We start from the raw sequence: 144,179 nt of genomic DNA on the forward strand, positions 1-144,179 counted from the left end.
TTTTGGTTATATAGTGTAGATAAAGTTGGAATTGTTCAGGCTTGGTATTTCTTAAAAAACTCTTTCCGCATAAATCCTTTGCCTGAATTATATGATTTTGAAGGACTGCATGTGGTGTAATTTATGTTTGCAATATGATCAGAATCTCACAGAGGGCTAGCACTTCTAAGTGTTTCATGACTCATATTCCGTAGCATGTATGAGGCTGGTGGAGTAGTTAGCATTACCGCCTCACTGCTCCAGGATCTCCAGTGTAATCCTTTTTCTGTTTATGTGAGTGTTCTCACCATGTGTGCATTTTCTTTGAGTTCTTTAAAAAAAAATGTTGGTAGGAGGACTGGCTCTGATGTGCACCTAGTGTAGGTGTGAACAAGTGCGCAAGTGCCTTGACCTGTGCTGGCATTCCTTCCAGGGTGTATTCCTGCTTCATACAGTACACAGTATTCCTGGGATTATCTCCGGATCCACCACAAGCTGACCAGGATAAAGAATTTACTTAAGAAGAATGAATGAATGGTATTGAAAAGTAAGATGAACAAAAATGTAAATAATTGATTTCATGTCACAAAGCAGGAAACTGCAATACAAGTAAAAAAAAAACAACGACAGGGATCAATGCTCAACTCTTTCTGTCTGCCTTACTTTCTCGCTGAGTCACGCTGATCACGCTGCTGCTTAGGAACAGCCGGCTTCACAACAGCGTCTCCATGGCGACCCTGGGGGGAAGGTCACAATCTGTACAGCTTGGAATGTTTAAGGGTTTGTGAAAAGCTGAGAAATGGAGAAGCTCCTCACTTACTGCCCTTTTGTCCAGGCTTGATGTTTTTACTTGGTGCAAAGTTCATACGTCTCCGGTATTAATCACAATGATTTTATTATGTATTAATCACTGTTTATCATGTTCAGCAGAAGTTTTTTGAGTGAATATGCTTTATCATTACCTCATTGTTTACCACAAACAAGTGGTATGGAATTTAAAGGTATGGAAAGTTAATGTTTTAAAAAAAAGGAACACGCGTGTGACAAGAGAGAAACAGACAAGCAGGACATGCGTGGAATTGCAGGCACGGAACGCTCGGATGAAAACAGCAGTATTAGCCTAACACATCAATGTTTTATCAGGAGCGAGCCTAATTAATGATGGTCACACTACCTGCATCATCCAGCGTTAGTTTGGACTTGGGTTTTCCTGTAGAGTAAATTGCAACCTAGATTACAAAGTTTACAAAAAGGCCTTCGAATCAGTCCAACCTTGATCATGATTTAAAACAAATTTAAAACAAACGTAAGTGAGTTTTATTACACGTTTAAGTATAAAACACTGAGATCCAACAGATGACTAAAACTATGATCGTGATAAACAAATAGGCTCAAACGAAGATTGATACAAATGTTGATGGTGTTAATAGTAATGTAAATATGATCATTATCTTCATCAATGTATTAGTAAGTAATAACGTTAAACAATACGAATAGGCATCAATTATTTTTTTTTCCCCACAAACTTTCCGATTAATGCTCATTTGATGGATTTATTAAGGTTGCCGCAATTTTACCACATATCGGACTGCTCACGCAATAAATCTAACTCGCTTTGCATCGACACAAAACTAGACCTTGCAGAATTTGGGAGAAAGTTCAACTAAGCAAAATGGACAAGTGCAATCTTCTGAAGTGATTGTCACTTTTGTGAGTTTTCTTTTTTAACAATTATGTGAAAAACTGAAAATGTAAAAGCAAAAGTAGTGATAAAGAAGTAAGAGAAAATATGTGGATGCGATTAACGTTAGCAAATGAATTATAGCATAACATCCAGCAGTTAGTGTTGTTAGTTTGTAGCTCTTTCAGGTCATTAGTATTCACTAGCATTGTTTTGTATTGTATTGTATTGTATTGTATTGTATTTGTCAGAGGGCATGTAGAGTGTTGTTCCAGCCATATTTCTCAGTAATTTGTTTATTTGCTAAAGGTTCCAAGGGCTCTATTTTCCAATACATCATCGAGTCATGATCTATTAGCAGTGGGTTATTGCTCTTCTAATTTCCCCCCTTTAGTTTCAGTCTCTGAGGCAATTACACTGACCTCAAGCAGTAACATTTTCAAGAATTTCCCCAGACCTCATATATGGGTGTGGCTACATGGGTGTGTATGTACGTGTCTGTGTATGTGTGTGTGGGGTGTGTGGGGCATGTTCTGTTTCTTGGTGTGTACCAAATGTCCAAATGTTGGCTACCCAACATGAGGAAAACTTTCGGCTTTTATATAAAGATACTTAAAGAAAATTAAAAGAGCCACCTTTTGTTTAATTTGTTTTATTTCAAATAAATTTCCAATCTTCATTCCATAATCCCAGACTACCATCCCCATTCCCTCGTCTCCCCAAAAAACATCCGGCATGCTATATGTTTATTCACGCGATCCACATGTGATCATGCAATCATTTCATCAGCACCCTCCAGGCACGGTGGAGCATGTCAGGAATGCAGAGTTACAGTTTGAGCACATTTTCCTGTCACTTCAGCTGTAGACACATCGCTAATTTTTAAAACGTATTAGCATAAGGGTTGAGTCGAGTTCAGGAAGTGCACACGACTAATGAATCTAAATTTAAATACAAATGGTCACATAAAACTAAAACTGCTTAGCATATCTTAAATACATGACCGTCGATATTGTGCCTACTCCTATATAGTTAAACCTGTGTCCTTTGTGTCCGTTAGCATCACACTCTATTTCTCAGAATGCTCTAAACACATTTCTCTTTTTTCTTTCTTTCTTTCCTTCTCCATTGTGGCTCTTGTCTCTCAGTATGGACAGAGTGGGGGAGGAGGCATTCAGAGAAGCAATGCTCTGTCACACACACACACACACACACACACACACACACACACACACACACACACACACACACACACACACACACACACACACACACACACACATGCTTGAGTAAGAGACAGAGAAGTAGGCTGAGAGCAATGTAACACAATGACTAACAAGCCTGCTGTTCTTTACACATAACTAGCACAAGACACTCACTCTGCCCAGCACCACAACCATATAGTCACAGTAAAAACACACACACACACATACTCTGCTTGAATGCACTGAGTCCTGCTGGCTGTTTTCCCTAGTAGCTTCCCCATATGCTGCAGTGAAGTGGATAAAATCAAGCAGCATTGCTGGATCTCCTTCTCTCCAACTGGTTAATGAGAGGCTTAACGCACAACTCACATACGTCACCAGATTGGCCCTGATGATTAAAAGGAGGAAAGAGGAACTTTTCACGGTTGTGTCTCTTATTAGACTCTAAATTAGAATTTATTTTTTTTAAAAAGCACAACCATATGAGTGACGTTTACTTGAGTCATATTCTACATAATTTCCATATAAGGCAAATTCATGCATATGACTGAAATGACAGTTTCTACTAAATGATATTCGAAGTGTCTGAGTTTAACCACCATATCGCTCTTTTCCAACAATTCTGTCCACTGTGAAAGCACATAAAACTTATCTAGTCATGACCATTTGTCCTGAGTGACTTTTTGGGTTGGGGTTGGAGTGAACCGGTCTTCCCACAACCGGCATGTCCAAAACCAAAGGAAACCATGTCAGAGTGGTGTGACGGACCTGTGTCACGGATAACAGGAAGTGACCGAGGCCTCCCTTGTCTCTTTTGGCTGTCAGGGAGTAAAAGAACAAGCAACACAGGAAGTTCCAGAGAGGCAGAGCATTTAGGATATTACACTAATGCCTGTAAAATGCCTGCTTGCTTTAAAATGAAGGGCACAGAAAGAAAAATCCCAGTTAATCTTTTTTTTTCTAACATGTCTCAACTAAATTGGAATATACACCATAAATGAAAGAGACAGAATTTGTTATTACAGATATGAATAAAGCAACTAAACTGTGAGTCAGCTCTTGTTATACAAAATGGTCTATTAGGTGCATTTTCCTTTTAACACAATTATATATAAACATACAGATACAGTCTGAAGCATAAATGCGAGAGAGTGCAGTTTAAGTATATTTTGACTAGGGGCAACGGGCCATGTGGGCGTAAGATTTGACAAGTAGTACTTTTTGTCTCTCTGGATGAAGAAGGTTTGGTTTCCACGGGCAAAACATATGCACACTCGCATACACATGCAAAGATGAAGAGAAATCCACAAATTCGACTTGAACAGTGAAATTATTTAATTTAATATTTAATGCTTAATATAATATAGTATATAGTATTATTATATTATATAATATATAATATGATAATAATATTTAATATTTAATGCCTATGCCATCCGCGTTTCAAACACTCCAGCCAAAAACATCCTTCTTTCACACTGTGATCGTGATCTATAGTGTTCCATAAAAGCTAAGAAGATGCCATTTATACATTGTACAGTATGCTGAGCAGGTCCAGCCCTTATTTTGAGCTTTGTACACATAGTTATGTTCATACGTTAACAAAACACCATGACCTCTTCAAGTGGCCTTTTCAAGAGAAACCTCTTAGAATAAAACAGATATAAAAATGACAAACCTAACACACATTGCAAGATACACGTTACATAAACAAAAAAAAGTACAGCATGTATAATAAATCATTGCCATACATAAACATAGAGGATCGAGCTTTAAAAGAGGGAGTACGACATGAACAAACACCTTAAAAAGAATATTTTAACTTTGAGAAAAAAAATCTTTTCAGTGTATATTGCAGGTTGTTCCATTTAAAATGTCTAGACATAAAATCTGAGAACTAAATTGATTTCACTTCTTCTTTTATTAAAAGTAATGTTTAAATACTGTTCATACTGAGTGCTAGCATTATAACAGAATTGTGTTTTAAAGTGATAATAGATGAGCAAGAAAATTGATTTAGAAATAAATATGATACAGTGTATCCGTCCATCCATCCCTTCGTCCAACCTTCTGTCCATCCATCCACCCATCCAGCCATCCATCCATCCATCCATCCATTCAGTCATCCATTCATCCATCCGCACATATATTAATCTGTCCATCCAGTTATCTATCCATTCAGTCATCCACCCATCCATCTATCCATCCATCTAGTTACCTATCCATTAATTCATCCGTCCATACATCCATTAATCCATCCATCCATCTGTCTGTCTGTCCATCCATTTTCAACATCACTTACCCTAAACAGATGTCTCGGCACACATGGTTGAGGACACCCTGTACTGAGTGACAACATATCACAAAGCACAATCACACACACCTTATTTACACACTACAGACAATTTAACGATGCCAACCAGCCTATAAAACATGTCTTTGTACATGTGGAGGAAACCGGAGTACCTAGAAGAAACCCTCATGGGGAAAATATGCATATCCCTTTACTAATCTATAATATGTCTGATGAGATGAAGATTCTTTTGAACCGTTTTGAACTGGTATTTATTTCATTCAATATTGTCTTAGAAAAAAAAATACAGAAAAAAACTTCTTGTATGATGTGTAATATCACTGTTATGTAAGATAAAAGCAGAGCTACTCATCCAGATGAACCCTTATGTAACTGTTCCTACTAAAGACCACAGTTCCTATAAGAAAGATGTGCAATTCTTAATGAGAAATTCTTCAGTAATTCTGGAGTCGGTGATAAGCTCTCAGGTCTCCACTATGCCCGAGTTCGATAACACTCGCTTATGAGTACAGACATGTTATTATTGGTAATATTGTGTTTGCTGGTTTATTAGTGTGTTTGCTGAATTAAAGCTTATCATGGGTGATACTGGCCAGGCTGGTGTACTGAGCAAAGGAAGTGTTTCATATCTCAATGCGCAATAAGCTCTGGGAGTACAGCCAATCACTAGGCAGAGAAAGGATGGCATGGTGCCCACTATCCAAGGAAGAAGGCATGAAGGAAGGTGTGTGAGCAGTAACAAAAAGATACGGCTACTTCTACACTCGCTGACCGAATACACACACAGTTTTTTATTCATGCACCAGATACAGACATGGACTAAAACAAACAGTGCTGTTAAATGCTCGAGCAGAGTCATCTATTTTATATTGACTTCTTTTTCCTAAATAAATGAGTCACTTCACCTTCAGTACACTGTTTGAAATCGATTTTTAAGCATATTATTGATATAGACGTGTACATGCTTGTCTATATATCACTGAAGAAGCATATCACTAGTACAGCATGCGACCTTGTACTGTATAGACAGATTAAGTGGATGGATTGAAGCTGTTTTTTTGCAGAGGTGTTACATGTATGTATGAGGAATCACAAAGGACTTTGTGAGCTGTTAGAGTAAAAAATTTAAATAATCAGAGCGATGCGATCCTGAAGATAGGTAAGTTCCAGCCGCAGCACACACACTTGATTCTTTCAAATTCTGCAGCAAGGCAGTGATTATATATTTTTTTTCGGTTCATGATAACATTTACATTTATTCAAATTCAAAACCAAATAGAATTTTTCGATTAGTCACAACATGCAGGGAAATGCTTTGTACATATAGAAGTACAATATAAAAGTTAAAAATACATTGGTAGCTTAGTGGTTAGTACTTTTTCCTCACACCTCCAGGGGGGTCAGTTCCTGTCCCTGCGCTGTGTGTGGTTTTCTTTTCCCCCCGTGCTTCAGGGGTTTCCTCTGGGTTCTCCAGTTTCCTCCCTGTCCAAAGACCTGCATTGTAGACTAATTGGGATCTCTAAATTGTCTATGGCGGGTAAATCGTGTGTGTGTGTGTCCCTGGGATAGACTCCAGGCTCCTCACGACCCTGTGTTGCATAAACAAGGCAGAATATATATTTATAATATTAAAGATATAAAATATAAATAAAAAATATAGATGTGGAACATTGCACAAAAGGAAACAAACACAAATGCACCCCCCCCACACACACACACCATTAACCACCACCACCACCACCAAAGCCTTTCTCTTTCCCCCTGTCGCCCCAACACGCACACACACACACACACACACACACACACACACACACACACACAAAAACCTGCTCTTGTCATGTTTCTATACAGTATCTATCTATATCACCCATTCGGATGGTATTCTTACACAACAACACATTCTTAACAACAAATCTGCTTATTACAAGTTTTAGTCTCAACACAAGGTTGTGTGCAGATTCTGCCACACAATATTATAGAAACGATTGATGCATGATACTGTTTTGTTGTGTCCATGTTTAGCGTTTAACATCTTTGTCATGTCTCACTCCACATGCTTAATATGAAGCTCATGTAAAAGTAGACACTCTGCTTTAGGAATTTGTAGTTTTTCACAAGTATTTTTGTTCTTACCTAGCCTCCTGGAAGCTATATATCGATTATCGATAGGAAAGTTTTCATTGGAAAGTATATCTTCAAAGTAGACAGTGATATCAAACCCATTTCTGCTGTTTGAGTTGCCCCAAGACTCATTTTGTATCAGCCTTGCAGTGATAAAATAATTAATTTGTTTAAAAATGTCTGATAAGTCGATTCGAGCCAACGGATTAAAGATAGAGTCTATGGTGCATCTTAAAATATGATGAGTTGCATGTGTTATTATTTTAAATGTAGTTTGGTGTACAGAAGTGTAATGGTGTAATCGATTATCATGGCACTGTGAGAACCTGGGGGTGAGAGTCGCTGTGAGGTTCTGCATGTGTGGGAATGTATATGTGTGTTTATATACTCTGTGTGTGTGTGTGTGTGTGTGTGTGTGTGTGTGTGTGTGTGTGTGTGTGTGTGTGTGTGTGTGTGTGTGTGTGTGTGTGTGTGTGTGTGTGTGTGTGTGTGTGTGTGTGTATGCCTCAGAGTGAATGTGTATAAGTGCATGCATAATTGTCATGCTGATTTAGTTCCTATTTTGCAAGCCCATCTGTTTGGTTATATTTAACTCTTCCCCTGCTACTCCTTATCAGTTGATTGCAGAGAGCGGTGCAGAAACTGAGTGCACAAGAGAATCTTCACACACACTAAAACTCCCTAATCAATCCTGCATGAGCTGCATTCAGTGGTGCTTATAACAAATGCAAACTGCCAAAACAGGAGATGTCTAGACTGCAGTGTGGGGAGGTAATTTACATTTTTTTTAAATATTATTTACTGTTTATTTTCACATCCAATATTTAGCTTGTTTTTTTTCCAACATAGTACTCAGCAAGATTTATGAGGAATTTTAATCACATGCAAAAGATAATTATGTTATATATAAACATAAACATATATAAACATATAAACAGTTTTTCCAAAACTGCTGATCGCATAGGATTCAACATCCAGTGAGGTGAAGTTACTGTATGTAGACAGAAATGCCTTGTTTACAAGAAAGCTCGAAGACAGAATGGCCAGACTGCTTCAGGATGACAAGAAGGCTATGGTAACTCTGATAAGCACTCTGTACAACCGTGATGAACAGAAAAGTATTTTACAATGCACAATGTGATGGATGAGCTACTACAACAAAAGATCACATGCATTTGAGGCTATAGCATTTATAGGCTCACAAAAACAGGATAGAAGATCAGAAAAATTCACCTTATCTTCGTGCGCTCATATTAAAGTGGCTGGTGAGTGCATCCTGCTGTTATTTTTAAAGGAATATGTAGACTAATGTTGTTGTTCTTAGTTGGATTTCTCACAGAAGGTTTATAACTAAAGAAAAACAAAATTCACAAAATGAGCTCATCTAGTAAGTGCCGGGTCTTCAATAGAAAATGATGAGGTTTAGACAGATCTTTTGTGATACAGGCAAGTGCGTGAATACAATATTACAAGAAACTGATTCTTTCTTCATTTCATATTGTAATATTTGATTTGTTAGTCATAGTTCATTCCACACAGACAGAAACCATTCCTGTGGTATTATTTATAGCCCGAAATGTCTTTGAGGTACTGAGGTTCGAATGAAATCCATTTCAAGTTGTTTTTTCACAATTTCTCCCCATGCGGGTTTCCTCTGAGTTCTGTGGTTTCCTCCTGCCTCACAAACTCATCCAAGTAGGTGTACTGTCTGGAATAGAATAGAAGCCTTTGTTTTGTCACATATACATTTCAGCACAGTGAAAATCTTTCTTCACATATCCCAACTTTGGAGGTTGGGGTCAGAACAAAGCACCAGCCATGATACAGCACCCATGGAGAAGAGAGGGTTAAGGGTCTTGTTCAAGGACCCAACAGTGACACCTTTGCATTGCTGGGGTTTTGAACCCTGATCCACTGAACAACAACACTTGAGCCACTGCTTCCTGAGTGAACATGAATTTATCCACATCCAGAATCAATTCTCCAGCCTTACACTCACTGCTAGTCGAATATCCTCTGGATCCACTCTGACCCTAATCAGCATAAAGCAGTTAGTAAAGAACTCAGTACTGAATATAATAACGTTGTTAATGTAGGTTATGATTGAATTTCAGACACACCGTTACCTCAGGCACTACACTTCCAAAGCTACTGCACTCGTGGGCTCATCACGATAAAATTGTCTAAAGTGGCTTGACAAAATATTTCAAAAAGAAGGCGCTGAGGTTACTGAAATTCAGTTTATGAATGTAAGGAGAGTTCTTTTTTATTTTTTTTTAAGGAATAATTAATTTAAAGTGAAGTAAATAACAATGAACTGTTCAGTGTTATGCATAATATATGTATCATTCTAATCATTCAAACATCTCAGAAGTGTTAAATATTTTTCAAAGCTTTTTGAATATCTTTATAACACGTTTAAATGTCATCTCATTGCCGTGATTTATTTATCATGATTGATATTAAACCAACATGTAAACGGTTAGCGTGTTTGGGAACAGCATGCATCATATAAAATAGTTTGTCAATTCTGCTTGCTTACAGGAAGAGCGAGAGCATACGAGGACATAGAAAGCGAACACAATAGAGGCAAAACAAGTGAGAGTCTGCCTCTCTCTCTCTTTCCCTCTCTCTCACTTTTTCTCTTTCTATCTCTATTCCTCTCTCCATGCTGTCAGATCACTCAGTGGTGATTTCCATATCAATATTTGAGTGACGCTAAATTATTTAGAGCCGTGCAGTGACACAACAGGGCGCAAGGCTGAGTGGCGCCTCTGCATCATCTGACATCCTAATGTGTGTGTGTGTGTGTGTGTGTGTGTGTGTGTGTGTGTGTATGTGTGTGTGTGTGTGTGTGTCAGTCTCTGTGGACTTGTTTGTCATTGGCTCATCTCTCTCATCTCTCTTATTCCATTCTGCCTTGGTCAAACATCCACCACTTCTATCATAAGTCTCATGTTCATTATTCACAAGCGTTTCCATCAAGAGAGATGTATAATGTGAAATCGAAACCAGTCTGCACACTAGTACATTTGTTTTCTGTATGCGTGCATGTAGTGTTTGTGTGGATGCTTGCTATGGCCCACTGTCTGAGTTTGTGGTTATTTTCAGGAGATTGCTGAGTTTTCATATGACTAATGATGTGTCTCAGTGCTGCAAGTTTCTGCAGTAACCAGTATTATACACAGAGTCGAGTATCAGTCAGAACGGACAGAGAGGAAGAGTGATGGAGTGAAACGGGGTCTATTTTTCTGGCTGTTAAAGCTTAGTGGCTCGAGTGCCTGGACCCTCTACCATTTCTTTCTTGCCGAGCTCCACTTAACCCTGCTGACCTTGCTTCTGTCTCCAAAACTGATTGGTTGCCAGTCACCTTGGCAACCTGGGACTGCTCAGCTCTTACTGGCTGGGTGCCATTTGTGCCCATCTATTCACACAGCAATGCCACGTACATTTGGGAGTCTCCTGCTGAGCTCTCTGAAACGGATCGTTACGTGCACCAAACTGTAGTGTGTTTACAAGCAAAAAAGTTTGCATGACCAAACACTCTTGCTTTTTCAGCCATCCGTCATTCTCTTTCTCCTCCTCCTCCTCCTCCGCCTCCTCTCCCTTTTTTTCATCTGTACCCGACTCTGTAGGCAGCGTGCGTGTTACCATTTGATTGCCTTGTTTATTGCAGCACCAACTTCCTCCTTTCAGACATCTCCTATCACCCTCCCCACTCCCCTCAGAGAGAAAGAGAAAAAAAAAAGAGCAAGAAAGAGATCCCAGTCTAATCCTGTTTGTCTTACAGGAGTCGGGTTCTTAGCCTTGACATAAATCTCAATGAGATTGGATTAAGCTGGGGGTGGATGCAGATCTTTCATTGGGACAGGAAGCCAAAATTGTTAGCCTTATACAATTCTGGAGATCTGCTATAGTTGAGTTCAGTTTTACTTCATCAACAAATTTGATTAATAACTACTATATTAAAACTCAGTTAGTCTTATTAACATAAAATATAGTTAATATAGCTAATACAACTCAGTTACATCTCACGCTGATGGTACTGTTCCTGTAACAGCACTCATAGTACCAAGGTGTTTTTTTTTTTTCTTTTACACCACAAGTGATATGCCAAAGAACATATCATGCTTTTTAACAATTATAGGTGGAATGAAAATATAGCAGGTATGAAATTTGTTCTCTCACCAGCATCCCATTATATCTCCCACTTGAATTTAATTTCACACACACACACACACACACACACACACACACACACACACACACACACACACACACACACACACACACACACACACACACACACACACACATACACACACACTCACACTCACACACATACACACTTGAAGAAAAGGTCCTCAGTCTTGACAGAAAACAACAAAGAGTGGACACCCGAGACTCCTTTTAAAATGACTTTTATTAAATAAGCCATTTTCAGCAAGCTTCACAATATAGTTATACTTTCTTCTTAAATATCAACATGTTTTAAAATCTTATATACTTTAAAATTATACTTATATAATTTAAAATTATATACGTCTCTGTTAAACTGTTACTAAAGATATAAACAAATTCAAAAGAGTATATTTCAATAAAATTTTTAACATATAAAACTTTCATTTCACTTTCATCTGCCAATACTTACGTAAATGAATCTGTCTAATCAGCTCAACAATTTTAAGCTATAAATGGCAATAAACAGTGATGGAAAGCAACAAAAGGCAATTTAAAAAAATGCTTTTTTTTCTTTACAACTCCAAAAGACTGTAGGTCAATCAATATCAAGACCCAATCAAAATAAAGAGGTTTTCTGCCAAATGTCTACACTTCAGGCACCAAATGCTTAGTCAGCAGCAGCAGAAATGACTGAGACAGTTTTATAAGCTTGAAAGGAAACAGCATGATAAGGATCTGTAAATTCTGCCAAATAAGAGAGATATCAGTATTACACAGTTCAACATTCAACATGCAAAAAAACACACACGTAAGTCATTAGCTAGCTGACGGAGCTAGACAAGCTAGCCAGATCTTTAGCTTTGTATTTAACTGATGTCTGGTAGAAATTTTGGTGGGAAATATACCTAAGGGCTTCTATAGCCTATAGTCTGATCATTTCAGAATAATGTGTACCTTGAGTCTTAAATAGCTATGTAATTTTATGAATTTGCATAAGCTAGTTGTTGCTAAAGAACCTACTGAGCAAATGAAACTAACAACATTGGGCTAAGTTAACTAGACAGCCAATATTAGCTATAATATTTCTTTATACTGTATAAGGTTGATAATGGAGCTAATATGATGTTTACTTCAGCATAGCTCAATTGGTTAGTTGCTTAGCCTTCCTCAGATATAGAAACTATTTAGCTAAGAATTATAGGCGTGTAAAAAAAAAAAGAAAAAGAAAAAGAAAGCCAACTTGTTTACTCTTACTGGAGTACTTTTTTTTTTAATCAATACTTTTGGCCTAAACAACATATGAGGAAAGACTCGTAATCAGATATCAGGTTTGTCTTTCATGGCTGCTCTTTTAAACGTGGTCATCCCTCAGTGTCATTACTGTTCAGTGGGTGGCACCAAACCTTCTTTCCCCCACCACTTACACATTGTCCAGTGCCAACAGGATGGCAAACACCCTTATGTGTCCAGCCATGCATATCAGCTTGGGTAATTACTGCAAGAATAACACATAGGATGCCTCTCCCCTAATGCAGAGGCAGCAGCATGAACGACCACTCAAAGTGTGTGTGTGTGTGTGTGTGTGTGTGTGTGTGTGTGTGTGTGTGTGTGTGTGTGTGTGTGTGTGTGTGTGTGTGTTTGTGTTTGTGTTTGTGTTTGTGTGTGTGTGTGTGTGTGTGTGTGTGTGTGTGTGTGTGTGTGTGTGTGTGTGTGTGTGTGTGTGACATTGTAAAGGCCTGGAGGAATGAGCTTATTGATTTCTGGAGACTGTGGTTAAATAGCTTCCCACCGATTCTGTCAAAGTGCCCTGCTTGAAGAGGAAAAGGGGGAAAATTGACCCAGTGCGCCGAGATCTTGCTCGTTAACATGCTCTCAGTGCCGTATGGAAGGCATGTGACACTCAGCTGAATATAACATATTACTATTACTATATGGTTTATCTAATAGACAGTATAGTATCATGTATAATCTTTTTGCAGAGACAAATAGATGACTAGAGAAACATGTAAATCTAAATTTTATTACATCATATCACTATACAAGTATTTCATTTATAATGTACAGTATAATTCATACAGTACTTCAGCATAAAGAATGTTTTGGTTTTGGGATTAAGTAAAAAAAAAAAGATAAAAGTTTTCTTTATCGTGCCCTCATTCTTAACTCCTACTTCCATCCTCTCAGTTGCAAAAAAAAGCACTTCTTCATGGATCTTGTCAAATCCCTGACTCTACAGGGAGCTCAGCAGGGTGCTTCAGTACAGTGAAAAAAACAGTAGGTTTTCTGCATGGCCCTAGGCTTTACTTACCATCTAACTTTGTGTTTGTCTCTGTCAGCCTTTTTAGGAATGCAAAAGGGAAAGACATTTTGTTTAGGGCTTTTAGGGCTGAAGCATGTCCTTGTTCTCTGAGGGTTTAAAGTCTGGATTGTTCTTACAGTATTCATCTGCTTATGGGGCTAACACTTGTTTAACTGTTTAATTTGTTGAAATACAATAATATAGATTTTTTTACATGTTCTGTTCTTTACCGTTCTGAAGACTACATACATGTTTTTCACATTTAGTGCATTTCTAAACCACAAGTAAAATTGCTTTATCAGTTTTATCAGTGACTCTACTGAATGATCAAAACTCCTCGGACCTCAGACAAGCCGCTGTTCATTGTTGCTGTTCATCATTCTGGTAAGGTTTATAAAGCCATCTCCAAACAAATTGAAATTTAGACTGATAAGATAAGACAAATATGGAAATGTTTGTTCATCATGCTCAGTACAATCTTCAGCAAAACACTCCATACCAACTGTGATGCATGAAGAGGTCATGATTTGGGTTTGTTTTGCAGCCACATGACCTTGTAGTCATTGAGACAATGATAATCTCCACTGTACACCACTGAGACCATGTGTTAGAGCAGCTGAGATTGGGCTGAAAAAGCGTCATTCGACAAGACAACAATCCCAAACACATCAGTGAAAATATGAAGGGCTATAAAAGAAAAAAATCAAGGCTTTGAAATGACCATGTATAAATCCAGACCTCAGGCTAGTTGATGCTGTGGCAGGATCTTAAGTGTGTCCCATAATGTTTTTTTTAAACCAGCCAAAACCCCCATTTTTCACTGTTTGCCAGAATTCATCTGGTTTTCTCAGGACATCACACATTTATGTATCTCCAAGTAGACAGTTGTTTATTGGGCCTAGTTGCTGTCGTCAGCACCACAGCAGACTGAGAGGCTCTGTGCCAAATAACAGAATGTCTAGTCAGCATTTTTACTATAAAATCACAAACTCTGTTTCATCAAGACATCCTGTGTAGTGTTTGTATCAAAATGACCCAGTTAATATTTTTACGTGTTTAAGTGTTTTTCATTTGTTGTAAATCATCTACTTTTGCAGATGTATTTTCTGAGATCAGTATTTCAAAGCCAGTGACTGCAATAATCTTTTGTTTCACAGGTTTTGACTGTTATTATTATCATCATCTATATTTGTTAAAATAAATAAATAAATAAATAAAAGACTTTATGGCACCAAGGTCTTTATTTCCGTATATTTTGTTGCACAAATTAGACACTTTCATTGTTAAATCTGACCTAGTAGTTGCACATTTTAATCACAAATATTATCGATATTGTTTAGGATTGAGAAAAAGGACTTTTATGCCAAATCCCAATGATGTCCCAGGTCAGTTTGACCCGACCAGTACCAAAGGGTTCGAAGAGTGAACATAACTAAAGTGTCAGTTTTTTTTTCTGAAGGTTCAATAAGTGTAGTCTTACAAAGCATGAATTTTTCCATATCGTTCTACTAGAGAATAACAGCTGGCTCACTTTCAGTAAATTATTAAATAAATTTCACTTCCGTGGGTGTAATCTTTAGAGCCGGGTTTATATCTGCTAATTCCTCATCTCTATTACGGCAGTGAAATCAAGGTATTTTTATTGGCAACATAGAGTTCATTTTGTTAATTCATATAAGTAATTGTATAGTGTAATGACTCATCGGCATCTGAATCACATTTAATACTCATAACAAAATTATTAACGAGAAAATGATTCCTTCATGTTTGTATGAAGGACCATTTTGAAGAACCTCCACACAGATAGAATCAAGGAAATGTTTGAGATCACTACAGTATTATTCTGCTATTTCAAGAGATTTCAAACAAACATGTATCTGTTCTTCAGTTGCTCCATCTGTATCAGTGCAGATGTTTTCATTTCTGATAACAAAAATAGCATTTAAAAAAATACAATGCTTACCACAATTATCATTAACCAAATCATTTACACTTGTTCTAGCATGCAAACGTCTCAAATGCACGTCAAGCTACTTTTGGGTTGCTATGATTCATGTTGAGTGCAATCATGAACAAAACCAGATTTAATAAATCTTACAAATCTACTAAGAACTTCCATATATCACTGTTTGGCCCAGACTAGTAAATTAGATCAAATTGCATGCAGCAAGCAGCAAAATATAGAAGATACTGTATATCATGAGCTTATTATTATAAGGTTTCTGTAAGCATGTCGTTCTACTGTATATTTACCCGGATAGACTATAATGCCGAGGACGTGCATCCCAGCAAGTGGTAATATCTTCTAGTCTAGTCGGAAGTATCTTATATTTCTTATTATAATATATTCTTCATATATTTTATTATATTCTCACTGCACTAAAAAAGACATTGCATTTAACATGTAATAACTAAATAATTAAAAATAAAAAATAAATATGCAATATCTTAAATCTAGACCAATCTAGCTAGTATTTCTTATTATAGATCACAATAAAGGATTTAATGAAAGGTTTTACATTTTACACATTTTAGATTTATTGTAAAGATTTGACTTTTATTGTACATATTTTATGCTTTACGTTATCTTATTCTACTGGAAAATCATTGTAGCTTTATTCTAGAAATTAATGTTTAAGTTAGAAAAATAATCTGCCAATAGAACAAAAAAAACAGTATAGTAAATTAAATTGAAGTAAAATATGCCTAGAAATACTTTTAATAATCTTATTTTTGTTTTGTTGAAATGCTTGGCCAGATTATTTTAGCTTGCTAAGATGTGTTATTATTTTTTGTAGTGCATATTTATTAGTTTTGCTTTTAGTTACTAAGTCATTACAAGCGTGAAATGTAACTGTGTCTTTCAGTGGAGTGGGAATGGAATCTCTGAATGTATTATTCTCTTGTTTCAGCTTTGGCTGTAATCAGACGATGTCATGTATTTTAACTGTGGTTGAGATAACACGAAGAGAAACGGCTTCCAGTTAAAGAAAAACTGTAGCTTTCAGAACTATTTATATATACAGTAGGAAATTTCACAATTTTACTCTGTTGGGTTTTTCCACTTTGCTACACATGTGCATTTCATCAACATGTCATCAGCCATTTATAAGTGTGATCTACTAGCATGCCATGACCACTTAGTGTGATTTAATTCGGTCATTTTGAGATGTGTTCTTCTTCATTTCTGCACTGGTGTCCCTAATGTCATGGTTGTCTGAGTTTTGGGTTTCACTTCTGTGATAAATACGGAGTCCAAGATTTCACAAGTGCACATGTTTAACAACACCTGTAAGTCCACAGCACAACATCATATTTTTGATAACAGCAGGATCTTGATGATGTCTTGTTGTTTTGCAGCTATGTTGGGTTATTGTCAGTTCATTAAAAATGAAACCCTGCCCTAAAGCTAAACTGCCTAGTTAGTGCAACCACCAAAGACAGAATTTGATACACAGCAATGAATATCAAGACTGATTGCAAGAAACTGGGAGACATGCCTAAAAGCCATCCGTTTCAAATCTAGTTCAAATAGCACGCAATTCAACTGCACGAGATTTCAACGAGTTTGAATTCTGATCTAGGATCAGTTATCAGCTTCCAAACTGCCCATACTGATTTGGATCCTCTGTGTCCTGCTGGGTTTGGGCCTTAAGCTCCATCTGCTTAGCCATTGAACCCAGCAGGACACGGTAGCCTGGGGCTGCTGAGGGTGGACATTGCTTTGGTATGTGGCTATCTATCTTTAGAATATCTTTTTTTTTTGCAGTGATGACAGAAAGCTGACTGACATTTCCACATAAATATAACTGGACTCTGACATGTTATTGAGCAATATTGAGCTTTCTTGTGAGTCTATTCTCTCTCTCTCTCTCTCTCTCTCTCTCTCTCTCTCTCTCTCTCTCTCTCTCTCTCTCTCTCTCTCTCTCTCTCTCTCTCAAATCTTGTTCAAAAGAGGCTGTCCTGAAATGGATAACCACACACACACACACACACACACACACACACACACACACACACACACACACACACACACACACACACACACACACACACACACGTGCGCGCGCACACACATATAGTGGCACTGCTCTCAGCCCCTCACTTCCTCTTATTGTAAGCAGCAGGAAGAAGATAGGCACAGAGACGGTTTCCGTTCAAAAGGCACAGAATAAAAGATCAGATGCCAGTTCTGCAGCAGTAAGGTTTTAATGTACCATGGAGCTGTTGATTCACACACTTACTAAAAGGCACTAAAAATTGCATTTGTTTTTATTTATCTATCCATTTCCTATACCACTTATCCTACTTAGGGTCAGTGGAACCAGGATCCTATGCCAGGGAACTTGGGGCACGAGGCTGAGGACACCCCATCCGACCCATAGTGCAGCACTCCCTCACACAGACATTTTGGAGATCAATCAGCCTACAAAGCATGTCTTCTGATTGAGGGAAACAAATCAGAGTATGAAGAGGAAACTCCTGAAACACTGGGAAAACATACAAATGCCATGTTTACAAGAGGCAGGGTCTGAACAAACCACCCCCCACACCCCCACCGCCCCCCTTAGTGACGCAAGTCTGCCAACCGCTACGCCACTTTATCATTAAAATCTGCCATGGTTTTCAACAATACTGATGAATTTGTTTCCAAATAAATTACACAGTCAATAAACTGATACTGAAACTCTTACTGTCATAGCCATTCTGGGTCTAATATGCCTCTATGTCCTGAATGAATCAGGAGAGGTCTACATAAGGACTACTTCATCAACTTGATGGCTTCCCTCATCACTGGAGTCCATCAGTTCCTACTATCGTTACTGCGATTACAGATCTGTCTGTCATTTCTAACATGAGCACTGAAGTCTGCCATTCATATTGTGGAGTTAGAAGGATGTACGACTTCAAGCTCCTCATTCTCCAAGAAGGCAAATGTCAGAGTTAAAATTTACAGCATTAGCAGACACCCAGATGTGTCAGCTTGGTGGACCTGGGACACGAGCCCGCACCCCTCTGATCAGTAGTCCAAAACTTCAGCCACTAGGCTATCACCAGTTGTCCTTCCTGAGTCTTGAAATCTCAATAAAGCATTCATCCAGTTCAATGGGTAAAGTGTACCCGAAGTGCAAGGATCTGAATGAATGATTGCATCTGAATGATTTTCCCTCTTTTATTTTTTCAGCTCCAGAATGGTTTGCTATTCTCCCATAGACTGCACTCTGATCTTTGTTGTTTTAACAACAAATGCAGATTTTACAGGTTCAACTGAAATCAAAAACAGGGTGGAACTTCTCAGAGCTATAAATTGTATAAAACTAACTAACTAATGCAACTAACTAATAATTGGGGGCTGGTCTCATATAAAATGTGCCATGTTCTATGTTGTTTAACTCATCAGTATATAAATAGGAAATACATACATTTTCATTGTGTGATCTTAAAAACTAACAATCTACAGCAAAAAAATAAGTTATAATAACTGGGCTTACCATATATATTTATATATACACTCACTTGCTCCTCTTAGCTCCTATTTCCTTTTGAGCAGTAAAATACAGGGTGTATTTGAGTGTAAGGGATCACAAGGTCTCATAAATTCATCATATTTTGAACACCTTTGCATTGCAAGGAAGCTACATGTACAATGTGTGCCACGCAGATACCAAGCTATCGGTGGTGGATTCTTATTAATGTAAACCTCGTAATGACTTGATGAATATTTATGACGAGTAAAATATAGAAGATCTTTTATTAAAATCCTCTCAGCTTAGAACAAATGATAACAATTCATAAAAATAGCATGATTAATATTCTCTGACTGCTTCTGAGAGCATTAGCATTGCACAAACAAATTACTCCTCTCACCAACATGCTCATCAGCATGCACATACACACGCACACACACACACACACACACATACACACACACATACACACGCCATGCTGACTATCACGTCCACAGTAGCTGCACACTGACACAAGCGTGTGTGCTGCACACCAAACCAGTCGATGAATCATTAACCATCTGCTGTTCAGACAGGGAGAGAAGGGCAGCGAGAGAATGAGAGAGAGAGAGAGAGAGAGAGAGAGAGAGAGAGAGAGAGAGAGAGAGAGAGAGAGAGAGAGAGAGAGAGAGAGAAAGAGAGAGAGAAGTCAAGACCACAGAACAAAGTCTGCTTTTTATGGTGTCTCTCAGGCCAGCAACAATGACTCTGTTTAGCTTGCAGAATTGCCAGAGAGAAAGAGATACAGTGTGGAAGCAGCGAAAGAAGACTAGAAGAGGAAGACAGAGAGAAGCTCTGTGTTTAGTGAGGAGTAACCAGTTAAGATATGCTCTCTGAGGGTAATTGTAGCAGCTGTAGGGCAGATTGCAGGGAGCCATAGAGAGCGATCAGCTGGAGCAGCTGCTGAAACACTGACAAACAGAAAGAAAAAACACAATCTAATAGACAGAGTGGGTTAAGTCAGGTTAAAGTTTATTACATAGTGCATAGGGTGTTTTTTGTTTGTTTGTTTGTTTTCAAATTCTTACAATGAAGGGATTTAAGCAACTTTAAATTGGTATTAAAAATATTACTTATTTAATTCACTCACTCACTCACTCATTTTCTACCGCTTATCCGAACTACCTCGGGTCACGGGGAGCCTGTGCCTATCTCAGGCGTCATCGGGCATCAAGGCAGGATACACCCTGGACGGAGTGCCAACCCATCGCAGGGCACACACACACTCTCATTCACTCACACACTCACACACTACGGACAATTTTCCAGAGATGCCAATCAACCTACCATGCATGTCTTTGGACCGGGGGGAGGAAACCGGAGTACCCGGAGGAAACCCCCGAGGCACGGGGAGAAGATGCAAACTCCGCACACACAAGGCGGAGGCGGGAATCGAACCCCGACCCTGGAGGTGTGAGGCGAACATGCTACCCACTAAGCCACTGTGCCCCCCTTATTTAATTCATAATTCATTAATTAATATTTACATGAATATTTGTTTTAAATATTATTTGTTAAGTATTTCATTTTCTATCATAGCACGGTTGATTTCAGAATCAGAAAGCACTGATCGATTCTTTATAACAACATTTCTGACAGCGATTCCAGCTGTAATATAAATGACAGCTTTATATTAATGTCCTACTTCTATTATGTTTTTGTTCCTATAGTAACAGCTCTCACACAAGTATCTGTATCACAGATGCTGCACATAACCTGCACATCAGACTACAGATAGTTTGGCAAAAAAAAAACAATCACAGATTTGGTGAAGCTTTCTGTAAGAATGCATTTATGTACCATTTATAGCAGTCTAGTGTTATTTTTTTACAGTTCGGAGAGTAGTCAGGACAGAGGTGTGTGAGCTTTCCAGTTTCTCGTGACAAGCTGCTTTGTTTGTCTTATTAACTTCAAGAGAGAATACAGGAAAAGCTTTTGCGGGAGTGACTCCTTCTAGCTGCTATAATGTAAGCGATAAAATGCAGGAAGTAACTTATCTTGCAGATGTTCCATAACATGAATGTAGTATAAGCAGTTAAATTCCAGACAGAGTTATTCGTTAAGGGTTAAACAGTGTGCATTGTATGTATGCAATTACTTCACAATAAAAACAAAATGCAATGGTGGTAATCCTGTGGTATAAGTGGAAACCACTCCACTTCACATTGGGTTGGATTATTTATACTTAAACATGATTCAAGAATCTATAAATACAGATTGCTGTTAAACTTACTGTACACATTACATACTATATGATGCTATATGATATTCAGTAATTATCTCTTTTTAATCAATAAATAATGATCCAGAATAAGTATATTTAAGTTATTAATATATTGAAGTAATAATCTAATTTCTAAATAATTTCACTGATTAATGAACTACTTAGTTGAAATACGATAAATTTCTATTGATGATACGTACATTTAATTCTTAGTTAGATGAATAATACAATATAAGAATTGACCAAAAAGCATGTAGTTACATTAAAAAATAAACTATTTGGTGTTTAGCATATTTTAACAAAAGATTTTCAGATCCTATCATGTACTGCCCAGTGAAATTGCCCTTATTATACCCCAAGCATGGCCTCCTGAGAGGGAGGAGTGCCAGAGGTGGCAGAATTGCAAGAGGTGATGCAACATACATGTAATTATACTATCAGTGACAGATTCTATATAATCAAAAGCAACCGTGTGTGTGTGTGTGTGTGTGTGTGTGTGTGTGTGTGTGTGTGTGTGTGTGTGTGTGTGTGTGTGTGTGTGTGTGTGTGTGTGTGTGTGTGTGTGTGTGTGTGTGTAGGAGTAGTGGCATATCTGCAAGCTGTCACACTTTGAATTTAAGAGGAGGCCCTGCTGTCTCAAATCCCCACACATACGGGCTAAAAAGCTCTATTGTGAGTGGAGGCTAGTATGCAGGAGACAAAGCATCATTGTCATTCACACAAACATGCGCACACACACACAGTCTCACACACATGCAAACATACGGCTCCCAGTTGCGAGATGTGGTCCACTGTCAAAAGGAGTGGCAAAAAGGACCACAGGACAAAAGGAGTCAAAAAGTGAATGAAAAAGGGACTAAAGGGGGAAAGGGGCACAGAAGAGAGACATATCGACATGGATATAGAGAAGATTTCTCCCTCTGTTATCTCTTTTGTCTTTACAGTGTTCTAAGGGCTCTCTCTGCTCATCCTTATGGCTCTTCAGGACCGGACTGCAGCACTGATGATTCATTGGACAGTCATTGGTCATTGGACAGTAGATGAGGTTACAGTACAATTGGAGTCAATGATTTTGCATATACTGGTGAATTCTATTAGCTTTGAAAAGGATCTGATTAAAAGTTCATTCACATACTGTACTGTACTGTACTGTGAAATGTGTCTTTTTTTCCACAGTGACTCTGAATTATGTATAAATATTCCAACAAATTTTTTAAAAGGCTGAATGAAAACGATGGTCTTAACAACCATCGATGTTTATTTGCACTATGAAGTGTTCAACTTTTTTGTTTGCTGTGAACAAATGCATGCAGATTCATGATGAGAAATGAAATCTCCTGATGTTGGATATTACACTCACACACTCACACTCACACATATGGCAGTATAGCAATGCAAAAAAAATAAATAAAAAATAAAAAATCATGCAGATCTACAGATCTATTTTAAGAGCTTAAGTCAATGTTCAAATCAAATATCAATATGAAGAAAAGGTCTCTGATTTTAACCATGTCATGGTTATTAGTAGCAGTGTGTGTATTTCAGAAACTGCTGTTTTCCTGGGATTTTCTCACAGTCTCTAGAGTTTACACAGAATGGCGGCTGAAGTGGTTAAGGCTCTGGTTTGTTGATCAGAAGGTTGAGGTTCAAACCCCAGCCCTGACACTCTTGGGCAATTGAGCAAGGCCTTTAACCCACCCTGCTCCAGAGGCACTGTATCATAACTGTCCATGTGCTCTTAACACAACCTTCAATGTTGGGATATGTGAAGAAAAGCATTCCACTGTGCGGTAAAGTATATGTTGTGATAATAATGGCTTCTATACCCCATATTCATTTCATTCAATAAAATGAAAACAAATAATAAAACTGTGTGAGTGTCAGTTCTGTTGGTGGGATCACATTGTTGATAAGAGAAATAGGATGAAAACGGGGAGGAAGGATATAGTAACTCATATAATCACTCTTTACAACTGTGGTAAGCAGAAAAGCATCTCAGAATGCACACCAGATCAAACCTCAAAGGGGAGGAGCTTAATTATCAGCATTTTTCCTGGTCCTGTCCAGCTTGGGTGAGTCTGTGAACAAAGATCACCTCAGATTCCTGTTCTTCACTGACAGGAGTGGAAACTGATGTAAAAATCCCAGGAGATCAGCAGTTCCTGAAATACTTAAATCAACCCATTTAGCGTCAGCACAAATCAGGGAGATCAGACTTTTTCTTCATTCTGGTGTTTGATGCGAACATAAACTGAAGCTATTGACCTAGATCTGCACAATTGTTTACACTGAGTTGTTGCCACATATATATGCAGTATATGTTCCTACTAAAGTGCACAGGGAGTGTTTATTGATTGTATAATATGTGTGTTATTATTCCTTTTAGGTTAAAATGTGTTTCATAATAAAAATTTTATCATAGTTGTGTTTTTTTAAACTGTCAGTATAATGGTGTAGTATATTCTGAAGTAATTGCTTATGTACTGTCTATGGTGTTTAATACCCAGTGCAAATTCTATAAGACACCAAAATAATCTCTAGATTCCCTTGCGACTGGTTAGCAAAGAGTAGCATGACATTCAGCCTTGTAAACAACATGCATAATGTAGCTTCATCCACAATGTTACATAATGTATTGACAAAAAGTATTTGTGCATCTTTATGGGTCACTGCTATAGCAAAGGACTCTCATTTCTCCAGGATGACAAAAAGAAACTTTTGTTAGTCACAAAAAATAAATTATATTTAAAAAGGCTGATTCATTATATAAATAGCTGAACAAATAGAAATATAAAACAATTATCTGCCAAAAAATTATGAATGTCCTCTTTATTAATCATTAAATAATAAATGTGTTACTATGTTAATATTAGGGGATTGCTTGTGATTGTATTTTGCCATGGTGTTTTTGTCACTATGTTTACCCCAATGCAAGATCAGAGCTATTGGCACAAATACTTTATAAGTAAGTGCATGCCCCGAAACACACCTGAGGTGGATTTTATTACCCTACATGCTCCAGATATGAGATGTAGTTTGGACTGTTATAAATCAGCCAAGTGCTTGGATAGAGGAATCAGGGCCAGAAAAGTGTGTTTATGAGGGTAAGGGGCAGGATTAGAGCTATTTAAAGCTCTGCACGTCTGTCTCCACACGCACACACACAAGCATGTACACACAATATCCCAGGATGCAATCGGGAGACCAGTCTTGGCTTCTGGGCTCAATCCACTTATGTAATGTGTTCTAACACAGGAAAAGAGGGCCATGTGAGCCTTAGGCTATTCTCTGGCCTACTCTTCTCGTTGACTAGTTTGTGCGCATGTCTGTGTCTTTCTGTGTGTGTGTGTGTGTGTGTGTGTGTGTGTGTGTGTGTGTGTGTGTGTGTGTGTGTGTGTGTGTGTGTGTGTGTGTGTGTGTGTGTGTGTGTGTGTGTGTTACGGAAGTTGTTGCACTACTTTAAGAAAGTTTTGCCCAGAAAAAAAGCCTCTATCCCCAACACTGAGTGCTAAAGGCATAGTGTGTGGGAGAAGGTTTGGAGAATCGTTTGGTGCTGATTGATTAAAGTTCCCATTGGCAGACGTCCTCTCACCTACTGCTGCCTCCCAGTGAGCTAATGATGGAGAATACAGGGACACAAACATGCACACAACTCTACTGTCTACAGCTCTACAAAAATCCACAAGCTCTTCAGCACTAAATAGTTATAGTCTCCTGGGACGATGTTTAACAACTTTGTTAACCCACTAAAGCTGAATTATTCCACAATGAAGACAAGGATGTGTGTTTTGGAACATGGAGCTGCAGAGGTCTCTGTTTAATAGATGTTCCAATCTAAGGCACTCGGGTTTGGTAGACTTGAATTTACACGTAATATTACATGCAGGTTCAGTACTATATAGTGATGAAAGTGTTAGCCAATTCTCTCCCGCTGTGGAAGTTTAACACCATTATGCCTCTATTATGCCAGATGATGCCTCCTGGGTAGTGTGGACATTTTCAGTGCCTTGATTTTTGTAGAAATGGCTAACAAAACCAGCTATGATTAAATAATTTTATTTCAGAATGTGCATAATTCTTTAATTGGGGTAGTGTATTTCTTGTAGCTTTATTTATTTCCTGGATTGCATTGGTAATTGTTTTTACTTTAGATTTTGCTTTGATGAGTTTTCTTCATTACCTTCTTGAATTTCTTGTTGGTGTACAAGAAATAATAGATATTTCAAACATCTGTACATAATTACATAGAAACAAGATAATACGGTGTTCTGTGTTCTTTGCTTTTTGGTCTGGTGGTTGAGCTTGGGTAGTCCACTGAAAAGCTTCTGGTTACACAACTGTGCATGATTATATACAGTTATATATTAATTATATGTACAGTTATGTGTTAAAGAAGGTATTACAACGCACTATCCGGTGTCACCCAAATGAAGATGGGTTCCCTTTTGAATCCGGTTCCTTTCAAGGTTTCTTCCTCATATTGTTTCAAGAAGTGTTATTTCATCACATGGGTTCTCTTACCATTGCTATGCTGATGATACACAACTTATCTTCTCTTTTCCACCCTCAGATGTCACAGCTTCTGACCGGATCTCAGCATGTCTGGCAGAAATTTCATCATGGATGATGGCTCATCAGTAAAAAGCTCAATCCTAGCAAAACTGAACTGCTGTTCATCCCAGGTGATTCATCCCCAGGTCATGATCTTGCTATATCCTTGCACAATGATCTGATCTCCCCTTCAGCCACAGCTCGCAACCTTGGGGTAACCATGGACAATCAACTGTCATTTTCCTCTCATGTTGCTAATGTGACTCGCTCATGTCGGTTTCTTCTCTACAACATTAGAAGGATTCGGCCATTTTTGTCCACACAGACTGCTCAGGTACTTGTCCAGTCTCTTGTCATTTCTAGACTGGATTACTGCAATGCACTGCTGGCAGGTCTACCTATGAACGCAATCCGTCCTCTGCAAATGATCCAAAATGCAGCTGCCCGGCTTGTTTTCAACATGCCAAAGTTCTCGCATACCACCCCGTTGCTGCGATCCCTCCACTGGCTTCTGGTAGCTGCACGCATCGATTCAAAACACTGATGCTGGCCTACAAAGCCAAAAATGGACCAGCTCCCTCTTACCTCAAAGACCTCATCATTCCTCGCACTGCAACCTCCGATCTACCAGCACTGCTCGACTGGTTCCACCATCTCTCAGGGTAAGAGGCAAGTATACTACAAGACTCTTCTCTGTTTTGGCACCAAGGTGGTGGAATGAACTTCCCCTAGAGGTCCGGACAGCTGAGTCACTGGCTATTTTCAAGCGGCGTTTGAAGACCTACTTATTCAGGAAACACTTCAACTAGCATTTCTTTCCTTATCTTTTGCATTTAAAAAAAAAAAAAAAAAAAAAACCTTTGACACTTCTTCATTGTAACTTTGAACAGATGTTTTAAACTCATGGTATCTTAAGTATGTAACCTAGTGAACCAGCATTAATGTATTCAATGTTAGAGATTTAAGCACTTATGTACGTCGCTCTGGATAAGGGCATCTGCCAAATGCTGTAAATGTAAAAGTAAGTTTTTCCTCACCACTGTTGCCTCTGGTTTGCTCATTAGGGAAAAATGTAAATAAAAATTTTAAATATTATCATTTTTATACTGTTTTTTTTATATTGCTGTAAAGGTGCCTTGCAACAATGCTTATTGTTGCAATTGCTATACAAATAAAATTTAAATGGGTTTCAATGGAAACCCAATGCTTCTTTGATACACAGAAGATACACAGTGCGCAGCCAAATCTTCCAGAAGATTCTTTACAGACTTCTTTTATTGACTACTTTGTTAAGTATGAATCATTAGCAGTGGTGCTTCAAGTGGTTAAGGCTCTGGGCTGTTGCCTTGGAGGATTGGGGTTCAAGACCCAGCACTGCCAAGCTGCCACTGTTGGACCCTTGAGCAAGGCCCTTAACCCTCTCAGCTCCAGAGGATCTGTATTATGGCTCACTCTGTGCTCTGACCCCAACCTCCAAAGTTGGGACTTGCGAAGAAAAGAATTTTATCCAACTAATTTGTTTCTGATTTATCTGCTGTCTCAGATAGAATTCCTCAGGGTTTTGTGTATTAAATATTGCAGTTGAATATATTGGCCAAAATGTCAGGGTGACGTAATGAGTCCATTAGTCGTGCTAGACTTAAATACTACTCCTTTCTGAAAACATTGTGCAAGGAAACCAGTTCTGACGTCTGCTGACGTCTAAATACCAAATGTGTGCAATTTTGGTTTTAACGCCTCACTGTGCACAAGTAAACTCTGAATATGTCACTGCCAAGCTATGCATAAAGTGTGTAACCACAATCCATTCTCTAAAATACACGACAATAAGTAATGATAGATGGAGAAAATGTAACAATTATTAAAAATACTTCTTTTTTAACTTATTGCTCTCAGGTCAAAATGGTCTGAACGTCTTTGTAAAATAAAGAATAATATTCATTAGACAAGTCCTTAAAGTTTTAAATATGCAAACATTAAAATGGATCATTTTGACCTGTACTATGCATACAGTTAAAAAAAAAAAAAGGAACTGGGATTCCCAGTGCTGGCTAGAAAATAAGGATTTTTGATGCAAGGGTATATTTCTATGTTCTTTTAAAAGCAGCAAAAATATATTTTTTTCTGAGAGGTCATGACCATGTCTGGCTTTGTTTGGGTGGTGCCACAACAAGCTGGCACGTCTGTAACCAGTCACAACGGAACCTCCTGTCTCTAGCAGCTGTTCCGCTTCTTTTGAATAGAGCCCCAATGCACAGAAACTGGCGGCACAAAATGGCATCCTTTGTTTGTTTGAAAATTGAGAAAAAAGAAAAAAGAATAAAAGAAAAGGTTACAAGAAAATCACTTGAAAGCAGACTAAAAGGATTGGCTCTTTGTAGAGTGTCACCATCTCAATGTACTCAAAGCTTTACCTGCTTAATGCCTAAAAGCAGTTCAGGGATTTTAGTGTAATTGAGTCTGACTCTCTTGGTACTTAGAGAAATTTTATTATATATAATATTACTTAGTACGAATGCATGTCGGTCAAACCTTCTTCTCTAAAGTGTAAGAAGGTGGGGTACTTTGTCTTGTTGGTGGGTGGGTATGATTCTCGCATTGGGTGTGAGAGGTCCCAGTTTCAAATACTTTATAAGCCCCTGTTAATATACGGAACAGTATCTCCACCCGTCGCCAAAACCAGAGTTTGATTTCCTCACTGGAAGGGTTTCTGAGGGCTTCTTAGGATGGCTCAACCTGTTAAGGCTCTGGGCTGGTGATGGGAATGTTGTAGGGTTAAACCCATCATAATACCTATGATGAGGAGATGCGTCCTTGACAGGGGCAGGCATACATTCAACCCATAAACCATAGTGATGATCTCCGACCTAACAGTGGACCAGACTCTGTTACGACAAGGATCTTAAGGAATTCCAGTATAAGACAGAGATTCTGCAACAGTCTTTTGTGAGGGAGGAACACTTTTCATCTAAAAACAAAAGAGATCAGAGCTTCCATCCAAGGTCATTCCTGTGTATCAGGAGCTTGCGCATTTGGGTTTTTTTGGACTTTTAATTTGCATTAACTATTCCATACTTTGTCCCAAGAAGCCAAACACAAGGGCATGTGTGACCTGGCAGGAGATGCAATTTTTTTTTTATTTAATGTGCAAACAAGACCTTCTCAAGATGTATAAGAAGTGTGTCAGGTTGTGCCAAAACCATGCAGAAGGAATAGTATGAAGCAATTCCTATCTTGAAACCACATGTTGCTAAACACTGTGCAAGATAATCAACGGCATCCTGTCCTATAGTGTGGTCCATATCCAATCTGGGGCAGTGGTGGCTCAAGTGGTTAAGGCTCTGAGTTGTTGATTGGAGGATCAGGGTTCAAGCCCCAGCACTGCCAAACTGCCACTGTTGGGCCCTTGAGCATGGCCCTGAACCCTCCCTGCTCCAGGGGCACTGTATCATAGCTGCCCCTGCCCTCTGACCCCAATCTCCTCAGTTGGGGTATGTGAAGAAAAGAATTGCACTGTGCTGTAATGTATATGTGGTGATAATAAAGTCATCTATGCCCCCATTCTATAATGTTCTTCTTCTATAATTAAGAAACACAACAATATGCAATGAGTAGACTTGGCATCAGTGAAAATCACCACCAAACTTCCGGTTTCTTTATGTATTGGCAACAATCATGTCTGGTTGGTATCAGAATTGACAGCACAACCCTCCAAACCAAAAAAATTAACAGTAAGTAGTGAGTCTGGAGGAACAGGTGTTGGCACAAAGCAACAACACTAGCAAATAGGTAATAACCATATTACAGAGATCTACAGTATGTGGTGAAAATGTGATCCAATGCAGGTATAAGATGTGAAAAAGGAGATAGTTGGATGATTGTATGAAAGTGGTAATTATTGCAAATGTCACTTCACACATCAGCGCTTAACTTTATTGGAAGGTGGACAAGAAGGTTGTGATTTTCACCACTCTGGCAATTAGAGGGTGTGAAATTTAACTGTTTAACTAAAAGAGCTTACAGCAACCAATCAGAATGCTTCGTGGCTCTGTCTGATCTCATATGTCTTTTGTCTGGTGGATTTCCTGTTGCACCTTTACCCATGAAGAGCTCAGTTCTTCCACCTCACTTCTAAAACCTAGGACACACTGCATGAGTTTAGCCCCTATTTCCCAGTCAGTGACTAAATTGGATGCTCAGTGATTATACCCCCCATTTGGCAACTACTTGTAGCGAGCTCAGATGCTAACTACTCATGATATGCTTTTCTCCACCAATATTCACCCCACAACATTATTATTTTTTTGCATTTAATTTAATGAGAATTAAGATTAGGGGATCAAGCATGCATGAACAGGGATCTCTCTAAGTGAAATATTATGTCTCTAAGTGAAATATTAATATTATGTGTGTGAACCATGCCGGCAAGTGATTGTGTAGTATGCACACCCATACAACAGCAAACAACTGATCATATGGGATCAAAAGTCAAATCATGGAGTGTGAAAGGACTGTGAGATTTTGAGGGTAATGCTGTGCAGAAGTGCTAAGGGATAAGTGACTTTGGTCAGAAAATGAGGATATCATAGATATTTCACATTTCAACCTAAGAAATCATTGGCCATGAGTACCAGAGTGCTGATATGGAATGATTGGGGAGAAAAAAGGATAGTTAACTGTTGAGGTTTGGACTAAGGAGGCAAGCAAATCAGGCTGTTACAAGTCTGAACACGTCCCAGGTGGCAAGTTGTGCAATGACTTTTTGGTCTTTGAAAACTTTCATTATGGAGATCTAAAGAAACCTGAAATATGATGGTATAGGACTCAATTCCATGTGAAAGTGAGTCTCTCTCTTACATGTGTGTGTATGTGTGTGCATTCATTTACAAAGTCTTCTATATTTCTCGCACAGTGACCTTCTTTTTAAACTACTATTTTACATGTAGACTGGTTTATTGAATTGAACCCTTGTTAGGTGTCTGATAAAAAATAAGTGATCCAATTTCAGGTTTACGGTTAGTTGGTTAGTTTTAGAAGAAGGTATTACAAGTGTAGTTTAAGATGAAAACATTCAATGGAAGAAAAAAAAACATGGAGAGTCAGTAGGAAACCCAAACAAACACAAGGAGAACATGCAGTAACTCCACACACATAGTAACCTGAAATCAGGATCGGAGCTGTATACTGTAACATTCAAATAAATAAGGTTTTATTTTCCACAGTAAAATGAAAAAGAAACATTAATCTGAGATATCAACTTGATTTGAGGTGAATAAAGAACTAAGCACAAAAAGTGACAGCTTATTCTTAAAATTTTGGTGTTTTCTTGAATGAAAAGCACGTAAAATGAACAAAATCATTGAGATTATATTATTAATTATCTCCAAATCTAAAAAGGTTACATCTCATAAATATTAAGATGTCAAACTACAGTGCCATGCCTCTCCAGTCACTGTATACAACGACAGTCTTTTACCGCTGTGCTATTGGCTGCCATAGAAAGAAAGTGGAAGACATATTGTTAAATTAAGACAACTTTACAGTGATTAATGTAATCATTTCATGTATTCATGTATTACGCAACTGTTTCATGAAACAAGATTTTGCAAATACATTACACTCCTAGAAGATGTTTTTTTGATGCTTCTCCTTTATATACCTCTGTAGTAGTCTTGAATTTTATTTGCTTATTTTACATTGTATTGCAGTTGCAGCAAAATTAAAATCAGATCTGCTTCTTTGGTCAGCATTTTCTATCCCACAAAATTTTCAAGCTAAAATATTGACTTATCATTTGCTCTCCCTGTGTAGTTTCTTTGCCTACATGTGTTACACTATTATGCTAGATAGTAACTCTGCTTGTATGTACAGTATATGACAGCATTGAATTGATTAAATGTGTTGTTTGTGGGCATGTTCAAGATGTAAGGTTTTACAATTCCAGCATGGAGGACATGTCAGGAGTCAAGTGTTATCTAGTTTCTTGATGAATTTAGATGAGGTTTGTTACAGAACAATAAAATATGCATGCTAGCTAACTAGCAAGCTACACCTGTTAATCCTGTTAGCTAGATGCTTCACTGATATGATACAGTAGTTAGCTGCTTAGCTGAGGTTAAGTGGGTACAGCTCCTCAGATAAGTTGTCTGTAAACTGCCTGTAAACACAGACACTGTCTTTCTGTTTGTGTCCAATTTGCTAGCATGCAATAAAATGAATATGTTTTTAAACTCATCTGAGAATACTTACTCTTAAAAATGACTATAGACTCCATATGGACAATTTGGTGAGTGCAATTTGAAATGTGAAATGAATAATTACCAGGACAGACTGTATGTGTTCCTTCACATAGTTAGCAAATGACTAAACACACGCATCAACATGTCACAACAATGATTACCTGCTTTGGTAAATCTCCCAGGAAAAGAAACACAATCATATCTCTTTTTTATATCGCAAAACCTACTGATGCATTTTTATTTACACATCATCATCATCATCATCATTACAAACATTAATAATGGCTTAGTCCAAAATGCTTCACCTTTCCTACTTGAAATGACGCATTAACAAGAACAAATCAAGTGTTAATTCTGTTCATACATGCCTCAGTGAATGCACATGACAACTGCTGGATTTGCTTGAAAGCACATTAATCACAAAGAATGGTTGTTGGGAAATAAATGCGCTTGTTCAAATGTACGCTATTACTGTAACAAGGGCTATGGTTAAATGTGCACTCAGGAGAAAGCCATGTTTAAAGAAGGGGATTGATACATGAAAAAAATCAGGAGAGAAGAATAAATATGAGAAGACGTTTTGTGAGTTAAAAATAAAAGAAGTGAAATAAAAGAAGTAAGAAATAAAAGAACGAATGAAAAAGACAGGCAGTAAATGCAAAGAATATGTGAGAGAGAGAGAGAGAGAGAGAGAGAGAGAGAGAGAGAGAGAGAGAGAGAGAGAGAGAGAGAGAGAGATGATTAAGATTATTGTTTTCTCAGTAAACCCCTTAACTCTCAGGAGCTGTCCTTAATCATGTGTTACCTGCAATCAGCAATCTTGTGTGTGTGTGTGTGTGTGTGTGTGTGTGTGTGTGTGTGTGTGTGTGTGTGTGTGTGTGTGTGTGTGTGTGTGTGTGTGAAAGCACATGCACGTGTTGTACATGTACTGACTGGGAATGAGCTTATATGTGTGTGTGTGTGTGTGTGTGTGTGTGTGTGTGTGTGTGTGTGTGTGTGTGTGTGTGTGTGAGAGAGAGAGAGAGAGAGAGAGAGAGAGAGAGAGAGAGAGAGAGAGAGAGAGAGAGAGAGAGAGAAAGCAAGATTTCACCAGGGATACACTCCATTGAGTGGCTGATGATCAAAACCAATTATGCCCCATCATTAAGTGTAATGAAAGGAGAAACAGCTAGTAGGAAAGTGTAATAAAAGCGAAAGAGAATTATCCAGCATTCGCTTAAAACACATTAGTGTGTGTCTCAGAGGCGCTGTGTAAAATTTTATGATTTCTTTATAAACAACTGCTGATTTAAAAGTGGCTCCGTGTCTTTCTGTTTTACCACACTGGAAAAAATAACCACAGATGACTTTGCTTTTTTTTTTTTTTTTTTAGCAGAATATCACTTCATTTCTAGCATAGTCATCTAGGCCTAAAAGTGCAAGTGTGTTGTGTGCTCAGCTGTCATGATTGACAGAGGTCAAAGTTCAGCGTTATTGCCTGTAATCCGGGACAGTGATGTGTAGATGTGTTTTTCTTCTAAAAAGCCCCTGCTTTGCAGGAATGTGTTTTTTGTTCTCATCATGTTGATGAGTGTGTGAGTAATGAATGTGCTCACAACATGATCCTCAGCCTTATCTCACAAACTGTTTATCCTCATCCAACACAGGACACTCTGTTCCTCATTGCGCACTCTGTACATGCAGGGTGTGTGTACAGTATGTGTGTGTCGTTCTGTTCGAGCAAAATAGTGTAACAGAGTGTAAGATGCATGTGGGTACCATTTACTGAAACCTCATAAACCAAACTATAGTGACAAATATTGTTGTTCTACTCCTCCTCTTCATTTTCCCATCACTCTGTGTGTGTGTGTGTGTGTGTGTGTGTGTGTGTGTGTGTGTGTGTGTGTGTGTGTGTGTGTGTGTGTGTGTGTGTGTGTGTTATGTTTTCTCTTAGCCTGCAGGGAGTGTGTTACAGGCACATAACATTCCCAGCATTCTGGCTAAAGTATTCTTTACCTCCTTAAGTGTCATCATCAGAATACGTCCAACGCTTGTACACTTCATTTAAGTGTCTTTGCATTAAAAAAAAAGATAACATTGTTTTTAACATAAAACAATGATATTTTGTGAAAACATAAAATGCTTGTTGTTATAATAACTGTTTGGGAATAGAAATAACAGAATGCTTGCAAAGAGAAAGGAGCACCTATTAATCCCTGAGGGGAAATTCAATGTCGCAACATAGAGGAGTAGGAGTTAAGAGCTTAGAAGACTTTAACCCTTTTTACTGGTACACTGGCTTTCCATCTGTATTTGGAAACGAAATTGACTTATGGGATGTTTTCATTCAGTATAAACAAATGATATACACATGTCTGATATAAAATGAGTCAGGACTCTGTTGGCTTTCAGTGCGAGATGTTTTTATCGCTGTTAATAAACCTTACACTAAAATTCAGTGGTTCAGACTTTAGATGCTTTTGAACGATCACTTGGGGCATCTCAGAGAGCAGTAATGGGTTGGATATCACCTTTGAATATATGAACCTTTGTGTGAAAACGTTTCCAATGTATGTATAGACTGAGAATTCTGTACTGATTATATTATAAAATTATGCTTTTTTCTGTGGCAAGGAATGGCATCGGTTTCTATAACAGCCGATTCAGTTGTCTTTGGTCTTTGGTCCTATCTAAGTTTGAAATGATTTCCAATCAGGAGTTTAAAAGCTTTAGTTTAAAAGGTTGCCCTTTCTGCTTGTCTTCATTCATTTACTGTCCCCCATCCCTCTAATCCAAAAGTCGAACATTAGTCCCCTCCCCCTGCTTCCCCTTCACTGCCCTGCCCTTGCCACAGATTACAGCAACACTGCCACACAGTCCCAAAGTCTGTCTGTTCCTTATTTGCTTAAAAAAGGGACGGCACCCACCTACTGTCGGGTTTCACTCTTTGTGCTTGTGCAAATCACCAGGTCCCACTTCTTCCTGTGGTATTGATGCATGAGCCTGTGCTGACACAATAGTCACTATAATACATACAAAATACATATGTGCACACACACACACACACACACACACACACATAGACACACACATACACACGTATACACACACACGCACACACAGACACACACATGTGTGCGCACACAAACATGAGTGCACACACACACACACACACACACATACTCACACAGATGCTCACAAACACACACACACACACACACACACACACACACACACACACACACACACACACACACACACACACACACACACACACACCTTCCCCCGGCCTTGTGATAGTTAACTCAGCATACTGAGCAACCACTCTGTCCCTGTCCTTAAATAATAATAAATAAATAAAACAGTTGTCCACTTATACAACACATTTGCTTGGCTCAGACAGTGTGGAATTACAAAGGACACATAATGACAGGGGGAAGTGTATAAGAAAGAGACAGTGAAAGAGACACAAATAGAAAGAGAAGAGGATGAGGATAAGTGCGGTACAAGAACAGCACAGCAATGTGACATTGATAAATGAATAATGTAGAGGGCAAAAACCAATGAGTAAGTGAGCACACAGGACAAATAACACAGATAATGGAACCATAGGGTCTCTTTGTACATGGAGATGTTTCAACTGTGTCTCATCTTAAGGTGCAAGGGAAAAGAATGCGTGACAAACAGGGAAGTTAGGAGGGTATGTTAATCCCGTTGATCAGTACAGAGTCTAATTCTAGATCTAATTCTATTGATGAACACGTTTCTCACTGACTGTCTGATTTACTCCCAAGATACTGTATAGTGTGCTGTTTGGGCATCAGACATTTACTAATGATGTTCACTGCATTAAAATACAACAAATCACCAATGTTTCTTTCAGCTCAAGTTCAGGAGAATTGCGGTGTGATGGCCACTAAAGCCTATCGTTAGATATCTATCATTATCTTCCTATCATTAGATTATAATAAATAATATAATAAATGTCAAGACATTTATTTGTACTCATTTGAGCTGGGTTTGTTCAACTGACAGAATTGTACTTCATTTATTTAATAATTACACATTTATTTCTAGAAACGTATCAGCCAAGAAGTACACATTGAAATTAAAATTGAAATGTCATTAAAATGTTGTTTTTTTGTTTGTTTATTCCATGCTTGTAGATACCAGGTCATCTTGACCATATTCAAGATATTTTCCATTGCCACAGTACCTTATTTACAGTAAATCACTTCTGTATTTTTGTGAGTTCGATGTTCCAGGTCATATGTAATGTTTAACAGGAAATATTGAGAAATCATAAATATGTAGATATCATAATCATTAGATTTTCTAAAAAAAAACTAAATCTTTATTTCTTCCACTGTTTGATGCACTGTAAACAAAGGTTTAAAGATGAATGACTTGAAAACAGGAAATGACTGTGAGTCAAATCAAGAAAAACAGGTGAGAAACTGCAGCAAGGATTGTTTTAGACATGGATGAGGATTAGCAGATACAAGTGGAGCACAAAACTATTCAAAACAGGATCTTTGAGAGAGAGAGAGAGAGAGAGAGAGAGAGAGAGAGAGAGAGAGAGAGAGAGAGAGAGAGAGAGAGAGAGAGAGAGACAGAAAGAGAGAGAGATAGATAGATAGATAGATAGATAGATAGATAGATAGATAGATAGATAGATAGATAGATAGATAGATAGATAGATAGATAGATAGATAGAAAGAGAGAGAGAGACAGAAAGAGAGAGAGAGTCAAGAGTCAAGAAGCTTTTATTGTCATTTCAACCATATATAGTTGTTGCAGTACACAGTGAAATGAGACAACGTTTCTCCAGGATCAGGGTGCTACATAGAACAAAGACAGGGCTAAGGACATGTAAGTAGTCTTAGCCACATAAAGTGCAACTGTGCAACCTGGTGCAAACAGTGCAGGACAAGACAAACAAGACAGTGCAGGACAAAAGACAGTGCAGGACAAAAAACAGTGCAGACATAAAGTTACAAGACAATACAAAAAGTACAAAAAATGCAATACACAAAAGACAATAAACAGTAACAGAAACAGCGCCGACCGATCAGTGTAAATACTGAATGTTCAAACAATATTTCGTGCAGTAACATTAGAATATAACATGAAATCCTATCTACTTAACTATTTTAACTATTCTCCCTGTATTTATTGTACATTTGCTTTGAAATGAACTGAAATATACGAATTCTAAAATAAAAGTATACTTGTAAGTAAACTTATTTAAACTAGCACAATACACATTAAAGTCAATGTAAATCCTTTGTCGTGAGAGGATCTGCAGGACAAAGGGGTATCTGGATCGCCATGATCCCGTCCTGTCCGCATTCTTGGCATTAAGTCAAAATGTTTGAGTCGGGTGCCATATTTTTTCAAGGGTGTGTTTTATCTCCACTCCTGCATTTGAGATTCATGGACATTTCAGAACACAGCCAAGGTTGGTGAGGTGTCCTGTATGGAGTGGCTGAATTCCTGTTATTTGCAGATGATTTTGTTCTCTGGACACAATCTGAAGAACCTCTGACACAAAATCACCAATCTCAAAGTCATGGTTCTTTATCTCCCAGAAAAGAATAGAATGTTCCCTGCAGGTGAAGAAAGACAAATTTCTCCTGGTGGACAATTTTTTCGTTGAGGATTGTAAAAAGGGGTTGTATCTTTCCATCTGTGTTGTAAGATGACCGATTTGTGGTGGTGAAGCAGGAGCTCAAAATACAGATGAAGCTGTCTGGGTACCATGCCGCTATCCTGATGATGGGGATAAGCTGTAGGTTGTTCCCAAAAGAATAAGGTTGAAAGGACAGGTGATGGTAATGAGATTCCTTTGCTGGGATGCTGGGATGCTGGGCTCATTTTCTGTGATACGACAAGGAGATTTAGTGGAGATATTTGGAAGAGATTTGGAGCCAGTGGTCCAACAAATCAAGCAGATGAGATGATTTGGGCTCCTCATAAGTCTGCTCCCTGGTCCTCTCATAGCCCAAAGCATAGAACCCATGGGGCAGACCCAGGACTTGGAGAGAATATCTCTTAGAGTATGTTTGGATGCAACATTTTATTATTCAATAATTTCTATGAATATGTCTGTAACAGCAATGACAGTAAACAGGAAGTCATGTAGAATGAGTCTGGACCTATAAAGTGGTCTAGGTACATCAGGAAGTTTAGCATGTCATAATTTTTGCTTATGTGAAGTTTTCCATCAGATTTACTTCATTAGCGCACCTTTCTTTCATTTCTTTCTCATACATTTTGTCAGATATTCAGTAAAATATGCAATCATCTATATGGCATTACATCGAGTAAAACAAATTTAATGAAGTCTAGATGTGACATGGGGGGGCACGGTGGTTTAGTGGTTAGCACATTCACCTCACACCTCCAGGGTTGGGGGTTCGATTCCCGCCTCCGCCTTGTGTGTGTGTAGTTTGCATGTTCTCCCCGTGCCTCGGGGGTTTCTCTGGGTACTCCAGTTTCCTCCCCCGGTCCAAAGACATGCATGGTAGTTTGATTTTGCATCTCTGGAAAATTGTCCATAGCCTGTGATTGTGTAAGTGAATGAGAGTTTGTGTGTGTGCCCTGCGATGGGTTGGCACTCCGTCCAGGGTGTATCCTGCCTTGATGCCCAATGACACCTGAGATAGGCACAGGCTCCCCATGACCCGAGAAGTTCGGATAAGCGGTAGAAAATGAATTAGCGCACCTTGAATGAATGTATGAATAGATGTGACATTGTCAAGATTTTCTGAGTCAACCTTTGGTTAACCTATAGATACCTAATACTTGGGAAAATCAGGATGTGCATTGAGCACTTGGTTTATGGTAAGGTTTCGTGTATCTGTCTGCATTTTATGACTCACTCTGCTCCTGCACGGTGACTTTTTCTCTTATTTAATTATGCAGAACATCTGACATTTGAGCCAGCACTCTGCACAGTGAGCTATCTCACTGTCATCTGGACACACTGGTGGGCCTTTGACCACCCCTCCCTGAATGCTTCACCATTCTCCCCCACGATATAATTACATTTGTGCTTTCTCTCTTCCTCAATCACTGTCTATTTGCTGAACAGCAACAGAAAAGCAGGTGGTCATTCTCCCAGAGCTCACTTACTGAGAGAGAATCCTACTGTAGCTTTATGTTGATCCATGGATTTATCCATGGAAAACACAGGGTTTTTTAATACTAACCCAGCTTGACTTAACTCCATACCAGATAATGCTGAAAAGATGACTTTTGGGGAATTTAAAGGTAATTGTACAAATTACAAACTGAGTCATCAAGGCTGCTCAGCACCCCTAGAAATGCATTTATTCATTTATCCTATTATGCAATTTACAGCTCTTATTATGAACTGCTTTATCTTCAATTAAATATTAAACTGAAGAGGCTAAAGACACTTTTTATTAATTAAATCAGTGTAGCTAAATCCAGCACTTCTGCATTTGGTTCTTTCATAAAGGTGGAACATTTACACCACACTGACTAAGGACATAAGCAACAAGAATGTCTGCAGTCAGCCAGGCTCATCCTAGCCACTTTAACAACTGCAAATAGGTTGATCTAGTAGATACAAAGGAGGATTTGGTATGAAGAATGAATCGACTGCAAATCCAGAGAGCCTGTAGAAGCCAGCACAGTGTCAGGGAAGCTCACTGTACTAGTACTAGCAAATTAAGCTGAGAAATCATCCTTCTAGGGACAAAATTAAACCTTTCCCAGGTATAGGTTTGGACTACTGCAGTTGGGCAGAAGGGGCTCAATATTTAAAATCAGAAACTACTTTTACAAATAATACAAGTCCAAAATTAACAAGTTCAAACCTCAACTGTTCTGAAGACTCAGTACAATGGCCAATCCTGTGCTATGAGTCCAGATTTTTTTGTCAATACAGACAATGAAGACCATCTTCCATTCTTTTAGGTCATCCCGCAATTTCCCACTAAGTCACTTTGAAAAACACATTTGCCAAATAAATGAATTAAACTTGCATGTAAAGGTTCTTGTCTTTAAATCAGAATAAGATTTAGATTCTGTGTCTTAAACTAGGTAGACCGCTAATAAAAACTGTTAACCCTGCTTCAAACCATAATCTAATAACACACAGCAATTATAAACCAAGCTTTATTATCTTTAGTCATTCAATGAGCTTCTTCTTTACTTCAAACATGGATTGGTCTCATTAAACTACATTTAATAGCTATTTTCCACTGCTGCTTCCAGACAAAGTTGAATTATCCTTTGTTTTTCACCTCCCCAAGGATGGAAAGAACCAAACAAAGAACTGATGACTTCAGGGGAATCGTTCAATACGGCAGTTCCTGGAATTTTTATGGTGAACATTAATATAAAATGAGTCCAGGGTGGTTGGTGTTTGGAGGTTATTGTTCAAAAAAATGGGCAGATTTTCTATAATAAATTAATGTTCATAGGAGGAACAAATGTTTTGCAGCAAAGTAAAACAAGAGCTACATTGATCAGGTATAGTAAAATATCATTTGAGTAGCTACTTATTCAAACAGATAAAATCAGTAAAAAAAATATCTATCATACTGCAAATAATCATTGTGGATCACACTGGGTTGTTTATTAATGCTGATGGATTTGACTTCAAAAGTCAGAAATAGAGAAACCTTCCATGGTGGATATATTTATATGTTACAGTATGAAATATATGATAGATTTAGTGGTCCAGCTACTCTAAAAAAAGTCTATTCACATTCTTAATGTAGAACATGTATATACGTGCTGCATTATGATAGGTGATCATGCAAGAGATGGAAAAAATGGAGGACAAAATGGACGTGTGCCTGATTATATATTCTATTTAATGGACTAAATTTTAGACAGTTAGCAGCTGCATGAGAATCTCCAGGTGTGTGAGTTCCCTGTAGAATAGCAATGTTTCAAATGCTGGATTTGTTTCTATCATTCGTTATCATACACTTTCTTATCAAGACCGTTTTAGTACTCTGATGAGATCTATTGAGAATGTTATTAATGTTAGCACATCTATTAATGTGCTTTAATACTGTTTGGTCATTTGGCTTTGTTAGTGTAGATCTGGCAACCCTGATCATAGCATCACACATTCACACACCCATTAAGTCAAAAATTTGAGGAAAGTAATGAATAAACGAGTGAAGAAAGATAATGAGTCCAGATGCTTCACATTTATGAAATTAAGCAATTATCATGTACAGTATTGTATGGTGTGTGTAGAAATACTGAACAAAGCCAAACTGACCTTGATTTTTTGGGACCAAGATTGCATTTGAAAGAAGGTTCATTATTGGAACATAAATGACAGGAGCTTCAGTCACTGTTCAACTGGTTGTGTTGGAATTGGAACAGCGATCGACATTTAGATCTATGGTAAAGAAAGACATGAGCAAACAAAGTAAGTGGAATTGGTGGAAAGTGCACATTCAGTGACAGTGATGTATGTGCATTAGTCAATACGGAAAGAAAAACAAAAGAGCAGCTGTTTTTCAGTCGAGCAAGAATGTCAATGTTAAATGTGATCAAGATTTCGGCGTGAATGTTGCGACTACATAGAGATGGATGTTATAAAAGGGATATAGTGTATTACAATGTACAAAAAGATATATTTCAGTGCAAACTCTACAGATATCTATATCTAATATAGAGAGATTTGGTCAGTCATCCTTCACAATATTCTCGAGTAGGAGACTGAATGTGTGGCACACACAAGAGAACAGTACAGGCCTGAAGGTTTGACTCCTACACTAAGGGTGGCTCTGTTATGATGTAGGAGGCATGTTGCTGCCATGGATTGTCCCCTTGGTTACGGTTGCACACTTATATTTTCTTAAGTGATTTCTGTATCTCTTCACTCAGCACGTACGTTTGGCCATGAGCCAGAACTAAGCAGAAAGCAGTGAGAAAGATGAAAAACTGCAGTTATTTGTTTTGAGAAAAAATGCTAACTGAAATGTGTCTAAATGAAAAAGTCTTGCGGCCTTTAACACTAGGCCTCTTACTCTTACACTGAGCCTGCTGGGTTTTCTGAATGAAACATTTCTATCTAGTGGCCTCTTCCAAAGGGGGCATGGTGGCGTAGTGGTTTGCACGTTTGTCTCGCACACCCAGGGTTGGGAGTTTGATTCAAACCTCCTGGAGGGTTTTTTTCTGGTCCCCAGTACAAAGACATGTATTGTATCTCTAAAATCAGCTGTGGAGTGTGAGTGAGTTTGTGCCCTATGACAGGTTGCTACACTGTCCAGAGTGACCCCTGCATTGTGCTCTGTGTAACCTGGAATAGACTCCAGGTTTCCAGAAATTCTGTGCAGGATAAGAGGTATAGAAAATGGATGGGAATGGTTTGATGAGTATGCAATGAGATTAACATATTTTGTGACCATCCAGGCATCAGATTTCCATTTAAACAGTCACCAGAGTTTTAGCCTAAATGAAAGACCAACGACTTCGCACCACAATCATCAAAACACGAAGTGATTGAACATCTTCTGGAGGAATGGTGTTCATGCTTCCTTTAGACTTGTAAGATCGATGCCACGGTGCAGTAAAACCCTTCTGGCAGCTTTATGTTGTTTTTATATATGTTTTATATATATATATATATATATATATATATATATATATATATATATATATATATATATATATATATATATATATATATATATCTATCTATATATCTATATATATATATATATATATATAGTTGTAAATTTAAAACAATACAAACAAAGCAGCATTCTTATTCTTTTGATGTATTTGAGCTTACGATCTTTGTGCTATTTTGCACGGGCTGCAAAATCCACAATTATCACAAAACACTTTCAATTCTCCACCAAATCATTAGACATATCCTTGTTGTTGATTTGCATGTTTACTCGTGTGACTGTTTTATAAAGACCAAGCTAGATCTGACTGATTGGAGCACTGCATTTTTTAATTAGAGGAAATGACAGAATGGCTGCTGGTAGTGATCCTGCTGGTGGGATGATGTGCATGTGGTGGGCTTTTGCTACTGGGCCAGTTTAATTAAATCAGACTCATGGTCCGAGATGAATTAAAACCGTCTCATTACATCTCAGAATGGCTGATAATGCGCGTGCTGGGAAGGGTGTATCTGCAGTTTACACACAGCAGTAATCTTGGACAATTAAGTGGTCATATCTCTGTCTTTCTTTCCAATGGTTAGCTTAACATCTCTTAAGTAGTCACTAGTTTGATTCCCTATCACTCCCAATGCAAAGCCAATAATCATTTCATTAACTACTTTCAGTGAGGAACATTTATGTTGATAAACAATGATGTGGCCATCAGCACAGCTTCAAATCACAGGCTTTAAGGGCCATGGTGTGAGATTAGATCACATGCGAATTAGTCCACAGACAATAGCGGTTGGTGGTGTACAAAGGACACTGTGTCCTCTGTGTTTGCTGGAAGAACTGCCGTTATGATGAGACATGGTGGTGATAGAAATAGTGAGATGACCCCTTCACATCCTCTATAAAGTATGGTTCTATGTCTTTTGGATAAACATCTGTTTGTGTTTGTGTGTCTAAGTGTCCTCAAGGATAGGAACATCTGTCAGTTTTATCTTTGGGGGAATGTTTAGATGGTCCTGGTGAGGGAAACTGATTTCTTTTTTAAACAAAACCTGCAGCTGTTTGAAAGTAACAGAGGTTAAGTTGTGGTTGTGAGGTCTAGGCAAATCATCAGTTATTATTAATTATTACATCAACAGAAAATCCTAATAAGGATATTAAGAAGTAGTGTAGTGTGTGTGTGTGTGTGTGTGTGTGTGTGTGTGTGTGTGTGTGTGTGTGTGTGTGTGTGTGTGTGTGTGTGTGTGTGTGTGTGTGTGTGTGTGTGTGCGCGCACATGTGTGTGTGCACATGTGTGTGCGTGTCTGTGTGTATGTACTCCACCTCTCTGGAACCATGGTTGGTCCAGTGGAAATAACATAGTTCTCCCACATCTCACCAACTGCCTGAGGCAGTTACTTTTCTTTTTCTGGGTACGATCTGCAAAACGCTCCCTCCTCCATGCTGCTTTGCTAAACACATGCTGCCACTCCAGAGTGACTCATGTGGTTAATGATTCATTTTCCTCAATGCTGAATCACCTGTTATGATTTGAGTCCACACTGCTATACCAGGGCCTTTTAAACGGTTAGTTAGCAATCTGCAGCTCTCATTTTACTCTGAAGCTTGAAAACTCTCTCAAATCTACCTAAAGTGGCATTTACACTATTTAACACAGATTATATTTTATTTTGCTTATTTGCTGCAAATATATCATAAGGCCTAAAGATATAAAACACTAACCATAATTTTGTTTGAAAATGCCCAGAAAGCACACAAACTCTTAGCAAGTTGGTTTGATGTTGTGATGGTGTGAACATTTCTATACCTTTTTTAATTAAACAATTCAAATGAGGTGATTCAAACAATTTAATCAGAACTGCTAAGTGTAAATCGGATCGGTTGTGTTTACAGAGTCCCACAGGAGGAATGTCACGGCTCATGAGCAGAATCTAAAACAAATCTGTTTTAATACGAAACAAGAATGGAAAAATTGAATACATGGCATGAAAATCACCAGAGAGACTAGAATATACACAGTGCTGCTGCATTGTTTACATTTTACATTGCAGATACATTTGCATACTATGAGCTTTGACTGGACAATTTGAAAAGGTAACCAGGTTTAAACCTGCACTGTATAAGACAATATTTACTTTGATATTCACTAAAATTGAACATTTTGACAGCTGTTGAAATCTTCAAATCGATAACTGTAGTTTATACATTCATTTGTATCAATGAATCATCTCAGAAGTCTTGTCAGGTTAGCTCATGTTACGAGCTATTTAATGCTAGCAGTGAAGATCATGAACATAAACATTAGCTCATGTTATTAGCTCTTGTGGCTCATTAGCTCATAACCACAGACACTTGTAAGCATGATAAATGATTCGAATTCGTTACATTCACATTATTGACCAGATTTTAAGTTCCTAATTACTGTTGTCTTTATACCATCAAACATGGAAAATTTTAATCTGATTTAATATCATCTTGACATGACTTGACAGGTTAGTAAGGTCTAATCTATTAATGGAAAAATAGAGACATTTTATCAAAGACTCTATGCTAATAATAGAAAATGAGTAATCACTTTGAACATCAGCATCCATGTTAGTCTCATTTATTGCCTCATTTCCTGAGTTAAATGTCAGTCACAACATTAAATGAACAGGAGTCTCATTTTCACTCTTGACTCAGCTGATTACTGTAAGCTCTAAGAATAAGCACTGTTTAATTTAAATGAGTTTAGTTCTGCTGACTATCTATCCATCCATCCATCCACATTCTGTAGCACTTATCCTTCATCGGGTCCTATAGTGAAACTGGAGTTTTATCCTAGGACATTCAGGGCACAAAGTAGGGGATGTGATTTCAACCCATTGCAGGGGACAATCAACACACGCAATCACACAATATAGAAAATTTAGAGCTGTCAATCAACCTTCAACACATCTTTGGACAGGGAGAGGAAACTGGAGTACCCAGAAGAACATCCCTGAAGCATCGGGTGAAGCCTGGAGGCAAACATGCCAATCACTAAGCCACTGTGACCCTCTTCTGCTGTCTTAATAAATATATAAATATAATTCATCTTTAAACATTACAACTTTGTTCACTGCCATCTATTGTGTTAGGAATGCTACATGTGCAGCTCAGATGATTCAGATATGATGCTAACATGTAAATAGATCAATAAGCTATATAGAAGATATAAGATTTTTACAAACTGAATCTTTTCTTTCCCGCATAGCAAAAGCACAGAACAAACTATTTGATCCAAGTATGACATACACTGTATGAGGAAGACATGCTTAGCTAATATCTTTAACCTGATCTTCAAACTGACCCAGTATTTGGTCATGTTTTCATCATTGTTAGTTATTTGCCCAACAATCTGCTGATGGGTTTTCCCAAGTTGCCGAACAAAAACATTAGCTTTCACCTTTACACCAAACATCAAATTAGCCGCTAGGTCAATGTGTTTCTGTGATTAAATACAACATGTGGTACAAAGAACTCCTTTCTCCTGAATTTCAATCTGGCAGCAAGATCAATACTGCAGTGTAGTCACGTGTTACGTGCCTGCTTTTTCTTTTTTTTTAACTTATTTATTTATTTACTTCTTTAGTTTTGCACTGGAGCCTTGAGGCTAATGTTGCTAACAAGTAAATGCAGTTTAGCTTCATACATTTGTACATTGTACATGCAGGAACACAATAGGCCCATACTTAAAGTAAGAATAGGAACAAAGGATTAACTGGAACTAAATCATCTATGATACCAAACATGAATAATACCAGTGAGTTGAGTTACAATTGCTTCCATCTATTGTTATTAGCTAAGAAATAACATATTATTTTCTAAATTGTCAGAAACCATAAAAAGAAAGTATAATGAATAACTCTGACATGGTTTGAAAGAAGCAGGTTCTGATTTAGGCATGGGGTTTGTACAGTGCAAATCTGTTAGTTTACAAGTAATCTATTTGTTAGCATGGCATTTGCAGTAGAAATCTTAAGTGTTCAATAGTCTTCATTTCTTTCTATCATTTTTTTTTGTTTTTTTTTCTGTAATATTGCTTTAAGGTGATAGTGGAGCAATTGCTCCACCTTCTGGTCAAATCAATTAAATCAGCAAAATGGAAATCGCAGGAATGAATTAATTATTTAATTAATAAAAGCTACACTGACATAAAGGCAAACACCTTTCTGGCCTTTTTCATCCTCATATTTTTAGCTTTATTAAAAGCATTACATTTTACATTTATTATTCTACAAATATGTAAAAGATTGGGGTTTTAGAAACACCTTTAATAAAGTAAAATAAAAGGTGACAATTAAATTAAAAACAAGATGAAACTCATTAGTAAACTATACTGACATCATGGATCTGATACGATAATAAGCAGACCCTCAAGGATTTCACAGAAATCAACAAAAAAATCTGGCAAACTCCATGACATTTGGAGGATCTTGCCATTTTTCAGCATTACTGCAAATGTTTCCCAAATGTTTCAGATTACACCTTCGTCAGGCCAAAGAGGAAGCCTACAGAAATGGAGACAAGGTGTTGTATAATCAGGCCAGGAAGCCATCACCTACAAGACACTATCCCCCAGCTCTGTCACAAATCAACTTGCTGAGTTTTATTGTAAATTTGAAACCCCCCATACCTGCTCTGACCATCTGACCAATCTTTAACACCTCCATTAACCCCCCATCCTCCTCTCCTGTGCTCCAGATCAGTGAAGATGATGTGCACCATGTCTTCAGAAAGAAATAAAATGACCAGATGGCTCATTTGAAGTAGACAGGGACTTCACACAGCTCCAGTGATCTGTTGAAGATCTGTGCAAAGTCCCTGTCTGGTTCAAATGCTCAGCCATCATCCCTGTCCCAAAGAAACCCAAGAACAGGACTTAACGACTACAGACCTGTGGTACTAACATCTATCTTCATGAAGCCATTCGAAAAACTGGTACTGGCTTATCTAAAGGACTTCACCGGACCCTTACTTAACTCCCCTGCAGTTTGCTTATCGAGCAAACAGTAAACAGATGATGCAGTAAACTTTGGACTGCATTACTTTCTGCAACACCGAATAAATCAGGTACTTATGTTAGGATACTGTTTCTAGACTTCTGTTTGGGCTTCAACACCATCATTCCAACACTCCTCCAGATGAAACAAACCCTGTTCCTAGCTGTCAGTGGATCACCAGCTTTCTGACAGATATGGAGCAGCCAGTGAGACGGGAAATTCATGTCAAACAGCCACTACACCAACACTGACACCCCTCAAGGTTGTGTTCTCTCCCCACTGCTCTTCTTCCTGTACACCAACAACTGGACCTCTAATGACCTCTCTGTCAAGCTCCTGAAGTTTGCGGATGACACTACAGTCATCAGCCTCACCAAGGACGGAGACCAGTCTGCCTACAGACAGGAGGTTAAAGAGCAGTCTGTCTGGTGCAGTCACAACAACTTGGAGCTCAATATGCTCAAAACAGTGGAAATGATAGGGACTTCCGGAGATACCAACTTGCACTTCCCACACTCACCATCATGGAGAGCACTGTGGCTGCAGTGAAGACATTCAAGTTCCTGGGCTCCACCATTTCCCAGGACCTGAAGTGGGACACTCACATCAACACCACTGTAAAAAAGGCCCAACAAAGCATGTAATTCCTTAGCCAGTTGAGGACGTTTAGCCTGCCACAGGAGCTGCTGAAACAGTTCTACTCAGCCGTCATCAAGTCTGTTCTGTGCACATCAATTACTGTCTGGTTTGGCTCAGCTACAAAATCAGACATCAGAAGACTACAGAGAACGGTTCAGACTGCTCATAGAATTATTGGTGTTTCCCTGCCCACCCTTCAAGAAGAACTGTATATATTTAAGTCATCCACTTTTTGAGCTTGTACCACAACCAGGCACAAGAAAAAGTCAAGTCAAGTCAAGTCAAGAAGCTTTTATTGTTATTTCAACCATATATAGCTGTTGCAGTACACAGTGAAATGAGACAACGTTTCTCCAGGACCTTGGTGATACGTAAAAAAAATACAGAGCTAAGTACTTAGTAAGTTAGTCCTAGTCACATAAAGTGCAACTGTGCAACCTGGTGTAAACAGTGCAGGATAAGACAAACAAAACAGACAAGACAGTACAGGACAAAAGACAGAGCAAACAAAAAATTACAAGACAATACACAAAAGACAATACACAGAAGACAATAAACAGAAACAGCACCGACCAGTGTAAATACTGTATGTTCAACAATATTACATGTGCAGAAATTCTGGAATGAACACAGTGTAATGGCAGCAGTTACTGAGATATTGTGAAAGGTAGTGCAAAACAGCAATCAAAACAGCAATCAATCAACTTCATTTTCATGAACAGTTAAATGTTCCCCCATTATTCAATAACCTTATATTTAATTTGTTACCCCCTCCATCCTAGTAAATCCCTGCATCTCAATCTATTCTCTTCATTTACATTTCTGCCATTTAGCAGACACCCTTATACAGTGTGACTTACAAAAAAAAATGTTTTTGTTGCAATTTACACAACTGAACAATTGAGGGTTAAGGGCTTTGCTCAGGGGCCCAGCAGTGGCAGCTTGGATTTGAACTCATGACCTTTTGGTTAGTAGTCCAGTGCCTTACTCACTAGGCTACCACATCCCTCTTAATGGAATATTCTATTCCATTCTATAGCACTATAACTGTACATATAATTTATTTATTTTTCAATGTATTATTTAATTCAAATTCTATTTTTTGTCTATTTGTATTTACATATGTGTATTTTTATTTATTTATTTTTTATTGTCTGTGTGAACCCAATTCATTTTATGCACAAGCATACTTGGCAATAAACATTTACAGCATTTAGCAGACGCCCTTATCCAGAGCAACTTACTTTTTTTTTTTTTACCTCATTTTTATACAACTGAGGGCTAAGGGCCTTGCTCAGGGGCCCAGCAGTGGAAACCTGGTGGACGTAGGAATTGAACTCACAACCTTACAATTGGTAGCCCAACACCTTAACCACTAGACTACCACATCCCACATAAAACACCTTCTGATTATTATTATTATTGTCATTATTATTTTGATTATTTTTATTGTCAACATTATTATTATTATTATTATTATTATTATTATTATTATTATTATTATTATTATTATTATTATTATTATTATTATTATCATCATCATCATCCAGGCCACCACAAGACTTTTATTTTGAAAGTGGGGAAGCTCTTCATGTGTCCTCGCGCTCTTTCCTATCTTGTTCCGGTTTCTCAGGGGCACAAGCACGTGTAATCACACTATGGTGTTCACTAGGCTCTGCTGAAACCTCTACACGTTCCTTTACCACTGGATCAGTGTCTTCGCCCGTAACCTTGTAGCATTTACTTTCATTTGGCCTGTGTCTTTCTCTGCTAGTAGGTGAGTCTGACAAGATGCTGAACAGATGGTTAGAGACTTTAAAGTGCATGCACCACCTTTTCCTCACCGTTGTGTATCGCGTCGCTATATTTACCCAACACGAGAGCAACACATTCAGCTGGAGTGATATTAAATGTATCCTAAAGATGCTCGCGTGCGATTTTTGGTACGGAGCCACCGAGCGCGTGCCAGATGTTGTTTGTGGAAATGCACCACGTGCGCACCTTTTATTTACGTTTACGTCCATCAACACATGGTGATCAGCAGTAAGGCTTTTGTGCAATAGCGTGATGATCTCTCAATCTTCCTAATCCTGATTTAGTCTCATGCTTTTTTTTTTTAATTGTCAAAAAAGTTTATCTCCTGATTAGGGCTTGTTAATGATTGACAAGTAATGCATCCAATATGACCAAGTACTCTTAAACAACTCAGTTTTGGATTTTACAAAATTGATTATTATATTAAAGCCCCATTGTAGAGTCAGGAATAAACAAATACCGCAACCGAGCACTTTGAAGAAAAGAAAAAAATTTTTTGCTTATTAGTAGACATTGAAGCACTGGGAAGGCATTAGAGATAACATGACATGACAAAAATGGCTCTACTGTCTAAATAAATATCATCGCTGCAGTGCTGGTCTCTGTGGTGGTTCTCTTTGGTCTTTCTCAAGGGCTATCAATCTGTCCTCATGTAACCTCTTACTGTTCAATACTTCTTACTGTATTAGTTGTTAAGTGACCAGCATCTAGATAGGAGTCTGAAATAGATCTGCTTTCACAATCAAAAGTATTGCTTCACATGCTGACTGTTTTCTGGTTCTTAAAGACCCTGTTTTTTTTCCCCTTTTCTTTTCTTCAAAGCCTATGATTGCCACGATGAAATACATTCTGGTCACAGGAGGTGTGATCTCGGGGATCGGGAAGGGTATCATCGCCAGCAGCGTCGGGACGATCTTGAAGTCCTGCGGCCTTCATGTCACAGCCATTAAAATTGACCCTTATATAAACATCGACGCTGGGACCTTCTCTCCCTATGAGCATGGTAAAGTAAAAGAAGGCTGATACCAAAGGATCCTTGGATAGTTTTTCTTGGCTTTGGCCATTTAGCAGTGTGGATCTCGATTTCCTTAATGTATTGAGCTGAAATCTTAGCGGTTGTGTTTTTGTTTAGGTGAAGTGTTTGTGCTGGACGACGGAGGAGAGGTGGACCTGGATCTGGGGAACTACGAGCGCTTCTTGGACATCCGTCTCACCAAAGACAACAACCTCACAACCGGGAAAATCTACCAGTCCGTCATTAACAAAGAGAGACGAGGAGACTATCTGGGCAAGACTGTGCAGGGTAGGATTGTACTATTGTGTTGCTTAAGAAAAAAAAAAAGATTAAACAAATACACATATAGTGACCTTAGCGGGGGGAAAAAGAAAACGGGTACAAAAATTTATGGAGTTAAACATTAAATACTGACACTGGTGTAAACATCCACAGAGTCTCAGGAGGAGCTTGTTAGTAATTTTTAATTCAGATATAGTTTTCCGGTTCAGTTGGTTACCAAATGAATGTTTGATGAGATGAACTGGAGACAGAACACAGTTACACACACACACAATCTTTTAGTGAGAAGTTTTATTGGTGCTTAATAACCGTGATGGTCACATTGATGTGTTAGTACAGTGGTACACCGCTTATCGACCGGCTCGGACATCGACCTTTTCGCTTAGCGAACAGTTTTTCGACCGAAATTTGCTCCCGCTGAACGACCAAATCCCCGCTTATCGACCTCGACCCACGTAGCACGAGGGGAAGGATCTTCCCAGTCTCGCCTCAGCCTTCGTGGAGAGAGCATCTATCGTAAATTAAACTTTGGTTTGTCGGAAGAAAGGTTTGCCGTTGAAATGTGTGCTTGCCCTGGACAATGCAACGGCACATCCTCCAGATTTAGACGATGAGTTGGAGGCTGAGTTTGACTGGATTACAGTAAAATTTCTGCCGCCAAATACGACCTCCCTCATTCAGCCTATGGATCAGATGGTCATAGCGAACTTTAAAAAACTACACAAAACACCTGTTTCGTAAGTGTTTTAGCATGACCAATTCCAGCAACTTGACCCTGAAAGAGTACTGGAAAGACCACTTCAGTATCTCACAGTGTATTCAACTGATAGATATGGCAAAGTTTTTAATTTATACTTTTCACTGTATTATATACAATATTATTTATGTACCTGTATTATTTAGTATTAATACAGCTAAAAACGGGGCAAAAATTGTTCATTATTGGGTATCGGTGGAGGTCGGGAACGGATTAATTGGGTATCCATTATTTCTTATGGGATAATTACATTTGCTCTTCGACTTTTCCGCATTTTGACCGGTTTTAAGGAACGGATTAAGGTCGATAAGCGGGGTACCACTGTATATACATTGATGTAATAGTTATTTTTAATCTATATCTGTAATTTTGATCACACACACACTTTCTCAGTCATGGATGCTTGGTTTGCATTGCATAGTGTGTGTGTGTGTGTGTGTGTGTGTGTGTGTGTGTGTGTGTGTGTGTGTGTGTGTGTGTGTGTGTGTCTCGCATACAGTAAAAGTCATATATTATATCAGAATTTCTGTAAATAAACTCTATATTTCAGTGGTGCCTCACATAACTGATGCCATTCAGGAGTGGGTGATGAAGCAAGCCAAGATCCCAGTGGATGAAGATGGTGTAGAGCCTCAAGTGTGTGTTATTGAGGTGAGGTGAAATATTTGAACAGGTTTACAAATCTTGAAAAAAAAAATGCTTGGTTTTGCTGAAATTCTCTATATAAAAGACAATGTGTGTGTGTAGTTGGGTGGTACTGTCGGAGACATCGAGAGCATGCCTTTCATCGAGGCATTCAGACAGTTCCAGTTTAAAGTGAAGAAGGAAAATTTCTGTAACATCCATGTCAGTCTTGTTCCTCAGGTAAATACACACTATAAAACTAAAACACCTGTATGATTCTGTCCATCTTTTCATGATTCTGTCCACCTTCATATCAAATACTACGTGGAGAGAAGTATTCCACTGTGCTGTAACGTATATGTGATAATAAAGGCTGCAATTCATTCATTCGTTAATGACCGAAATCTGTTTCGAGGTAAACAAGAAGGTTCCATTAAATCCAGTAAATACTCTAGGCAACCATGTTGAGCAGAAAAGCATCTCGTTGAACTACAACAGTCATTTCATTGAGGCGTGCGGTAGCCTAGTGGTTAAGGTGTTGGGCTACCAATCGGAAGGTTGTGAGTTCAATCCGAGGTCCACCCAGCTACCACTGTTGGGCCCCTGAGCGAGGCCCTTAACCCTTAATTGCTTAGTTGCATAAAAAAAAAAAAAAGATAATGAAAGTGGATCTGGACCTGGATAAGGGCATCTGCCAAATGCTGGAAATGTACGTTTCTGATCATTACAGTTGTAGAGTTATTAAGTCACTTATTATAGACTTCCTGCCAGCGGGATCATCCTCATCCGACTTCTCTCATCATTAACATGTTCATTAAAATGAAGTTATTTATCAATTTAGTATCGATTAAGCTGCAGATTAGAAACTCTGCTTTGTTTGTTGTGTTTGTTGTTAATGATCTACCAAAATATCATAAACCAACAATCAGACAATTAATAAATCTTGTTTTAATGATGAAGTGATCAAATATCTAAACGATTTGTTTTATGTCTGATTATTTAGCCTAGTGCTACAGGTGAGCAGAAGACCAAACCCACGCAGAACAGCGTGAGGGAGCTGAGAGGACTCGGCCTTTCTCCAGACCTGGTGAGCCGTTTTCTTCATTACATTTTAAACATCAGCACGGGCAGGATGGGAAAGTACGGCTGCTGAGTTTGTATATCATTACAGCTCTGCTTTTAATTTCTTCAGATCATGTGCCGCTGTTCCACTCCACTGGATAACGCTGTGAAGGAGAAGATCTCCATGTTCTGTCATGTCGAGCCTGAACAGGTGAGAACTGAGCTTCTGACGTGTGTGTGTGTGTGTGTGTGTGTGTGAACCCTGACCTAAAAATTCACCACATTATTGCCCCTTTTCCACCGGAAAGAACCGGGTGCTGGTTCAGAGCTGGTGCTGGTTCAAAGTTGGTTCCACTGGCGAACCTTCTAAGAACCGGTTTGCCTTTCCACCGGTTAGAGTGCCATCAAAGCGCTGAGTGTAACGTCACTGTATCTGTAACGTGTCGCGTGTCCCAGCAACTTTAACGCAGCAGCGGCAAACAGAACAATGGCGGATGTTGCTTTACTGTTAATGCTCGTGGCTTTGCGAACATACATTGGCATCCAAACGCGGCGAATAAAACGTGTACGTGCAGCTCCGTGTAATCTGTATAAACGGAGGTTGTAATCGATAAAGTACATAACGTTATTTTATCATTAACACAGAAAAACTTTAGCCTTAGCATGTAGCTACCTACTATCATGTGTGCTGATAATGTATCATATTATGGTAAAGAAAAAGTGTATTAAACATCAGTATACTTAAGGTACTTTATCAAATGCGCCAACAAGTCTAGACCAGCAACGATTTGGTGCTATTGAAGAACCACTTTTCCTGGTTCAGAGCCGGTGCTTTGGCGTCCGAAACAGAAAGAACTGGTTCTAAATTAGGCTCTGGCTTCGAACCAGCACTGAAACTGCCTCGGTGGAAAAGGGACATTTGTGTGTGTGTGTGTGTGTGTGTGTGTGTGTGTGTGTGTGTGTGTGTGTGTGTGTGTGTGTGTGTGAACTCATACAAGCACTTGCATCATGTTCCCATTTGGTGTAAAGAAAAATCCTTTAAGTTTTCCATCACTGAACAGTTGATCTTCAACACAACAAGTTACAAGTTAAAACTATAATTCAATTCAGAAATGACTCGATTAGCACTGTTTACTTCATAGTGCACATTTGTAGAAAACGAATGATTTATCTCACACACACACACACCACTGTCACCCACATGAGGATGGCTTCCCATTTGTGTCTCAAGGTTTTTTCCTCATAATGTCTCAGGCAGGTTTTCCTCCCCGGCGTCACCACTGACCTGCTCGTTACAGACACCTTTATAAAACAGAAAGATCTCTTTCTGTAAAGCTGCTTTGTGACAGTGTTCAGTGTTAAAAGCTCTATACACATCAAATTTAATGAAATTCGAAATTGGACTGTAATTTTGTACATTTCCAAGCCTGGCAATCTAGCAGCATGCGGTCACACCTCACTCTTCCATTAGGAGACTTGTAAAGGATTTCTGTCTATGATCCAGTCTGTACAGAACATTTTATTCTAGTGATAACTGCTTTATAATAACTATAATTATACATTTTGATAAGCTCATAAAAGTCCTGTTCTTAAGGTCGCAGTAAGTGGGTTACAAAACCAAAACTGGGTACGCTGATGTTTTAATAAATCTGTTAGTAAAATAAAATGCAGCGCCTGGTTGTAACATGGAAGTTACACATTTTTTAATAACGTTAATATAACCGTGACTGAGTTATCTGTGATTCCTCCTCCATCCACATACGTTACAGCACAGTGAAATTCTTTCTTAACGTAACCCGGCTTTATTGGATGGGCTCAGCATGCGGGTTCAGGTGGAGCAGAGAGAGTTGAGGGCCTTTCTATACGACTTGAACCCTGGTCCTCTGATCAATAACCTGGAACCTTAACCGTTTGATCCAAAACTGCCCCGATGTGATTGAGATGTGACTTTAAAAGAGTAAATTTTTTTGCTTTAGTCCATGAAGTTTAAAAAAAAACAAACCATGCATTAATCCTTCAGGAATTGCAGCAATGGACCTGACTCTATATGTGAGGATGGGAATATATTATTTGGGAATATTTAGCTGTTGATTTATTCGTGGACTTTTATGGCATATGGCAGATGCCTTCATCCATTCATTCATTTATATAACTGAGCAGTTAAGGGTTAAAGTCTTTGCGAAAGGTCCCAGGACCACTTCACTTTAACCTTCAACAGTTTGGTGGTCTGGGATTTGAACTCACAACTCTCACTGTACATATGATTTAGTATATTTTTGCTTTTGGTATTTGGTGCCGTAGCCTTGTGTTTAAGGTTATTGTGCTACTGATGGGGAGGTTGTGAGTTTGAACCCAGGCTTACCAAACTGTTACAGCCGGGCCCCTGAGCAAGGCCCTTTGTTGCTCAGGATAAGATCATCTCCCAAATACACTCGCTGGCATACATACCACTGGCCAACACCTTGCCCACTGAGCTACTATATCTGACATGATTTAGATGAAAGTATTGCATCTTTGCATTTACGATGCATTTATTAATCCTACGTTTTCCCATCTCTATCAAGGTAATATGCGTCCATGACGTGTCCTCCATCTACAGAGTGCCGCTGCTGCTGGAGGCGCAGGGCGTCGTCAACTACTTCTGCCGAAGGCTGGATCTGCCCATCGAGGGCAGGCCCAGGAAGATGCTCACTAAATGGAAAGAGATGTCAGACAGGTGTGTGCAAAAGTGTGTGTGTTCCTTTAAGAGTGATCTGATCTAGGAGCATGAGTAGAAGACATAATCTTATAATGTTAGGAAGCTGCACATGCACAATTATATGGCTCGTTTCTCCCCATCTTTCTGTTCCATTTTGCGTATTGTGGCTGTTCAGTAGCTCTCTGACCTTTCTGTATTAACATGTTTCTCATTCGGAGTTCTTTGCGTATGTCTCAGGTCAGACAGACTGTTGGAGCATTGTTCCATCGCCCTGGTTGGGAAGTACACGAAGTTCTCCGACTCGTACGCTTCGGTTATTAAAGCCCTGGAGCACTCGGCCCTCGCCATCAGCCATAAACTAGAGGTTAAAGTAAGTGTGTGCCGTCTGGACTGATGATTCTGAGTAAAAATGCCATCAAAGATGATGAACTGCTACTCAGATGTGTAGAAATAGGCAAAACTGCAATATACAGTCTGTTGGGTGTTTTTTATTTATTTATTTATTTTCCCCCTGCCAGTACATCGATTCAGCGGATTTGGAGCCTGCTACTCTGCAGGAAGAGCCTGTAAAATATCATGAAGCTTGGCAGAAGCTGTGCAGTGCAGAGTAAGTCTACCAATCAGCTTGCTCGTAAAAATGAGGAATTTTTGGTTGCGAATAAATCACATCTTTTATATGACCTCATAATTTATTTAAAAAATAAAAAAACAATAATAATCATGCACTAATCCTGTACCTGCGACATCCTGCGACGAACCTTCAAATGAAATTTAACATAAAAATTAATAAAAGAAATGCAATATGCAGCATGAAGCATAAACCAAAGAGGCTTTTTTATCTAAAATAAATTCAGTTTTTTTTTTTTTTTTTTAATGAAACTAAACATAAGATAAATGTGATAATTAATAATTCAATAAGAGCTTTGTTCAGCTCCAGAATTATAAGAAGGGGGGGATGCAAAAATGAAACCATTAAGAATTCTTATGAACAAGCGGTTCCTATTTATCTTTTCTCATCCATCATTTCTCACATCCTTCTAATGTTTAAATATCAGGTGATGGAGACAAAAATAGTGCAACAAGCACACAAACATGGATTTGCTAGAAACTGTTGCTTTGCAGGAAAGAAACTGTGTATGTAAATGCACACGTCGTTCAGTGTGCCGCTAGATCTGTGGGTATGTAGGGTTTTTGAGTTTAAGGATTCTTAAGGGTCCTTGACTAACACACAATTTAATCTCTTTTACTAGTGAGCTGGTCAAAAAGTCAGCAAAATACAACGATTTACAATTTATTCGGTTATTGAGAAGTTTGATAAATTCTGCCAGTGAAAGCGCAGGAAGCTTTAATTGTTGTTCTGAGTTGTTCCACGTTGTTAGGCATTAAATATAAACTTTATTTCCAAGCTTAGACCTAACATGAGGAACCTCAAGCTGAATAATGTCCTTATAGCTATTATTATTATTATTATTATTATTATTATTATTATTATTATTATTATTATTATTATTATTATCATTTATTTATTTATTTATGACTGATTAAACCACATCATATCAATAAAACAGTGTAAACGCTGTCATCAGCCCAGAGGTGGCAGTTCAGCCTGAGTTTTGTAGTCCCGTCAAAAAAAAAAAGGTTATTTATTAATTTGTTTTTCCTTTTAAAAAAAAAAGCAAATAAGTCATACATTTTTGTTTGATTGTTAGTTTATCCATTTACTTTTGGTCTCTTAAAAGATAGGACAGTTACTGTTCACTTGATTTGAAGGTAAATATTCTTAAATTAAGACATTTTGTATTTTTTTTTTTTTTAAGGTCAAAGTAATTTAAGAATATTGAATATGTCTTGTTAGAAGTATCTTTGGCCAAATCTGTTTTCGTATACTAAATATTTCATAATGAATATGATTTGATGATTAATTCATAGTGAATATTTTGGTACCTTGGCCTCCAGCCTGTAATGACCGTATGAATTAGTATTCGTCTTTTATCAGGTATGTTAACTGATATTGACTCATTTGCTCACAGTGGTATTTTGGTCCCGGGAGGTTTTGGAGTCCGAGGGACCGAAGGCAAGATTCAGGCTATCAGCTGGGCCCGCAAACAGAAGAAGCCCTTTTTAGGTAAGAGCAAAATGGATTTAGGGAGAATTTCAGTGACTGATTCTGTTTGAAGATCGACTAATCTGTGATGCGGCTTTTAGGTGTGTGTTTGGGAATGCAGCTCGCTGTTTGTGAATTTGCCCGGAATATCCTGGGCTGGGCAGGTATGTTGTTCTTACTGCTCTTCATTCTCAACACATACAGATGTCTTGTTTGCTAATCCTCTTTTGTTCGCTTTAACAGATGCTAACTCTACTGAGTTTGATCCTGAATCAAAACACCCTGTGGTGAGTTTGAGAATAAAACGATTAGATATAAACAAAGAGAACAGATCTAACGTAAGCGGCGGATGTATGAACGTATGGGATTCTGTGTTGTAGGTGATCGATATGCCTGAGCACAATCCAGGACAAATGGGTGGCACAATGAGGCTAGGGAAGCGACGGACCATTTTCAAGAACCAGAGTAGTATATTGAGTAAGAACTGAGACGTGATGAATTTGTTGGATTCTGCCGGTTAAAGCAGCAGCTGTGGTTTTTATTTTCTGTATCTAAACTATCGTCTTTTTCCAGGAAAGCTTTATGGAGATGCAGACTATGTCGATGAAAGGCACAGACATCGTTTTGAAGTACGTCTCCTACATTTTGCCCAGTTTTATAACCCGGTGCTCTCGAGCTTCCCTTACAAGCAGGTTTAATAGGAAAAGCAAATGCAGAACAGTTTGTAGAAAACAAGCTCTTGGTGATCATTTCTGTAACGAAGCACAAGAGGACTCTTATTATAGAACTGACCAACCTCAGCAAGTCGTTGGACGAGTGTTTTGTTCTTCGTTCTTCTGAAACAAGAAAACTGAGTAAGATGTTAGGATTCACAGACAAACATCCTGCACAGTGAAGGAACTGGTCACGAGATGAGATCAGACATTCTAGAGAGTGTAATGTGACCTGATCGCCATTTAGTGACCGGTGTCCAAAGACTTGCTCAGGGGCCCAGCAATGGTCGTATGATGGACCTGGGATAAGAACTTGCAACCTTCTGATCCATAATCCAACACCTTAACCACTACACTGCAGCATTCCCTATATTTAATAATTATTTTTAGTTTATTTTTGTTCAACCTCAGGGAGCTGAACAGTGTTTACCCAAACATTAGCCACCAGTAGAAGGAATCCTGCAAATCTCATGAAACAGCAACAGATATGTAATAAGTTTGTTTGTTTATTTATTTATTTATTTAAACAACAAATATAAACAATACCTCCAATGGATGATAAAAATACTTAAAGCTGATAGACGACACAAATAGACGGTAGGTTAAATTAGGGACTATGATCATTAGAGGATCCTCGTCAGGTAATCCGATACGACGAAGGTGTTGTTCACGGATTTTTATTGAGATGGTTTCCTACAGTGTAAGAAGTAACAATCTTTAGCCTGATAAACACAGACTTGCGTTTGCCTCTGCAGGTCAATCCAGAGCTGAAGCAGTACTTCGAGGAGAAAGGCTTCCGCTTCGTGGGCGAAGATGTGGAGGGAGAGAGGATGGAGATTATAGAGCTGGATGGTGAGTGAGATGTTTTTAAAGGAAGTCACATTTGCTTCGTTTCCTCAGTGTCTAAACACCACGATCTGATAGAACGCAGGTGTCTCCTGTCTCGCAAAGCAATTTATACACGAGTGAAGCTGCAGAATCATTTCACTCTCAAAAGCTGAAGTTGGGCCACTGGGATTAGAGAGAATCGGGGGTTTGGTTTTGGAAATATGATAGAAGAGCGTTAATAATTCAATAAGAGAATTGCAGCTTTGTTCAGCTCCAGAATTATTGGGAGGGAAAATACAAAAATGAAACCATTAAAAATTCTTATGAACAAACGGTTCCTATTTATCATTTACTGTACGTTCAGTCACTCGAGTGTTCAGGAACTCATCCATGAGACGACCTTCTAATGTTTAAATATCAGGTGATGGAGACAAAAATAAAGCTTTTGTGCAACAAGCACACAAACATGGATTTGCTAGAAACTGTTGCTATGCAGGAAAGAAACTGTGTATGTAAATGCACACGTCGTTCAGTGTGCCGCTAGGTCTGTGGGTATGTAGGGTTTTTATCTTCAACCTTCTCAGTCACTCTGATCTAAACCCTGTTTAAACTCAGAATGCTGAAGGATCTGCAGAGATTCTGGGTTATAGGAGCATTCTAGGAAAGCACTGAATACCAGAGTGGCAAAGTTTGCACGTGGTTTTGCTAAAATAAAATAACTTTACTTTAAATTAAAGCTTTAGATCCTTTTTGCCCATTTGTACCGAGAAATTTGGACCTGGGTTTTTTATTTTGCAATTTTAGAATTATTCACTGTTACCTGGAATGATGAAATGTACAATTATTTCAAAATGGGAACTAAAAGTATATTTTGAAATTTCAGCAATTTTACCAGGAATTTCCATTCCAAAAAAAAGAACAGGTCATAACAGACATGAAGTTATTAATGTAAGTGAAGGACTTGTGCACATGCAAGCTTAAACATTTCTCCCTCCATGTCTCAGATCATCCGTATTTCGTGGGTGTGCAGTACCATCCCGAGTTCACGTCCCGGCCGATAAAACCGTCCCCACCTTACTTTGGTCTGCTGCTGGCCGCGGCTGGGAAACTACACAGCTACCTACAGAAAGGTTGCCGGCTCTCACCACGGTATGAAGCATAACGGCACACTGAAGGCTTTATTCAGCCACACAGAGTTCAGAAATAAAATGTATCCTAATTTACCCCCCCCCCCCCCATATTCTCTCTCTTTCTCTCATTCTCTCTCTCTCGCTCCGTCTCTCTCTCTTTCATATTCTCTCTCCCTCCCTCCCTGTCTTTCTCTCTCTCCCTTTACAGAGACATGTACAGCGATCGCAGTGGCAGCAGTTCTCCAGATCTAGAGCTCGCAGATTTCAAACTTCACCCCATGTCTCACGACTGATCCGGTCCTTAAACACGACGTCTGCATTTTATCGGTTCACAAGTACACTGTGGTTTAAACAGACCTGCCAACCTTCACACCCATGTGGTGGAGGAGCTACACATTTATACACTGCACCACACAGCTAGGAGTTAAACATAGCGTTGAGTTGAAGTCAAAATTACATGACTTCATTTCCAAAATGCACATCTTCACTGGTAATGAGTTTAAAAAAGAATTGTGCTTGCAGATTTTTCCAAGTGACCAAGTTATCGGGGACACACTTGAGTAACCTGATCATAAAACCTTGTTTTGCGGAAATGAAAGTGGGAATGTTCTTTCTACCTGCTCTTTAAGCACTCTACTACAATTAATTCTAGCTCTCTAAATACACACACGCTATTAATTTAAACCTCTATAACCCTGAGCAGGAAACCTGTTAGGGTTGGCAGGTCTGTTTATAACGAACCGCCTGATACTATCATGCTTTCTGTTCTGTAACACGTGTGTGTGTGTGCACGTTTCTTTTTGTCTTCTGTGCAGGACTGCAGTATTTTACAAAAGAAACTCAGTAATTTGCTCTGACTTTTTATAGCCTGTTTAATTGGTGTATATTTTTCATTGTACTCTATATGTTTTGTTTTGTTTTTTCCAGCATCAGAAATATAATAATATTAAGTATATCTTTGTCTGAACTCACGATTGAGTGAATTCAGGATTTTCTCGTGGCCTCTGCAGTTTTCCAGTGATACCTCGAGATACGAGTGCATTGACATGAATTTTTTGAGAAACGAGCTGTGATTCGACCAAATTTTTTCCTTGAGGTACGAACAAATTTTTGAGATACAAGCATCCGAGCCGCCACCGCCGAAACAAAGATCCCCACCAACCACGTGTGCTCTGCCATACGACCCGGCTTCCCGCGTCTCACTCGGTTAAAGCCGCCTTTCCACTGTACACGACAAATGACGGCTGATAAACCGGAGGTCATTCATTTCCTATGGAGAGTCGCAAAGGCGGTGCGTGAGGTGCCGACCATCTGCGGATCTGTAATTTTCAGATCCGTTTTGAGCGTTGGAGCCTTTAAAAAATTTGAACTTGTGTGAAAAAGCAAAAACAAGTGAAGAGAAAAGCAATGAAGAAAATTAAGCAAAATTAATGTAAAGAAAACAAATTGCAGCAATTAAGTTCAGAGAATTTCAGTGAAGTTTAGTTAAGTTCCATTTAAGTGTAAAGTAGCGAGCAAGTGAACGAAAGTGAAAGTGTAATTCCTCCTAACTCCTCCGCCTGTTTACTCCTCCCTCAACCTCCATGCGCATCTTCTGTAAAGTAAAACCAGTTTATTTTTTAACATTCTCTTATTACTGTATATTTTTATACAATTTGTCATTTATAAATACAGTACTGTACATTTTTCATATTTAAAACAACTGGAGTGGAATTTTGCGAGCGGGAACGGATTAATGGGATTTCAATTAATTTAAATGGGGAAAATTGCTTTGAATTAAACTCGTATCTTGAGGTATTACTGTACTATGAAGCGAGTGTGTGTACAAAATATATAATGTGAACTACATATTTTATAAATTTAACTCTTGGGTTTTAAATGATTTTATTGTAATAAGCCAGGAGGAGAGACCGCACAGACTTCACCACGTTCGACACGTTTCTTGTTCTTTTCTGCTCATTAAATGTTTAGTTAACTAAAATGTGAGTGACTGGTTGTGCCCTGCGATATGACAAGCCGAGCCATGACATCACTGCAATCTTCAAAGCACAAATAATATGCATTAAAACACAATAAGAACGAAATATCCATCAGTTCCTATAATGTGGTTACTAAATAACTGAGAAATCATGCTGTTCTTTTCTGGCAGCTTTACATTCAAGATTTTGATCTAAAAGAATATTCCATTTTATTTCTATACTTTGGTATTTATATTTTATAAATACCAATGTCTACTAAAGATGTATAAAAGCAGAGTCTGCCAGTGTCAGTGATGCATCTCAAACTTGGCTAATCTGGCAGCCCAGGTTTTGGAGTATTTGTGTTGTAAGAAGTTTGCTTCTGCACATATAGCCTTTAGGCCACATAAATCCACTTCGCTAGATAAATATTTACTGCATTTCTGGTTGCTATCCACATTGGGCACACACCATGATACTATAGACTTATATTTAAATAAAGCCTTTATTAGAAAATAAGTAATTTTCAGTTTAAATAAAACGTCACTGATTGCTAAGAAAAGAGCAAGAGATGAAGTTTGGTATTGAGATCCAGTTTTGATTTGATCAATATTTTAATTAGTACATTCCATGTACTCATGGAAATTTCTAGTAAAATGATTTATTTGAATTTTGTTTTTGGAAGAAAAAAAAAAAAAAAGCACACAAATGTTAAACAATTAATGTTTATTTTATTTTTTTTTTTAAATTGTTGAGTGCACAAAAGGCCAGAACATAAATAGACCAATCAAATAAAGACTAATCAATGAGTTAGAGAGAGAAAATATTACATCCTCACTAAAAGTTCAATTTCAGCTCACTGGCTTTCTATTAATCTTGAATATACACTGAGCAACAGTAAACTCATGTAACCAGCAGTTGGTTTGTGAGATTTTTTACAGGTCTTGAATCCTGTTGTTCCACAGTTGCTTAATCGGCATCTGGCAGCATTACACCCAGTTGTTCCTGTACAAGTAGATGAGAACAAATCTCAGGATTACTACAAAAAACATGGTATCAGTACGAACTAATGCACAAACAGCAGCTGATCTCAGTCCCATATCCGCAAGCTTCATCCAGCAGTCACAAATTAAAATGGATTCATCCTTGATCAGCTTTGAAAATAATATACAAGTCGAAAATATGCACGGACGTACCTGCGAAATAGAGCAGGTCACTGTCTGGTGTCGAGCATCAGACGGCATCCTGGAGAAGAGAAACAAAATGAGACGATGTAGTTAGACAGATGTGGGGATGTAGCGTAGCTGCAGCAGGCACCAGACAACCCGAGCAGCCTAATTCACCCCCTTACTGTAGCACGTAGTTGGAGAATCTGTCTCACCGCCAAGAGCAAAGATCCTCAGAAACCGTGCATGACAAAACACAGTAAAACCACCAACTCATCTTACCTGAGTCAAGGCAGACCCCCAAACATCAGACGGTGAATGCGAACCTAAGAGACAAGAGAAATTACCATGAAGCTTAAAACCAAGGTTAATTATCTGGTTCTGGTTCATACACTGACTCAGAGAAATGAGGATTTTTGATTGTTTCATAACAGAGCTTGTCTCAGATAGGGCAAGTGGGTCATCACAGTCAGGACAAGCAAAGCTTCAGGTTAAAAAGGGACGAGGATTTCCAAGTTACCTTTTGGGTCAGTCTCCAGGATCACCACCACCTCTGGCTTTCAGCAAGATTGACTTGCTCTCGTCTGTAAAGAACAGAGCTCAGGATGAATCCTAAACCTTAGAGCAAGTAACGCATTACAACTTTTGTCCATCAAATTGCTTCATACTAGAGACATGTTTACACAGATTAGTGTTCAGGATACGAATAATCTGAATTAAATCTCAGTAAATGTAAACTGTCCTTTTCCTTAATGTTGCTGAAGTGGCTATGGGTGCAGCCGCACAGCGACCGTCGGTAAAAGTGATCATTTAGGCCCCTTTTTGATCGTCGCCTGCTACAGGGTAACAGGAACGCCTTCGATATAAGAGCCGAGAAGTTTTTCGGAAAATGATGCACAATACAAACAAGTAGTTACCTTTTAGTCTAATACAGAGTCACATCGTCTGAATCTCAGCCAACTGCGTTCGCCTGTTATAGGGGAAAGTTTCTTGTTAAAGTCATACTAAACAAGCAAACATTTAGAAGGAAGGCTCTTAATGGCTCAGGATTGAGGTTAAATTTCTCATAACAGTAGTTTTTACTCAGATAGGGCAAGTAAGTAATCACAGCCAAATCATAGCATTTAAGGACAATCAGAATGACACTCACCAGTGAGGAGGACATTTTCTTCTTCTGGGTCGAGTCCAGCAATCTATACATACTGACTAAGCTGCAACAAGAACACATGCAGCGTGTTACTGATCACACAATTTATCAACAAACGATAACATGTAGAGCAAGAACATAGAACTACAAAAAATGTAAAAATTGTTTAACACTAAGGAAGGAGAGTGACTTTCAATTTATACAGCTGAGCAATTGAGGGTTAAGGGCCTTGCTCAGGGGCCCAGCTTGGTGGATTACCTGGGAACTCAACCTTCCGATCAGAAGTCCAAAGCTTTAACCACTAGTCTACCACAAACAATCTGTTCAACTAACAAGACCTTAATTGCTCCTCAAAACCACCAAAACTAACGTGTCCTTTTCCTTAATGTTGCTGAAGCGGCTACAGGATCGAGCCCTACAGCGACCGTCGGTAAAAGTGATTATTTAGGCTCCCTTTTGATCGCTACCTGCCAAGGAAGAAACAGGAAACGACTTCGATAAGAGCCCATGGGTTTAACGCGGTCTAAAATAAAACCAGAGTCAAGTCAATGTTTGTTTACACCTGAACCACATAGATTTAAATATCTAGTCACTGTACAGGATCATCCACGTCTACATTGCAATAATGAGAATGAACAAAAGATCCTGAAGTTAAGGTTTTTTAGGACACCAAACATTGGTGAAAACTGATGCTGGCCTTCAAGGCTGTTTAATACAAACCCAGCATGCGCTTGGTGCTTAAATGGAGTACAGAATGCAAATAAATAATAATCCTGTACATTTGCAGATTCGGGTTAAATACAGGTTCAATTCTGTTTTTTTTTCCTGGAGCACTCAATGGAAATCGGCTGTAATTGCAGAGTCACTCCTACATAAAGGATCTCTGGGTATCAGGTTTCATGCAAGTTTACAAGAGATAAACAAAATATTCCAGAAAACAAAAAGCTACTTAGATAAGGGATGTAAAGCTTTTTAGTAATCTGTACCATTATATTAAAAGCAAGCTGGATTGATCATGTGTTATGGTTTGTGTCAGAAACTCCGGTTTTCATTCATTTCTATGTAAACAGGCTGTTTTGGGCCTGGACAATATTACATTTAAGCCTCAAATACAGCTCCATAGAATTAAATAAAGAGCCCAGAGAGAATCCAGCTGAACACTGGTATGAATATAAACCCATGAGAACAATTTTCAGTCCAGATCTGAAGACAAAACACTTTATTACCCTCTATGACTTCAGCCATGAAGCAGCAACACGTGGAAACGTGCAAAAAAAAAAGCCTAAAAATTCTTCCCACTTCCTGAAAATTGTCAACAAATCTCACTTTCTATCCCTCAACGGAACAAAATATGAGCACAAGCAACAAGATTCTGTTTAAAATCGCACGATGCTTTAGGATAAGAGAAAGTCTTACCATAGGAGCTGCAGCACAGAGCAAGAGGAAGAAGAAAGGCTGCGTTTCCTCTTATGTGTGCATCTTCTGCACGCTGATTGGCTGAGGGTCTCCGCACAGCATTGTGGGAAATGTAGTATTATGTTTGAAAAGTATAAATGAAACAAAATGTAGATACTAGGTATAACAACATGTAATAATATATGACATGTAATAATTTACTGTCATAATGACATTTAGTGTGACCACTACTCCTTTAATACATTTTTGTTTTTGTATATGCTGTATATTATATTATGTCTTTATTCTTTATTCTTTTTATATATTTTTTGCTGTTGTAACAGGGAAATTTCCCCATTGTGAGACGAATAAAGGAATATATTATCTTATCTTATTTACTTTAATGGTAATGAATGTTTTGAAGAAAAAAGACATCACACAATTTATGTCTTACTTTTTTATGTTGGGACTTACATTATCTAGAAAAAAACAACAACATTCATTTACAGTCCATTAGTGTGAAAGATGAGCATGAACAATAAAGCTTCATATTTTGTAGATATATCTATATCTATCTGCATTTTTAGCCATTAATAGTGTAAAATGTCCATCTATCGCTGTCTGTGAGCTATACGTGCACCACTGTTCCTGGTAATGTTGCCATGCGTTTGAGACTGTATCACTTAAAACACTAAATAATTATCATGTTTCATGAGTAATGCTTTTTCCAATTTGGGGAACTACTATATAACCTCGTTGGAACGCTGTAAGGTGCTTTGAAATCTCACAAATTAAAATCTAATTCACTCATCCAGCTTCACTAACCACTTCACCCTAAAGGTAAAAATATATATTTTCTCCATATATTTCTATATGAACAAAACTTTTTGCGAACAGCTGACCATCACAACCATGTGTGGTTATTCTCCAAACATTTGCCATGAAGTTGTACATGTATCTAGCATTACAGTTCCCTTTCACTGGAACTAGTATGCCCAAACCCTGTTCCATCATGACAATGCCCCTGTGCACAAAGCACAGAGCTCCATGAAGACATGGTGTGTTATGGCTGGAGTGGAAGTACTCGAGTGTACTACACAGATCCCTGATTCTGACTCAGCCTCACTGAAAATCTTTGTCATGAAATGGAACACCGACTGAACCCCAGACCTCCACTCTAACAACATCAGTCTGATCTCACTGAAGCTTTTTTAGCTGAATGAACACAAATCTGCACAGCCACAATCCAACATCTAGTTGAAAGCCTTCCCAGAAGAATGGAGGTTATTACAACAGCAAATAAATTTGGAAGGGGATGTTCAAAAAGCAACCATGAGTGTGATGGTCAGGAGTCCATATACTTTAACCCAGATTAATCATGGACGTTTGGGGGACAAAGTTAGGGAGGCCAGATTAATGTTCAGAGGAGGGAGAGTGAGTATATTGGTAGGAGAATTTTGGAGATGGAGCTGCCAGGCAGGAGGCAAAGAGGAAGGCCAAAGAGGAGGTATATGGATGTAATCAATGAGGATAGGAAGCTAGTGGGTACAAGTGTTGAGGATGCAGAAGATAGGTATAGGTGGAGAGAGATGATTAGCTGTGGCGACCCCTGAAGGGAAAAGCCAAAAAAGAAGAAGAAGAAGAATCATGACATGTTATGTCAACACAATTGGGAGCTAATTCTGCTCATTTGGCTGTGGATCTGGCTGTGAGAGATACACATCTCAGTACTGTCACATCGCCCCCACGCCTGGAAAGGGCACTTTCTTGAATACTATCAATGCTTCCTCTACTTTCACAACTTCCTGTTAATGTCCTGCTTCAACACACGTCATTCTATAGAATGTGTATAACACATATAGAATAACACACTATGTGATGTGAATTCTTGCCAGCATTGCTCTTCATGATTAGTTCAGGTTTTAATCCATTGACTATATTTCTTTTTGGCTCATGCATTATTCACAAGTGTTCTAGGATTTTCCCTCTTGCTTGATTTACCCATAGATCTCTGTGTATGACTATTGCCTGAATTCTGATCTTGTGAGTCCTGTTCATTACAGGAACACCAGGCAGAAGGCAGCACTAGACAATGACTGGGCAGCCAGTCCACTGGAGGGCAGCATGCAATAGAGTTATATTTAATACTGGAATGTAACATAACTAAGAACTAAAGAAGCAATCTTCAGACACCAAGCACATCATGTTTGAACATCTATGCTTGGGTTAAAGTCCATTGTTCATGAGTGCATGTTTCAGTACCATGGACAGGGCTAGGACCATTACCACCTCAGTGTCTGTTCCCATGATGCCAAGTTGCCCTTGTTTGGTAGCTGAGATTTAAAAACACACTGATTACGCACCTGCTTGTAGCAGTGTTTATCAGTCCTTGTGCTTTATTGTGGTTTTATATGACACCAATTAACGATTCATAAATGGGTTATTTAGATGAATTCAATTCAATTCAAGTTTATTTGTATAGCGCTTTTTACAATAGACATTGTCTCAAAGCAGCTTTACAGAACATAAACATAGAGCAGAAGGTAAACATAATTAATAATAAAGGAAATAACGAATAATAAAAGAAATAATAATTATGAAGGAATACACCAAAATTCACAAGGTGTATTTCAGGACCAAGAATGAGAAACACTGCAACAGATCGAACCAAACTCCCTGTCCTGCACATAATGTGTTTCTCCCTGTTTCTGATATACCTGATTCACCTAACCATCTAATCATTAGCCCTTCCTCAAATGCAGTGGGTGTGTTCGAGCAAGGATAACACTAACATATGCAGGACAGGGAGTACTCCAGGGTTGGGAACCTGTGATACAGACCACTAAATATTTGTACCCCAAACTATGTCCTTAAAGACAGTGTCATGGACAATTTGAGCTCCCTGGATCTGGTGAAATTGTGTATTACATGAAACTATATTACAACCTCTGAGGGCACAATCGTGTTTAATTTAATTAAAAAATTTGGGCATTTTTTGATAACCACAAGAATCCACAAGAATTCATATGCTATTGATTTCTGACTAAGCAGGGTTTATTAAGTATTAAGTAATATATTACTTAAGCAAATAAAATGTAACAAAGCACCAGAAATATTCTATTTAAATAGACGTTTAAATCAAAGTCTGAGGCAAAACACTTCTGAGAAGAGTGAAGCTTATTATAACAGCAAAAGGGGAACACATCTGGAATCTGAAATGGGATGTTCATGTGGTTGTGATGGTGAACTGACCACAAACGCATACACGTTTTAAGGAGACACTGCGTGCAGAGTGCAGTCTCTGTTGCTGTACTTAAATCACAATTGCTTTACACAAGCGATAAGGTCAATTCAGTCTATCTGAATGACATAAACGTGCTGCACTCTAACACTGGCATTTTCTACATGTTTATTATTTCATCATAGCTTCTGGTGTTTAATGTTTCCTCAAGGGTGCGTCAGCGCAGTAACCCCACAAAAAATGCATGTTTGCGTATCTTGGCATAAAGATGCACTGGTTATGAGGCGGTGAAGCGCATCGAGGGCCACGTGACTGCAATAGAACACACGCACACACGCACATGCACATGCACACTACACACGCCCGCGCGCACCACGCTCGTTTTGGCTCGCGCTCGCTGGCCTCGCCGTGAGCGGCGCACCGCGTTCGTGCGCTTTTTTGTTCCCGGAAAGCTTCTACCTGAGCGCTGGATCTCAGCTCGCCATGCGATGGATAGTCTGTGGCAATACCAGTTCAGGATTATTCTGCTCGGCGACTCAACGGTCGGTAAATCGTCTCTGCTTAAACGCTTTACGGACGGTGTGTACAGTGATGTGGCGGACCCGACGGTCGGGGTGGATTTTTACGCCCGATCACTCGATATAGAACCAGCGGTGAAGATTAAATTGCAGCTCTGGGACACCGCCGGGCAAGAGAGATTCAGGTGTTTGTTATCACCACACACACACACACACACACACACACACACACACACACACACACACACACACACACACACACACACACACACACACACACACACACACACACACAGACAGAGCCTTTTTTATACCCTGTGAGCAAACATGTCTTCCGTCATCATACCTGCATAAACAAATCCTTAAAACAAATCTATTAATCATTTATTATTAGCTATAAAACAAAAACATATAAACTATAAAACATGGCGGCCTAATTTATAGCCTACTAATTTATACGAATCGTCCTGGGTGGAAGGTAAAAAAAAGAACCTTCCTGCATAAACAACGCCTAACGGTAGCACCAAAAACATCATTTCCGTCTCGTCAGCATTTTCATGATGAGATAGCCATCGCACATTTCACCATGATACTGAAGTAAGAGATGTATAAATATAGCATTCTTATATACTGTGAATTATGATTTCTCGCTCCCTGCTGGTTGGATGAATGAAGCAAATAAACAAACCCTCTTCATGATCCATCCGTGCAGATTATGGCATAGTAACATCAGTGATCTGTCAATGCAGCAACTAAACATTGTCTTTCCTGGAAAAAATAAGAAACAAAAGTATCTATCTATCTATCTATCTATCTATCTATCTATCTATCTATCTATCTATCTATCTATCTATCTGTCTGTCTGTCTGTCTGTCTGTCTGTCTGTCTGTCTGTCTGTCTGTCTATTAATCTATCCATCCATTTATCTATCCATCCATTTATCTATCCATCAATCTATCTATCTATCTATCTATCTATCTATCTATCTATCTATCTATCTATCTATCTATCTATCTGTCTGTCTGTCTGTCTGTCTGTCTGTCTGTCTGTCTGTCTGTCTGTCTGTTCCATGTATGAGCAACCTCACATTCATGCAGTTATCTGCTCATCCAATCATGTCAAATCATGCCATTTCAAAAACTCATGCAGGTCTCACATGGCAAAATCTTGTAGCTGAATTAATACAAATCCCCACAGACATGCTCCAGTATCTAGTGGAAAGCCTTCCCATAAGAGTGAAGAACCTGGATTGGGATGTTCCACAAGCACACGTTGTGATGGTGAACTGACCACATGGCTTTCATTTAGAAAGGTCACAAATTCTGACAAAGAACTGAAAAAGTCTGTATATCCTAATATAAGTTCCTATAATCCTAAGATCCACGATCAAAATCACTTGGATCGTGGCATTGTTGTTGGTATCAGATGGGCTGGTTTGAGAAGTTGTGAGTATAGACTGCTGATCTCCTTGTAATTTAACACACAGCAGGCTGAAAAACAAACAAAATCGAGTGAGCAACAGTTCAGGGGGTGGAAAACACCTTGTTGATAAGAGATAGTAATTTAGAGGAAAACATCCAGCTTGGTTTGCGCTGCCAAGAAGTATATAGTAACTGAAATAAGAAACAAGAAAGACATCTCAGCATGTACAAAACATCCACCACTGAGGTGGATGGGCTACAACAGCAGAACACATTGGGTTGCACTCCTGTTAGCCAAGAACAGGAATCTGAGGTGATCATGCGTGCAGGCTCATCCAGATTGGATAGTCTTTTTCTTGTCCAACTTTACTGTTGGGGTACATTTGTGCACTTGTTCTTGGCTGCCAGGAGTGGAACATGATGTGTTCTTCTGCTGTTGATGTTGGTGTTTTTTGAGATGCCATTCTGATCAGATCGGTTGTAAAGAGTGATTATTTGAGTTATTGTAGATTTCCAGTCAACTCAAACTAGTCTGCGCTACGTGTACAGGTATTCATTCATTAATACATTCATTCATCTATTAATTCATTTATTTATTCATTACTATTAAGAAACCCCTTTAATCTGTCCACAGTCATACTGGGTTCTGGGAATACTGCACATGAGGCATGAGAATTCATACCAGATGGTTTCCCATCTGGTATGATTGCAGGGCTCAATGCATACATTCACACCTAGTAGAACATTAGCATAGCTTAATCTGAGGTGGAAGAAAACTGGAGAACACAGTGGAAACCCACACAGACATGAGGAGAACATATGTAACCTGAGCTCAGGATCAAGCCAGACTGGTTGATTTGGCAGAACAGCACATTAAAATCAGTACTTTATCAGGTCCATGTATCAAATAAATAAACAAAACATTCGATTGACATTTTGTCTAAAGTATTGTGCGTCTGTTTTTGTTTAGGTCTATTACAACCTCCTACTACCGCAACTCGGTGGGTGGCCTTCTGGTGTTTGACCTGACCAACCGCAAGAGCTTCGAGCATGTGCGTGAATGGCACCGCGAAGTCACTGAGCACATCCTTCCACACCACATGGTGTACATCTTGGTTGGCCACAAGAGTGACCTGATTCGAGAGCGCAAGGTGCTCCGTGACGAGGCTGAGCAGCTGGCGGCTGAGTTGGGTGTACGCTATGTAGAAACCTCAGCCAAGTGCAACAGCAATGTGGAGCGTGCCTTCGAGCTGCTCGCACGTGACATCTACGAGCTGATGAAGATGGGCGAAATTTCAGCACGTGACGGCTGGGACGGCGTGAAAAGCGGCCTCACGGCTAAAGTCCTCTACCCTGCTGAAGAAGAGGCAGAAAGAGAGAAGAGCTGCAATTGCTGACCTGGGGCGTTCACCTTCAACCTCTCACCTGTGTGTCTGTTATTCGTCCTTGCTGAGTTCATGCTTTCACTTCCTGTATTGCAAGTCAAGCTTGCCACTTGTTCCTGCATTTTCTGTCCCCGTCTTGAGTTGTGTGGTTCTATGAAGGAGCACCATGCAGGTCTAGTTAAAAGTTAGTCTGGGATAGGCTTCAGGTTGGATGAATAAAAGCTTGAATGGACAGCACAAGTTCTAATCAAGATGCAGGAAGGTGCTCGGAGACATCGCAGGTTGTAAGAGATGGCAGCGGACTTCTATTCCCCCCCCCCCCCATATTTTTTTGAGCTTTAAATCTCTATCTTTTTTGTCACACAGTGTTTAATCACTGAAGAGGAATGTAGTGTTCTTTCTATTTGTGGAAAGCTTTACTCCACCTGCTCTATCTGTTCCACAAGTGTTTAACCTTTACTTTTATATTCAAACGCTTTCACATAATTCACAAGAACTCACACTTTGATGATACACACGAACTTGCTAGATTTCATTCCGATTGGGTTATTCATTCAATCCAGAATGTTTAGTGCGGTTAACATGTAAATGAATCATGCAAAATCAGGGGTGGGAAAACTGTAAACTTGAGCTTGAAATCATTTTACACGGAGACACAGAAATTCCAAGTCGGTCTTGCTGTCTGTATGCTATTGCATCTGTCACTAATAGTTAAAATATTAGCAATTCTATGTGCCAAAATTTTGGCCTCATAATACAGTACTATAGGTATTATTATGTGATAACTGAAACTTATCATCAAACTGAAATTTCCAATTGCATCACCTCAGAGTTTATACTTCTATCTTGAGTCTTGTGTCTATAAGAAAAAGGAGAGAAGAATCTGAGTGCCAGTATATTGGGCTCTGTCGTTAGCTCTGCCTTCGGCGATGGCTTGTGGCCTGAACATTACTGCACCCTCTCAGAGACGCAGCTCCTACAAGCTTCCTCTCTGTGAATCAATAAACAGAGAGAATATATGGTCACAGTCAGTGTTAGACGTGCCAAACTCATAATAATGTGTGAAAAAGGGGGCTATTCTATTTATACTGTATGCAATCCAGCTGTAATTTTAAATATGGATTATATCTAAATACTGTATGTCTATGAGGGTCATTCAATCATCAAGGCCACTTCGATTCTCCAGTAGCAGTAGGTTCTACTTGATTAAGAGCTATTATATACACACACAGGAGTAGACAAATCTTATAGATGCTCAAGCGTAAACTCTGCACTTAATATCAAACTTAAACAGAGAAGACGTGTTTATAGATTATATAAATACCTTCCTTTTTTACTACCTGTACATAAATGACTTGTATGCCCTGTGAAAGGGGGCATCTTACAAGCACGAAAGGATGTTATCAACCTAGCTAGCTAGCGATGTTAATTAGCCTAAAATGGTAGCTAACATATTAGACCATAAATCAATTTTATGCATTATAATTTTGACGTGTTTGTTGCAAATGGGTGCCATAAATGGTATTGTCTTTTAAATTATTATTTATTCTTTTGAATATTATTTTATATTAACTATATTATTATTATTATTATTATTATTATTATTATTTTATTTATTTATGTTTTTAACATAATCTCCATTTTGTTCGATGTTGTTGCTAAACAAGAGTCTGGGGGCATCTAGAAAATAACCCCCAAAAAACATGATTTAATTAACGTTACAATTATTTGACCTTACTATTTTAATCAAAGGACACCATGTAGTAAGATGTGATGGTAAATGGCTATGTCCTGGGTATCATGAATGACAAGTCTTAACCCTGGACTGAAAGACACGTTTGTATTTAAAGCCAGGTCTTAGATGGTCATCTAGGTTTTTACACATCTTGCAGTCTCAGAGGCAATGGATAGCTTAAGCCCCTCACAGACTGTTAAAAGCCCCTGGTCTTTTGAAGACTTTTTAAAACGTTCATGTTGAGCTGTAAAATAGAACAGTACCTATTCTGACCAGCAGTTGGCACTGTTTTTAGTTTACAGCCACTGGACAGTCTTCATTCATTCATTCATCCATGGATCTGCCAAATGTAACTGTTGTAATGCCAGTTTGGAAGTTTCTAGTTCTAATAAAATTAAACAACTCTAATCAATAAAATGTAGGTCGTAAAATGTATGCGAGTCTTAGTCTCACTTGGCTACGCCCCTCATCGCCTCCAGCCCTAGCAATGCTCCTGCTCAGAGGTATAAATGCAGGTCATTTGATTTTTATCAACATAACTTTTTGATAACATTCACTGACTCTGAATATAATCTGTTTTCTCAAAGGTACGATTGATTTATCTTATTGGAAATAGCAAAGAATTCTCATTCCCTTTATCATCCTGACATTAATGTGCATTTCTTCATTTATTCTAATGCTGTATGGTTATTTCTAGTTTCTGGCTTTGTTTAATAGCCTGAGTTTGGCACATACTCATCTTTGTGTAATCCTAGTAGGTAGCTATGAGTGAGTTTCAGCTAATAAAATTAAGCATCACCACACAGTCCTCCCGCAAAGATATTCACTGACAACCGTCTCATAGACATGTTAATGGAGTGTACTGTGAGTTCTTAAGAACTGTAAAGATAATACAAGCAGGGACAACCTATTTAATCTTACCTGGTCTGATGAGGTTTTAGTGGATGCTACAGAGCAGTTCCCCAAATAAACATGACATCTTAGACACATAGTTATAGTCACTATAGCTTCACAAATATGCACAAGCTTATTAATGTAGTAAAATGTAAAGTGATAACTCTTCTCTGTTATTTTTGTTCTGTTAGTCATTTGGTATATTGGACATATAATATTACATTCTATAATATTCTCTAATACTTTTTCCAGTCTTTTAGCAACTGAAGATGCTAATACATTCATTCATTAACAGAGGTCATGAAGCTGCCACACACACACACACACACACACACACACACACACACACACACACACACACACACACACACACACACACACACACACACACACACACACACACACAGTGCCATCAACTAATCACGTGAGTTCCTTCCATCCCTTCTTGGTGACTAACATTAATAACAGGGTTTCTTTTGTATAAACATTTTATATATGGCTGTAAATGATTGCTGTGCCATGGTGTGTGAAAAAATGTTAAACGAATGCTTTTTTGGATGGTTGACATGTCAGAGACAGGTGGATGGGTAAATAGGTGGATGTTAGAGTTATAGATGGATGGATGGATGGATGAATGAATGGATGGAGAGGTTTAAGTTTCTAAATAACCAGAAGAGATTGTAGATAGTTCTGTTTTTTAATCAAGAGCGTAGGAGGTAAATTAAAAAGGCAGACACCAAAAATATCTCCGATAATCAATTGCAATTGAGAAACTACAGAATTTCTGTATTTCTTTACAGGAGTTCAAATGCATGACTGCCGTCTGCAGCATCGCTGCCGCATAGCTACAGAGTCTCTAGTTCGGTCCTGAGTGAACAGTATGTGGGGACTTTTATACGCTCTCCCTGGGTCTCTGTGGGTTTACTCCAGGTTCTATGGCTTCCTCCAAACTCTAGTAGACATGCTAGTCTGTGTGTGTTGTGTGCATTGTAGCCTGGACTGCTGTTTCATCCAGGGTGTATTCCCACCTTAGACCGAATGTTCCTGGGATGCAGCTGTGGCACACACAGTGGCACGGTTACTGAAACGAAGACATAGATATTTGCTGCTGCTGATGAATAATTCAGTACACTCACTACATATAGATAGTTTATGAAGAGTGTTGCAGTAATTAACTGTTTAGAATTGTATATTTTACATTACATTCATTATTTATAGCTCATTCATGCAATGTTTGAGTTCTTGACAGAGAAAAAACATCTCACTGATGATGTACTTGTACATTAATGTATGTCTCTTGTACTGGCACAGAAATGAATTAACTAATATTAATGCTTATTTCCACATTAACAAAATCATTGTCATTTTATTGACCAGGAGATAAAAAGTATACTCAGCTTATTAGTCATAGATTTCAAACAAAAATATTAATGTAGTTCAATGGGACAGTATGATCTTACACCGGAACTGCTATCATGTGCATATTTTTACCGCATATGTTTTGACACCCGATATTTATTATTGATAGAAGTAAAACACAGTACATAATTACTTAAATAATTTGAAATACATTAAATTGTAATAAAGTTAAGCATCACGTTCATTTTTTGTAGACGATTGTTTACTGAAAATTTTGACTTATTTATCCAAAGAAACCTCACTATTGCCGTATTCGACTAAAATGAACAGCAGTGACCTACTTTCTCTTCGATGTCTCTTTTTTCCCCCATGCAAAAACAAACACAAATAAAAGCACGAAAAACTATTTTCACCTACAGATAATCTTCAGAACAGCTATGTGCAAGCTTGTGGACTTGTAAATGAACACTGATTACTTTGTGATTTAATGTGTGGCGTAAAATAAATGATTTAAATCGAAATCATTTTGTGATTTCATTGTCAGTGTGACTGATCTGATTCTTTATCGCACGTGTACAGCTTTAAAAATGGTCCTGATGATTAAAAATATATTGTTTCAAAGAGATTGTCTACCACAGAATTAAAAATCTACCACAGTATTACAGAACTAATACTGCACTGGACGCCTTACATCACACTCATGCTTGGTTGATGAACATCTTTATTCCAGATTTATTCCCCATTTGCTGTCATAATAATCTTCACTCTTCTAAGAGCGCTTTCCACTACATGTTGGAGTATGGCTGTGAGGATTTGTAAGCATTCAGGCAAAAAAGCATTGTCACATGAGTAGGTCTGTGGTCCACTCAGACTTCCAGTTCATCCCAAAGGTGTTCAGTGGGGTTGAAGTTCTTGACATTTGAGATCTTCCACTGCAACTTTGGCAAATTATATCTTCATGTAGCTCGTCATATATTGTCCATACTGAAACATGTTTGGACCTCTTAGTTCCAGTGAAAGGAAATTGTAACAAACAAACAAAAAGACGTGATAGACAACTGTGTGCTTAAATCTTTGTGGCAACAGTTTTAGGCAAAACCACAAACAGGTATCACAGTCAGGTGTCCAAAAATAATTGACCATACTGTATAGTGTAAGTGTACTATGACCAACTCCATCACTGTATGGTATGGAGGCTCCGCTGTGTGTGAATGTAAAGCCCTTCAACGAACGGTCAAAATCACCCAACGCATCACTATCACCCAACTACCTGCCATTGAGCACCTAAACCACAGCAGATGTCTGCACAGAGCTCACAACATCATCAAGGACTCTTCACATCCCAGTCACAAACTGTTTAACCTCCTTCCATCAAGAAGGAGATACAGGAACATCTGCACCAGAACCAGCAGTTTCTGGGACAGCTTTTTCCATCCACCATCACACTACTGAACTCTACACCGTTAGAACACTGTAAAAATACTTTATATAAAACTTCTGTACAATTATACATACAATATACATATTGTATTTTTTTATACTCCTTATCCTCTACACATATTGTGCCTTACATACATCTGCATTATTTTATTTATGTATATCTTATAGCCTTTATATTTATTCACTGTACATATGTTTACATATACATGTATATATATTACATGCTTTACATGTGTTTACATATATATCTATTTATATTACATATATACACATACATACACACACATATATACATATATGCACTGTTCTGGTTAATGCTAAACAGCATATCGTTGCTGTGTACCTGTACTATGCAATGACAAAATTTCTATCTATCTATCTATCTATCTATCTATCTATCTATCTATCTATCTATCTATCTATCTATCTATCTATCTATCTATCTATCTATCTATCTATCTATCTATCTATCTATCTATCTATCTATCTACTTCGTGCCCACTGGCGCCCTCTAGTGGTAAAAAACCACAACTGTTTTAGATGCCAATACTGTTGCTTTCGCGCCCCCTAGTGGTGGCAAAATACTGTACACTAAAACAAAACAAAAGTCTGTACAAAATAATAACCAACTACATATTTAAAACTCGGAAACACGCAAAAAGGCACATTCTGCTATCTATATAAATTGAGCTCGTTTGTTTGAGAAACATACTACTATGGTGCCGTAAACAGAGAACGGCGCTCTCCTATTGGCTGAATCAAATAACCCATGATGCATTGCGCTTGCGTTTAGCGAAATACTCATCTTATAAACATCTTTCTGATCGATTTATCGACAAAATGATTTCACAGAATATGTTAAACTTGTGCACGGTTTGTCACTAGTATATTTAACACGGTATCGAGTTCGTGCGCGATGTAAACGTTATGTTAAATTCACCTACCGTCCTCGGGACACCGGGTGTGTTTGAAGCAGTGTATATGCGCAGAAAGTTTCGGATTAAAAAGGGCATCTGTCGTGATTGACACAGTCAGAGCAGGGACACTCTGCTCTCTCTGCGGAATCGCTATCAAGAGATTTCGGATGCATAATTTTTAAAACTCGGGGCTGCTGATAATCACTTATTTCGGCGCCCCAATGTTTGTGTTTGAATGTCAGAAACATCACATCAGTGTTTACATTATTGCTTACGTTATATATCTTATTAGTTCGACATCAATTATTTCAGTTTAAGAGCGTTATTCGGACGCGAATGTACTTGTTATATAGATACCGTTCTTTTACTTCACTCAGGAATCTTAATAAACACTGAAAACTAGTTTATTATTGTAGCGCGAGGACCGAGCTCAGCTTCTACCAGGAAGTCGCCATGTATGACAACCATGACAACCACGCATGCGCAGAAGTCTTTAAAAAAAAGAAAAAAAAAAGAAAAAAGGATGCGTCCGACGTCGACGTAAACGGTAAGGAAGATATAATAAAAATAATAAAACAAATTCGGATTACGTTAAATTAAGGCCCGATAACGTTACAGCGCTTGTAAAACAGGATGTTTGATCGCCCCGACACGGCGGAGCCTCGTGGCCGTGTTGTTGAGTGTGTGCGCGTGCCGCCGCACAGGAACACGTCATATCGAGCCGAACGTAACGTACGCGTTCAGAAACAAGCGGCGACACGCAACGTAAATGCGTGATCCGACGTTAACTCGGGTTCCGTTCCCACAGTTGGCTAACACAGGCTTTTCCTTGGCTTTCTTTTTTTTTTAAACCTCGTCCAAACTCCAAAAGGGCGCGTTTTAGCTTAGCATGCTAACTGCTAACTTAGATTAGCACGGCGGTCGTAAAAGCGCATTAATCGCGACAGTTGGCAAACTAGCGAGTTTAATTTTGCTATCATAACTAAGGGAACTAGCTAGCAATGCTAGCTCAAAATACAACACAATAAAGATCTCGTTTACGTTACATTACATTCCCAACGCACAGTTTATTAAAATTATAATCCCATTAAACACGATTTTAACATTTCTAGGTAGTAAATATAAATGCTAGGTGTAAATTGGGTGTCTGTGTTTACATATGAATTAAAGTGAAATGATCCACCATTTGTTTAATCCATTCATTTTACAGAAAAAACAAAGTTTATATAGTGTATTTTTCTTTCTTTACTCACAGGACTGATCTCAGGACATTTTCATTTGCTTATTTTTAGCTATGTGAAATTATATTAATGGCAAACAACTTAACTAGGAAGCTCTTAAAAGGTGGGAGGAAACTAGAAAACCCAGAGGAATCCCAACATGTGAAACACACACACACTGAAACTGGGGACGTCACCCAAATCTGGGAAATGTTCAGCGATGACGTTGATGTACTACAGTTTCCTTTGTAACAGACATGATTGATGAGCGTTGTCTTAGTCTCACAGTGTGAAAACAGTTGACCGTACAAATAAAAGCTTTACTGTAATTTTATGAAAGATTTTGCAGTGGCTCTCTGTCTGTCTTCCATATCAGTGTGGCCCAGAAAAAGGACATGGCAGAGACAGATGTGACCATGTCCATGGGAGACGTGGTGATGATGAAGGCCACTGACGATGAGGTTGCGGCATGCGATTCGAACAAGACGCAAGTCATTCTTCAGCTGCAGCCTATCACGCCTGGGTGGGTCACATACTTCCAAACATGTGACATAATGTGAAGAGCAAGCTGACATAAAAATATTGCAAATGCACTAAAGTTTAATTCAGTCAAACCAGACAAAATGTTGCAGCTTAGAAAATGTTGTGTTAGATGCTTTCAGTATGGCAAAATATCAAACAGCCTATTCAAAGAGGAAGATTGGCCATGTGGGGTTCGTCAAGAAGTTCATGAGAAAAAAAATATAGCAGAAACAATGCTGTCCAGCATATTATTGTTATTAATTATGTTGCAAGTACATTTAAAAAAAAAAAAAAAAGACTTCCAGTTTGTTTCTTTATTGTACAAAGGACAAGGTTGCAGCTGAAGTTGGAGAGTGCTAGAGTACATAAAGACTCCAGACAAAAATGTTAGCTAATACATTTTATTTTCATATTCATCCTAAAATTGTGTCTTTTAATATTAGTAGTACTAGTAGTAATAGTTTTTTAAATCCCCTGACCAGTCAGGAATTCTGACCAATCCCACAGGGACAAGGCCAATGGAACTGCTAATGATTTGTTTTTTTATATCTGTTACATTCTGGTTTGAGATTGCATTCTAGTCCACATTTATTTTACAACTGCAAACATTTCGAGATTTTTGTAGAAGTTTTCAGTTTTCAGATTTTGGATGTACTGTATATAGGCATTTTCTGCTTCACATTTGTGCTAGAGTCTTTGATTCAAGCTCGGAGGTGTGTGTGTGTGTGTGTGTGTGTGTGTGTGTGTGTGTGTGTGTGTGTGTGTGTCTACAGGACTGAAGATAATACAGGAGAAACAGCTACAGCAGGTAGTTCATATATGCTATGCTTTCACTAAATGATATAGATACTTCTTAATTGCTTCTCTTATGACTTCAGCAGAAATTTCCCAAATATAGGCACTTTGTTTATGCTATCTAAAAATGCTAAATGCTTCTAAAAAGGGGAAACATGAAATATCAGAGATTACAAATCATTTCTCTCATAAAGAGAATTACTACTAGTAGCTAAAACAATGCTGATATTTCTCACTATATAGTATAGTCAACGCTAGAAAGCAGTAAACCTAGACTTTGTACTGCATTTCAGAATGAATTTAAAGGACATGCACAGAGCCATAATGGTGTTTCTGCTTGCTTTTTTGAGATGAAGTTCTGTCAGAAGGAGGGGATGTCGAGCTGGGATACCCCATTACGTGTGGCGAGAGCAAAGCTGTTCTTCTGTTCAAGAAATTTGTTTGCCCAGGAATCAATGTCAAATGTGTCAAAGTAAGTGACTTGATTGGACTTTTCAACTTTTTGACCCATCAGTCATTTATAATGCTTCATTAGCAACTAATAAGAAGTGTGTTTGTTTGAGTGAACATTTTCTCCTCTGGATTCAGAAATCCAATCTATTTTTCTTAAAAACACTTCATTACACAGTGACTCGTTCTCCTGTCAGCTCTTAAAGTATAATATCTGAAAGTGACAGTGCTTGGAAACTGTATTGCGATATGGCTTTACAATTCTCACACTCTTATCTCTTTTTCTCCTCTTCTCTCAAGTATGAGGATGAGTTAATCAGCCCTAAGCAGTTTGTACATATGTCAGGCAAAGCTACGCTTAAGGACTGGAAACGTGCCATCAGAATGGGGGGTGTCATGCTCAGGTAAAGAGGACAAGGTTTTAAAATGACATGTGGATGTTTGTGAAGTACCTTTGATTTATTTACCTTAAATTTAAAATGTGTCATACATTTACGGAATCATCCGAACCTGCGAATTTATGCAATTATTTAATTAACTAATCATGTAGCAGTGACACAATGCATAAAATCATGCAGCTCAAGTTCACATCAAAGAACAAAATGGTGAAAAATGTGATGTCAGTGACTTCAGTATTTACACAGTGTGTGTACTCATTACAACCACACCGAGCTGAAAAACATCTCAGAATACATGACACATGAAACCTTAAAGTTGGGGTGCACGAAGTTTGAAAGCCAATGTTGACATTTGAAATCACCAAAACAAACAATACTGTGTGCTGTACCGTGAAAGGTTTAGCTCCGTTTCACGCGGAAGAAGATGTTCAACACCTAGAACCCGAGGCAGAGGTAACGGCAGGTATCTGCCATGTCAATGTTTCAGTCGCTTTCTGCTAATGTCAGACGTGCGCACTGAACACTCTCTCCACCGCATATTGACAAGACACGCCCCTTTCTGCTCATTGGCTAAACATTTGTTTTGTTAGTCGGCCCGACTCAGTTTTCTGAAGCATTTTTCAAACATCGTGCCCCCATCTTTAAGGCGGATGAACTGAAACAGCAGAACACATTACCTTTACCTTTACATGAACACTTGTGTTCTGTTAGAGTATTATATAGATACCCCAAAATTTGTTTCAGAATAAAAATGTATTGCTACAAAATGTAACGAATTTGTGTAGTCATATTTTTACTAATGAAATCAAATTCTAATATAGGACATATTCTGTAAGAAGGTTGATCTTTATCTAAGTGAGCTGTGACCTGTGGATGTACAAAAACTTCATTCTGTGAAGCGATAGGAAACACGAGGGGTTGTGTTCAGGATGTGGTATTATTAATTCATAAACAACTTCATGTTTTATGTGTATTAAAATGTTTCACTCTCTCTCTGTGTCTAGGAAAATGATGGATTCCGGTCAGTTAGATTTCTATCAGCACAGCACACTGTGTACCAACACCTGCCGCAGCACCAAATTCGACCTCCTGATCAATAACACACGCTTCCCTCCTGATGGCAGTGTACTCAGTACTTCATCATCATCATCCCTGGGTGAGACATTTACACACAATTGCACATCACAGTCTCTACAAGTTCAGATTTTTAAACTTTCCACAATTTCTCAAGTAATAGGTTGTTTATTCTAAGCCCACATTTTTGGGAAAATATTTTCCCTGTCTCTTTGCTTTCCAGGACAAGTCACTGTGGGTAATGGAGCAGAAGTTGTTACTATAGAAGAGAAACCAGAGGAAGCGTCAAGCTCTCTGGACTGGGCTAGTGCAGAGGTTACGAAGAAAAAAGAGGTGGCAGGGATTTCAGGTGAGATCCAAAATACAGGTACAAACCCATTTCCAAAAAAGTTGGGACACTGTACAAATTGTGAATAAAAAGGAATGCAATAATTTACAAATCTCATAAACTTATATTTTATTCACAATAGAATATAGATAACATATCAAATGTTGAAAGTGAGATATTTTGAAATGTCATGCCAAACATTGGCTCATTTTGGATTTCATGAGAGCTACACATTACAAAATGGTTGGGCAGGTAGCAATAAGAGGCCAGAAAAGTTAAATGTACATATAAGGAACACCAATTGGCAACATGATTAGGTATAAGAAAAGCGTCTCAGGGTGGCAGTGTCTCTCAGAAGTCATTCTGCCATTCGCTGTTGCCCGCTATAACTCCTATAGGTCACAAAAAAAGCCATATCTAAACATGATCCAGAAGCGCAGCCATTTTCTCTGGGCCAAGGCTCATTTAAAATGGACTGTGGCAAAGTGGAAAACTGTTCTGTGGTCAGACGAATCAAAATTTGAAGTTCTTTTAGCAAAACTGGGACGCCATGTCATCCGGACTAAAGAGGACAAGGAGGCCTGCATCTCTGATGGTATAGGGTTGCATGAGTGCGTGTGGCATGGGCAGCTTACACATCTGGAAACGCACCATCGATGCTGAAAGGTATATCCAAGTTCTAGAACAACATATACTCCCATCCAGACCTCGTCTCTTTCAGGGAAAACCTTGCATTTTCCAACATGACAATGCCAGACCACATACTGCATCAATTACAACATCATGGCTGCATAGAAGAAGGATCTGGGTACTGAAATGGCCAGCCTGCAGTCCAGATCTTTCACCCATAGAAAACATTTGGTGCATCATAAAGAAGAAGATGCGACAAAGAAGACCTAAGACAGTTGAGCAACTAGAAGCCTGTATTATACAAGAATGGGACAACATTCCTACTCCTAAACTTGAGCAACTTGTCTCCTCAGTCCCCAGACGTTGTCCCAACTTTTTTGAGATGTGTTGATGCCATGAAATTTAAAATCAACTTATTTTTCCCTTAAAATTATACATTTTCTCAGTAAACATTTGATATGTTATCTATGTTGTGTTCTGAATAAAATATTGAAATGTAAAACTTCCACATCATTGCATTCTGTTTTCATTCACAATTTGTTCAGTGTCCCAACTTTTTTGGAATCAGGTTTGTGTTTTGAAAAACATTTTGCAAAACATTTCTAAAGCTTATCATGATAAAGTATAAAGATATATGCATATGTGTATTCTTTGTGTACCAGAGGAGACGCTGAGCTTCTGGAAAGGCATAGCGGATGTTGGTCTTACCGGAGAAGTGGTCAGTAACATCCGTACAGAGTTGCTGGAGATGCTGAGAGGGGTACAGCTTCGCTCGGACCAGGCCAACCTACAAGATGTTGGTAAGCCTGTCGGACTAATCGTCCTTAGCACTCGGTCTGCGTCTCCACAATCCGTCTCAAGCTGTGTCAATGATTATTTGATAGTGTGTAAGGGTGGTGTGGTTTGTCTGTTTTTCAGAAGTGGCAGTTCTGAGTAACCTCACTCAAGTGTTTGGCCTGCTGGACTCCATCAAACGAATCCTGGCAGTACGGCGTCAGATGACTGACCTGGGACAGAAACACCTCCTCAAAACACTAATGAGTGAGTAATGACTGAGACATCTTGTAGGGAATTCTCCCCATTTGCAAACATTGTACTTTTTTTTTGTTGTTGTTATTTTTAACACCTATATGTTATTTGCATAATCTTTTCACATAGTTGTGTCTAATCCAGAATTCACAATGGATGTGACGTGTTAACAACACGTCTGTATAGTACTGTAATATAAGAAGCTTTTTGTTTAGTCTGTTCTGTATGCATTACTTACACCACAGTGTAATTCATCTTTATTCATGGCCAAACATTCAGCAATGTTAAGAGATATATAACTACTTCACTATCCACATAAAAATATAACAAGAGGCTTTGAGACTTGGCTCAAAAAGGCTAGAAAAAAACTTGGGTAGAAAAAAAAAGCAGAATCATTTGGTATGAAATGGAAATTAGGGTTAGAAAATAGTTGACTATGGGCTGGCTTATACCTGGCCTGGTCTGGTATTTAAGAGACATCCAAGGTGTATTCTCACCTTAAGCAGTTAGTATAGGCTCCAGATCCACCATGACCCTGACCAGGTTAAAGTGTTTACTGCAGATGAATGATGATATGACTGTCCGTGTATTTGTGTGTGTTCAGGTCTGGAACATCAGCTGGAGGAGCAGAAGAAGCAGCAAGCTCAGAGCTGGTTGGTCTCATCTTCGTCTTCCCCTCCTCCACCAAAGCGAGCTCCTAAGCGGCCTCGCCTACATCGGCCAGCCTCTGCTACCGTGCTCCAGCCACTGACACTCCATTCACCCCAATACACACTCATCTCCCCCATCACCCTCTCCTCTGTATGCCAACCTATTACCTTTCCCGGCCTGGCACAGCCACCTGGTGCGGTCACTCTCTTTACTCATGTGCCACAGCACGACGGCAGACCAGAGACCTTAACATTGGTGGGCACAATGGCTGCGCAGGAGCCGGCACAGCTGAACACTGTGGAGCTCGGTGCTGTGGGAACAATGGGCACAGTGGAACTGGGAGCAGCAGGTGCAGTGGAAATGGCAAACACGGTGTTGGTGCAGGATCACGAGAGCCAAGCAATTGAGATCAACCTGCAGATGGGAGCAGAAGCAGAGGGACCAGCCAAGGAGGAAGAAGAGAGGAGAAGGATGGAGGGAGAAGGGGAGGATGGAAGTGGAATAATGGTGGAAGATGGAGAGAAAGAGATGAAAGTCGAAATGGAGGAGCTGCATTTGGAAACTAACGGGCAGATTCACAATCTACAGATTTTTGTGGTGGAAGATGAGGAACAAATGCAGGTTGAAGGCAAATCTGAATGAGCCATGGACAAAAACGTGCAAACACACACACACACACACACACACACACACACACACACACACACACACACACACACACACACACACACACACACACCCCCTAAGACATTTGCACTTGTTTTCATTATTTTCTACTACTTTTCTAAAAGAGGTCGACATGGCCAAGTTTAAAAGTTATGTAACTGCTTTTTTGTATAAGCAACATCAGTATTCCTTTATGAACTTTAGAAAACACACATGCATTTTGATATGCCTTTGTAGAAACAAGTACAGTATTTTTTATTTTTATTTTATTGTATGGACTATAAAAGATTCTATTGGGCACTTTCTTTAACAAGGTGCCAAATTGTTAGAATTTCCTTTATCAGTTATCTTGAACATCTCTGTTACTCAAGCCAAGAGGGACAGCTGTAATTGTAAGAAACATATCTGTATTGCTCTGTACTTTGATGTAACTTGGCCTATCTTGGTATATCTTGCACTGGACCAACAGATAACATCAATACACTCTTAAAGTGGTGGTTTGGCTAAAAATCAATTGTGTATATATACTTTTGCAATAATATTAATAATCGTATACAACTAACTACCCAAAATCTGAATGGAGAATTGTACCTGAAATCTAGAAATGAAATGAACAATAATATAATTCCACTTTAAATGTAAATGTGAAAATATTAAACTTGAATATCTCTGCTATTTTACAAATGCTTTTATTTAAAAACGTTAAAGAACAATGTTTCTGGAAGCAAGTGTAGAAAAATTTGATCGATTTATTTTGGTTGACAGACAGGCTCTGAAACAGTAAAACATGTCAGACACCAGACATGGCTTTGGTTAATCAATAATATTTTTAGTATGTTGAAAGTTGTGTATGTTTGCTACTTTTTTTTTTTTTAAACCAAACTATTCTTTTAATTGACTTTGCATTTAAAAGTGCATTTGGAATTATTTATATAAAAATGTGTTTTATTTCAGAATATGTGTGAGAATGTGTCATATATATATATACAGTATATATATATATATATATATATATATATATATATATATATATATATATATATATATATATATATATATATATATAAAATATATCAGTGCAACATGAAGAAATGTGTTAAATATATTTTTAGATGTGATGGAGTGAGTCCTTCTGAAGACTAAATGTCTTGTATATTTTCCACGGTGATAAATGACAGGCTGTATGGTGTGAAATGGGTTTAGTTGTTCTTCTATGGATCTCTGGTTTTGGATGAAGGCCAGGTTAATAAATGGATTACTGTGATTAAATCTGTAATCTTAACCTTCTCTTGGCACAGAAATAGACAAGTAATGTTTCACTCAATTGACAGTCAAGTGAAATGGGCTGCAAGAGTCTTCCTTTTCTCAGATTTTGTCTCTTCAATAAACAATCCTTGTTTGCCAGTCTTGCATTAATGTAGATTCTCTTCAAATCCAAACCTTATGCAAATGCTAATGAGTAAATGTTTGTCTAGAAGCTTAAACAAAAACGTCTTGAGTTGAGTATTAGTTTTAATCCTTCAAGCATTATGAATGAATTATAAGCAAGACAGTTTTTCTTATGCTATTTTACCTCAGTTCTTTAATTTAGGATGTTTATGGACTTGTAATTTACCAGATCAGAAAAATCTCTAATTTACGAATGGTAGTCATATAGAGAGCCAAACATTTTATGGAAGTAAAGTATATGTATGTGCTCCTAAGCATCGGGTCCTGTTCTACACACAAGTGCACTGTTTCCTTGTCACACAGGACAGGAAGTTAATTAACACCAAACACAAGCCAATAAAAAACGTTAAAAGATGACTTGGTTTGTGTTTAGTCTCACATGATCAAGCACAACAAGGTGTATACTTTGGCCAGCAGGGAGTGCTTGAACCCCATCTTGTGTCTGTTTACACGTTTCAATGGATATGTGAAAACAAGGAGCACTCACAAATAACAGAAAAACCTTAATCGTCACGTCCCTGCACTTTTCTCCTTTAACAGCACCCTGCCTTTTTTAAGCTTTTAGTGTTTGAGCTCTTTGATTTCTTTCTTCTTTTTTTTTTTAATAGTCAGCCAGCATGACTTCTGTAGGATCCTGTTAGCCTGCCGAAAAGTGATGCCATAAATACAGCCAGTGCTTCTTTGCTGCATCTTTTTTTGGGCTAATATGTATGCAACCTTGTATGTAAGAGCAGAATTTGTGATACCATCGGTCTTATCAAGAGGTCCAGCACCCTTACTCACCCTAATACAAACAAAGAATGCGTTGTAAAATGTAAAGGTTTATAAAGTATTATAAACCATTATAAAGTAAAGGCGTAACAAAATAAGCATGGATTCTTGTTTTATGGAAAGTGCTGGTTTCATGCATTCATCAACAGTATCTGTATTCTTCAGTTCAGGTCTTCAACAAATTCAGAGCCAATCTTTGGGAAGATTAGTCACTAAGGAATGAATACTGTATTTCCAACACAAATGGTAACACAGAATCGAAAGAAAAGCTTGATAAATGAATGGACAGAAAAGAGCTGTCAGAAGATTAGCAGCTGCAAGGGGGCACGGCTTAATTCGTAGCATGTTTTCTCCCTGTGCTTCGGGGTTTCTCTCTTGGTACTCCAGTTTCATCCATCAGATCAAAGACGTGTTGTAGGTTGAGTCTCAAATTGTCCAGTGTGTGAATGGGTCTGTGTGATTGGGCTCTGCTGTGGCTGACCATCTTATCCGGGGTATCCAGTGTCTGCTTGTATAGGATCCAGGTTTCCCCAGACCCTGTGTAGGATAAGCGGTACAGAAAATAGATGGAGGGATAGATGGATGGATGGATTATCAACTGAACCAGTAAAGTAGTCTGTAAAAAAAATACAGGCTAATTGTTTTGTTAAAAATGTTACTTAGGAAAAATCATACATTTCTTTGAGCCTTTTCCTCCCCTATAAACTACCATTTGCATTAGGTTTTAAAACTAATGACCAAAACAATGCAGGTAAAGTTTAGTTTCTTAGTAGAAGAATGAATTTATTGACTGTGAAATGAGTCTGCTGCAATTTATAGGCCTTGTTAAAAAGCAGATGCAAACTGCATGGGCTTGTCATATCCATTCTTCACACTTGAATGAATCCTCTTTACACCACCTTCTTATGCACTGCTGCTGTATCTAATACACTTGTACCAGTGCCAAACAAATATCATGTTAGCATCAATGCTGCATGCAGACAAATAATATCTGCTTTATGGTGGTCTCTTTATTTTATGGGTGATTTTGTGTCCTTATGGTGTCCCCAAGTGTGTTTCTATGTCCTTAATTTGTCAACAAGCATATGCGTTTGTCTGCACTGTGTCCCAAGGCCAGTTTGTCCCTACCTGTGTTTGTGTGACCTTAAGTTGTCCCTAGCTGTGTTTGTATTATTAAGGTGTACCCAGGAATGGCTTTTTGTCCTTAAAGTGTTTAAGGGTGTGTGTTTGTCTGCACTGTGTCCTCAGGTGTCTTTGTTGTCCTTACGGTGTCTCTAGGTGTGTTTGTGTGCCCTTGAGGTGTCCCCAGATGTCTTTGATTGTCCATACTATGTAATTTGTTTGTCTACACCGTGATGCACAAACACTGTATATTTTGTGTCCTTAAGAATGTATCCCAAGGTGCATTTGTATCCTTCGAGTGTCCCCATATTTTTGCTAATATTTATTTATAATCATCTCCACAGGATTCATATTCATATTTCACCTTTCACTGTGTTTAGATATAGTATAAAGACTCACTGTCCACTTTAATAGGAACATCTCAGCATGTATTAGACATTAAACCTTGAGGTGGGTAGGCTTCAACAGCAAAAGGTTCCTCTCCTGTCAGTAAATAACAGGAATCTGAGACTATCACGGATGCAGGCTTATCCAAAGAGGACAGTTGAAGATTAGAACCAACAAACACCTGGTCTTTTTCCAGTCTTCAACAATCCAGTTTGATAGCCTCAGATTTTAGTTCTTGGCTGACATAAGTACAACCTGATGCGGAGTTCTGCTTTTGTAGCCCTTCCACCTCAAGTGCTCATTTGAGTTACTATAGACTTCCTGTCAGCTCGTATCTGTCTGCTTATTCTCATCAGATCTCTCTCATCAGCAAAGTGTTTTTTTGGCCTGCGGACCCTCGGCACGCAGGACGTGTTTTGTTTTCTCCCTGATTAGATAACTGCATGAATTTGTAGGTGTTCCTAATATAGTGTACAATGAGAGAATGAGACAGTGAGTGTATACTGTTTATACATACTTTGTAATTCAAACAACTCAATCATTCTTTGTATATTATATAAAGGCTTTCTTTTCCTCTATGGTGATAACACAGGGATTCTATCTACCATAAGTGTGTTGCTCTGAAGTATTCTGACACTAATTCGATTTTTACATGTATTTAATGTAATTTCCCAGCTGATACAGACAAAACTATATATAATTAGTTGAGGCTATTGCATATTGTCTAATTACATTTAGGATTAGAAAAAGCATGGCCTGGTCCACTGCTGTTGTAGTGAATACACCTTATGTTTTATCATGCATTCTGAGATACTGTTACCACAGTTTTAAAGAAATAAGTGATAGATATAGTAGAAATAGTTAGTAGTGATTATTAAACAATACAGTATAATGTAAAGCTTTATTTATTTATTATTATATTTCATAACAGCACATACATTTTAGTTCTTTTCCTCATGATTCTGCAATTTGACATAACTGACGTTTGGGCATTGTGTAAAGAAAAATGGAGAAGAAAGTTCTGTTCTAGTTTTCCAACCGGTTCACATCCATAATGAGCAGTATGACTCATAATAGCTCTGTGCTTTATTTCAGTGATTTGTTTTCACTCGTCTGCCACCAGAATCAGTCAATCATGATGTGTTTGAAGACCTAACTATATTGCATTCATATCACTGAGGAGACAAGTAGTGACTATAAAGGTACTGACTCTACATGCAATTCTGTATTGACTTACTGTTCACTTTTTCGTTGTGTCTGTTTGTTTTCTTGTCCATATAGACTCTTGATACAGTCTGTTCTTGAGCAAAATAAATCAGTTATTGGAAATGAAGGAATGTCAGTGCTACAATATTGTCTCTTGTTCCCTCTCCACTGCTATGGACTGCTTTCCACATTTTAACACTTTACACACACTAATCATATTTACTGTCAAAGTAACATCTACATGAATTTCCAAACAGAGCATTGTCCAAACCACACTGTAAGTATCACAAGTATCACACTGCCTCCACTAGTTTGCTTTTTTCCCATAGTGCATTCTGGTGCCGTTTCTTTTTTCAGACGGTAAATAAAACGACGATGCATTAGACCACCTTCTTCCATTGTTTCATGCTCCAGTTCTGATGCTCACATGCCAACTGTAAGAGCTTTCAGCAGTGGACCTATTTTTATCATAGCCAGAATTAAATTCACTCCCAAATTGCATAAAGTGAGCCTTGAGTGCCCATATCACAGGTTCACCGGTTGTCGTCCCTTGGATCATTTTTGGTTGGTACTATTTACTGCATACCGTGAAAACCCCACAAGATGTGTTGTTTTGAAGAATCTTTGATCCAGTCGTCTAGCCATCACAAAGCCAGTACCCCTAGCTTAGTTCCTTATGCTTACCCATTTTTCCTGCCCCTAACACATCACTGACAACTGTTCACATGCTGCATAAAAATCCCACCCCTTGTCATTGTAACGAGATCGATGTTATTTACTTCACCTGTCAGTGGTTTTAATGTCATAAGCTGATCGATGTATATTACCATGCTCAGTTGGAGCTGTAAGCTATGTGTATTGAAAAATCTTACTGTTTATCATCAAGAATGAAATGCGCCATTATAAATAGTCAAGCATTGTAAATATATGTTAGTGTATGCATGTTAATGCAAGCGGAAGGCTGAACATTCAAAAAGCTGCACACACAAAAGAGTCTAAGATTGAATGCTCAGGGCAAATATTCAAAATGCACCTTGTTTGCAGGCATTTAGGCAAGTGCATTAAAGTCATAGGTGCACTTTTGTCCTGCTGACCTAACCCACCAGCCATGTTCACACAAAAGAGAAACGAACCCTTCTTCCAGATGGCTAAATAAAATTTTCCGATTTTTCAGCATCATTGACATATCCTCCTCATCCTTTTCCCTCTGTGCCTCTCCTTTCCACTTGAAAGAGGATGAGCAGGTGCTGCATCTGGCACAATGGAGCCATAATGAGTCAGATTGGAATAGCGAGTGCTATTCTTTGCTCATCACCACTCCATTCACCCCATCCATGTACCAATTTCTCACTCCTGCATTACATGTATGGGAAAGAAAAATAGATCAGTGGAAGAGGAAAAGTTGGTTGCATTGCTGAAACCGGAACTCTATTTGATTTTCCTGTATAAGTGAAAAGAAGCGGGAAATAAATTCGAAGGACTAACGCTTTTTGTACTCCTTAGCAAACGTATTGTCTCATGTTTTTCTTCACATATACTTTCAAAGATTGATTGAAAGACCTGTTTTGATTTAGTTATGCCTGAAGTGTTCTATTTAACCGTCCCACTATCTCTGACTAATCTCTCAGTTCTTCTTCATTGCTTTCAGAGGGCTAGGGCAGTTTACATCTAAAGTAAAAGAGTATTACTCATTTCTTACAGGGTACGAACAGATAAGTCATCACCTTGTGACTGTGATACTATAATGGTCCCTGCATGACTCTACTCCTCTTTCATTTTCCTGTCTTTAAGGTGGACACAAATAATCCAAAAATAATGCTCTAATGTGTTATATAATGACAATAAGCCAAATGGGTTACTGTTAAAACTTATCTTAGTGGATAGTACATTTGTCTCTCACTTACAGGGTTGGGGTTTGATTCTCGTTTCTGCCCTGTGTCTGTCGAGTATGCATGTTCTCCCTGTGCTTCAGAAATTTCCTCCAGGTTCTCTGATTTGTAGGAGGATTGGCATATTCAAATTGTGCGCAGTATGTTTGAGTTCAGTTGTAACCTGTGATGGGTTGGCACCTGGTTCAGAATTTCACCTATCTAGTCCTTGGTTTTCTCTCGGATACACTCCCAGTTCCCCGCAACCCTGTGTAAAATAAGTGGTACAGAACATTCCCAAATTCATCAAAGGAGCAGCACAGATAAGGGTAATTCTTGTATTTAACTTTTGCTGGAACAGAAGCATGACCTCCTCAGATGCACAGAAGCAGGAGGCATTAGATTGTCACACTAGATTTTGAGGAAGCAGGTGAACCTTCGGTGCTCTTGTCTGCCATTACTAAAATCCTTGAGTCTGTTCAGTGACTCAAGATAATTGAAACCAGTAAAATGATGGCCTAAACCACCCAAACACTGAAACTCTCCACCAAATGAACCCGAATGAGACTTATTGAACTCAGTTCTGGCTAAACCTGCAGAATCATTCTCAAATTAAACTTTGTGGGAATCTGATTATCACACTTCCCATTCCTTATGTACTTCCCCCTTTACTATACTAATAATCTTCAATCTCCCAGGAAGGCTTTGCACTAGATTTTGGAGCATAGCTCAAAGCTTCAGTGCACTGGAAAGGGTTGTCATTCTGGACCATGATTGTTCTCCTTAGATCCAGTGAAAGGAGGTTTTAATGCTACAGACTACAACAACATTTCATTCAATTGTGTTGTGACTTTCTGACAACAGTTTAGAGATGTGGGCTTGATGATTAGGTGGACAATACTGTGTCTCCAACACACTATTGCTAGGATTTTGGTTTAACTGGTTCTCGGAAAACAAAAGGGAATAATTCACATGTTCTGAAGGAAACTGCCCTAGACAAGGTTTCATATGAAACCTTCCATTTACGCTTTCCTACCACCTTAGTTTTACACCTCCTCCCAATCCGACTAAGGAGAGAAAGTCACTGCGGCTGCAGGTGGGGTATCAAGAAGTATTATGGGACCATAATGAAAATATTTCATGCATCTTTCACCATGGAGAGCCAGTCTGCATCGACCATCATTAGAAAATACGACACGGATGATGGATAACTGCTATAACTGTCATTCTAGCCTACTTATGGAAGAGATAGAGAGAGAGAGGTGAAGAAAGTTAAAAAGTACTAGCCAGTTAGCCAGCTGGTTTTTGCCTAGAGTGCATAATAAAACCATCTAAGCACAGGTTGTTACCTCAGTAAGTGATAAATGATTAATCTTTCTTTCTGCCAACACATGTCTGAAACAGGATCAAGGAGAAATTCTCATCATTGTTTTACACATCTACATATACTTCCATGACAAAGAACAATGAGGCATTGAATTCTTCATTGAAACAGTAACGTTATAATTCAGAATGGTGTTATGGGTCAGTGTTTGGTTGAGAAATGCAGTAAATACAATTCATGCAAAATGTATTTGCCTTCTGATTTGCATTCTTGCTATTTAAAAGCTTTCATGGAAGCTAGATAGGCAGCTTATGGCAGTCATGCACTGACTAGCTAACAGCTAATATTTATAAAGAAAGCAAAACCTTTTCCCAATTTTTAACTGTACAATGATCTGTAGAACTGTTCATTTTTGTGTTGTTGTTGTTTTGCTGTTTATAACTGTTCACAAATATGTGTTGTTCCATGCACCTTGAATGCAAAGTGTGCTGGGAAAAGAAAAAGCCCTACCAGCATCACTGTATCCCTGACAAACCATGTCGATTTCCGTATGCTGTTTTTTCACTGTCTCTCTGAGATTGGGGAAATTGAATTTTTCACCCCACTGGAGCTGAGAGGGGATTGCCAGGCTGAAGATGCACTCCCTTGTGTAGTAATGGTGAAAGCTTACCATGAAGTAATGTGACTGTGCACCTGCTGCTGGTTTAGGAGCTGTAATCAATGGACCTGATCCTCTAATACTGGCAATTCAAAATGCTTTGCTCAAAAGTAAAAAGGGATTAGCACTGCAGGACTCCATTTCTCAGCACCCTCTGGCAATCCAATGTGTCCGATATTCTGGGCTTTTGAACGTCATAAATACGTACAAAACCCACACATTCGTTTTTTTTTGGTTAAATTAAATAATGAAATTAAATGGAATCAAGTTCCGTTCCAGGCTGTAACATTCAAAGGGGGGTGAATACTTATGCACAGTGAATTTTACCCTATCAAGTCCTTATAGCTCTGTTAATTTATGTAGCACCATGGTCCTTGAGAAACGTTGTCTCACATTTAAATGAAATCTTGTTACGTGAAACACTGATTTTTACTAAAGCCTTAATCTAAGAGATGATAGCATGCTTTGCCGTTTGCTAAAAGGAGATTGTTTGCAGATTTAACCATGCGATCCTATGTTTTCTTGAAATACACATTGTTCTTTTGTTGCTTAGCAACAGGACTGTTGAGAACAGACGAAAATCCCTGCTGATAGAGAATGTTTAAAAGTACAGAAACAAGTCAATAAAGATGCATAGGTTAACAAGGTCAGTCTATTTTTTATTTTAACTTACAAAACATGGCATCATCGCTGCCTATTTTGGCCAGCAGGGAGCACTTGAGGTCTATCTTGATTTTGTAGATTTATCCATGAGCAAGTTTCTAAATGAGTTCACAGATAGAACAGATAGTGTTTAGTCTTCCATTTTCCTTCAGCTTTCTCCATCAGCAACACCTTACCTCTTCAAACTTTTGGTGTCAGCCACCATAACAGCTATCAGCTGATTCTATCAGCCTCCAGCAGCCCAGGATCCACCTGCAAATGATTCATTCCTTAAATATCGCTTTATGTAACGTTGTTTTTAGTACTGAAATAATCTCGAGGTATCACGCTGTGTGACGTTTCCAGTGTTGAAATATGTACAACGGGGTATTCTAAGTGTCTGGATTTTCTCACCTTGTTTTATTTTTGACTGCTTTTTTTTCTGTACATCAGTTGAAGTCTTAATGTACCATACCCTGTGCCTGTTCAGCATGGCAAGAGAGCTGAAGCAAATTTAGTAGGATCTGTTGCAAGGTAATAACTGGGGAATGAGATGTCTGCAGTAGCTAGCAGATGATGGATCTTTGCTAGTGTCAGTTTCCCTAGTACTATTCTGCAATGAAATATCACCTGCATTTGTTTTCACGTGCATTTAATTTTCTTTCAGGGAAGCAGTTTCGAGGAACAAGTCTCCTGAATAATCTTAAAAAAAAAAAACGTTTTGTGTTTTTTCAGCCGGGTATTATAGTGAATAGTCTTTGGGTTTTATCTGCGAGCAAGCTGGTCCGGAGAATCATTCCCAGAGTAGGTGGAAAATGATCTACTTACATCATCTCAAACATGTAGGATAGTCTTCAGTAGCTCGCACAGAAAAACATGCTTGATTAACTCGGCCTATTTTTAATCTCAGGACTTGTTTTGTCAAACAGACTTTTAAATCATTAAAGACTTATTTTTCCAAAATTCTTCTCCCTTATTAAATATCCAACCTCCAGCCAGTTTTCTGTGTCATACCCTAGCTACCAGGCAGGGAGGGTGAAGGTTAAGGTAGTGTTCACCCTGGCAGTGTAGTCTGAAAAAGAGCACTGGTTGCATTAAAAAACTGTCATATGAAAGCTGTCATGTGGACAAGGAAGCACAGCATGGAACCAAACCCAAGACTACATGTAGGATGTAGTGAGAGTTTGTTTGCACTAGTACTCTGTCGCAATATGAACGTGATCGCAACTCGTACTCGGTTTCCGTGCTGGTGCAGGAAGTTAACTGGCACGTGTTTTTGTTTTATCTGATTACAACATAATCAGTTTCGGTAACAGACCCTGAGCGGCAGAGGTGAGGTACCTTACTGCACCAATATAATAGCACCAAAATAATAAAAAACAAAACATATAGTCAGTCAACATGGTTGTGTTCTCCATGTGCGTTTGTGATGATGTTAGGTGAACGCAAATGCACAAAATGAACATGCTTGATAGAATCAAGTGAGTCTGAAACCAGTTTAATGCTGTGGGAGCACTGGGAACAATCACACTCAGGTTCAACATGCCCAGTTAAACCACCTATCATGTACTACAACTTTTCAAACTGTGTAACACTGTGTAAGTGTAACACTCTTAGGGAAAAGCAATATCTACACTCCTCCACATACATCACTTAACAGAGGAGAGAGAGATAGTAACGCTTCCAAAAACGTAAGTATGTAATAAATAAATAGACAGGTGATACGGACAACGTAAACGGAAGATGAAAACCATTAAATATATAGGTGAATGAATCTAAAACAGAAGCACATGGAATCAGGGGGAGTGAGGTGTTGAGGCACTGGAGATGTGGGTTTTGAAGGGTGTTGATGTAAGATGTCTATGAATAACTGTTATGTAAACATCAATGATAACTGGATATTTGCTGTATCTCACATATAGGTGTTTGCTGTACTAATGGGTAGGTTGGAAGTCTTATGATCATGCAGCATCCTGTATTTTAAAGATTTTTATACACCTGTCTCAATACATCATTTGACCTTAGTCATTTGCTTTGGCTGAATCCAGGGGTGTTGTTAGTGGGTGGAAATGGGTGACTGAGCACATAGGGCCTTTGCATGTAAAGTGCCCTGGTTGCCCTTCCCTTAAAGATCCTGAAATATTTTTATTATTGTTTTATTGATATAAAACTGAGTGTGTGCTCTGCCTGTGCATGCATGCAATATTCTTATCCTCATTGTTATAATAGGCTTCCGTACACCCACATGTCTGTGTCGACGCCTCCCCATAGGAACAGTGTGCATGCAAATTTGGACGATTTGACCGGTTGTTTAGGAACGATGCCAAATGCTAATTGGCTGTAAGTGCAGGAGCACCGGAGCACGGATTAGGGGGAAAGGAGTGCGGTCAAGTGTGGTGGTTTTTGCAGTTCGAGACCGAAGCAACATGCACAATGTCCAAACAAAAATTGTTCTACCAAAAAGGAAAAGAGAGGGAGGAGAAGAAAAGAAAACAAAATGAAAGAGAAAGATTTTTTCCCTAATAGAGCAGGTTGAGAACATCGAATGTTGTGTTGTGTATAACATCATGATTGGTAGCACGCGTGGTCTTCTGCATTTCAAATTCAAATTCAAATTTATTTGTATAATAAATTTTATATAATTTATATAATTTATAATAATAATAACTTTTAACAACAGACATTGTCTCAAAGCAGCTTTACAGAACATGAACATAAAACAAAAAGTTAATATAAAGATTAATATGTTTGTATTTATCCCCAACGAACAAGTCTGAAGTGACCGAGGTGACTGTGGTGAGGAAAAACTCCCTTAGATGGTAAAGAAAGAAACCTTAAGAGGAACCAGACTCATAGGGGAACCTCATCCTCATTTGGGTGACACTGAAGGGTGTGAGTATAAATATACGCTAATATACAGTCTGAAAAATATTGTGTTGATGAGGGGTTTGTTGTCCTTAAAGACCACATGCATTTGTGGTAACACAGACAAATGTGCTGAAGCTGGTGATAAATCTCACTCTAAACCTTGAAATAACATCAATTTTTAAGAGATGAAATATGAAAAATAATATGAAAACAATATTCATTGTAGACGGTCTGGGAGAGACGCTGTCCTGCAGATTAAAGCTTCAACCTTGGAAAAAAAATCCCTCACGTTTCTTTAATAAGCCTGAAGACATTGATTAGCTTGTTCAGGTGTGTTTGATTAAGATTGGAGCTAAACTCTGCAGGACAACAGGTGTGACATGTGTGAGATCATTTAAAAGGGGCTCCCACACACTGTCTTTACATAGGGCCCAAGAATCAGGGCTACACCTTGAAACACAAATATGGAAAAAATGCTAAGGTTGAAACATATTTTAATACGATACAGAAAGAAACACAATTACAGCAGTGAGTAATATTCTATACAAAACTTAATTGAGCACATACAGTACATAATTTGAGGTTACCAAGAGCAACATGGTTTTAAAACTAAATCTTAATTAAATAAAGGTAACAGTAAAAAAGTGGCATTAAATCTATCCACTCAATCAATTTCAATTATTGTTCACTATGAACTAAGTTCAAAAGTACTTGCAAGCATTTTAAGACTTGCACGGTGTGAAACATTGATCTTATTTGGATCCTGAGGAGAGAAATACTTGATTGAACAGGTATGATTGAACTAAAAAAAGGGAAAAGTAGCCATAATAGAAAGGAAATTACAGCAGAATATGAAATTAAAGCACACAGCGGTGGTCCTTTGGCAAAACATATTTTCTTTTACTGCAATTAATAAAAAGTTTTTGTGTGTGTTGTAAAGATCTACAATATTAATGGTGGATCAGCTTAAAACACATTTATGACTTATTAGTGCATTGTACTGTATTTAAATATGCCCTTTATTTTGAACTACCGTCTGCTTTGATTATGCAGATTATCATAATTATAATGAACATAATTATAATGAACATGGACACACATCGTATTAACGATGCAGACTCTTTTAAAGATTCTTGAACTAGCAAGATGAATCCAGGTGATTTACTGAATAGAGCAAAGTTGTGTATAGGAAGTATGCAGAATAATTTGCAGGGCAAAACTGCTCTATATGCTTGCTTGACACAAAGGAGAATGGAGTCATGTTTGTGGGTGCATCTGTCACTGACATTGAATTGCCAGGTGCACCTCATAACTGAAAGTGTCTGAAAAACTGTGTTGCTTTAATGGTTTGTTTGGAGCCCTGTGAGAAGGAGAGAGGAAAAAAGTGTTTTCTAAAGCGAGGTATGCTTTTGTTAATACTCCAGTGATTTCTGCCACTCCACTATCTATCCTCAGTGGATGATTTCCTGCAATTTGAGCTCTATAGAACGTCTGTATGTCTGGTATATAAACATCGGAGCAACACTACACTGGATGCAGCATGTAGCAGCGCCACACATACTGTATTACCATTTTATTGACATGTTTAGTTAGAATTGTACAAACTGTCTCTTCAGTATAAAGCCAAAAGTCTGACCACTTGACCATCAAGCCTGTATCGTTCCCCAAACAAATTTCTGAGCAGATGATTGTATGATATGTCTTTAGATGCTGTAGCAATGCAGCTTCACTCTACTGGAACAACGAATTTCAAACCCTGTTCCATCATGACAATGTGCACAAAACACAGAGCTCTATGAAGACATAGCGTGTTAAGGTTGGAGTGAAAGAAATGGCGTATCCTGCACAGAGCCCTGACTCTGACTCAACCACACTGAAGACCTTTGGGATAAACTGGAACACAGACTAAACCCCAGACCTCCACTCTTACCTCATCAGTTTCTGAGATCACTAATGCTCTTGTAGCAGAATGAACACACATCCACACAGCTACAATCCAACATCTATTTGAAAGAAGAATGGATACTACACACATATAGCTATGATTTTCAGGTAAATAATATATGCATATATTTACAAACCATACACAAAATAAGTAGATCTACAGTGTAATAAATGTTTTCATAATTTGTCTTTAATGTCAACTCACATTTACATTTATCAGTTAACAAGTAGATTTTTTTGACATCAAACATTTCTTCTGTGTCTCTGTGTATATACGTTCTGAAATAGCAGAGTGTCATATTCATATGCCCTCCCCTCACCTCAGATGTCTTTGAAACTCAGAAACTCACGCTCACCTTCTTTCTTTAAAATCCTGTTCGCAAGGGTCATCACCATGACAACCTGCAGTACCATCCAGGTCCTATCTGGATGAATAATTTCATTATGGTCTACATATAGATGGTGTGGCCATAAAGTCATAGCACACTGTTAACTCTGAAGAAGGTTTGGCTTTTAACCAAGTAAACACTGTACAATTATACCAATAATTAGTTTTGCTTTGTATTTCAGCAAAATTAAAGCTGACATTTGGTCATTTAAACCCTGAACAGCCATAATGTGTGCAAAATGGTTCACTGTCCTCTGACTAATTTCTCTGGAGCATTTCAGAAGTGAAGCTTGCTACAGTATTTGAATAGAAACATTCAAATATACAATCACCATAAGAAAAAACTAATGTTAAGCAATGAAAAAACTTCAACATAGCCACATAACTTCAACATCAGCACCACTAAGATTTCAATTAAGCTTTTCAAACTTTATGCTTGTGTTCTTTTTGTGAATGAACGGAACATTAGATTTGGTAGTTTGTAGGTAGTCGTACAGTAGGTGAGTTTTCTGTTGGCCATAATGATGTTTAATGTCAGCGACAACCCTTTGTAGTCTCTGTAACCTTTCTCAAGACATGTAAATATGTAACAAAAAAATCAGTAGTGAGTTATTACTGATGTATTTTATGTCACAAAATAAAACATGAAAATATCCTGCTCTTATTTCATGCATGCAACCAAAAATTAATCAAAAAAACCCACTGAATTCCAGCCAATGGGAAAGTGGAAGTGTTAAAATAATAAATGAAAGATAATGGTAGCTGCTAAGATAAATAGTGATACACACACTTTTTAATACACACATATCAATAATCCCTTAACAGCTCTAATCAAAAATCAGAAACAAATTTAGATATCTTTTTTTTAGATTTAGATTTTTTAAAGTGAGCATTCTTTAGACATGATATTGTTCACTTGAACACCTTCAATCCCAAAATATGTAATATACATGTGAATGGATGTGAGATGTTCATGCTGCTTTATCCAGAAGATGCACAGGCTCATGCTTCACAATTCACTTCATTCCATCATTCAAAAAATGGTGTAGAGAAAAAATGATTTGGAAGTGAATTCACATCCTTGCGAGCAGTGGTGCGTCAATCAAATAATTAAACGATCAGTGGAGCATCATTAAGTTAGGCATACTGGATTTTAGACTGGAATACACTCTGGTCTTTAAGTAAGGGTTAATATCCTTCCAGGATTTCATTATTTTACAGAAATTATTGCAGATTATTGCTGACATCATCACAAGACACGTTCAGCCAAAGCCCTCTTTGATTCATGTACGTCAAATATGAGTACAACTTTCAAAGAACAAAATTACTTTCAGTACGAAGAAAGTAATGATGTGTAAATTGTGTCTTCACTGGTAAGAATTTAAGTACAATCCTGTGCTTGCTGTTCTGCTAATTCAAGTAGTTTACTGCAGAAAAAAACCTAAAAAATCTGCAGCAAGATCAGGCATTTTTGGCCACAAGAACAGCAAAAATCTCTGCATGGAGCCAGCAGCTATGCCTGGAACAATGGCTGTGAGGCAGGAATACACCAAGTATTGTGTTGTCATTTCGATTGGAAACATAAAGCCTCATATGTCACTTCATGACCTTCACTCGGTCACTCAGTCACAATCATCGCAACAATTCATTTCTTAAGTAGGGCCACTGGAAAATGTCTTACTGTAATAAATTGCAAGCAAAAAGTACAAAAAAGTATGCAATTTTTACACGTCATGCAAAATCAATTCTCGGCAGAATGATGCAACAAAATGTATGTGTATGGACAACACAAGTCTGCTTGTCCTAGGAAGCATCAAATAGAGATCAGAAATGAATAGCTGCCTCATAGTAGGACTACAATAAAATAGCACTTTTTAGCAGTTTCAGGAATAATATCTGTCCATGTTTTTGTTCTCTCTATTCCACAGAAATTAAGGGTATTGAGAATTAAGGGTTTTGAGGCCCATAGGTTCCTGACCCACATTTTGACCCGGAAGCCATGTCTGTATTTTGGGTGTAGAAAATGGGCAGAGAAAAAAGTGAGAGAGATAGATAGATAGATAGATAGAGAGAGAGAGAGAGAGAGAGAGAGAGAGAGAGAGAGAGAGAGAGAGAGAGAGATGAAAAAAAGCCTGTTAGGTCTATACAGCTTGAGGGTATGTGCGACTAATAGCTGTAAGCCACTGCAAGATCACTCTATGAATATTTATTCTGCTCAATGCTACAGTGCTCATACTGTACTTCCACATTGCAGTGTTCTGTTGTTCAGGCAACATGTTTATGATTTGCACTATATTACATTCTGTCATGTGTTAGAGCGAGGGCAAATAAGGTAAGGAAAATAATAATCACAGATTAGCTTAGTAAAAAAAAAACAAATACAGTGTATATGAATTTGTATGAAAAATACACAACTGTTGATGTTACAAAAAAAAAAATACACAAATGTTTCTGACTTGGCCTACAGTGACCTAGGGATTAATTTTCACTCTGTTGTGTCTGACAACTCACCACCTTGAGCAAGTTTGAATATTAACCCAACTAAGGTGACAGATGCTGTTCTATTACTGTAAGCTGCTCGTGTATAAATGATTTTACATGCAATGATCCCACATCTGGGATCATTAGCAACTCTGAACAGTAGTGGTTCAGTCGTTACTGATTGAGAACTTCAAATCTTGGCACCTCCTCCAAGCTTCCACAGCAGTGACCTTAACCATGTGGGTGAACCTCCATTTGCTTAGTGCAATTAAGATAATTTGGATTGAATTGAATCATCTGCCAATATATAAATGCAAAATATCTGGAGACTTTTGGTTCTTTTAGATTTAATTCTGACTGAGAGGCTCTTGCTGTGGATTGTTTTCCACTTACCATGTTTGAAACGCATGCAACCAAATACAAATACCATATTTCACAAATAATCTTATAAATCTATTAGGATTCCATAAAGACTCTTTTACTTGACTGAAATTCTGCACACTGCACTTTACTGTTACAACAAATAACTCACCTGCAGGCTAAAATATGACTTCCCATATAACATGAAAACATATCAAAGATTACATTCTACCTACTTCTATTTATTCTTCTTATTTCTATTAATTCTTTTTTAAACCCTAGTTTATTAAACCTAGTTTATTTATATGCAAATTGTGTGCATATAAATATAACCATTTTTTTTATTTAGTTAAGGCTGGGTTTTCATTTCACTGCAAGTTGCATACTTTATATAACTGTACACATGAGAGAAAAAAAAATCATCTGGAATCTATTTAGAATGAAAAATGTGTTGTCAATGGACATAAATACAGATATGAAAAGAAGGTGCACTAGAAAGGCATCACAGGGGATATGAGATTGAGCATAAATATTTGTAATTTGGATGTATGTGTGCACTTTACTTTAAACCAGGTGTGAGAGAGACGAAGAACATGTTCATTAACATGTTTATTAACATGAATGCAGTACAATGGATTTATAGCATCCTTGGTAACGGCCTGGTCAGAGTTTTACTAAGCTATGGGATTGTTAATATTTTTGAAAACAGAACTAACTATTTGTTTTGAATATATTGTGTGAGTGGAATTTGAAATAAAAAGACCAAACAAACAAAAAAACAGTCCCATTGAGACCAGTTATAAGAAACTGAGTAGATATTTTGGAACTATCAAACTACCACAGTTTAACTGACAGTTTGGTGACAATGTTTTTTTGCTCGGGGTTTGAAAGACATACAGTTAGGGTTTGAATTTAATAATAATAATAATAATAATAATAATAATAATAATAATAATAATAATAATAATAATAATAATAATTGGTTTAGAGGCTCATAGCTTCAGAGGTGTTCAATCTTATCTGGAAAGGGCTGGTGTGGGTGTGCAAGCAGCAGCCGCAAACCTCTTGGGTTTCATTAGACTGAGGTGTGGCTTTTGATTGGTTGAAATGAAAACCTTCACCTACACCAGCCCTTTGCGAATAAGATTGAACACCCCTGGTTTTTGACCATGCCCACAGGTCTTGAGTTTTCCATCCTTTCTCCATTCAGCTTGACACTACTGGTTAATACTGGTTAACATACCTTCCCTTGTCGCTGATCTATCCAGAGTAAACTATCCAACATTGGAACAAGGGTTGAAATATGTTGACCTACTGTATAAGGTTAATTGCACTGGGTTTCCCCCTCAGTACTCAGGACAATATGAAGGTTGCACATCAAATTAATGCACACTTCACCCTGGTTAAGCGTTCCTTTTCCATTTAATTGTGTGTTTCCATTCACCCACAGGCACTGGGAGCTTAATGCTTTATGGATAAATCCATACATTCATCCCTAGAGCTCAGCTGATGAGATCTGTGCTCCATTATTAGTAATAAGCTCCGAAGAAATTGCTCACCTTATAAATATGTAATTCAGCCTGCACATGTTCTGCTCACTCTGCCATTTCAATATCCCTTAAGAAGTAATCCAGCACAATATGAGATTTCCTGCCCTAAAATTCACAGAGATATATTTTTTTTGTCATGGACCCCTGGGCAATGGCCCAATTATCAGTGCCTTATTTCTTTGAGTAGATCTGTCCTTTGAGCCGAGTCAGCACCAAATCATTTCCTTTTTTTGTCTGCATGGAGACCTTGCCATCAGTTGGACATTTTTTACACTTCACCAGCATTTCATCATGCTTTAATGACACTCTAGAATCTCCTTCTGCCTTGAAGCTGGGATGAAACAATAGCACAAGGCTATCCCATGCTGACAGATTTGCTCTTGTTCTTTAGTCTTTTGCAGTTTAGGATCATTTACAGTGTTATGCCACAGTTCTTTCATTTGCATGCTGCATGTGTGAAGCAGGTGTCACGTTTTTCCGACATATTATAGCAACTAAAAAAACCTTCATACCCTGCCTATCAGTTTACTTTACATGACCTTCCACTGCACTACAGCCTTAACCCTCTGATCATTACTACGAAGACAATGGGCTAATTGTGTTTACAAGCCTTTGGGTCTAATTCTGCACAAAAATGAATTATTTAGATTTTGTAGTACAGATTAAGCTAATTTTCTTTTAGCTAGTGGTTCAGCTTAAACTTTAAAATTATACATATGTTTTATTATTGGACGTTCATTTTTCATGACATGATATACTTACTGTCTTTATGCATTTAGCCATAAAATAAATATAAAAATAGTATTTGATGGAATTTGGCCAAAAAAATTTTTATTTCCCAGGTTGAGCTCTGAATTTCTTTGTCATGTCACACTTCACAGTTGTGTTTAATAGCTCATAGAAACCTAAACACTCACAGGGATTAGAATTTATAGTTTTGCATTTCAGTTTTTGAAGTATTTCTGTTTTTTTCTAACCTACTTTGAGCAACATGCTCATCGATGAAAAAAGTTTTTAAAAAACACAAACGTTTCAAAGTAAATGCTAATATCAAACACATTTCTGCTCTCTGAAATGTGCTTGTTCATAAGCATTCAAAATCTAAGGGTGTTAAATTCAACCACTAAAACATATTTCACACTGAAAGCCAACAGGGTCCTGACTTATTTTATATCAGATTTGGGACAATAAAATAATTTCTGTGTTTATACTAATTGAAAATGTCAGATAAGTCGATTTTTTTTTGCCTGCAGAATGGAGAACCAGCTTACTGGTAAAAAGGGTACATGAATGCCAAACAATCATTATAATATAAAGGTTCTACTTAAAGATTGGTTGATTGAGTTCAGCAGGTTATACTGTAGTCGGTCTTTTAAAATATTTATTAATGTGCACCTTTAATATTGAGTGTCTGTTTATGACCCTGTTTCTAGACCATGTGTGCTAAAATAAATACTTTTCCACAGACAAAGCTTGGTCAATTGCAAGCTTGCACAAAAACCTGTATGCATAGAACAATGCAGTGCTTTGTGACCGACAAAGTGGAACATTTCTTTTTACACGTGATAAGTGCAAGTCAAATGCATTGTTTATGTCGTATCTCTGTTGTAACAGCACTTATGCAATGACAAAAATAGACTCATAGTATAACAGTGTGCTTTGTTCGCACATAAAGTAACTTCTTTTGGAACAGAAAACAACATAAAGGTTAACATCAAATTCACACAACAAAGCAAATCTATGTCAAACAACACATGCAAATCAAAAGCTTCTTATGCTTTTTTACTTTTACTGTCATGCAGTTTAGGTTTCTTCTGCTATTACAATATGTCATGGTTCAGAACAAACTTTCTACAGAAATTATAAAGAAGCAACAGAAGTGACTGGAACCTCAGTGTGTGTGTGTGTGTGTGTGTGTGTGTGTGTGTGTGTGTGTGTGTGTGTGTGTGTGTAGATATAATGCCATACTAAACAATATGCTCCTCACCAACATGATAGAAGTCAGTATATATCTCTTTTTCTACCCATCCCGAGGCATCCAGAGATTGTGCCAGCTCCAGTTGTGTTATGATTCATGTAGATTTCAGACCTTCAGTGGAAAAAAGGCCAAACTTGTGAGGGTCCTGATGCATGTAGAGATGTACCAGCTTCAGATGGATTCCGTTTCATGAAGATTTCAGACATTCAAAAAGAAGATACTAACTATATGTGGTTTTTGAGGACAACATCCTCCTAATCAATCAATCAATCAATCAATCAATCAATCAATCAATCAATCAATCATCCTCCTAAATTATTCACACTCTCCGGTGTGTATAACAGTTCATAATCACACCATTTACTGTCACCTAAATGAGGATGAGGTTTCATTTTGAGTCTGGTTCCTTTCAAAGTTTCTTCTTCTTCCATCTATGAGAGTTTTTCCTTATCACAGTCACCTCAGTCACATCAGGCTTGTTTATTAAGGATAAATACAAATACATTTAAATATAAGATATGAATCTTGAACTATTGTTTAATATTAATCTTTGTATAATATCAAACTTTTTGTGCTATATTTTTTTGCTCTGTAAAGCTGCTTTGAGAAGATGTCCATTGTTAAAAGTGCTATAGAAATAACATTAAATCAAAATCAATTGTATACATGAGTTTTGTGCACAGGGGCATTGTTATGCTGGAACAGGTGTGGGCCTTTTGGGCCTCTTGGTTCCGGTGAAGAGAAATTGTAATGCTACACCTTACACAGATATTTTAGACAATTTTGTGCTTCCAACTTTGTGAAATTGGTGTAACTGTCAGGTGTTGACCCACTTTTAGACATATAGTGTATTGTGTGTTTACAGCAAAATCAAAACCGTGGTGTACTCAAAACTTCATCTGCTGTGACTTCCATATTTCTTTGATTTCAATGCCTTTCTTATCCGATATGTTTTTATTTCACTGCGAATGGAAGGACGAGTGACTAAATAGATTTTTTTTGTGTGTGCTTGTCACGGTTCAACACATTTTCTTCCTCCGTTTTAATAAAAATAAAACAAAAAATGCCCAAGGCTCGTTCATAGTCAAGTGAGTATGTTGGACAAGAGCATATCTTGTTTTAATATAAATACATTTCTCAATTTCTCCACAATTCAAAATACAAGAAGTGAAGGGAAAATAAAAAAGGCTTCAGTGAAAGGTGGAAGCTTCACTACTGATTCAGCCACAGTGATTGAATCAGTCATTATTTGTTGACATAAGAGTTAACATAGGAGTTCATATAGAAAATTAATTGATGTTAAAATATATGAGATCACCTTGAATATAACATAAAGCTATACTGAAAAAATGTACATATATCCTTAATAAGCTTTCATGTCAGGAAGATGAATGCATGGCTAATTTCTGTCAATTTCAGCTAATCTTACTTAAGAGAGCACTTTAAGACAAGAGAGCATTTGGTTAGTAATCCCAAGAAATTCTAGTGGATGTATTTATATAAAATGATAGACATTTAGTTTCTGTGATTGAACTCAAGTAGGTTCATAGAAGTATTGAAAATTTCTAGCTAGAAAATATGGCAAAAATTGAAGGACATATCAATCCAGTATAATTTTATTAGCCTTTTTAATGCAAACCCTTCAGTAATTTAACTGACTGTGTTGATCACTTCTTCTTCTTCTTCTTCTTCTTTTTCTTCTTCTTCTTCTTCTTCTTCTTCTTCTTCTTCTTCTTCTTCTTCTTCTTCTACCGCTTATCCGGGGCCGGGTCGCGGGGGCAGCAGTCTAAGCAGGGATGCCCAGACTTCCCTCTCCCCAGACACTTCCTCCAGCTCTTCCGGGGGAATACCGAGGCGTTCCCAGGCCAGCCGAGAGACATAGTCCCTCCAGCGTGTCCTAGGTCTTCCCCGGGGCCTCCTCCCGGTTGGACATGCCCGGAACACCTCCCCAGGGAGGCGTCCAGGAGGCATCCGAAACAGATGCCCGAGCCACCTCAGCTGACTCCTCTCGATGTGGAGGAGCAGCGGCTCTACTCTGAGCTCCTCCCGAGTGACCGAGCTCCTCACCCTATCTCTAAGGGAGCGCCCAGCCACCCTGCGGAGGAAACTCATTTCGGCCGCCTGTATCCGGGATCTCGTCCTTTCGGTCATGACCCAAAACTCATGACCATAGGGGAGGGTAGGAACGTAGATCGACCGGTAAATAGAGAGCTTCGCCTTGCGGCTCAGCTCTTTCTTCACCACAACAGATCGGTATATCGACCGCATCACTGCAGAAGATACACCAATCCGCCTGTCGATCTCCCGCTCCATCCTTCCCTCACTCATAAACGAGACCCCAAGATACTTAAACTCCTCCACTTGAGGCAGGAACTCTCCACCAACCTGAAGGGGGCAAGCCACCCTTTTCCGACTGAGAACCATGGCCTCGGACTTGGAGGTGCTGATTCTCATCCCCGCTGCTTCACACTCGGCTGCAAACCGTCCCAGTGCACGCTGAAGGTCCTGGTTTGAGGAAGCCAGCAGGACAACATCATCTGCAAAAAGCATAGACGAAATCCTGTGGTCCCCAAACCGGACTCCCTCCGGCCCCATACTGCGCCTAGAAATCCTGTCCATATAAGTAATGAACAGGACCGGTGTTGATCACTTCAGGTAAAAATCCTTTATAATCCTTTAACCTTACATAAATCAGTAAGCAAGTACATAAATAAATAAATAAATAAATAAATAAATAAATAAATAAATAAATAAATAAATAAAGTTTTGTAACAATTAGTAGGTTATCATCTTTAGTGAATGTTATTTTTTCTGCCATGGACCATTGATTATAATGCCTCATGAAGTTATAATGCCCAGGTTTGTAAAATAGCCATTCTCATTTCCAGTTTCAACAGTTTTCACTGGATGAAATGAATTTTAAGTCTGTTTCAGTTTTGTAGATTTAGCACTTTTTAAGTAATTTATAAGTCATAATGAAACATAATGAAAAAAAAGTGTATTAAAGCCTCTATAAAGAAGAATTCAAATGTGAAGCATTATTTTATTTCAGGAAATGAACACAAGGCAAATACAAAGAAGCAATAATCAAGGCTTTTATAAATGAAAGGAAGGACAAAGGCAAGGTGGAAGGAACCAATAAACACAGTATGAAGTGAACAAGTTATTAATGATATACAAGTTATATTAAGATTTCTAGAAGGCATTCATTTAAAACCCAGAACAAACCCAGAAGGGACAAAACCTCAACAAAAAAAGGTAAACAGCATTCAATGTAACTACAATACTAATCTGGATTATAATTACATAGTGATGACAATACAATATAATACAATACAACTGAAAAGTGCTAGTAGTAAGGAAGTGTGTAGGAATGACAGAGCGGAGCTTCCACAATGCTTTTTTTTTTAAATTTCCAGATACTGTACGTTGTGAGTCATTGCGTGGTATGTTGGTGTGCTTTGTACATAATTCTACTTGCAGAACATTCATGTAAAGCAGCAGTAAGATTTTACTTTGTATGCAGTTAATTACTACTTCCACTGTCAAGTTTAAAAAACTAGCAGAGCATAGCACTGCAACATGCAGAAGCAGCTGTATTGGCACTCCTCGCATCGATCACTTAGTGCCCACCTTCTAATTATTTTTCTTGTCAAGTGACTGCTCCATGTTTGGGGATTATCTGATCTGTAAATTTGATTTGGCATTTATGCCGGATGAACTTCATGATGAAACCCTCCCATTTTATTCATGCTTTGGAACGGCAGTGAGAGTTAACCCCTCAGTGGCTGGGTCAGTTCCCTGCCCAGGATCCTGCCGATGGACCACCAGCAGAACAGCAGGCACCTTATTATTAACAGGCACATATTGCTGGTGAAGTTCAGCAGGTTCACAGTTGCTTTGTTAAATGGTAGAACTATTCACTATTACCACTACCACAGGTACCCCAAGTTCTTGTTCATAAGCATCTAATATTTGAAAGTGATATATTCAATCACTAAAGGTCAGTTATCCAAACAGAAGTATAAATGTCTCCTACTGAAAGCCAACAGTGACCTGACAAATTTTAGATCAGATTATTGCAAGATAATGTCTTGCAATTGCTTGTTTTGACTCTTGTAGGCAACACAGATGTCGTATCTTGTAAGAATAAACAAAAAACTGAAAACATCTAATGGTCAAGACATCTGCCTCTTACATCAGGAAATATAAGAGGTGACCTTTTTCTCAAGCATAAATTTAACCATCTTAATATTCAGGAGTCCTAAATGGCAATTTACACACACACAAACACACACACACACACACACACACACACACACACACACACACACACACACACACACACACACACACACACACACACACAAATCATATTATTTTATATGCAAGAATGAACAGACATTACTTTATAATCTTGGATGTGGGAAAAACAGTTTAATGCAAACGTTATTCCCTTATATCGCCTGAATGATAATTAGTTTGGTGAATGTTTGAACTCAGAAAAAAGTCTACTTGACTGATGTTTTCACCACCTGAGTGGTAATTTAAATTTAAATTCAGCTGACTACCTCTGTTATAGCAAGTAATAACAAGCTTGTAAAATTTTGCGTGTTAGCTTAACAGGTCTTAATTGACATACAAGCTAGCTACCAGTCATTTCTTACTGGTGTATTGGGCATATTTCTCTTCTTCTGCCTTTTTCTTGTGCTTTTATTTTCTTATTTATTTGTGCACTTCATTATCACCACTTCTTCATAATCGTATGTTGGTTACAATAGTTACCTTGTTTATTCAGTTGTTATTGTTGTTCATTTGGCTGTTCCCTGTTCAGGGCCGCCACAGCGGCTCATGTGGTCCGCATATTAGATTTGGCAATGATTTTATGACGAATGCTTTCCCTGAAGCAACCCTTCCATTTCTTCATGGCATGGGAGCAGCACTGAGAGTTAACTCCTAAGTGGCTAGGTTAGCTCCCTGCCTGGGAATCGAATCCAGCTGCAGCAATAAGAACGTGGGATACTGCTGCTGGACCACCAGTAGGCACCTCAGTTACATTTCTATTACTTTTGCACCACAAGGGGGCTTCTTGTGACTGCCTGATAATAACCATTTCACTAAATGATAGTAAAATGTGCAGTTTTGCATATCTATTTTAAAATCATTTGGCCTTCTGGTGGCCCCAAGTGAACTCTTAAGCAGCTTATTGCAAGAAACTGCCTACTGTATTCAACCAACTGCTATTTTTCTGCCTTGTGTAAGATCGAATAAGGCAAAAAGACAAAGCAAAGGCAAGTCCATGAAAACCAGAGGCAATTCCTGCCAGGCTTGTGCTTCCTTTAAAATGATCAAGGAGATAAGGTTGTAGTAAAGTGTGGAACCTTCAGGACACGATGCATTCAATTCTAGGGAAGAAAAGAAAATTTGGAGTGATGCTGAATCATTAGGATTTGTGCAGATGGGAGTTAACCAAAGCATGACAATATCCCAAGTGCTGTTATAAAGTTGTAATTGGACAAAAAGCCTTGGGCACATAGATGAGCATCTTCACTTTTTTTTATCTCTTTAACTATCTGGATGACCTTGTAGATGCTGAAAGACGGTATCTTATACTCCTATCCCAGAGGAGTGGCCAGGTATACAAATTCTCATTTCTCAGTTAAAGTGAAGATAGTAATGTTTACGGCCAGTGGACCACATATTAACATAATCAGGACCTCTTGTAATTAAACTTGAATTATTCTTGATGCACTGTGAAGGACTCAGTGACCAAAACTACAGCACAGAAAATAGGCTTGGACATATCCGGCTTTAGAAATACAGTAATAAGCAATGTGGTGGTAATTATCGGTAATACATAGATGAGGTCTGTCTTTTTGAACTATTATGATCATGGACAGATTACTGACTGGGCCAGCTTCAGAAATTTGAAGTGGATGAAAGTGTTGATGCTGCCTTTGAACATGAGTGGGTTGGACATGAGTGGGCTATGCAACTGCTCCTCTTGTGTCAGGGGTAGCCCAGCTAACCAGCCAGCATCTGCCTCTGCAGATGTCACTAAAGAACCTTTGAGGTGTGGCTGAAGCATAAAAACTGTGCTGCAGAAAATTGACCAGATCTTGGAAGAACATCACAATTACCTTGAAACTCATGGTTTTCAGCTTCCTGTTTATCTTTTCTGTAGCAACTAAAGGATTCCTTTTGTCTGACTGCTCACAGATGAGAACATCCTTGAGGTTGTGTTACAAGAACAGTTTGTTCCTCAAGTCCCCAGCCAGCATCCATGGACAATTCCTCCTTTTTGCTCCTCCTTTTTGCAATTTCACTCATTTTTTTCCTCCTAACCCTCTTTTTTTCTTCTCATGCCTTCTCCCTGCTTCTGGGAATTTCCTGAAAGCTTTAGGACAATGGCAAGACATGGACAGGTATTAATAGATGTTTGTTTTTTAAAGGATGCCATAGTAGTGTATAGGTCACATTGCTGCCTTCAGCCCAGAGCTTAGTCTGAGCTATGTTTACAATCCATGCAGATTTTTCTAAGTTTTCTGTGTAGAAACAAATGTTTTCTCATCATTCTTTGGTGTCCTCCAACCTCCTTAGAACATGCTTGTAGGCGGATGAGGACTAAATTGCCTATAGGTCTGTATCAACTTCGGGTTTCATTATAAGATAAAATTAATACTCTTACTAGTTGTGTTCTGTGGCCATCATTATTGCAGAATTTAATTTTTACATTACAGTCATTAGCACTCTTACCAGTACACTAGTACTGTACCATTACATTAGCAGTCTCAGTAATTCTCATGACATTTGTATTTGGTGATATTGCAGCATTAATGCTCTTGTTGATAATCTCATGTATATGGATACCAAATTCCAAAACATTACTCTTACTAATACTCTGTAAATGCTGACACCACAAAAGACGCTAGGTTTTTAAAACTATTGCTACAACCACATTAACACTGTATATAACATATAACATCTGTATATGTTGATACCACAGCATTAAGCTAAATTTGTGGTTTTGTGTGATTTAAATAAGTCTTATTCAGTCTACATAGTGTTCTCACAGCATTCCTGTGACTATGGTAGGATATGTCTGGGACTGTTGGCTTTCTTGCACCATGTTTATTACCAACAGGTTTTGTTTAGAACATTTTCCCATTTGCACCGTAAAGCTATCATATGTCTTTGTAAATAGGAGAATCTGAATTGGCCCTTTAGGCCAGTAAAATGTGAGCAGGAACAGACAGCTAAAATAACACCAGACATATTTCACATAGAAGAGAGAAAGAGACAGGCAGAGAGAAAGAGAGAGAGAGAGAGAGAGAGAGAGAGAGAGAGAGAGAGAGAGAGAGAGAGAGAGAGAGAGAGAGAGAGAGAGAGAGAGAGAGAGTGTGTGTGTCAAGGGATAAAGAGTGCATGAGAGCTACATTAAGAGCAGAACAAAATGTCCTTGTTTAAGTCTCCCACTCATTTTCATTAATATGATCTGATCTAGCCATAGCTCAGGGCATGAAGTCATTTATAAACATAACCCAAAAAAAAAAAGCAGAACAAAGTGGGTGCTGTGTTTAGAACGAGAGAAAGAGAGGGGGTGGGGGGTGGGTGGGTGGGGGGGGGGTACTCACACTTTTCCACACAAGGGATGGCAACGCATATATTAACCAAGGTCAATTTGACACACACCACTGCAATTACACTTGAAACCAGCAAGCATAATATATTGAAAAACGTTGATTCATTACATTGATTAAAACTCCACTCACTGCTGTTGTATTTAGAATGATAAGCAGTAATGCCAAACATTTCTTAACAACAAAGCAGCTAAAAATATCTTAAGAAAGATATTCAGAAAAGCACAGCAGATTAATGGTTAGCATGTTTGTCTTGCTCCTCTGAGGTTGGGATTTGATTCATGACTCTGCCCTGTGTGTGGAGATTGTTTGTTCTTCTGGTTTCTCCTGGTTTCCTCCAGGTGCTCTAGATTCCTTCCCATTTCAAAGAACTCTTAAATTGTTTGTAGTGGTGAGTATGATCGCGCTCTATGTTTGGGATGTTCCTTGCCTTGTCCCACGAGTCCTCTTTGAAAGACTCCAGGTTCACTATGACCCTGTGTAAGATAAGTGCTACAGAAAATGAATAGATGGATGGATATATCCATGAATGAAAGTTTTCTTTCCTATGCTATGAGAAAAATTGAAAATCTTTCTGTCTGTCTTGCAGTCTGAATTCATGTTGGTGGTATACAGCTTATAAGCTTTATTTAAAAAGATCAAAAGTAAACTACATGGCCAATACTTTGTGAAGGTTTGTATTGTAATTGTAATGCTACAGCATACAAAGACATCCTATAAAATTGTATGCTTTAGATGTTGTGGCAACTGTTTGAGGAAGAACCACATGTGGATGTAATGGTCAGGTGTCCACAAACTATATAGTGTGTTAATGTTTGTATTTTTATTACTAATATCAGAATAATCATTGTAAGCTATAATGGTGTATAAAGGATTCTTTTGTGCCTGCTGGTTCAGGTAGAGTTAATAAAGTTTTTGATGTTATCATGAATTCAGTGAAGTATCAGAATATCTCAGACAGAAAACCTTGCTGCCTCTGTCCGTAGGTTCAAACATGAACACCTGAATGACTAAAGAAACATATTGTCAATGTGTATGACAACGATCATCTTAGTTTAGTTTTGTCCTTGAAAATGTGGTTTGAATTTAAGAGAAAAAAAACACATACACAGTATTCAACTCAGTTCAATTCAATTCAATTCAACAATCCATCTCTTTTCGTATAGCTTAAAATAGTATAGTTTAACAATGCCATGGTCACAATGTACCTTAACAGAAAAAAATGATGACTAAAAGAACATTATCTTGCATTATAGCACTCATCTTCCCATCTCATCAGCTCAAGCACTTCCTAGAGTTCCAAAATGTATATTTACAATGCTTTTAATTGATCTATTTACTGTGTCCTAGGAGATAAGACAAGGACAAGGATAACATAAATCACCATCAATAAGACTCTTATTCTGGCTGGTCTGAGATCTTGACCTGCTACAGTTTCATTGTGGAACAAAATACATTTCATTACAACCAACAATATCATACATTTATATAAGATAGATTTAAACAGTTAAATTAGACAAATATATTTGGCAACCAATTTCATTAGCAATTAGTTAGACATAGACCAAGGCTATGTTTATACAGGACCCAAAAATGGCCCTAAGGCTGTTCACACATGGTTTTAATGTGTCTGAACAGATCGCACTCCTAAAATGACCCGTGTGCTCTAAAGAACAATGTATCATGTGATGCAGCCAAGCTTGCTAAAAGGCCTGAAAAGGCCATGTTATTAAGCCACAGTCACTCACCCAATGTAATAAACGGTGGAATAATCTTCTACAAATCTCTCCAGATTTCTGAGACTTCACTTCGTTCCGTGGCCAGCATCATAAAATACTGCTTTTAAAGATATGAATAATTTTGATGTTGATGTTTTGTAGAATGTATGCACAACTTAAAAATTCAAAATGTTTTAAAATAACATAGAGAAACTTATAAATTCTATAAGTAATATAATCCATAAAAATCTAAGAATTTGTGAATTATGAATGTATTTACGAATCTTTTAAATGTAGAATATTTAAATAATGTTGAAAAATGTCATCTGATAATAAAGCATATAAAATTACAATAGTGACAGTACACAACTAACCATAATGACTTTCTGATTAGAAAGGCTGAATAGGCATAAACATGAATTAAACCAGCAACAAAAGTTTGTTGTAATGTAGAGAAAGTTGGAGAAAAAGTGAAAGAAAGAAGAGAAAATCAAGACTGAATTACATACAGAGATGAAGATTAGGAATAAGGGAGAGAGAAACATTATACTAGATGAGCATGTCATCACCCTGGATTGGGGTACAAAAAAGGCAGAATATTTTTCCAGCTTTGTTAAAAACACTGCATTTGATGTAGTCAGAATGATCTTGCTGAATAGAAAGAAGACTAGAGTGGCATCTGGCTCGTGTGTAGCCCATTGTGATGACATCCATCACCCAGCTATCTGAATCTTTCCTCTATGACTGATATCTTTATTGTTTTTTGCCATTGTATATTTCACTAGGTTTTACTACTAAAGGTTTTATCATACAAACAAATTAAAGCAAATGGACGCAGGAAAATGGCCATGAGTCAGAAAGGGTGGTGATGTCTGGATGAATGGATCAGAGCATTTGCAGGTGTTAACAAACAGTTTTTTTATACCTACTAAAAGTACTCCAAGGAAGGTGAACTAGCAGCCGGGTCAAAGGCAACCAGCGTTTAGTGATGCTTGTTGAGATGCAAGGCAAGACCGTCTCGTCCGATCCCAAAGATAAGATACTGTAGCACAAATTGCTAACAAAATTAATTCTAGCTATGATAAAAACATGTCAGAACACACTGTATCATGGCTAGACTGCAGACTGGTCAGAATGGCCATGATGGCCTCTGTCTACTACTTTTACATCATGTGGTAGGCGGGTGTGTGCGTTGTTTACCTGTAAATGAGATTAGACCCGGATACACTATAGGAAGAAGCCAAGCCAGTGTAGGCTGTGTGATGCTCTGGGCAATGTTCTGGGTCCTAGCATTCATGTGGATGTGACTATTTCCACCTACTGAAACATAATTTTAGACCAATTACACCACTTTTCGGCAACATTATTCCCTAATGGCAGTGGTCTCTTTCAGCAGGATAAATTCTTCCTGCCACACTGCAAAAAATTGTTCAGAAACGATTTTGGGAACATAACAATTTGCAATTTTTTTAGACATGCGGAAAGGGCTGGACAAATGATCTATGGAAGCCGCACCACACAACCTACAGGTCTTAGTATTTGAGCAATCTTTTGGATTCTATGCCTCAATGGGTCATATCTGTTTTGGCAGCACAAGACAGACCTGCACAATATTAGGCTGGTGGCTTTAATGTTATGGCTGATCGGATTGCAAATGAATTTATAAATTCATTTGCAAATGCCTTATAAATGATGTTCACATGCAGAAAATGCAATTGCAAATAAATTTAAATGAGCATGTTACAATTAACGTAAATTTTAATCAAATCCAGAATATTGTGCCATACATTTCATACATTCATGTCAGTGGTTGTTTTATATTTTGCGGCCACAATGCACTCGTCTTGATGCCTGTCATTTGGTGCCATTTTGTTATATTAGGAAAAGTTGATGTCAGCTGATTTCTGAAAGGTCAGAGAGACCTTTTTCAGAAAGATTGTGTGAACGTTTGAAGATTTACGAGCAGAATCTAAACCATGTTTCAAGTCATAAAAGCACAGACCTTGATTGAATGTCAATGAAACTTTAATTTGCTGTTCTTGTTTGACAGTACCTGTTTTTAGATTTAGAACAAGTGCAACTCAGATAACACATGCAAGTGCTAGAGTTTTTATTTGTGTGGAATGTCTGGGTTTAAGCTACGAACAGAGATCCAGAAAGAGAGAGAGACAGAGAGAGAGAGAGAGAGAGAGAGAGAGAGAGAGAGAGAGAGAGAGAGAGAGAGAGAGAGAGAGAGAGAGAGCAGTTGATGTAATGCATGCAAAATACTCTAATGCAACTCTGTTTTTTAAAGTGAGTATGAAGGAGAGATTAATAAAAAAAAAGGCAATGAGAGAGGGATGTGCAATTAAGTTTCATAAGACGGATGGGATTTTTAATGATTTAACTTTCCCCTAAGACAAAGAAATAGGAAAGCTGGAGCTGAACCAGAGTCTGTGTATGTTAGTGTGTGTGCTTAATGACTCTCCGAGCAGACATTAGAAATTTAATAACTGTGCCAATATGATTAATGAGCAAGGACTACAACTGTCATCACTACATCGATTCCACCGTCTGTAAATTTCATTATCTAGACAGCACCCTGCCTTGTTGTCTGCTTTAAATGACAGTTTCATATCACATATTGAGTTCAGAACTAGTTTAAAAAATGAATGCAGCTTTAAAATTTTAAAATGCAATAATGAAATGCTTTGGGTCAGATTTTAAAAAATGATAGAAAAAAGGCGGTCCAAAGGGTTCACCTTCTGAACTGAAGAAAAGGGACTGATTTAGAAGCCTAATTTATGCTTCCTTCCGAACAAGTTTCAAAGCCTTCATTGTCTCAAAGGCACTTTAGAGGAGGAGGAGTGCAGCAGTTCAGAAAAAGTCACTCTCCAGAAAATGTGTAAATCAATCACACACACACACACACACACACACACACACACACACACACACACACACACACACACACACACACACACACACACACACACACACACACACACACACACACCGGAACGCCTTATGTCTCAGACACATTTATAGACAGTTGTGAATCCCCTAGTTTCAAAATGACTCCCATAGGAAGGTGGATGTGTCTTTTCTTTTTCAAATCAAGTGACTTCTGTTAAATTGATCGCGTAGCAGAGATAAACTTCTTTAATTTTCTGGTCAGATGAACACTGAAAATGACAGTGAAATTTGAAAACGATCTAAAGTTACAAAGGATTCATCCATGTGCTTGGTTTTATGTTCACTTGTTTTATATAATTTATATTAATATATAATTGCCTACCAGTCGTTTATGCATTCATTCCTTTGCATTGACAAGATGCCAGTCCATTGTCGGCGTGCACACACACGCACGCACGCACACACACACACACACACACACGCACGCACGCACGCACGCACACACGCACGCACGCACGCACGCACGCACGCACACACACACACACACACACACACACACACACACACACACACACACACACACACACACACACACACATATTTGTACATCATGTTGATATTAACGGAACCTGGTAAAGATGGCTCTAAGCAATTTTTTTTGTCCCAGAATGTTTTAAGTGGGAACGATTTTATGCTTGTACACAAACAAATATATGTACACAAGCCATCATTCTGCCCTCTGGTGGCCCTTGCATTACTAATTAGCATATAATTTATTGTCTCGTTTTCGAGTACCTTCCACATACTGTACAAAGACTTGGCAGCCCTTTCCAAAGCTGCTGACTGAAAGTGCTGACTTCAGGCTTGTTTCAACTCATTAAGGTCGGTGATTAATGCCACACTGTTATGTTATTATGCAATTACTTAATTAACCTTACTTGTGTAGCTTAAGTAAAAGATGCTGTGTGTAATGCAGTGTTGTATTCTCTCCCTCTGTTAGATCTCTCTCTCTCTCTCTCTCTCTCTCTCTCTCTCTCTCTCTCTCTCTCTCTCTCTCTCTCTCATTTATCAAGCTGGATATGAAGGGATTTATTTATAAATTACTTGTTCTTGCATTCACACAAGAATTGTAGTATTCGTGAAAATAGTGCATTCCTGCAATTCTGGAAAAAAAATACTACCCTTGCTCCATGTAAATTTAAACAGAAGAAGACTAACTAACGAAAACTTTGACTTAATAGGCTTCAAATCACATGAGTTTCAAAGGAGTTGCAGCATTTTAATATATTGTATGTAACGCCTTGTTTAAAATTTAAATTGCTTCTGGGATTTCCATTCTGTATGCTTTGTATTGCTTGTCATTTTTGTACACAGGAGATACTGAAATCTGGTTTCAGACCACAGTAATGTAACTAATTTGTAGGGCCTCCTTCTGTGGCCAAAACAGCATCCATTTGTTCCTCTTGTAGAATAGTGACCAGGGTACTATGTGATGCTCCTCCAAATCACCCCAAAGTGACTCAATAATATTCAGTTCTGGTGACTGTGCAGGCCATGGGAGATGTTCAACTTGACTTTCATTTTTATCAAACCCCTCTGTCATTAGTCCTAATGTGTTTATTGGTACATGGTCCTTCAGAATGGTTCAGTAGTCCTTGGCAGTGGGCACCATATTTTTAAAGTAGTGGGCCTCGGGAATGCCATAATATTGCATCTAAAAAGTGGGAAACCATTCAGCAGCCTATGTGGCACTCACCCTCTGGCTCAGTCGCTCGAGGGAGGTAAGAAAGAGAAGGGTGGGATTACTAATGTGCTGTCCTTGCCTCCCTTATTTTTCCCCACAGATTCGCCAGAAGAGAACTCGCTGCCTGCCTACTGAGCCTGAGCCACGCTCCTGGGTAGAACTCCTTCTCTCCTCTTATGCTTTGGACACACCTGCAGCTTTGCCTTTCTTTTTTGGAACTGCACCGTCTCCTCCACTCCTCCTTTTTCACACCATACACTACCAGATTGTTCTAATAAACTCTCAATACTGAGACTTTCACCTAACTCTGTCTCTGTCTGCCTCTTTCCGTGTCTGATTCCCTAGAGTGCCCTACTATATATACACATACAGTTGTGCACAAAAGTTTGCATACCTTGGGAGAATTTGCAAGATGTCTACCATTTTCTAAAGAAATCATAAGTAAGAGGGCAAAACAAAATGAATTTATTATTATAATTTAATTTTATAAGTTAATATTAATTTATTTCTTATAGAACTCAAGTTAATATGTAAAGCATAACAGAACGAGACAATCATCAAACAAAACATAGCAAAAAAGAAAAGAAGGAAATTATACCCGTTCAAAAGTTTGCATACCTTTAATTCTTAATATCGTGAATCGCTCCCTTTAGCATCAATGATGGCATGCAGTCCTTTGTAATAAATGTGCACAAGGTACTTAATTCTCTCAGGTGGTATAGATGTCTGTTCTTCTTGGCAAAATGCCTCAAGTTCCTGTAAATTTTTTAGTTGTCTTGAACAAACCGAATTTTTGAGATCTCCCGAAAGTGGCTGAATGACATTGAGGTCAGGAGACTGTGATGGCCTCCAGAACCTTCATGTTTTACTGCTGTAGTAATTGGAGGGTCAACCTCACCTTGTGGTTTGGAACATTGTCATGTTGGAACATCCAAGAATCCATGTGAAGCTTTTGTGCTGTAGAATGCAAATTGTCTGGCAGTATTTTCTGATAACATGCTGCATTCATTTTGACATAAATTTTTGCTAACTTCCCTGTGCCACTGGAGCCCCAAACATAAGAGATCCACCAATTAAAGTTAAATTTTGGTCTTATCACTCCACATGACTCCAGAAGCTGTGAGGCTTGTCTAGGTTCTGTCTGACGTACTGAAGGTGGCACTTTTTGTGGCACGGGCAAAGTAACGGCTTTCTCCTGGCAACTCGACCATGCAGGTCATATGTTCAAGTACTGTACCTCCTTATTCTTCTCTTTGAAACAGCAGCACCACTTTTTTCCAGAGCAGTCTTTATTTCTCTTGAAGTTGTTTGTGGGTTTTTCTTTGTGTCCTGAACAATTCTTCATATAGTAGTGGGTGAAATCCTTCTTGGTCTACCTGACCGTGGTCAAGTATCAACAGAACCTCTTACTTTCCACCCCTTTATTTGAGTTTGAACAGTACTGGCTGCATTTTCAAGTGTTTCAAGAACTTTTTATATCTTTTTCCTGATTTATAAAGTTCAACTACCTTATTATGCAGGTATTGGCAGTGCTTTTTTCTTCCCCATTGTGCAGTATCCAGCCAAGTCAGTGCATCACATCATGAGCTAAGAAACTCACTGACTATTTATCCACACACATTAATTACAAGTATAATGAGTCACAGGTGTGGAAATGTCCCTTTAATAGCCATTTAAACCTCTGCGTGTCAACGTGTGTATTTATAATGTGGGCAAACATTCAAGGATATGTACACTTTTGTTCAGGGTTGTTTAGTTGATTTCAGTTATCATCAGGTTTTAAAAAGGAGAGAATCAACTGTGTGATGACTTTATATAACCACAATCATTATATTTTTGAAACAACTGGTCATTTCTTTCAGGGTATGCAATCTTTGAGCACAACCAAGACAAAAATAAATCTAGTCATCCAATTATGAAGAAATGCCACTGTATGAAATGAAGGTAGTCTGGTCTGTGTTGAAGGCAGAACTGATATTACTGGAAGAGTTAGCGCATGGTGTGCATAGCAGGGAACAGGATATTTAAAACCATTTTTTAAAGGATGAAAATCTTATGAGCCAAATTTGTGTGACATGAGATCTTATTTTAATGCTGCTTATCTGGAGCCAGCATGAATTCAGCTGACAAAACGGCTCTGCGTCATATCTATCTGTGCCCAAGATTTACCTTTGTATTAATTTTTAACTCCTGGAATTTTTAAAAGAGAGAAAATTTTAACTGCTGCTCCCCTACACTCCTGCCCGCTGCTTGCTTAGGTCAGTTGACCAAATGCTCCTTGATACACAGAAATCATGGATGAATCTCATAGGTGCTTCAACCGTGCTTTCTCGGTTTCTGCTCCTAGGCTATGGAACTTGACTCTGCACATTAAACAGGCACTTACCATGTTTAAAAAATGACTTAAATGTCATTTTTATTCCATGGCATTTGTACAAGCATGATTTAAAATTACTCATGATTACTATTATTTTATTATTATTTATATATTTTATTATCTGTATTTAATGATGTAGCACTTTGTGTCAGTTTGTGTCAGTTTTATTTATAAATAAAGTATTCTTCTTCTTCTTCTTCTTCTTCTTCTTCTTCTTCTTCTTCTTCTTCTTCTTCTTCTTCTTCTTATTATTATTATTATTATATATTACATTAAGAAAAAGCAAACCAAGTACCTTCCAAAAAGCAAACCAAGTACCAAGAAGATAAACAAAACAGTACAGGTAGAAAGAACAAGAGTGTAAGATCAGGCCAGTGTTTAAAAAAAAAGAAAAAAGAAAAAAATGATGAGAGAATTTTAAGAGAAGAGAAATTAGTGTTAAAAAAAAGCAAGCTGTGTTAACTGACACCCCCAAAACATTGATCATCATTTTAAAATATTATCAAACCTATGACTTAATCATTAACTACATCAGAAGCACAAGAGCCAGCAAGAGTATAAGGGGAAAATAAATTCATGAAAAGACTAGAGAGAACTGAAATTCACTGATTTATGAAAAAATGTCTTGAAATGCCTATGTTGGAGATTGAAGGATATTTTTAGGGTAGGTCTGATACCTAAGAAATACCAAAGGCAACGATGACTTATATGAATAGTTTAGCTTGAAGAAATTAATGGTTAAACTAAAAATTTCTTAACTTTTGTGAAAAATGGAACACTGTTAATTAAATAAAATATTTCGTTTTTAAACAAGCTGTCTTAACACTGGGTTTTAACACATATTTTACAAGATCACACATTCCTACAATGTCCCAGGAACAAAATGCTGTTGCTCAATACTTCATTTAAAAAAAACTGAAACAAAGATGATTAGCTCCAGCAGAACAGTTTAATTGTAGACAGATTGAGATCATTTAAAGTCACATTCTGCCTCACAGAGAAGCTTGTGGACTGAAGAAACACAAGCTGTGTGATAGCGGAAGGACTTTTAATTGCCAGCACAAACAATATACAATGGCATATACAAAAAGACAGTATTCTCTTATTAACAAAGCTCAGACTTTATATTTATATTTTTAGAACCAGGCTTCTGTCAGACTATTGTTGGTATAAGGAACAAGAAACTTACTTACTGGCAAATTTAACTGCAGTAACTTATTCAAAACATTTTTCTTTTTTTTTTCTTAAGTGACCAAAAGTGAACCAAGTCTTCTTTTTAATTGTCTTTAACTGAAATTTTAGGTTTTGCTGATTCTTTGTACTTTACAATATAACTACAGTACACTTTTTTTTATGCCTCACTAAATTGGTCTATTATAGTTTAAAGATATTCTTTAATTATAGCGATATACACTATAAAATACAAGACATTCAAAATAATCCAAGGCATTGGTAAAATAAATAAGGTATATTTACAGAAACTAAAAAATAAAAAAAAACCTTGTCATTTAATTCTCAGATTAATGCCAGATTACGTAAATGTATATATTCTGTAGTTTGGCAAATTCCTGTTTCAGGCTATGCATCAATGTAATACAAGTATTTTGGAATAAATTTGGCTAAAATTTGGCTAATATATATATTACAATAATAGCGTGTGTGTATATATATATATATATATATATATATATATATATATATATATATATATATATATATATATATATATATATATATATATATACTATTAATATATATATATACTATTAATATATATATTAATGTAATATATATTACAGTAATAGTGTATATCAATTGCAACAGGGGTGTGGTTGAGCGTGAGTTGTGATGTGAAAGGAGAGTAAATGGAGAACCAGCGAGTAATGGGTGTTTGTTCACACTTGCGTGAGCTTTATGGCACCCTATATGCTGGCTCTAGACAGAACTAACCATATTTGCCCCATCCTGAGCTGAGATTAGGCGAAATTGAGTGGGAAACAGCGAGACATGAAGTTTGATTTTTGTTGTGTGTGCCAAGCTCTGAAAAGCTTCCATTAATAAAAAAAGAGCAGTTGCACTCTGTCCATTTTCTGCCTCCTGTGTCCTCGTTCCTCACACTATGTTATCACACTTATTCTTCTATTACTAGCTATTTTTTTTCAGGACTGCTTACACCATTTCTTAATAGTGCAGTAAAGCCTATATGTTAACTTCTAAATCATGGAAATGCCTTTCAGCTGTTTAACATGAGGAAATATGTAAACTGTATACCACACACACAAAGAGTGTAAATGTCTAGCTAATGCCTAACACACACAGCTCAAACTAGCAAAGGTTCTCTCTCGATAAGAACATTTAATCATTCAAAACACAATAATTCCCCCCCCCCAACTTCAGATGGAAACATCATAAGATATATTGCCTTTACTTTTTTTAACCTCATTAACCAACATTCTATTACAAATAATTTACATTTACTGAATTTTGGCAGATGCTCTACATTTAATTTTATTTTAAACCACTGAGTGATTGGGGTCAAGGGGCATTTGGCCATAAATCTCATGCTTTCTCCATCACAAAGCTGAGCAAGAATCTCTTGCCATCTCTTGATCCAGATTTATACAGATTTACACATACAACAAACAGGGGAAAAAGTGCTGGTTCAAGTATCTTTACTCGTCCTTTGAAGTGACTTAGCTGTCCGGACACCTAGGGGAAGTTCATTCCACCACCTCGGTACCAGACCAGAAAAGAGTCTTGTTGTATACTTATCACTTACCCTTAGAGAAAAGGGGGGGGGGGGGGGATCAGTCGAGCAGTGCTGGTAGCTATGAGGGAGCGAGGTGCAGTGTGAGGAGTGATGAGGGCGTTGAGATAAGAGGGAGCTGGTCTGTTTTTTGTTTTGTGGGCAAGCATCAGTGTTTTAAATCTGAAGCGTGCAGCTACTGGAAGCCAGTGGAGGGAGCGCAGCAGTGGGGTGGAGTGTGAGAACTCAGGTTGAAAACAGGTCATGCAGCTACATTTTGGATCATTTGCAGAAGACAAATTGGGTTCATAGGTAGATCTGACAGCAGAGAGGTGCAATGAAATGACAAGAGACTGAACAAATACCTGGGCTGCCTCTGTGGACAAAAATAGCTGAATCCTTCTGATGTTGTAGAGAAGGAAACAACATAAGCATGCCACATAAGCAACATGGAAGGAAAAGGACATTTAATTGTCCATGGTAACCCCAAGGTTGCAAGCTGTGACTGAAAGAGAGATCAGATCATTGTGCAGGGAAATTGCAAGGTCCTAACATGGGGATTAATTACCAGGGATGATCAGCAGTTCAATTTTGCTGGGATTGACTTTCAACTGATGAGCTGTCATCCACAAAGGTATGTCTTCCAGACATGCTGAGATCCAAACAGAAGCCGTGGTATCTGAGGATGGGAAAGAGAATATAAGTTGAGTGTCATCAGCATAGCAGTGGTAAGAGAACCAATGTGCGGAAATAACTTCAACAATAGAGTGAGTATTCAGGGAGAAAAGGAGAGGACCAAGTACTAATCCCTGTGGGACACGAGTGGAGAGTTTGCATGGAGCAAATGTTACTCCCCTTCATCTTTCCTGATATGAGCCACTTTCCAGGTAGGAAGCAAACCATTCTCATGCTGATCCTCTATTTCCAGGGTGGAAAAGAGAGTCTTGTGGTTAACTGTGTTAAACGCCACCGAAAGGTCAAGGAGGATGAGGACAGATGCCACTTAGTAGTACTGTAAGATGCAAATGCAGGAACTTATTGAAAAAGTCACAAAAATAGGTACAGTCCAAAATAATAAGAACATTAAAAATAGAAACAAAGAAAAAACATAGAAACAAAAAACATAGAAATCGACTTATTGGATTAAAGAACTAAAAAAAAGGTGCTTATAAAGATTGCTAAACCAATCTTATATAATTAAACACAGATGAACATAATCAGAAGGATGGTCATTTGGAGTATGAGAGTGAATGTGGTTGCTGGGAGTGTGAGTCCATGGTGGCCATGTTTTTCTTGGAAGCGGTGAAAAAGAGTTATTGTATAGATATTGTTCGCTAATAATTTATCTATGGAATTGAGGAAGGGAAAGTAAGATGGAAGAAAATAGTGACATTAGAAGGTCTGCAAAGAAGTAAAATAACACATTACCCCTAATAGTCCCCTAAAATGTTGCATCACTTGATCTATTTCCTCAGCTGGCACAATCTTTCCTGGTTCAAATAGTGGTCCATGCAATACCATTCCTGCAGAGTATATTGCTCCATGTAGTATCCCTGCTGTTATCCACTGCTATACACTGCTCTTTCCCCGCTGGTCTTTCCTTGCAAGTATGCATTAACCAGCTTCATTCACAAGGATGATTATATGGGGTGTCTGACTGCTTTCAAGCTCCACGACTCTTTAAAAAAAACATCATCGTAGCATATATTACAACTGAAACATAATTGTGCACAACAGAGGCAGGGCGAGTGGATGTAAGTGCTTTTCTTTTTCTTAACAAGCCAAAATCAGCAGGCTTAAACATATTCAGACAGTCAGTGGGCAAAACATCAATGAAAATCCTAAAATATTTTTGTGAACACCAAAGACAAAAGGTGCATCCCAAATTGCACTATTATGCCATATTACGCCTGACATACAGTTTTTATATTAAACATATTGTGAGTTATATGTTATAAATCCTACTGAATCCAAGTGTCAAGTCAGTCAACCACACAAAGGAAACATTACTCACAGTCACAATTTGAATGTTTCAAATTTGCCTTTCAAATGGTTTCAGGTTTATACAAAAACAAACATTTATTATGCAAAATGTTGTGAACCAATTATTTTAATATCAGGGAGAACAAAATGCATTTTCATTTTCATTTCGTAGTTAATTTCTTCTTAAAACTACCAAATTTAAGTGTAGTGGTTCAGTCCTAAAAAAAAAAAAAATCTCGAATCAATTGTCTTTTTAGTCTCCTAAAAGAATTACTTAGTGAATCCGGGTCATGTGTGTGTGTGTGTGTGTGTGTGCGCGTGCGTGTGTGTGTGTGTGTGTGTGTGTGTGTGTGTGTGTGTGTGTGTGTGTGTGTGTGTGTGTTTGTAGTTGCACAGTTCCTTTAGAACTAATTTATTCCAGTTCAATGATATTATACATTCATTCAATCACTCTTTCCTGTTTAACTTCCAATCATCAATACATGAATCACACAGATGTGTAATGTGTATTATGTAGTATTTGGTGATATAGTGACAGACCTCTGATCTTTCAAGATGCAAATTACTCACGGACAAAACCATATGGGAATTGTTTATGGAATTGTTTATGTTTTTAATTTTTAAATTGCCTCATACTCCAGCATATATTTCCTTTTGTTGCTTGTGCCATTTCCACTATGTAAGTGATATGTTTATAGGAAATGGCAGCAATCTAAAGGGAATGAAAAAGCAACTGGTAGTGTTTTCAATACCCAAAACCTTCAACACACTTTCAACACTTATGCACAATGTCTAGTGTCAAAAACTAGCATAAAGAAGCACATCAGGGTCTTCTTCTGTCATTTTCTGTCTGCGAGGACATTTTTATTGGCAGTGCATTTTGTTCATTGGCCATGGCTTTTACATTATTTCACTTAGTCTGTGTGGTAGAATACAGTTCCTTCATCTGTTACACAAACACAAAATAACATTTCTAAATTTAGAAATATGTTTGGCCACCATTAACTAAGAAGGAAGAGGGAAGAGCCAGAAAAGAGAAAGACTTGGAGACAGAGAACAAAAGGATAGACTGACCATTGTGGGATTTGAGGGGTGTGGAATTTGTACCACTGGTAAGCTCATTATCCTACCTGCTTCTGGCCAACTCATTCATCCAACTGATTTACCTTCAGATCTCGTCTAATTGGCTAATTGGACAGTGGTGGCTGAGCACTTAATGCTCTGGGTTATTGATCAGAAGATTCAAGCACAGAGCAACCAAGCTGCCCTTGAGCAAGACCCCTCTCTGTTCCAGGGGTGATGTATCATGGCTGACCTGCACTCTAACCCCACTTTCTTACAAGCTGGGATACTTCAGAAAAAGTATATTACTCTGGATTGTAACATATAAGCTGTTTTTTCTGGTTCTTCCATTTGCACAGATATAAAGTGATAACAAGGAAACTAGAGATGAAAGATGTACCTAAGAGACAAGATTGAAATGTGGAAAAAAACACTGTGCTACATTTAGTAAGGGATCGGATGCTTGTTCTCTTCTTAGCCACAAATTTACATAAGCAACATGATGCCAGGAGTTTGGAAAGATGGCCTTGAATGATGTCTGTCTGCCATTTAATGCTTTGTCTTTTGCTGTTGTCTTTTTGCCTCCATTGGATCCCAACGTTTTGAGATTTCATTAGCAAACTCACAACCTTATTTATATAAGATCAGTATAGGTAACATCTCTTCCTATGTAGGACCTGTTCATGTCACTAATAAGGATACAATATATGACCAAAACACTATATGGTGGACACCCAAAGCATTTCACCCACATTTGAACATCCTATTCGAAAACCAGATGCATTAAAATGGATTTAATCTATTCTTTGCTATTATAATATATAGAACTATAATTATAATTATAATAATATAGAACTTCTTTTGGAATTCTTATGGAAATTCTTATGAAAAGGCTTTCAACTATGTGTTAGAGACTGTGGGGATTTGTTCATAAAGCAATAACTGAGATCAGACACTGATGTTGGGTGAGGAGGTCTGTTCCAGGTCATCTCAAAGGTGTTCAGTGGGGTTGAGTCAGAGTCAGGGAACTGTGCAGGACACTCACGTTTTTCCACTCCAACCTTAAGACGCCATGTCTTCATGGAGCTTAGTTCTTTGGGTATTGTCATGCTGGAACAGGATTGGGGTTTAGTTACTTCCAGGGAAATGATAAGTATGTATAAAAAAACGTATTAGACAACAATGTACCTCCTAACTGTATGGAAACAGCTTAAAAAAATACATAAGTGTGATGGTCTGGTATAGACCTATACATTTCTGAAATTGCAGAAGCCTAGTGATAAAAGAGATGAAGAGCTTGTCTACATTAACTCAACGTACCTTTCAAATATTTCCTATTTACACACACAATCACTCTCTCTCTATCTGACCTTTCCCTTGTTTACTATAGAAATTGTATCAGTTTATACCACTAATAGAGGTCAACCCTACTGCAGCATAAAGATACTCACAGATACTCACAAGCAAGGGCACCATGCAAACTTAACCCATTACCCACTTCATTTCTCTTTTCTACTCTCATGAAGTTCATTTAATCGGAAACAGGTTACCCATTTTAGAGATGGGCAGATTAATTCTCGTTCTTTTGAGCATCCTGAATACAACCCTCACATTTTTGTAAATATTTTGTTATACTTTTCATGTGACAACACTGAAGAAATGACACTTTACTACAATGTGAAGAGGTGAGTGTATTTGTTAATTTGCTGTCCCCTCAAAATAACTCAACACACAGCCATTAGTGTCTAAACCGCTGGCCACAAATGTAAGTACACCCCTAAGTGAAAATGTCTAAATTGGGCCCAATTAGCCATTTTCTCTCCCTGGTGTCATGTGACTCGTGAGTGTTACATGGACTCAGGTGTGAATGGGGAGCAGGTGTGTTAAATTTGGGGTTATCGCTCTCTCTCATACTGGTCAACATGGCACCTCATGGCAAAGAAGTCACTGAGGATCTAAAAAAACAGTTGATGCTCTACATGAAGATAGCATAGGTTATAAAAAGATTGCCAAGACCCTGGAACCGAGCTGCAGCACGATGGCCAAGACAATACAGCAAATTAACAGGACAGCTCCACTCAGAACAGGCCTCGGAATGGTCGACCAAAGAAGATGAGTGCACATGGTCATCGTCATAATGTCAGTACGACCATTTTGTACTGGGGCTTATAAAAGTTCTTGTTGATGCTGGACACTTCTTTACAGTCAACTTTGCAATCTTGTTTGCAATCGCAGCTTTCTAAGTCTGGACACCCTCATTGATATGTTGACTTCAAATAAGTAAATAGAGACTGTGCATGTCTTTGGACTGGTGGGGAAACCAGAGTACCTGGGGTAATCCCAAAACATGTGGAGAACATAGCAAACATGAAGGTGTGGAATGATGAGGCAAACATGCTAACCACTAAGCCACCATACACACCAAGCCAGGTTCTTGGTGGGCAATTCCAGGAAGTCAAGAATGCAACCTGGATGCATCCACAGTAATCCAAACAAACATACAGTACAGAGAAAAATCTCGTTACTTCTATGCACGTCTGGTACGTTCTAACCCATTATAATTGTGCAATGTGAAACTATTATTTGCATGTTTAGCTCGCCTGGTGGATTGGAATTTATGGTGTGTGGTGGTATGTAGTTATATTGTTAGATATGTTTGTTTAATTTAAGTAATTTTACAGATCAGTTACTTTTCATTACAGTAGTTCAAACTGATTATTTGTTGCATCTTGCAGACTTTTTGACTAAGCGCATCCTGCTCAGTACAGTCCAAGCAAAGCAGGGAGTTTATCCGGAGCATACAGAGGATGTGGGTGTTATGTCACAGTCAAAAGGACATGTATGTATGACTACACCAGAGCCTGAGGATCAAACCTGCATAGAACCCTGGAAATTAACACGCCTTTGAAAGAACTCTCACTCAAGGACCTTGATCTTGAGTTAGACTGAAGGTAATATCAGAGCCAACTGCTGCATTTCCAAAATTTGGAGCTCAGTAAAACAAATTCCTCAAGCATATAGAACTAAAAGAGTTGAGGCTGGAGAGAAGAAATTGGCCTGAATCTAATTCATCAACTCTAAGCTCTACTTCTATTCATGCACTTGTTTCTCTTGTTCCTATATACTGCATGTAAGGCATTCATAAATAACAATATTCATTGTCTAATTAGAAATACTTACGTTTTATACATGTGGTCACACTGACAAGCCAAGATGCTAATATGCTAATGTTTTGGGGATTAATTAGACCTCTTGACATCCTTTGCCAACAGAAAATAAACAAAAAAAATGGACAGTCTAATTTTCTGGCAAAGCATGAAACCACAAAGGTTTCGATTCTGGGTACATTATCCTCTAAGATAATGTAAGGGCTAATGAGATGTGCCTTTTTTTTTAAACTATTACTCTTTAATTTAAAAATCCATGCTAAATATTTGACCTGCATGGTCTGTTTTTCTACTGTTCCTTTCTATCTGTTCTTTCACTGACTTTTGAAGGAGGGAATACAGCTTGTGTAAGCAGTGCAGTAAGCTTACTGTAATATAGTCGGAAGCACAACAACAAAAAATGATCATCATTTTGCTCCAACTCTAAACAAAACAAAAATTATCCAAGCAAATCCAAGTTCTCCCTCCATACGTGGATTAAGAAAACTATGATAAACTTCACATTTTACGAATTAGACAGACATTAATCAATTCTAACATGAGACCAAAATGGATTACTTCAGTGGGGGGGGCACGGTGGCTTAGTGGTTAGCACATTCGCCTCACACCGCCAGGGTCAGGGTTCAATTCCCGCCTCCGCCTTGTGTGTGTGGAGTTTGCATTTTCTCCCCGTGCCTCGGGGGTTACTCCGGTTTCCTCCCCTGGTCCAAAGACATGCATGTGATGGGTTGGAACTCTGTCCAGGCTGTATCCTGCCTCGATGCCTGAGATAGGCACAGGCTCCCCGTGACCTGAGAAGTTCGGATAAAGCGGTAGAAAATCAATGGATTACTTCAGTCTCAAATAAGTCTGTGATTAATGGCTCATATGAAAGAAGACACCCAGTAGTTGTTCTTAAGTATTTCTGTTTTTACCTAAACTACTAGGAATAATAAAAAAAACTAACATAAATGGCTATTTTGTTCATACAAATGTTTCTATCCTCAAAGTTATTAATGATATGAAACCCATTTCTGCATTCTGATCCTCAAATTCTGATCCTCAAATTCTTTTGTTTATACTAATTGAAAATGTCCAATAGGATTTCCATTCTGCTGGTGGAGTGGTACAATTGTGTACTGGTAAAAAGGGTTAATTAAAATGTTAAACAAAAGAATATAACAATAAATTTGTCCAGAGAGATGAAAGTATGTACCATTCAGCTTAACAGCAAACTCCTCTCTCTTTTTATAAACAGTGAACCTCATTCTGACAGCTCTATTATAAACTATGCTTGATCACTGATCATTCTATGCTTAAACAAGTCTATACACCAGATGTTCCTTACATCATCACTTAATGGAAGTGAAACAATCTCTACTGATTATCAGCTGCTGTTAAACAATATGTTAATGGTATACAGAGTTGTTCTTTCAGCTGCTCCCTGTTCGGCTTCGCCACAGCAGATCAGGTGGTCCGCATGTTAGATTTGGCACAGGTTTTTACACCAGATGCTCTTCCTGACAAAACCCTCCCATTTTATCCAGGCTTAGGACCAGCATTGTGATTTATTTCTTCAGTGGCTGGGTTGGCTCCCTGCTCAGGAATCGAACCTGTGCCACACCAACGAGAGCATGGTATCCTACCGCTAGACCACCAGAATTTCTGCTAGTATGCAGAGTATGGTGAGAAATTTTCTGACAGCGTTCAGACTGAATTATGGCATTAAAAGACACAATTCCTGTCACTAGAATTCATATCTGAATTACATATTGCACCCATTTCACTGAACGATCAGTGGTTGCTCAATTGTTTTTGAATCTAGTACCATTAAACAATTTAAAATTGTTTAATGGTACTAGTTTACACACAACACACTCTTTGGATACGGATGAAACAGATTCAATAACAGATTCAATAAACAGATTCAGTAAATAACAGATTCGATAAATTAGAAATTAGAAATTTAAATAGAGAATATTACGAAGTCTGATTTCTCTTGGGAAACGATTCTGGACTTCTGTTTGTCAGTTTACTACTGTTTAATACGGTCTCTTGTGGCACAAGTTTCTAAATTTATTGCTTTTTTCTTCATAGTCAAGCAATAAGAGTTTAATTAAGAAAACTTACCATGTACTGTCATCCCTGCAATTTTTCTCTGTCTTAACCTGCCATTATAACAGCATTTAAATCCATACCAGCTGTGAGACACGGCGTAAAAATACACACGTCTATCCTGCTGTGTAGAAATCCATCCAAATTCATTTAACTTTATATTACTCTATCCTGTGCTGTTAGGATGCAAAAAGTGTTCTTGTGTTAGGATGCATAGAGTGTCAGATTTGCACTTCACATAAGAGGTGAGATTGCCTCTGCAGGAGAAATGATGTGCCACAGTTTTACTATCTGTCTTGGATGACCTTCGCTTGAAATGTTATGTGAAAGAATTACCCACAAATCATTCATATATTCACTAAATGTTCAATCGAGTGTTAAGCAGATTATAAGGTGAAAGCTCAAAGGTAGGAGCTTTAGTTTTGATTTTTGAAAAAATATATGTATTTTTTATAATATATACTTTTTTCTTATTTATTTATTTATTTATTTATTTATTTATTTATTCTATTTATGAGCCATAACCATGTAAATTAGGGTCCGTAATCCAATTCCTCTGACACCCATGCCATTATCAACCTTATTTTCCAATCATCTTCCATTTTAAATATCATCCTAAAAAATGTCTCTATGCAAATGATATAATTTCTTATCCAAAAATCACTTCAGAGAACATTACAGCATAGAATCTGCTCTTTTGTAAGGTGATGAATGATTTACTTCTCATGACTGACTGTGAAGTGTTCGGTCCTTTCAAATCTCAGTGGTACAATTATGTGGTGAATGAGCATAAGCATAGAAAATTCTCATTCATGCCCTTGGCAGCTAGAGCCTTGTGCTTAATTGATTGTGATAAAATCACACTTTAGCTGTGGAACATCTTTTCCCCCCTCTGTTATGTGTATAATATGCAACAACCTTATCTGTCTTCTTTGAAACAGATTTTGTGAAACATCAAGCTAGAATGGACTAAATGAAAGTAATATTGAGTTTTATTTAGTTCAGTGCAATATTAAGAATGAAGCAGATTGAAAGAAAGCAGATTCTGTCACATAGCAACGTAACGTTTAAATGAAAAGTGATATTTTTTTGTTTGCATATCGCAACTTCTTAGGAATTTGTACTTCCTTCCTTCCTTCTTTCCTTCCTTCCTTCCTTCCTTCCTTCCTTCCTTCCTTCCTTCCTTCCTTCCTTCCTTCCTTCCTATCATCCTTCCTTCCTTACTTCCTTCCTTCTTTTTCTCTATCCATCCTTTCTTGATTCCTTCCTTCCTTCCTTCCTTCCTTACTTCCTTCCTTCCTTCCTTCCTTCCTTCCTTCCTTCCTTCCTTCCTTTCATCTTCCCTTTCATCCTTCTTCCTTCCCTCCTTCACTCCCCATTGTCCATTCACCATTGTTTTGTTTGCATATCCCAGAAATTTGTTAGGAATTTATACTTCCTTCCTTCCTTCCTTCCTTCCTTTTCCCTCTACATTATCTATTCACCTACAGTGTTATTGAAAACTCTAAAAGAATATAAATCCACACAAAGTATGAATCATGTGTCCTATTTTGTTCCTGAAAAAGACTGCTGCATAAGAAGAAAAAACAACACATACACACAAAGTGTAAAATACTCATATAAACCTTTTTTTATTATCTTTTTGCAAGATTTATTATTAAAAATCTTTTTAAATAATGCTATAAATTTTTACACATTTCTTATTGAAGATTGTCACTGTTTACTGTATACAGAAGCCTTTTTTTGGCACACTATTGTCAAGAACTTCTGGCACAATTTTCTGCCAGGCCACCAGAGGGAGGTGATGACAGATCACATGTCTTTTACATTAACACCTGTTGTTGTTCTGCCTTATTAATACCTGCTCTTTGTGTATCGGTCTTTGTTTTTCATTGTTATGCGTTGCGTTCTTGTCATGCACGTTTATGTGTTTATTTTGCCATGCTATGTTAGTTAGCGTCTTGTGGAAGTGTGTTAAGTAAGTTGTATCCTGTGTTTGGGTCTTTCTGTGATGCTCCACATAATAAACATGACAACTATTCATTATAAACTAATATTGCATTCACAACTTAAAATGTGCTTTTTTTCTGCTTTAAACAACCAAAACAAAAAACAGTTCATTGTGATATTTTATGCCGTATCACTTTTCCCACTTTCTTTCACACAGTCACATAACGAAGATCAATTTAAAAGATTTAGACAAGAAGCCGTCTAATTTGTGTGTGCCAAATACATATTTGTATGGATATGTGCTCTGTGAATTCTTATAGACACATAACATATAAGCATAATGTGATACAAATCATATAAATTGACGATTGTACTGAATATCCTGAAGGATAAAATGCTGCCTTGTACAGATAATGATGATTTCGTTTAAGCTCTAAATCCCTTCACTGTCTTTGTCCACCTCACACATGGACCATTGTCACTAAAACAGCTATTTCCATATCATCTCCCTGCAGTGACAGCACACATGCTGATGTAGCGAAACACAGACAGGCATTGCTGTGTTAGGGAGTCAGTCTGGCGGCTGGCTTTGGCAGCTGGGCTTGGCAGCTTTAGATGAGTCTCTTGAAGCGGGGCTTGTCAGTGTGGCATTATCGGTGGGAAAATCTCGCCAAGGCAGCTGAGGGTGATGCCATGTCTTTTTGTTATCATTTGGCATGAGATACCAAGCGTGGTTGAGTGGCATTCCTCATCAGGATACAATGACAGGTGTGAATCTGTCTTTTATATTACTTGTGTAAATGAAGGATGATGAACAGAGCAAGATCAGGAAGATGGACAGAGGTACGAATGCCACAGCAATGCTGGAGACATGACTCAAAGAATGACAAAAGAAAAAAAGGGTTTAGAAAAGTAGATCATCAGCATGTCTGTCATGAGGCTTATCTTAGACCAAGACAAAAAGGTGTGCGGTGTGAGCATAATGGTGCTATTAACTCCAAATCAATCATTATTTCACTCTTTCTGTTTTTTATATCTCACTGTGCTCTTTGCTCTATTAATGGCCAGCCTGGTGGCTATGTTGTTCAATCTTCAAGTTCTCTTCACTCACAAGGAAATTATTATTATTGATCACATGATTCCAGACACTATGGGAGTTACCCTATAATATTATTTTACACTCAGAGGTCATGTTATTGAGGAGAATATGGCACACGGGGTGTACTTATTGGTTGTGTTGTGTTATGTTATACAGTGTCTTGTATTTTATGCACTTCAACACTCAATCAACAGAATCATGACAAAATTCCAAAACAGAGCAAGTCTTATTAAACACATTAATTAATTAATTAATTCTATTTTAAGCATTCAATAAAATAAAAATAGAAATTTGATTGTTATTAAAGGAAAAACGTTAACTACAGCACAAAAGAGCACATGTTCAGTGTATTGGTAATTTTTTGGGTGCAAGTTGGTGAAGCTTATTTTGTTTACCTTTTAGTTTTAAATCTGTTAAATTTTGATCTATTTAATAATGTATATATATATATATATATATGTGTGTGTGTGTGTGTGTGTGTGTGTGTGTTAGAGGTGGGAAGTAACGGAGTAAAAATACTTCGTTACTGTACTTAAGTAAATTTTTCTGGTATCAGTACTTTACTCCACTATTTATTTTTCGGACAACTTTTTACTTTTACTCATTACATTTTTACACAAATATCTGTACTTTTTACTTCTTACATTTTCAAAACAGACTTACTCTCACTCACTCACTTATTTTCTACCGCTTATCTGAACTACCTTGGGTCACGGGGAGCCTGTGCCTATCTCAGGCTTCATCAGGCATCAAGGGAGGATACACCCTGGACGGAGTGCCAACCCATCGCAGGGCACACACACTCCCATTCACTGGTGTATTATTTACTGGCTATCAGACATAGACTAAGGATAGCGGAGCTAACAATGAGCAGCACGCCTACAAAAGGAATGGCTAATGTTAATTCAGAGGGAGTCACCGATGTTAAAATAAATAACAACAAGGACATTCCTGAACACCCATGGCCATATATGAGGGAGATGTTTTAAATAATCGGCATCAAAAAGGATTCCTGGTGAATGCGTCGCGAATTGTGTCTACCCAAAAAACACGAAGTGCTTAATTTAATTAACATTAATTTTGTCATTTGTAAAACATCACAATAATTTTGAGTTGTTTTCAAGGACAGAGCTCGAATCTCCCTACAGTTTGGGATATGGCCTTGGTGATACACTTGGTATACATTATATTTCCAAAAGTATTGGGTCACCTGACCTTTCCTGCTATATGTGGTTGTTTTCTGATCTCATCCCTACTGAACACCTTTGGGTTGAATGTGAATGCTGACTCCACCCTACCTCACCTACATCAATGCCTGCCTTTCGTAACACTCTTATGGCTGATGAACACAAATATCCATCAGCACACTCCATAATTTTATATATATATATATATATATATATATATATATATATATATATATATATATATATATATATATATATATGATTGGACACTTAGTCCTGTAAGACTCTTTCTCTGTTATTTGCATCAATACCATACAGTAGCTAGGCTAGACTCAAGACATTGATCAGGACAACCAAGGACATAAATATGAAGCTTCTATTCAATTCCTCGTCAATGTTCGAAGTTTAGCTATAATTAGTTCATTAAAAAGCATTAAATCTTGCTTAAAGGTGTCCTCTATATAACCACTTTAGATTGTCCATATCTAATCTATAAATAGAATAAGACAATATGAAGCTCGAAATTAATCTAGTCATATCCTTATTAATCACATAATTGTAATAGGTTTGCAATAATCTTTTAATTAAAATATTAAATAAATAGGCAAAAAAAACCTCTTTCAGGCAGCACCCTAGGAAATGTGGGAAGTGGAGTGCAGTTAATTGGTGCTTTAATCAACACAGATGAGGCTGTGCCAAATACATTATCTGGACAAATCTTTGGCCCCCTGAAATATTGGATAAAGAAAGAGAACTTATCACGTATACTTTACAGCACATTGAAATTCTTTTTCTTCACATACAGTATACCAGCTTGTTACGAAGTTGGGGTTAGACAGCAGGGTCAGCAATAGTACAGCAGGACACCCTGGAGCAGAGAGGGATAAGGACCTTGCTCAAGGGTTCAACAATGGTAGCTTGGTGGTACTGGAGCTTGAGCCTCTGACCTTCTAAGCATTAACCAAGAGCTTTAAAGGTTGAACCACTGCTGCCCCAGCTGATTTCATCAATCTCCAATCTGTGAAAAAACAAGTGTCAGTTTCAGCTGTGTCTGTGAGATAAAAACTGTTTGGTTAGCACTGCAGTGGGTGTAAGGGGCAGCATTTAAATCTATGTGGGCAACTTGTTTGTTGCCCCATTCTGTCATAACATTCATTCAATTTGGTCTGTTGTTAATGTTACTGGAAGACACATTACTCCCATGACCTATCCAACAGGACCTGCTGTCTGAGATGCATCATTTACTGTGGCATAGCACAGCACTTAATTTAAAATTGCATACCAAAATATTTACAAAGCCCCAGATAAGCAAGTTGTAACTTATATTATTACAGTGTAAAACAATGGGCATGAATTCCTTGAATTTGACCATTAACAATCTTTTTTGAGTTTTTGCAGAGTCAACTAGAAAATTTTATGTTTCTGGAAATTCTCTAAAGTTGTATGTGGCAGCATTGAAATCTAGTTAAAAATGACCTCAAGGGTACAATGTGCTGCATCAGCATACAATGTGTATGTCAAGGGCAGGTGTTCAAGGATATAAAGTTGTGGCTAAACCCAACATTTCTGCCAAAGGTGAGGGCACTGCAGTCTATTAAAGTCTAAGCAAACTGCAGTCTAAAAAAATACCAGTGCACTCAAGCCAATTTAGCTAGGACTATTAAAAGTGCTGTAGAGGTCACTACCAGTTGTTTGTATGCTTTTGGGAAGACCCTAAAGAGGATCCACTGTCTAAAGGCAGGTCAGCCTGTGACTAGGTAAAGGAAGTGATTTCAAGCCCAAATTTTAATGCAGAAAGAGCCATTTGATAGGCTGTGCCTCCTGGGCAACACTAAAAAAGTGTCACTTCTTTCTGCTTCTTTCTTGACATTCTATTAAAGCATACAGTAAAACCCTCTGATTTAGTTCTATTATTTATTATCTTGAAACTATATGTTTGATACTTAGCTACGATTTTTTTTTTTTTTTTTTTTTTTAAAGAGCATAGGACCCATAGGACTATTTCTCTCTATTGATGTCACAGCTGGCAAGACTGAAGCCACTGATCAGGACCAACTAAGCAGATAGTATTCTTTATACATTCTTCTTTACTTCTGACCTGGTAGTTTAGCAATAATCAACTCATTAAGAAAAGTCATACTTAATGGCTTCAGTATGAACACTTTTAATTTGCAAACAGAATAAGACAATATTAAGCTTGGAATTCGTCTACATTTAGCAGCATACTTAATAATCCCAATCATAATCCTAATAATTAAATTGTTAGATAAACAGGTAATTACAGTGATTTATTTTTTATTGTTTATCATCTAGATATTCTCCAACATTTTACCAATATATTTGAATGTGTGTGTGTGTGTGTGTGTGTGTGTGTGTGTGTGTGTGTGTGTGTGTGTGTGTGTGTGTGTGTGTGTGTTTGTGTGTGTGAGTACAACCCACAACAATTAACACCCCTGTAGACAGCCCTCAGGCCCAGAGGATGGCTGCTGGTTTACTTAAAAAAACAACAAAGTCTAACACAATGATCCTCAGGCAAAGCAGAGTCGAAGGGTTAATACAAGATATTTTTCAAAGAAATACTCATCAAGAAGAGCTGCAGAACTAAACCAGCAGGATGACAGCAAAGTATAACTGCCATACTGTCATACGGTCTAGAGCAGATTCACAGACTCACTTTGTCAGTTTGTGACAGGAGAATGAAAGTGTTTGTTGACATTCATTTATGAGGTACTGTATAATAACTAACATAAGGATAACAAAAGGGCATGATCATAAAATACAAAAGCAAAAACATTTCTTTATATGGTGTAACTGTGTGTCATGTACAAGGTAACCTACCAACTTTATTTTCTCATAAATGGCAGATTTTATAACTCCTCCAGACATCTCCAGAAAACAGTGGCAGAAAAAAAAACTTTAGCAAAATCTACAAAAACCTCAAAACAAAACACAACAAACAAAAAAAAAACAGTTTGTTGTTGGTTTTGAACTTTACACACTCTAGAGAACATTTATACAGATCTGAAAACGGCATAAGAAATATATGTAAAGTTTCTTTTCAAAAGTATGTTTTTTTTTAAATTATATTATTTTATATTTTCAGATTATCAGGAAACCTTCTGGTGAAGCGACACAACTAAATGAAGCTTAACACTTTTTGGTCCTCGACTGATGGGACATTTTTAATCAGTGTAACCAAATGAACTATTCTATTTCTGCAAATCTGATATAAAATGAGTCAGGACTTTCAGTGTGAGATGTTTAAACTGTGTATCATATGGAGATATGGAGATATGACACACAGGCACATTCCGTTTAAAATCTGTAAATATCTATCACTTTTAAACACTCTGATATATATCTATAACCACATAGCTAACATTTTGAAATACAGCCAATGCAACTAGACAGACAAGTTGGAATGGAAAATGGAGTTTTCTTGTTTGATTGCTTATGGAAAATCTTCAGAAATCAGGGTCCACACACACACACACACACACACACACACACACACACACACACACACACACACACACACACACACACACACACACACACACACACACACACACACACACACACACA

General features: G+C 38.0%; 3 protein-coding genes, 2 long non-coding RNA genes and 6 other non-coding genes across 19 annotated transcripts; 5 read left to right on the plus strand and 6 right to left on the minus strand.

Moving 5' to 3' along the window:
• Positions 1-7,875: 7,875 nt before the first annotated feature.
• On the plus strand, positions 7,876-19,929 carry LOC125145249. 5 transcript variants are annotated; one of them, XR_007143598.1, is made up of 5 exons: positions 7,876-8,071; positions 8,265-8,565; positions 9,845-9,898; positions 13,667-17,981; positions 18,095-19,929. It is a non-coding gene; the product is annotated as an uncharacterized LOC125145249 (long non-coding RNA). The 5 variants fall into 5 exon arrangements; XR_007143597.1 differs by lacking the exon at positions 8,265-8,565 and adding an exon at positions 9,415-9,549; XR_007143599.1 differs by lacking the exon at positions 8,265-8,565.
• Positions 19,930-50,178: 30,249 nt separating this feature from the next.
• On the plus strand, positions 50,179-62,552 carry ctps1a (CTP synthase 1a). The gene is made up of 18 exons (XM_027164978.2): positions 50,179-50,346; positions 51,207-51,387; positions 51,517-51,687; positions 52,989-53,089; positions 53,186-53,302; positions 54,066-54,149; positions 54,255-54,335; positions 56,689-56,840; positions 57,060-57,192; positions 57,341-57,429; positions 58,853-58,947; positions 59,028-59,090; positions 59,170-59,213; positions 59,307-59,403; positions 59,500-59,555; positions 60,395-60,491; positions 61,472-61,616; positions 61,806-62,552. Exons 2-18 carry the CDS (start codon positions 51,210-51,212, stop codon positions 61,888-61,890), a joined length of 1,788 nt encoding a protein of 595 aa, XP_027020779.1. The 5' UTR covers positions 50,179-50,346; positions 51,207-51,209; the 3' UTR covers positions 61,891-62,552.
• A 1,714-nt stretch (positions 62,553-64,266) lies between these two features.
• Positions 64,267-67,363, minus strand: LOC113654706. Of its 3 annotated transcripts, none has more exons than XR_003443468.2 (7): positions 67,285-67,363; positions 65,872-65,932; positions 65,639-65,691; positions 65,242-65,305; positions 65,004-65,047; positions 64,752-64,800; positions 64,267-64,560 (listed from the first exon to the last, which is right to left on the minus strand). It is a non-coding gene; the product is annotated as an uncharacterized LOC113654706 (long non-coding RNA). The 3 variants fall into 3 exon arrangements; XR_007143536.1 differs by lacking the exon at positions 67,285-67,363 and adding an exon at positions 67,095-67,246; XR_003443469.2 differs by lacking the exon at positions 67,285-67,363 and adding an exon at positions 66,127-67,030.
• LOC113654788 lies at positions 64,638-64,710 on the minus strand. Its single transcript, XR_003443543.2, has one exon. It is a non-coding gene; the product is annotated as a small nucleolar RNA SNORD99 (small nucleolar RNA).
• On the minus strand, positions 64,839-64,969 carry LOC113654786. The gene has a single exon (XR_003443541.1). It is a non-coding gene; the product is annotated as a small nucleolar RNA SNORA44 (small nucleolar RNA).
• On the minus strand, positions 65,114-65,195 carry LOC113654783. Its single transcript, XR_003443537.1, has one exon. It is a non-coding gene; the product is annotated as a small nucleolar RNA SNORD103/SNORD85 (small nucleolar RNA).
• Positions 65,457-65,596, minus strand: LOC113654785. Its single transcript, XR_003443540.1, has one exon. It is a non-coding gene; the product is annotated as a small nucleolar RNA SNORA16B/SNORA16A family (small nucleolar RNA).
• On the minus strand, positions 66,237-66,377 carry LOC113654784. The gene has a single exon (XR_003443538.1). It is a non-coding gene; the product is annotated as a small nucleolar RNA SNORA16B/SNORA16A family (small nucleolar RNA).
• A 3,455-nt stretch (positions 67,364-70,818) lies between the features above and the next one.
• On the plus strand, positions 70,819-76,697 carry rab42a (RAB42, member RAS oncogene family a). The gene is made up of 2 exons (XM_027164975.2): positions 70,819-71,207; positions 73,414-76,697. The coding sequence occupies exons 1-2, from the start codon at positions 70,993-70,995 to the stop codon at positions 73,838-73,840; spliced, it is 642 nt and encodes a 213-aa protein (XP_027020776.1). The 5' UTR covers positions 70,819-70,992; the 3' UTR covers positions 73,841-76,697.
• Positions 76,698-80,258: 3,561 nt separating this feature from the next.
• Positions 80,259-80,394, plus strand: LOC113654787. The gene has a single exon (XR_003443542.1). It is a non-coding gene; the product is annotated as a U11 spliceosomal RNA (small nuclear RNA).
• A 190-nt stretch (positions 80,395-80,584) lies between these two features.
• On the plus strand, positions 80,585-89,340 carry gmeb1 (glucocorticoid modulatory element binding protein 1). 3 transcript variants are annotated; one of them, XM_027164974.2, is made up of 10 exons: positions 80,585-80,720; positions 81,770-81,916; positions 82,689-82,723; positions 83,061-83,182; positions 83,461-83,564; positions 84,563-84,714; positions 84,856-84,981; positions 86,253-86,390; positions 86,509-86,631; positions 87,224-89,340. In XM_027164974.2, the coding sequence occupies exons 2-10, from the start codon at positions 81,789-81,791 to the stop codon at positions 87,910-87,912; spliced, it is 1,617 nt and encodes a 538-aa protein (XP_027020775.1). In that variant the 5' UTR covers positions 80,585-80,720; positions 81,770-81,788; the 3' UTR covers positions 87,913-89,340. The 3 variants fall into 3 exon arrangements, with proteins under 3 accessions (XP_027020775.1, XP_027020773.1, XP_027020774.1); XM_027164972.2 differs by lacking the exon at positions 80,585-80,720 and adding an exon at positions 81,050-81,624; XM_027164973.2 differs by lacking the exon at positions 80,585-80,720 and adding an exon at positions 81,050-81,624 and having other exon boundaries at positions 83,067-83,182.
• The last annotated feature ends 54,839 nt before the right edge of the window (positions 89,341-144,179 follow it).

Source organism: Tachysurus fulvidraco, chromosome 7 (assembly GCF_022655615.1).
Source record: "Tachysurus fulvidraco isolate hzauxx_2018 chromosome 7, HZAU_PFXX_2.0, whole genome shotgun sequence".
Lineage (NCBI taxonomy): Eukaryota > Metazoa > Chordata > Actinopteri > Siluriformes > Bagridae > Tachysurus > Tachysurus fulvidraco.

Bases quoted from the DNA above. Each gene is read 5' to 3' on its own strand.
- ctps1a (XM_027164978.2), top strand. From the start codon at position 51,210: ATGATTGCCACGATGAAATACATTCTGGTCACAGGAGGTGTGATCTCG. The intron at 53,090-53,185 runs GTGAGGTGAAAT...GTGTGTGTGTAG, and splicing joins CTCAAGTGTGTGTTATTGAG to TTGGGTGGTACTGTCGGAGA. The intron at 57,430-58,852 runs GTAAGTCTACCA...ATTTGCTCACAG, and splicing joins CAGAAGCTGTGCAGTGCAGA to TGGTATTTTGGTCCCGGGAG.
- rab42a (XM_027164975.2), top strand. From the start codon at position 70,993: ATGGATAGTCTGTGGCAATACCAGTTCAGGATTATTCTGCTCGGCGAC. The intron at 71,208-73,413 runs GTGTTTGTTATC...GTTTTTGTTTAG, and splicing joins GCCGGGCAAGAGAGATTCAG to GTCTATTACAACCTCCTACT.
- gmeb1 (XM_027164972.2), top strand. The intron at 83,565-84,562 runs GTAAAGAGGACA...CTCTGTGTCTAG, and splicing joins ATGGGGGGTGTCATGCTCAG to GAAAATGATGGATTCCGGTC. The intron at 86,632-87,223 runs GTGAGTAATGAC...GTGTGTGTTCAG, and splicing joins CCTCCTCAAAACACTAATGA to GTCTGGAACATCAGCTGGAG.